Source organism: Urocampus carinirostris, chromosome 3 (genome assembly GCF_059441175.1).
Source record: "Urocampus carinirostris isolate Australia breed hairy pipefish chromosome 3, RoL_Ucar_1.0, whole genome shotgun sequence".
Lineage (NCBI taxonomy): Eukaryota > Metazoa > Chordata > Actinopteri > Syngnathiformes > Syngnathidae > Urocampus > Urocampus carinirostris.
The window spans coordinates 11,325,194-11,439,056 of NC_142351.1; the positions used below are offsets into that span (position 1 = coordinate 11,325,194).

At 41.0% G+C, this 113,863-nt stretch overlaps 3 protein-coding genes, 2 long non-coding RNA genes and 1 pseudogene across 10 annotated transcripts; 5 read left to right on the plus strand and 1 right to left on the minus strand.

Moving 5' to 3' along the window:
• Positions 1–3,880: 3,880 nt before the first annotated feature.
• Positions 3,881–17,625, minus strand: kif3b (kinesin family member 3B). Its single transcript, XM_088330676.1, has 9 exons — positions 17,357–17,625; positions 14,455–15,944; positions 14,083–14,184; positions 13,316–13,438; positions 10,953–11,071; positions 8,932–9,048; positions 8,404–8,509; positions 8,121–8,320; positions 3,881–5,404 (listed from the first exon to the last, which is right to left on the minus strand). Exons 2-9 carry the CDS (start codon positions 15,850–15,852, stop codon positions 5,299–5,301), a joined length of 2,271 nt encoding a protein of 756 aa, XP_088186802.1. The 5' UTR covers positions 15,853–15,944; positions 17,357–17,625; the 3' UTR covers positions 3,881–5,298.
• LOC148368671 (kinesin-like protein KIF3B) lies at positions 16,969–28,774 on the plus strand. 5 transcript variants are annotated; one of them, XM_088330678.1, is made up of 10 exons: positions 18,810–19,169; positions 19,379–20,843; positions 21,335–21,436; positions 21,586–21,708; positions 21,764–21,882; positions 22,057–22,173; positions 23,603–23,708; positions 26,341–26,540; positions 26,674–26,781; positions 27,120–28,774. In XM_088330678.1, the coding sequence occupies exons 2-9, from the start codon at positions 19,452–19,454 to the stop codon at positions 26,777–26,779; spliced, it is 2,265 nt and encodes a 754-aa protein (XP_088186804.1). In that variant the 5' UTR covers positions 18,810–19,169; positions 19,379–19,451; the 3' UTR covers positions 26,780–26,781; positions 27,120–28,774. The 5 variants fall into 5 exon arrangements, with proteins under 5 accessions (XP_088186806.1, XP_088186804.1, XP_088186805.1 ...); XM_088330680.1 differs by lacking the exons at positions 18,810–19,169; positions 27,120–28,774 and adding an exon at positions 16,969–17,220 and having other exon boundaries at positions 26,674–27,096; XM_088330679.1 differs by lacking the exon at positions 27,120–28,774 and having other exon boundaries at positions 19,382–20,843; positions 26,674–27,096.
• A 13,383-nt stretch (positions 28,775–42,157) lies between these two features.
• On the plus strand, positions 42,158–67,737 carry cd34 (CD34 molecule). Its single transcript, XM_088330682.1, has 8 exons — positions 42,158–42,296; positions 56,336–56,407; positions 56,527–56,759; positions 56,833–56,910; positions 62,301–62,409; positions 62,483–62,532; positions 62,677–62,838; positions 64,651–67,737. Exons 1-8 carry the CDS (start codon positions 42,233–42,235, stop codon positions 64,837–64,839), a joined length of 957 nt encoding a protein of 318 aa, XP_088186808.1. The 5' UTR covers positions 42,158–42,232; the 3' UTR covers positions 64,840–67,737.
• Positions 67,738–72,855: 5,118 nt separating this feature from the next.
• Positions 72,856–74,772, plus strand: LOC148368673 (uncharacterized). The gene is made up of 2 exons (XR_015849952.1): positions 72,856–73,554; positions 74,347–74,772. It is a non-coding gene; the product is annotated as an uncharacterized LOC148368673 (long non-coding RNA).
• Positions 73,548–74,772, plus strand: LOC148368674 (general transcription factor II-I repeat domain-containing protein 2A-like; annotated as a pseudogene).
• Positions 74,773–81,155: 6,383 nt separating this feature from the next.
• Positions 81,156–104,748, plus strand: LOC148368675 (uncharacterized). Of its 2 annotated transcripts, none has more exons than XR_015849953.1 (4): positions 81,156–83,322; positions 83,840–83,898; positions 83,984–84,060; positions 104,183–104,748. It is a non-coding gene; the product is annotated as an uncharacterized LOC148368675 (long non-coding RNA). The 2 variants fall into 2 exon arrangements; XR_015849954.1 differs by having other exon boundaries at positions 81,156–81,679.
• Positions 104,749–113,863: the final 9,115 nt, after the last annotated feature.

Here is a 113,863-nt window from a genome sequence, read left to right on the forward strand (position 1 = left end):
TAGATTCCCCGCTCCTCCGTGTTATATATCGAAGTGTCCTTGGGCAAGACACTGAATCCCTAATACCCCCAATAAGCAGGTAGGCGCCTTGCATGACTGACTGCCTATTGGTGTGTGAGTGTGTGTGAATGGGTAAGTGTGAAGCACTTTGGGAGGTCTTCATTGACTTGAAAAGCGCTATAAAAATGCAGAACCAATTCGGACCGGCCAATTAACCTGACATGCATGTTTTTGGAATGTGGGAGGAAACTGACGCAAGCACGGGGAGAACATAGATTTCCATGTTTCCAACATGGCGGCGCGTGTTTACGTTGCGGCTGATTGTTACCCGGTTATCCTACTACTTACAACTGTCCTCCTGCTTTCCTTTTTGGATACATGCGTGGCCAATAAGACCTACAGTCGGGAGGAGCTCATCCGACTAGGTGGGTGTCTAAATTTCGACTTTTCGGGCACTTTTTATACCACCCACGACATCCCAAATGAGCTCCAAAGGGACTCGGGTTCGCCCTGCTTTCCCGCTCCACCGAAGAAAAAGAAGAAAAATCGGAGACGAAGACGGCGAAAAGATAGAAAACAGAAGCGAGGATGTCGTGCAGGGAAGCGTGTGAAGTTGATGGAGCAACGACATGAAGATCTGTCTAATCCAACCATCATTTCTTCGTCGATTCTACGAGTAAACCGACAACCGAAGCCCAACGCACACAACCGGCATCTCGTGACGATCTCTACAAAGGCTACAGCTAAGTCAAATGATTCAAAGCTAAAATTTGGTCTTTTGAATGTTAGATCGCTCGCTCCTAAAGCTTTACTTGTAGATAATATTATTCGTGATTATAAACTTAACTGTATTGGTCTCTGTGAAACGTGGTTACGCCCGGATGAGTATTTAGCTCTAAATTATGCTTCTCCCCCAGATTACGAGAGCAGCCATATAGCACGCACGTTGAAAAAGGGTGGCGGTGTCGCGCTAATCTCTGAAAAATCGCTTAAATTTAATCCACGTACCTCTAATAATTACAAAACGTTTGAGGCTCTTGTGATGCGGTCCCCCCTATTGTCAATTGACGTAATAACTATCTATCGCGCACCAGGACCATACACAACTTTCTTAGACGAATTCGCCGAACTTCTGTCTGAACTAGTAACCTACGCAGACAAAATTATTATTATGGGGGACTTTAACATTCATATGAACTCTCCACTCAGTTCACTCACTGTTGCGTTTCAGTCTATAATAGATGCTTTTGGTTTTAATCAACTGGTTGATTTGCCAACCCATAAAGATGGAAACACGCTCGACTTGGTTCTGACTCGAGGAGTTTCAACCTCAAACATGGCGGTGCTATCGTGTACTACAGTTATCTCGGATCATTATTTAGTTACATTTGAGGTGCTAGCTAAATGTAGTACCAAAAAAACTGAAGGATTCACCGGACGCAATATAAGCACAGGCACAGTTTCTGAGCTCTCCGATATTCTTCCAGGAGCAGTTGCGTCCTTTCCTTCCTACATAGGCTCCATAGAACCACTCCTAAATGAATTTAACGCTACCCTGGCCAATGCCCTGGATTTAGTTGCGCCCATCCGGCATAAATTACGACCTAAAAGATGCACACCTTGGTTTAATGATGAAACTAGATCCCTTAAACGAGAATGCAGGAAATCTGAAAGAAAATGGCGCGCTACCAAGCTTGAAGTTTTCCATCAAATCTGGTGTGATAGTTTGTTGAAGTATAAAGCGGCCCTGGCCTCTGCAAAATCAGCCTACCTTTCGAAAGTGATTGCGTCACAAAAGAACAATCCCAAGGCCCTTTTTGACACTGTAGCATCACTTACAAGGCAACAGACTATCCCAGATAGCTCCACCCATTCTGCTCACGACATAATGGTCTTCTTTACTAAGAAGATCCAGAGCATACAGGAAGAAATTGCTAAAGACAATATTAATTCAACACATACTAAAGCACTCAAATCCCTAGATGCACGACATGGTGGCTGTCCAGGGACTTGGTCCCGTTTTAGTGAACTGTCACTCGAAAATCTTAAACAGATGGTGAATACTGCCAAACCGACGACTTGCCAGTTCGACCCACTTCCAGGTTCACTTATTAAAGGTCTCTTTGGCGTTCTTGCACCTTCAGTTCTAAATATTTTAAACATATCACTCGCCTCTGGTGTAGTTCCAGCTGCTTTTAAGTCCGCTGTCATTAAACCCACACTGAAACGACCCAACCTAGATCCAGAAAACTTATGTAATTATAGACCTGTGTCAAACCTACCGTTTCTTTCTAAAATACTTGAAAAAGTAGTGGCACAGCAGCTGAATGATTTCATGTCCGATAACAATCTCTTTGAATCGATGCAATCAGGATTCAGGGCTAACCACTCTACTGAGACAGCTCTGATAAAGGTAACCAATGATCTCCTACGGGCAATGGACTCGGGCGCATCATCACTTTTGCTGCTGCTGGACATTAGTGCTGCATTTGACACAGTGGACCATATTATCTTGCTAGAACGGTTGGAAAAATGGATTGGTCTCTCAGGAAACGTCCTATTATGGTTCAGATCTTACCTCTCAGATAGGACACACTGCGTTAAATATGGCGAATTGACATCTGAGCCATTTAGTGTAACTTGTGGTGTTCCGCAGGGTTCAGTGCTTGGCCCCCTTCTCTTCAGCATTTATATGCTTCCACTAGGTGATATTATTCGCAAGTATAACATCAGTTTCCATTGTTACGCAGATGACACTCAACTCTATTTCCCGATGGAGGAATCTACCACACTAAACTGTGGAACTTTGGAGGCCTGCCTCACTGAGATAAAAGAGTGGATGTCACTCAATTTCCTGCGTCTTAACCCTGAAAAGACTGAAATGTTAGTAATTGGTCCTTCTAAGTCCCGTGACTTATTCTCTAAAACCGCAGTGAACTTGGACAATTGCCACATCACACAGAGTGACTCACTTAAAAATTTAGGTGTCATTTTCGACCCTGATCTGTCCTTTCAAACACACGTGAAGAAAATTACTAGAACCGCTTTCTTCCATCTCCGTAACATTGCTAAAATTCGTCCTATACTTTCTCAGTCGGATGCGGAAATCATAATTCATGCGTTTGTTACCTCCCGTCTCGACTACTGTAATGCACTACTTTCCGGTCTTCCGATGACCAGACTCAAGAGTCTTCAGCTGGTACAAAATGCTGCAGCGAGGCTTTTAACAAGGACAAAAAAGTATGATCACATCACCCCAATTTTGGCTAACCTGCATTGGCTCCCTGTTAGCCTAAGATGCGATTTTAAGGTTCTCCTACTACTATACAAAATCATACATGGACTTTCCCCCTCGTATCTTTCAGATCTGATCTGCCCTTATGTCCCGGCCCGAAGCCTTCGTTCCGAGAGCGCCGGTCTCCTGGTGATCCCAAGAGCCAAGAAGTGTTCCGCTGGTTCGAGAGCGTTCTCCATCCGGGCACCGGTGTTGTGGAATGCTCTTCCCCCTGATATCCGATCTGCAACCTCGGTGGAAATGTTTAAATCTAGGCTTAAAACTCACTTCTACTCTATAGCATACGAGTAACCTAATCTTCTTATATGTAATTACTTGTGAAGCCCTTAGAGACTAATTGTGATTAAGGGCTATACAAATAAAAATGACTTGACTTGACTTAACATGCAAACTCCCCACAGGAAGGTTCGATCTCATTACCTTAAAACTGTGCCGCACACGCGCTAACCACTGCGCCGCCGTGCTGCCCCAACCCAGACCTCTTTATTAGCTTTCATTTAGAAATCTTTTCTGAAACCTTTGATATGAGAATGTAAATTATTAAAAATCCAAGGTTCTTGACAAATCAGACAATGAGTTCACTGATCATTTTTAACTCGTTTATCACCAACCATTGCGAAACATTACAAAAACGGAACTGATCATTTTGTATACAGTATTAGTAAAGTGACAAGTGAGGACTTACAGCAAGCTAACCTGAATATTAGTACATCCTTTTCGTATTTATCCATCCACAACCGGGACATCATTTCGGATTTTGACTCGTCACTTCCATTGGAATGTCTGGGAAATAGCAATTTAGCTCACTAGTGTCTGTTTTAGCTCAGCTACTCCTGTCAAATGAAAAAAAAACCTCTTAAACGACATAAGCGAAGTGGAAGCTAATAGTCACATTTCATTAAAACATCTTCAAAGTATAGTAGAACCCCAACATTTCGTTCTCTACAGCATTTTCAAACGTTGTGTTTGTGGAATAAGGATTGCTTCACAAAACCCAACCGTTATTAATCTCTAACAGCAGCCATTTTGCAACTTATTCTCAGAAAATGACCAATCATGGCTGAGTGCTAAAAGCGGTGAGCTGCCTTGAGCAGTTTTGATCATGTCTTCCCTTGACAACTATGCCAACAGGTGGATTTTGCTCCTGCTCCAAATGCTCCACTGCCATTATTAATCAGCATTATATTGTGTTTAGATTTGTGGGAGCAAAAACATTATTGTAAACTAAAAAGGTTTAAGGACACAATGATTGGAACCCAGCCAGCAATAAACAGAGTGAATAGTTTTGTCCATTACGTGTTCTCAAATCTAATGGAAGAAATAAGAACAGTTGGATCAGAAAAAACAATCCCAATTCTCTCATGAAGCCCTGGTGTGTCTATAGATCCCACTAAGTGCTGTAACGCAATTTCAAGTTCTGTTATTGTACACTCCTCAGGCTGTCCACGGTCAAAAGTGCATTTTGCATTGTGAATAGTCATGGTTTTCCACAACTTTTAGCATTACCACTGGCACAGAGACTACCTTCATGCAATGGTCTCTTTCAGCAGAGAAAATTGACCACTGTTCACGACTTACTTTGTAGCACAAAGGAGTTGTTTATCCGACATTAATCTGAAATGTGCTGACTGGGAGTGGCATCTCTTCAGAGCTGTTTTTCTGACAAAAGAAGGTTCAATGCAATAGGTACGTGCAATTATTCCTCTTACTAATCCGCATCGTCTACATAAGAAATGTAGAATAATTTACAAAGAATATTATTGGCCAATTTCAGTAGAATGTGGCACGTTGTCTACAACTTCATGTGTTCCTTGTGTTGTTAGAAACACATTAAAAGCACTTGACAGTAGCAATTTGGGATTACAAATCATGTTATTTGTCTACCAAATGGCAACAACGCTTGTAATGTTTACTTTTGGGCGTAATATAAAGCATCATTCTCTCAGCTGGGAGTCAAGCTCCACATAGGAAAGTGCGCAGGAGAAATTGCTGGCAGATTGAGCTCACTTGGGCACCAGGCCTCGGGATTGAGGGTAAACCGGGGACGTTGGATTGGCAAGACTGAATGAAGAGGTCCAAGTGTTTGGTTGTTTGCCTGTTCTTGGGCGGCTGAAAGATAAAAAAGCAGTCACAACGTCATCGGTTAAACCCATTGTGACAGTCGCGCATATAGTTAGGCCTGAAAATATTTGGACAGCGACAAAGTTTTGTTATTTTAGGTGTTCACATCAACACATTAAAAGCCAATAATTATATATATATATATATATATATATATATATATGGGCTTAAAGTGCAAAAAACTAATATTTTTAGACTTTCCAAATAGGATTATAGGACTATCGCTCTTAAGAGTCTTTATACCCCAATTCAGGGGACCAAAAGTGGACAGTTGACTCAGAGAGCTGTAATTGACTAAAAAGACTATCATTTTAACCTGTCATCAATTAAGTAGTGAACAGGTATGGAGTTGACTGTAGGCGTGTAGTTTTGCATTTGGAAGCTACAACACATTAGGACTGCACTATTAACCAAAATCTAATCGATATCGTGATGTAACCGCGAAAAACTGCGTTTATTCCAAGTAATCATAATTCCAGTTTGTTATTTGAGTGATGGAATATATGGCCAACACGAATTGTCACATTTCAGGGTTTAACAGCGGCGGCTAATCAGAAGCAGGTTTTAATGGCACCCGAGTTTGCAAGACGTGTGTGCACGGCTTTGATAGGCTGGTGTAAGCTCAGAGTCAAATAGCCGGTCGCACAACTGGTCACCAAAACAAACGCGACAGCCATAGCTTAAGCGTCCAGTTACATTGAAAATGAATGGATCATTTAAATTGAACTCTGAGGAAAGTCAGAAGAGTGCAACGAAAAGCTGATCACCAGCGGGTGCTCCGTGGATTATTGTCAGGTTTGGGAAGCGGCTGAGACGGCGTCAGAAAGGAGAGTTATCAGCTAGGCTAACATTTCCTAAGCTACTACTGCCGAACGTGGCTAGTCACAAATGCCAGATCCATTACCCATGAAAAGGACGAATTGGAGCTACTACTTGTGGAAAACTGCTACAGTTGTAACGCTTGTGTTATGATCATCAAAAAGACCTTGCATAAGTAGAATGTAGCTAGCCAGCCTCTCTCTAAATAGCTTTCTTGCACTGAAACAAATAGCCCTCCAAACTTGTTGTCCCTCTGGGGAAGTATGTGTATCCGTCTGTAAGTCTACAATAAAGAGAATTAAATGAGTAAATACAGAGGGTTCTCCACTGGGTGCAAGCCAGACTTGACCTTGTCAGAAAACCACCAACAAGCCAGCCTAGTTCTGAAAAAGTTTTTTCATAAACAGATGAGACAAAGATAAACCTGTACAAGAATGGTGAGAAGTAGGGAGAAAAAAAAGGGAAAAAGCACAAAAACCAAAGCACACCACATCATCTGTGAAACATGGTGGAGGCAGTGTGATGGCATGGGCATGTATGGCTTCCAAGGGCACTGGGTCACTTCATGTCATTGATGACATTACGGCAGTTGTAAGTTGCCAGTTGAATTCTGAAGTATACAGGATAAGTCTTTCTGCTCAGATTCAGACAAATGCTGCTGAGTTAATTAGACGGTACTTCACAGTGCAGATGGACACTGACCCAAGGCATACAGCAAAAGCAACCCAGGGGTTTATTAGGGCAAAGCAGTGGAACATTCTGCAATGGCCAAGGTCAATCTCCAGATCTCAACCCAATCGTGGATTCATTTCACACGCTCAAGACGAGGCGGAAAGACCCACAAGCGCAACAAATCAAGACTGCTGCTGAAAAGACTTGGTAAAGGATCAAAAAGGAGGAAAGCAAGCGTTTTGGTGTTGTCAATTGGTACCAGAATTCAGGCAGTGATTGTCTATAAAGGATATGCAACAAAATATTGAAAAACCGTCTTGTTTTTATTCCACTTTATTGTCCGATTACTTTGGAGCCCCTATGTCACGGTTGCCATGGCGCCCAATTGGCCCCGCACGTGTGGCGCCAGCTGCAGCTCGTTAACAGATTGGCTTTCTGTCTACTTTAAGCTCAGCACTGTCACGCTTCCCTTGTCAGCCCGTCAAGGAACCTCTGCCCCGCAAGACGTGGATTTTGACTGGGTCCTGTTTTCCGGTTGGTATTCTTTGTCTGGTATTGTGCCCGTTTATTTTTTTCCTGTTTAATATTGGTTTCCAGTTCGTTCTCCTCTGTTTTGTCCTGTTTATTATTCTCTCCTGTTTTCGTTCCCGTCTAGTTGGTCCTGTTTAATCTGGATATCCTGTTTTGATATCAACCCCGTCTGTCCCGTTGTTTAATATCGGTTTCCAGTTTCGTTCCCGTCTAGTTTGTCCTGTTTATTTTCGATATCCTGTTTTGATATAAATCCTGTCTGTCCCGTCCGGTCCGGTATCGATCCCATCTATCCGATATCAACTCGGGCAATTGAAATTGATCTCGTCGGTCTCTGGCTTCCTGTCTTTACACGGCAGACCGCTGCCTAACATCCATGACTCCCCATATCCCGTAAATAAAAGGCTTGTGGGAGATATGTCACGCGTTTGAGTCTTGATCCTGTTCTGGTTCATGACACCCTAAAAGTTTATAATAACTTTCTTTTTCATCAGATGTTGTTGTTCAACCACTTGAATCAAACAGTCCGCGCTTTATTCCTGGGCCAGATATTTCATGTCAAGTCCAATGTGGTTGCATGTAAAAACTGTGTGTCTGTTTAAATATTTTCGGGCTTGACTGTTCGAGATAAAAATAACGGAGAGAAATCCAGTTGAAAAAAAAAAGGATTTGTGCTACTCACCCAGACTTTGATTTCCTTAGGCTACCACTGGCAAGAGGTGCAAAGCCGCCATCAAATCCAGAAGCATCAACCTGAAGGTCGTCCTCATTCTTCAGCGCATCCTCCAGGGCGGCTGCTAACTTTGGGGCGATAACCGGTCGTTGATAATCTTTGGTGGTCCGAGAAGGCTTATCAATGCCAAGCGAAAGGATGTTCTCAGCCTGGCGGAGATTTGGTGAGACTGGGTCAGTTTTTGTAAAGACTAGCATGCATGTACAATTTTGGGATACAACAATCAACTTACTTTGTATCTTGGGTCAGGGCTAACCTTCATGGCCATGCGAGCATGATTACTGAGGGGCCTTCTGTACCCAATGGCAGACCGAGGCCTACTCATCATCTGATGATCACTGAACAAACGCAAACAATAATAAATACAAGGTTACGCAGTTTATTTCAGTGCACATGTCTACCTTCCATTGGTATCTACGATTGCAGAAACTATTACTCATGGTGTCCATATCGAATTTCGAAGCTTTCCTCGCAACTGCAAATGTGTGCAGCCTGTGACATTTTTTGTATGGTCCTTAATCACAACATTCCCTGATCTGAAACCGGCATGTGGGCACGTTGTGCATTTGTCAAATCCAACACGTGAAAATTTTTAGCTACTGATCAGCCAGTTGTCACAGGGGTACTTATTTACTTCTTTTTTTAAATTCATTTATCTAATTGTTGGTGTGGCACATTTATAACAACAGATGACTCATATTTGTCATATTATGGAACAGGAGATTGAATTTGTAGTTAAAGGGAGGACCGGGCAACTCACTCTTCGATATTTGTGATGGGCCTCATCTTCCAGTAGTCATCCTCATCGTCAAAGAAAGCCCTGTTGACTATTTTGCTCTTCTCTTCCGAAGGAATGAAATTTTCGATTATAAGATGCCTAAAATACAACGGATAAAACAAAAATATTAGAAAGTAGAAGACTCAGACAAAAGATGTGGTTGAATGGTTGGATCCCTCAACTACTACGGTCGTCGGGCTTCATTTCTTGTGGTGTGTCTTGGGCAAGTACAGTGTAACAATGTCTAAATATCTAAAATTCAATGCCCAATATATATCACAATATGACCACAGATTGTGGTAAGTTTTATAATTATACATTTTATAATACTTATGTGAGAAAATGGTACATGTTTTTTGCATAATCTCTCTCATATATGTCATAGGTATATTCCAATTTTAAAGAGAGTCCGTCTCGATTTTGACTTCCTAAGCTCTGACGTTATGTGAAGCACACAAACCCTAGCAAGCCAGTCACCCTATTAGTTTACATGTTAAATAGTCAAAAGGTTTTGAGTGTTTTAAGCCAAGTTTTGGTAGTTTTTGCGGAGGTGCGTGCAGTGATGGTAGAGCAAACGGTGAGTAGCCAATATGGGGCGAACTGGCATGGGCTAAACCAGCCAGCTGCTATAGAGGACAAACCACGAATGATCGGTGGAAAAGAGGGAGGCTGGCTGACCGAAAACATGCAATAAGCAGCCAGAATAACTGTGAGCCAAGGCGACAACGAACACGAACCCAGCCGGGAGATAAAATAATGAGCATGGCAGGCTGGCCAGCTCGCCGACTGCTAACACTGCTAACCTAGACCAAATAAAACTGGAAGCCTTCGGTAGCCGGCACGCTAATGGGGAGCTATCTGGACAATACTGTATTAAAGGCAAAGATCAGCGAAAACCACGAGAGTAAAAGTCACAATCACATACCTAAAATGAGGCGAAGTCAAAAAGGAGCGCACGCTGTACACGACGGCAGGTAAATTTCTCGAGATCCAGGGTGCGTGAACTATTTTGGAACATATTTGCAAGATTGTGGGGAGAAAGAAACACTACACGTTCTGTGCCTAATTGAAAGCAAAGGGTCTTTTATAATCCCTTAACAATCACATTTCAGGATTACGTGTTGCCAGGCTCAAAAATCTGCCTGAATGCTTTCAATATTTTAAGTGCAACCGTCCTACAGCATAGCAGGTGGGAAATCGCAGCTGTTTTCGCCAATCACATTTTTAATTTGTTCAAATAGAACTACTTGAAGGCATAGAAAAACGTTACCACTTTCACAAACTAAGGGACAGTACTTCACAAAAAAAAAAAAAACTGCCCACCATAAACCCACCGCGCAAGCAAATACTGTATATTGTTTTAATGTAATAGCGTTTTTGACAAACCACAAAAGTTGAAGGAGGAAAAAAATTGTTTTGCTCGCAGATTTACTGTCAAAGCCATATTCAAGGTGGATTTTTTTATAAAAGCTAGACATTGTTAATAAAATAATTTTGGGTGAGTAATTATTTTATATTTATAATTGATTATTCTGCAATCGCTTATCCTCACGAGGCTCGCAGAAGTGCTGGCGGCAATCTCAGCTGACTTTGGGCTGTGGACCATAGACACTCTGGACCAGTTACCAGTCAATCACACAAAGAAAGACAACCATTCACTCACTCACTTACTTATTCCCAGGGACAATTCAGATTTGCCAATTAAGCTGCCATGCATGTTTTTGGGATGTGAGAGGAAAACGGAGTGCCCTGAAATAACTCACACAGGCATGGGGAGAACCTTCAAACTCCACACAGGGAAGCTGTTAGGTGGACCTCTGAACTATGAGGTAGGTGTGTTAACCATTTAAGGAAAGGAAAGCATTCATAAATAAATTTTCCTTAACTAGTACTGGTAAAATGTCAAGTTTATAAGTGAAAACTGGTAATATATTGAAACAGGAAACAATACAAACCACATATCAGTTTGATTAAGCAATGTAATGGGAATACGCCATCCGTACTTGAGTTTAAGGTCGCGGGTGAGCTCATTCTGAGTCTGCTCCAGCTCCTGCCGCTCATTGATGTGCGCTTCCTGGTTGTCATCGATTTCTGCCTTCACTGCCTGCAGTTTGGCGAACAACTAAAGAGAACAACAAACAGAGAATACATTTGCACTGTGAGAATAGAACTACATAGAAAGACTTAAGAACTTAAATTTCCAAACAAAGCCAAACCTTGTTTGTAATTTACCTTGTTCAAATATTGATTTTTCTAATAATAATTTAATGTTACAGTTAAAGTAAATGAGGAGTCCATTGGGTCCTTATAGACTTGGGGACAAAAAAACTGGAGAAGAGCTAAATCATATTACTCATCACTCTAGCAGAGCGTGTTCACATTGAGGGGAAAAAAGTCCGAATCTTCTGCAACACTTAGAGCAAATAATAACAGCAAATAATTGAGAAGCACTGCTGCAGAGTAACGTGGAAGAGCGAGGACACAAGCCCCATTTAACATAGGCACGTCCCCTCGGCATTACCAAATGCTGGAAGACACCGTGGGAGGAACAGAATGAGTTGCATGCGTTTATGCTGTGTTAAGTAATTTAAATTCCTACAGAGGGCACTGCAGGACAATCAAAAGCACAGAGGCACAGGGGAGTTGAAAAGAAGAATAAAGAGTTAAGCGCAGTACTCATCTTGAGGCATACTTATTACTTTTGGAAGTTAAACACTAAAGTTTAGAAAGAAATATGAATGAACAATTGTTCCATACGTTATGTCAGACAAACGCAGCCCAAACTGATAACGTGCTAAGAATGAAGTAGGTTCTGTCCTATAAATTTCCCCTTGACCTCACCAAAACCGTGGAAGGGGGAGGAAAAAGATGAAAAAGGGGAGGAATAGGGATTGATTCCAAGTTTCATTCTTATCAAGAATGGAGAGCAGCTGATGTGATGTCAGACTCAGGGAGATCAGTGAAGATTTTGTTCCGGACCTGAAACATAGGCCAAGATAAATTTGGAGAAGTCCTTCGGCAGAGTGACTCAGGGAGTCCTGAGTGGGGTGATAAGGAAGTCAGTGGTATCTAAACCCCTTAAATGGTACTGCTCGGCAGTTCGTGTGTTGCTGGTGGTCCCATCTTTCTGCTGACCAATGACAAATAATATAATACAAGTTATATAAACAGTGAAGAAAATAAGTATTTGAACACCCCGCTATTTTGGTATTCAAACCACTGAGAAATCATGGAGGGGTCTGAAATTTTCATCGTAGGTGCAGGTTCACTGTGAGAGAGATAAACTAAAAAGAAAAAGCCAGAAATCACAATGCATGATTTATTAACGATTTATTTGTGTGATATTGCTGCAAATAAATATTTGAACACTTGTGTATCATCTAGAATTCTGACTCGGAAAGACCTCTTAGTCCGCCAATAAGAAGTCCACCTGCACTCCGTGAATCAGATGCACCTATTTGAAGTCTTTAGCTGCATAAAGACACCTGTCAACCCCATACAATCAGTAAGACTTTAACTTGTAACATGGTGAAGACCAAAAAGCTGTTTAAAGATACCAGAGACAAAATTTTACACCTCCACAAGGCTGGAAAGGGTTACGGAGCAATTGCCAAGCAGCTTGGTGAAAAAAAGGTCCACTGTTGGAGCAATCATTATAAAACTGAAGAAGGTAAACTTGACGGTCAATCTTAATCAAAGTGGAACCCCATGCAAGATATCACCTCGTGGGGTCTCAAAGATTCGAAGAAAGGTAAGGAATCAGCCCAGAACTACACGACATGAGTTGATCAATGATATGAAAAGATCTGGGACCACCGTTTCCAAGGGTACTGTAGGTAATACACTAAGATGTCATGATTTTAAATCATGCATGGCACAGAAGGTTCCCCTGCTTAAACCAGCACATGTTAAGGCCCATCTTGAGTTTGCATAGGACCATTTGGATAATACAGAGGAGTCATGGAAGAAAGTGTTGTGGTCAGATGAAACCAAATTAGAACTTTTTGGTCATAATTCCACTAAGCGTGTTTGGAGGAAGAAGAATGAAGAGTACAATTCGAAGAACACCATCCCTACTTTGAAGCATATAACAGATCTGGGGGTTGTTTCCAGCTCCTTGTAATTACTCATGAGGTCTGTCAACTCAAAACCTTGTGACCACAACATTGCAATTAAGCCTCTTAGAGTTTTCAAAGAAATTTCCAAAGTATGTTTTACTTCCAGTTTGACACAGAGCATGACAATTGGATGTTAAAAAAAAAAACTAAAAAAAAGACAAAACTGAAAATTAAAATAGCATTGAGCCAGCTGCCATTTTTCTGAATTTCTGTCACACTTTATATAATAATTAAAGAAATGCAATTACCTTTTTCAGCTTCTTAGTTTTAATGTCAACTTCCTGCTGCAGAGAGCTGTAGGTCTCCTTCAGTTCTAGAGTCTCCTCATCTTGACACTCCATTTGCTGTTGCATCTCTCGCTCTCTCCGTTTCTACCAACACAAAAAGAGACCAAGAAAACTCTCACACCAAATTTCATTTGATTTCAGAATGTGAGGACAACACAACCGAAGGTCTTCCACTTATCCCATTATCAATACTCTATTGCACATTACTCCTTCATGTTAAACAGTATTTTAGAGCAAGTTTTTGCATTTAGACGGGTACAAATGTCGCCATGCAAGGCACGGCCATGTTCCAATAAAGTAGGGGACAACATCTTGCTTAAGGACACAGACAGTTTGATCTGATTTGACAAGACTACCTGTGTCAAAGATCAATCCCACAAGCTTTAGCATGAGAGAACAACACTCCACAGTACCACAACATTTGCACTGTTGAGTGTTCTAATGTGTAAACGTTTTCAGGTTTGCTATGCTGCAAAAAATAGGACAGCATAACTAACGGGACATTTAATGGTCTCCATAACTAATAGTTTCTACCCGTTACTTTCAAAGTCAAAAACAAAGTCAAAACTTGTTTACAGTTTTACATAACTTCTTCCCACGACAAACTTTAAAATGGAGTGTCATTTACTATATACAAATGAAAACACATTTACGTACAGGAATTAAGCAGTTTGAGCTTCTCAGGAAACTGGTCCTTGTTATAAGAAGAAGCATAAAAATGTCAATACCTGTTCAGCTATTTCCTGCCTTTTCAGCTCCAGCATCTTCTGCTGCTCATTAGTATGATCCACGATATTCTTCCCCCCAACTAATAGTTTACTTTCCATTGCCTGAAAGAAGAACAAATCAAATATATGACATACACTAATTGGGGGAATTTGAGTAAAATACAAATATTTTAAGCAAGATCTACCAATCATTAAATCAGTACATGCTGAAATAGAGGGACATTAACTGAGGCAGTGCCTTCAATTCCAAACATTATAAGTAAAACATTTATAAGTTAAACATTTATAGTAACATTCAGTCTATGGAGTTGTGTTATTTCGATATTTTAGAATAAAGAATATGATGCTTGAAAATGACTTGACCACCTTTACCTTAACTTTGGCTGCCAACATGTCACCTGCTTCCTGCTCTTTCTTGAGGTCTGCCATTTTCTTTTCCTTCTCCTTAAGGAGTTGTATTTTTTCCTCCGCTACCAGGCTGTGATCCTCCATAATAGAATTCCTCTCACGTTCAAGCTTATCCTGCTGCTTCCTCAAATAATCACCTCTGTTTACCTCTGCTCCGTCATCATCTTCGCTCTCGTCATCGCGCCCATCACCATCACAATCGACAGCCCTCTGTTTTTGCTTCTTTTTGTTTTTCCTTCCTGTACGCTTCTCCAGTTGTGCTTTGAGTCTTGCAATCTCTTCCTGAAACTTTCTGAGCAAAGCATCCTTGGGGTCCTCATTGACATGAGGTTTATTCTTTATATTTTTTGCTCGGCTTGAATAGCGCAGAGTTGTTAAAGTCTCCTCCACGTTGTAGGACGCCGGGCCAATGTTGGCGACCATGACAGTTCGGGCATTTCCTCCAAGAGAGTCCTGTAAAAGGCGGGTCAGTTTGGAATCTCTGTATGGAATGTGGCTGCTCCTTCCATCCACAAGAGCCGATATGACATTCCCCAAAGCAGAAAGGGACAGGTTTATTTTCGTAGCTTCTTTCAGCCTCTCGCCCTGAGCTCCAGTCTTTGTCTGCCTTTCGCTACCGGCTAGATCCACCAGATTGAGTTTCCCAACTCGGATGTGGTTCTCCCCATCCAGCCCTAATTCACTGCATTCTACAGTGATTACAAAGATGGCATGTGAACGCGAGCTGTGTTCATTCATGTTCGTGGATCCCACTGAGCGATTCTGATTGCCCACGTTCATGACATTTTCAATTTCCCGCACACTCTTGGTGACAAAAGATGAAAGGTCTTTCACATAAACACCAGTGTCCGGCCTCTCTCTCAACTCCAATCGCCGTGATTGGTCCTTGGAAAGTAAATCTCTGATCTCTTCCTGATAAATCTCGAGATAGGATGCTCTGACCAGGTACTGTTGATTCTGAGATCTAGAAATGTGAGTAAAGATGTGCTCAAAAGAGTTCGGGATGACTCCTCTCCTTTCTGGATCATTTCGAGTACCCTCCATGGTGTACGTTTTACCTGTGCCCGTTTGTCCATATGCAAATATGGTTCCATTAAATCCCTGAAGAACCGAATCCACGAGGGGTCGAAATGTTTCATCATATAAATCAAGTTGCTTTGAACTGCTGTCATAAACTGAATCAAATGTAAACACTTTTGGGAGTTCTCCAGCAGAAGCTTCACGAGGGTTCCTGACAATAATTTGTCCAAATTTGACATCAACAGACACCACACACTCAAATGCGGCTGCCTGTTCTTTCTCGTTCATAGGACGGCAGCGGACAACTACTTTAACAGTCTCCGAACTCTTGCTTTTGGACATGTTGCGAAGCAGAGGATGCAGCAATCAGTTTACACAGTTCCCTCTGCTTACAAAGCCCGGCGTCCTATTAATGCAACCATCCACAAGAGAACCTATGGGCAGGAAAAAAAACAGATGTTGATAAAAATCAAGCATTTTGGTTAGACATGAGCAGGGTTCTGTAGGGTTACTTTAACTGGATTACTTTCTATTACTTTTGGATTACTCCAATACCAAATATGATAATAAAAGACAAAAAAACTAAATATGAATAAAATGACTAAATTTTGTGCAGGATTGGGGAGTAACGGAACACATGGAACGGCAAAAATGATGTTGGCAAGCTGTTTGGATTTTTTTTCATTTTGTTTCTGTCACATTTTATGTTAGTTTTGCCGGAGAACAAAAAGATCAAAGCCAGGAGAGAAAGCTTACCACAAGTTGTGATATGCTCATATAAGCTGACCCTTCGATTTCTCTATTTTATTTTATAGTTGTAAACTTAGCTTACATGCGAGTTTATAGTTTAGGGACAGCGTCTGCATGAGGAAAATGTTGCGTCCTTGTACTCTGTGTTTGAGACAGCGCCACCGTTACTGATTGTAGTTGTACTTTGTAGGTAAATATAACCAGGGTTGGGTAGGGTTACTTTAATTTGATTACTTTCAATTACTTTTGGATTACTCCAATACCAAATATGCTAATAAAAGACTCAATAAACTAAATATGAATAAAATTTTGACTCACAACACGTGGTAAGCTTTCTCTCCTGGCTTTGATCTCCGGCAAAACTAACCTAAAATGCGTCAGAAACAAAATGAAAAAAAATCCAAACAGCTTGCCAACATCATTTTTGCCATTCCATGTATTCCGTTACTCCCCAAGCAGGCACAAAATTTAGTAATTTTATTCATATTTAGTTTATTTTGTCTTTTATAAGCTTATTTGGTATTGGAGTAATCCAAAAGTAATTGAAAGTAATCCAGTTAAAGTAACCCTACCCAACCCTGGACATGAGTATGGTTTATTTTGGTTAAGGTTTGGCTTATTATATTACGATGCAAAGAAACGCACATAACGGAATTGAGTGAAGATGACACTGACCGTAAAGGGGGTGATAAAGCATTTATATTTCACTCAAATTAGGTCGTTATTTGGAAACGACTTGCTTAAATCATTTACTCGGACACAATCCGCTTATTGCGAACATTTACTTTTTGACGTTGAGAAAGTAGCAAAGCACGGCATTGGATTAGATATCACTGGACATCTTGCTAAAATTAGTAATTATCACTAAACGTGCAAGATCAACGAAAGAATATGAGCAAAAATATGAACAAGAAGCCCCAATGAGACAACAAAATGGACCAAGCAACGGCAAACACTCAGGTAACCACGGCTACAAGTCTTATCACAGCTTTTGCTCGCCTAACCTTAGTGAGACCGTGCGGATACATTCAAAGTGTTTTCAAATGATTAAGGAGTCAAAACTTATATTTTACTGTACATACCACTTGATACATACCATTACACACGATTCCTAACAAAATCGTCCCCATAAAACACACAAAATGCAGCTTGGTACATTAGCTAATCCGATCCTTAGCTACTGGCTCGTCGCCACAACGGTGCGGGTCTGTGTTGCCAGTTCACGGAGCTACATTCCTCAATTTCGTGAACATGAGATGTTGATAGGATTTAAACACAAAGAACTATCCGAAAACAATTAAAATATAACTAAACTATGTTAATAGTTATCTCGAAATACACTGGTAATACATATCCCGTGAAACTTGGCAATAAATATTTTTACAGCATCTTCTATCCGTATCTGGCAACTGTTGCCTGGCAGATGACTATCAGCTGGTTGTCTACAACAAAAAATATAAACTCGTGCGAAGCAAACTTTGACTAGTACTATCAGTATTCAATGACAAATATGTTGTAGTTAATTTTGGACTGAAATTACTTTCCAATAGTGATATTAAATTTATAATTAATATTTTTTGATAATCTTATTGTGTGTTGAAATCAGATGCCACTATCAAACTAACCATTTTAACTGTCGTTTAATCTCAAATAATTATGTTTAGTGCCCTGGAATATGACGTACAGTAAATAAAAACAATAAAAAAAGAGTTCAAGGAAAATCAATCGATAACAGAGCAACTAATTGACCGTTTATACTTTTCTATCCATAGTGACATGCATCAATTTTCTGATTTTGCAATCGCATGTAATCAGTGTAAAAGTTTGCAAAGGTTGCAACGTTTTAAATCCAATTATGCAATTAAAAAGTTTTTATTTAGTTCAGAGCATCAAGTCGAGGGCAGTGCTCCAATGTGAACTGTAAGCAGGGTTGGGTAGGGTTACTTTAACTTGATTACTTTCAATTACTTTTGGATTACTCCAATACCAAATATGCTAATAAAAGACAAAAGAAACTAAACATGAATAAAATTACTAGATTTTGTGCAGGCTTGGGGAGTAACGGAATACATGGAATGGCAAAAATGATGTTGGCAAGCTGTTTGGATTTATTTTCATTTTGTTTCAGTCGCATTTTATGTTAGTTTTGCCGGAGATCAAAGAGATCAACGCCAGAAGAGAAAGCTTACCACGTGTTGTGAGTCATCATTTTATTCATATTTAGTTTATCTTGTCTTTTATTAGCATATTTGGTATTGGAGTAATCGAAAAGTAATTGAAAGTAATCCAGTTAAAGTAACCCTACCCAACCCTGACTGTAAGCAAGTATACATGTACAGGAAATATGATACTGAAAACGCTTGATTTTTAGGGATATTATTTTTTGCAAAATAAGTTATTAAACAATAGAAACAATATTGTTATACACAATTTCTTGATCGCATACCAACGGTATTATTATCATCGTCATCATCGTCGTCATTATTATTATTATCACATCATCGTGTTTTTTGTTTGCTTTATTAGACACATTTAAACATACATCACATTTAAAATCCCATAATTTAAGTAGTGTCATGTTTCGAACTGACGGGATAGGTGAATAATTTTTTTAGAACGTCTCTTGCTGCTAACTCGATGTCAAAGCCCTTTTTATCTGTGTTGCTATTTAACAGAACAAACTTTGATGTAATAGCGTTTAGAAAGAAAGAAAGCCAAACGTCAGAAACGCCCCTGGGAACATTTGACATAGTTAATGCTTTTGTCGAATGAAAGGACAAATAGTTGTCACGTGGATCATGGAGCGCAGCGTAAATAGTAATATATTTCTAATTATTTGTTTTTGACAGTGACTTGAAATTTAAAACCAAATATCAAATATATCAGTGCATGTTTGCAGACTTGATGAGGTAAGTTTTTCATTTAGCATTGAAAATATTTCCATCGTACAAAAATAAACCTTATTGTTGAACACAAGCGTGTATACTGTTAAAAGAATATGTTTTTGTCTTTAGACAAACGTGTAATTAATAACATAAATATTTTTTGTGATTTTTAACAAGATTAATGTCAATTACAAGTTTTTACATTTGACAAATATGTTTTTTTGTGTATTCAGTAGGTGCTGATCTGTGGCCTCACCTGGTGAGTGAAATATCATACAGGTTCCTGACCGGGAAATATTTACCACAATGTCCTCAAACTCAGAGTCTATTAAAGTGGTGGTACGTTGTCGCCCAATGAATGACAAAGAAAAAGCAGCCACTTTTGAGAGCGTGGTCTCAGTTGATGTAAAACTAAAACAAATTGTTGTCAGAAACCCAAGAGAATCTTCATCTTCAAAGTCCTCAAAGGTATTTACTTTTGATTCAGTCTACAACTGGAAGTCAAAACAAATTGATCTATACAATGAGACTTTTAGGCCTCTTGTACATTCAGTCCTTCAGGGATTCAATGGAACCATATTTGCCTACGGCCAAACAGGCACAGGGAAAACATACACCATGGAGGGTATACGAAATGATCCGGAAAGGAGAGGAGTTATCCCCAATTCATTTGACCACATATTTACTCACATTTCAAGATCACAGAATCAGCAGTACCTGGTGCGGGCATCCTATCTGGAGATTTATCAAGAAGAGATCAGAGATTTGCTCTCCAAAGATCAATCGCGGCAACTTGAGATGAGAGAAAGGCCTGATATGGGTGTTTATGTTAAAAATCTGTCATCGTTCGTCACCAGGAGTAAAGAAGAGATCGAGAATGTCATGAATGTGGGCAATCAGAATCGCTCTGTAGGCTCGACGAACATGAATGAACACAGCTCACGTTCACATGCTATCTTTATAATCACTGTAGAATGCAGTGAATTGGGGCTGGATGGGGAGAACCACATACGAGTTGGGAAACTCAATCTGGTGGATCTAGCCGGTAGCGAAAGGCAAACAAAAACTGGAGCTCAGGGTGAGAGGCTGAAAGAGGCTACGAAAATCAACCTGTCTCTTTCATCTTTGGGGAACGTCATATCAGCTCTCGTGGACGGCAAGAGCAGCCACATTCCTTACAGAGATTCCAAACTGACCCGTCTTTTACAGGACTCTCTCGGAGGAAATGCTCGAACTGTCATGGTTGCCAACATTGGCCCGGCATCTTACAACTTGGAGGAGACTTTAACAACGCTGCACTACTCTAACCGAGCAAAGAACATCAAGAATACACCATGCATCAATGAGGATCCCAAAGACGCCCAGCTCAGGAAGTTTCAGGAAGAGATTGTGAGACTCAAAGCGCAACTGGAGAAGCGTACAGGAAGGAAACACAGAAGGCAAAATAGGAGGGTCGGTGATTTTTGCAATGGCGCTGACCAGGTAGGAGAGGGTGAGGACGACAATCAGGAGGAGGACGACGAAAGTGACTATTGGAAGGAACAACAGGAGATACTGGAGACAGAGAGGAAAGCTATCATCGAGGATCACAGTTTGGTGGCTGAGGAGAAAATGCAGCTCCTTCAAGAGAAGGAGAAGAAAATGGCTGACCTGAAAAGGGAGCAGAAAGAGGGAGAGCTTCTCGCAACCAAAATTAAGGTAATGCTTACTTCTACAACATGCCAGTTTTCCTTACTTTAAGCCAACTACTTCATCTATTGGAGCCTTATTGTACAGCTTTCTACATGTTGAGCACACAAGGTAAGCAGCAAAGGTCACTTGTGTTGATCCATTTCAGCTGGTCACCATTTTGCCACTTGCTGTTATCTGAAAATAAATTCACAGTTGCTCACGATTAAGGTTAAGGTATTAAGGTAAAGACTAATCACAGTTCAACTTGCAAAGTCACAGTCAGCCGAGGTAAATTCAAGTTAGCAGTGGTTGGTTATTTCCTGTGGTAAAAATTTCAGTTAACAGAAAGTGACAAAATGGCCGCCCCCTGAAATGGAGTAAAACAAGTCATATTCCACAAATGCATATGGACCAGAATGCAGATCAGACTTCTTAGAGTGTATACTGGTACTTTAAAAATGATGGCTTTTAGCTCCATTTGGAACCTTCCTGTAAGTAAGATTATTTTTCTCCTACAGACAATGGAGAGTAAACTACTGGTTGGGGGAAAGAACATTGTGGATCACACAAACGAGCAGCAGAGGATGCTAGAGCTAAAAAGACAAGAAATAGACGAACAGGTATCGGGTACAGCAATAGAATGAACTCACTGTGTTGAAAATATAACTAGTCCTCGGATTCCCGAGCATTTTATTGCTACGTACTCACGGGAATATTATCTTGCGAACTTCTAAAGGTCACTCTAAGGTAACACATTTGTCTTTCACAGAAATGGAGAGAGCAAGAGATACGTCAGCAGATGGAGTACCAAGACTGGGAAAATCTGGAGCTAATAGAGACCTACAGTTCTCTACAACAGGAAGTTGACGCAAAAACTAAGAAATTGAAAAAGGTAATGAGATTTTTCTCCTGGTTTAATATGTTAATATAGTTCCTTTGCTCTTTAGTGGTATTCCAGACTGGAGGAAGTGAAGGCTGAAATCTATAAAATCCAGGAGGCACACAGCTTTGAACGCCAGGAGCTAGAACAGACCCAGACTGAACTCACCAGGGACCTTAAACTCAAGTACGGACCTAATGACCTGGGCTTTGTCCCTCATGTATGTTTGAAACCCTAACAGTTTCTGGTACATGGTTGTTTCATGGCAGAAGATCAAGTTGTTCTGTGCTGATGTATTTTGGCATTAAGTTGATGCTGGATCTCCGATTGTTCATGCTCTGTGTATGTTTTATGTTTCAGATGCCAAATGATTTATAATTTTATTCCACTGGAAGACAAGAATAAAATTATCAGCAGGGCTTACTTTGACGAAGAGGACGACCACTGGAAGATGAATCCCATCACGCGTATTGAGCAGTAAGTCCAATATAACTTTGGTTATGCACAGTTAAAAGTCTTCTCAGTGAGTTTAGAAAAGAAACATAAATAAATATTGATCATAGATCATTTTGCTCCATTCCTTTTTTTGGTTCAAGAATCACTTTTCAAAACAAATCAAAATTAAGAATTGTATTCTTAAAATAAGTGTCAGAACCCGAACAGACGGAGGACCCCAGGCGCGGAAAAACAGGAAGCCAGAGGCAGACGAGATCGATACCAGACAGGGCGAAACGGATGAGATCGATACCTAATACACGAGCAAGATACCGGATAGGACGGGGTCGATACCGGATACTAGAGCAAGATACCGTACAGGATTGATACCGGATACTGGATAAAACAGCCAGATACCGGACAGGGCGGGATCGATACCGGATACTGGAGCAAGATACCGGACAGGGCGGGACCGACAGAATCTATACCGGATACTGAAGCAAAATACCGGACAGGGGTGGGGGGGCAGACAGGATCGATACCGGGACCTGGAGACTGGAGCAAGATACTGGACAGGACGGGACATACTGGATCGATACCGGAGACTGGAGATTGAAGCAAGATACCGGACAGGACGAGACAGACAGGATCGATACTGGATACTGGAGCAAGATACCGGACAGAACGAGAGAGGCAGGATCGATACCAGATACTGGATACACGAGCAGGATACCGGACAGAGTCAAAATACAAGTCTTGCAAGTGCAGAGGTTCGTTGACGGACTAACAAGGAGTGAATGAGAGCACTGAGTTTAAATAGGAGGGACGCCAATCAGGCAACGAGCAGCAGCTGGTGCCAAACGGGCAGGCCCGATTGAGGGCAATAGGCAACCGTGACAATCAGGAAAAATTACTGACCTTTGCGATATCAGAACATTTTACTTATTTAAGATTTATCGTAATACATGTATTTAGATGGCACGGCAGATGACTGGTTAGCATGTCTGCCTTACATTTCAATGATCCTGGATTCAATTTCAGCTTCCAGCCTCGCTATGTGGAGTTTTGTGTTCTACTCGTGCCTAAGTGTGTTTTCTATGGGCACTCCAGTTTATTATATCATTAAAAAAACAAGAATTTGAAATAATAATATTGTAGTTAAAATTAGGCTACTTTTGAGGTGAAAATGTAATGTAGCCAATCAAACAAATGAGCTTCTTACATTTGGCTCAGGAAGAAGACTTGTTTGATATTAAGCAGCTCCATAACAATTTAGCAGTGAGAACAATTTGGGGTTTTGGTCTAAGTACATTGAACAGATAGGTTGGATCCAAATTGTCCTCGCGTTTGGTCTCTGTAATTGCCGCTTACAGATCATACACCAGTATTCACTCCTACAGCTTGGCATGTATGATTTTTCATTTAAATTTAATTCAAAAACAAATGAGCTTATAAATGTTTTTGTGTTTAGTGATCCTAGGATGACGAACAGGCCTCAGTCAGCCATCGGTTTCAGAAGACCTCTCCGTCATCACGCACGGATGGCCATGATGCTCAGCCTTGACATGAGATACAAAGTAACTACATGTCAAACTCCTAGCACTCTTTCATTCAATTTGATGTATGTGAATCACACAAACTAAAATGAATTCACACTATAACATTTTTTTAGGGATGTCCTGATCGTATCAGACGGGATAGCGTTTCACATCTACTTACTGTCGTGGATATTAAAGTTCTTTGAGATATATATATTTTTTTGTAATAACAAAATAAGTGTCCAACAATACCATACTATTTTAATACCTAAGAAAATGTTACGGTTGCCATGGCGCCCAATTGGCCCGCCCGTGTGGCACCAGCTGCGGCTAGTTGACGGATTAGCTTCCCTTCTATTTAAGCTCAGTGCTCTCACTCACCCTTTGTCAGTCCGTCAACGAACCTTTGCACCCGCAAGATGTGGGTTTTGACTTTGTCCGATTTCCTTCTTGTGTTTCCTGTCCGGTATTGCTATTTTGTCCTGTTTAATATCGATCTTCAGTTTCGTTCCCGTCTAGTTTGTCCTGTTTAATTTCGATATCCAGTTTTGATATCAATTCTGTCTTTCCTGTCCTGTCCGGTATCGACCCCATCTGTCCGATATCTGCTCGTGCAATTGGTATCGATCTTGTCGGCATGTGGCTTCCTGTCATTCCACGCCAGACTGCTGCCTTACGTCTTCCGCCCAACGATCGCCAAATCACCTGGCATTTGGGTTAACGTGCATGACTGCCCCATTTCCTGTAGACAATAACTTGTGTGAGAAACGTCACGCATTTGGGTTCTCCTCCTGTTCCGGTTCTTGACCGAAAATAAAACAAATATTTGTTGTATGTAGTTAGTCTTGCTCATGAAAAACGCTGGCTTTTGTTGTGAATAAATGTTTATAACAGTAAACGAAAGTGTTAATTTAAAAGTACATGAATAAGAAAATAAACATTAAAAAAAGGGCAGCACGGCGGCGCAGTGGTTAGGGCGTGTGCGGCACAGTTCTGAGGTCATAAGATTGAACCTCCTGTGTGGAGTTTGCATGTTCTCCCCGTGCTTGCGTGGGTTTCGTCCGGGCACTCCGGTTTCCTCCTGCATTCCAAAGACATGCATTTCAGGTGGATTGGCCGGTCCAAATTGTCCCTAGGTGTAAATGAGCGTCCCTGTGTGCCCTGCGATTGGCTGGAAACCAGTTCAGGGTGTCCCCTGCTCACTGCCCGATGATTGCTGGGATGGGCTCCAGCACCCCCGCGACCCTACTGAGGATAAGCGGTGCAGCTGATGAGATGAGATGAATAAGAAAATAAACATAAAAAATAATCAGATAAATAAATAAATAGTTAGGGTATGATATGCCTCATTACACTAGAGGGCGCAAAACATTTTTAGAACTGGGTTCAGGTGTGTGGTGATTGGATACGCCTGTGCCCATTTTTTCTCACAATTTAAAGGACATTTTGATCAGCACTCGTAATTGGGTTGTGTCAGTCCATTCCATTTCCAGCATGCCAGGTTTGTTTGGTTCTTTATTGCTTTGCTCCTTGCATTTTCCAGCTTCAAGTTTGTTTTTTGTTTCTGTAGTATTTCTTTTTTTTTGTTTGCGCATGCCATTTTTTGGTGCCCTCTTGTTTAGATGTTACTTTAGTCCTGGTTTTGTTCATGAATACCATTCTTGTTCAGTCCATCCAACCGAAATGACTGCATTGCAATAGTAATTGTATTATAAGCGGACCCAAAGGGTCACCTAGCTAAGGTTAAGTTGGTACTGTCGAAATGACACCAGTAAGAACAAGAGATGGACGAGTACTGATAATAAGTATTGGTATGGGAGCGGATATGTGCCTTTTCTAAGGTATTGCTATCTGAATTGGAAGCTGAACTATTTTTGTCTTGTGGCTATTAAACAATCCCTAAAATCAAAGGAATATTAAATTGCCATGAAATAGACATAGACCTTAGGGGAGGTACTTCGGGATCTACAACTTTTCTTTTTTCAAATATCAGACACCTTTTTAGAAGGAAGGGAATTTTATGTACTAATGGTATCTGTATTTGGTATGGATGTTGATAACTACTTTAAAAATTAGGGTTTAAGGATCAATCTCAAATGTGTTATTGTCAGAGACTAGAAACGGAGACAGGACCCACTTGCGTTCGTTTCTCTCAGTTTTATTAAGAAGGAGGAAAAGGCTTTCATCCACGATCCGGTGATCGTCAGTCACGGGTAGCAGATCGCTCGGAATGTGGAAGTGGTACTTCCGTGGCGAGCGAAGGCAGTGTCGAGAGCGGGGAGAAGCAGATCGATGGCCGGGACAGGGGAGCAAAAACGTAATCGAGTTCAGAAAAGGGGTCGGAGCCGGGAATCACACTGGAATCAGGACAGGGGAAAGTCAGGGTCGAAAAGGCTTGCCTAGCAGGAGCTGAGGTTTGCAGACGGACTGACAACGGGTGAAAGGAAGATGGGGGTTTAAAAAGAGATAAGCATCCAATCAGCGTCCGAGGCAGTTGGCACCAAAGGAGCAGACTCAGGTGCCTCGCATCGGTAATCATGACAGTTATAAAACAATGTTTATTATTAACCTTGACATTTATCCGCCCAACATGTTTACCTTCTTGGGATTATTATTATTTTACTTACGATTTGCACTTTACGGATTTGCCTCGTCTTTTTAACTCTGTCAGGCCGAAAACATCCTGCTGCTTGAAATTGATTTCCCATCTCGGACCACCAAGAACTATCAGCAGCCAGAGATCCCCCAAAAGGTGGTGGCCGCTTTGAAGGATGCTCTTAAAGACGAGGAAGATCTCGAGTTGGACGCTTCCGAATGCGCTCGTAGCATTTCACCTGTTGCCGGCGCAAGCAGCAGGAAATCAAAGTCTGGGTAAGTCAAACATTTCCTTACCTTTCTGTTAGTTTCATTTTACTGTGTCAAATTTCAAACAATAATTGTCACTGTGTTGGCTAGGCTGGTATTTTAATTCATTTAACTGTTTTCCACTGGTTTTATTCCGCAGTCGACCAAGAAGCAGCAAACAGTCTAACAGTGGCAGTGCCTCTTGCAGCTCTCACAGTCTTAAGTCTCCCATTTATCCACAATCCCGTGGGCTGGTTCCAAAATGAAGGTGCAATCTGCCACAACACACATAAATTCTAAATTATGACCCAACCGAGATTGAACTCCAAGTTTAAGCATGATTTTCAAATGCACTAAATATGAGTAAGACATATTGCATATGTTTTTATTAAACATTTATTTATTTTTCTTATGATCTAGATGCACATGATTTTATACTTTGGACTGTGGAAATATGTAATTTTTGGGGAGTATTTTTTTGTAATATGTATCATTACTTTACCAGACTGCATAGTTTTATGTATTTAGTCCATTGCTAAATGTTTTTAAAAAGAATGTGTGTAAAAACAGTTTTTTCTTTTAAGGGCTTTGTACTTTTTGATTCAGTGCATTCGCCTAACATGCGAAAGGTCCCCAGTTCAAGACCAAGTGGAAACATATGATGGCCTGGAGAGGGATGGGCGCCGCCAGGCTGTACTTGCCCAAGACACACCACAGGAAATGGTCCCCCCTTCCCCACTACGACCCGTGTGGTTAAAGGATCCAACTGATTTCAGCTACTCACCACTGCTTAATTTGTACCACCAGAGAGCAGCGTGGTGTCACGAATCATTTTGGTCATGGACTCAAGCACGAGGATGTTTCAAAATGCAGATTTTACTTCCTATTTCGCCATCTCGTGTACATGTGACCTCAAACAATAGTACCCTTACAAACTTCTTCAAACTTTTTTCTATGAAGGCCAAATAACTTTTTCCTTCTTTGATGAGGGGCAGGGCTCAATTTGTAACAAAAAGTGTAATGATTGCAGAGAGCCTAATGTAAAATGAATATTGTTTTCCAAAAGGCCATAATCAAATAACCCTTGAGGATTCTTCACAAACCAAAAGACAGAAAAAAAAATAGTCAATAACCAAATAACACTCTGTGGGTTTTGACAGAAAAAAAGTCCATGGAACATAAATTTTCTGTTGTGCTGGGCAGTACTAAGAGGTCCAAGTACAGCTTAGTAGAGTGGTATAGATGACTTGTGAAAAGGCAGTAGATTCTAACTTATTATCACACTATCGTTAGTGACGTTACTAGAGATGAATGTGAATTTTGTTGTGCGTTTCACATGTAACAATGACAATGTCATTGTAACATGAGAAATGCACAACGAAATTAGAATTTGTCACTGGTATTGCCAGTGTCTGTAACAAAAAGTTGCCGGACACGAGGGCAGACAACTCTGAAAAGTTGCCTGACCCATTTTTCACAACTTGAAACACAATAAAACGACTAATCGCAAACAAAAACCATTGTTGCAAAGTATAAAGTAATGATAATCAGAATATATAACAGAACAACACTTTAAATTTGAGTTTATTATAAATCTACTTATAACAATCATTGCATGTATATGACATCGCTGTTTTCCATCTGCAATCAGTAAGTACCGGTACCTGTATTTACTCATCTTCATTCCTGCAATGTTTGCGTTGCATCGTGTGCTCCAAGCTACGTGAACTCCTCTTTCCACGATGCTTTTAATGTACGTTTACGTTTTGTAGCGCCATCAATTTTGTTAGCTTCTCTCGAATCTTTCTTCAGGGGCTGAGGTTTTGGCTTGACTCCTAACCACTTATCCTTTTTTCTTGTGTTCTCTGTGCGTCTACTCTGGAAAATTATATGCAAATGCACGACCTTATAACGCTCGGAAAAGTCCGGAACCACAAAGTTATTCGATGCAGGCTTCTGATTGGCTGCCGAGTATGCAAATTGCCAAACGAACCGAAATTCTGAAATTTCCAAACCGAACGAACATTTCGAAATTGGAATAAAGCAACTGTTAGATTTTAAAAAAAATAAAAAAATAAAAAATAAAAACGAATTTTTTTTTTTTTTTCTTGAAAAAGTTGTCAGCCACCCGTGCAGAGACGTTGTGTAAGTTGTATGCCCGACGAAAAAGATGCACGCCCCGGACGTCCGGGCAGACGTTATTTCAAACACTGGTATTGTGACTAACGATGGTGTAATAAAATCCAAGGCCTTTTCATATATCCTCTGGTAGTCCAGTATTATGAGTTTGGCGTATTTACCTTCAAGACGGGTGTTTGAATTTCGTCACAACCAAAAATATGCACCCAAACAATGAGGTTTTTTTAGGTTAAAAAAATGCGCGTCAACATTCTCTCTTGTTAAGTGGGCTGGACCAAATGTGGAGGCGGGCTATATCCGGCCTGTGGGCCGTAGTTTGGGTACCACTGATTTGGAGCTGAAACAACACTGTTTTGGAGAATCTACATACAAACACTGTCCAAACAAAACTTCATTTGAATGTGTAACAGTGATTCACAAACATGTCAGATCCATTCCAAAAAGTGCCAACCTACTTTTTTCTGATGCTTTGGATGGCAAAATGTTGGACTGTCACAGAACTGGTAAATGGAATTTAAACATCTGTGAATTGTGGTTAAGCTTATGCAGCCTTTTCATCCTTGAGCATGAATATATTTTCAACATCTGTAACGAGCAATCTCAGAAAACGTGTGTGTGCAAATTAAGCCTTCCAAAATGTGTATTTTCTATCTATCTACCCGGGTCATACCCCTCGAGAGGGGTGACCGACAGCAGGACAAACACACACAAAAACAAAGAAAATAAAAAGGGAAAAAGTAGCAAAAAACACACAAACATTTTTGGACTATGGCCAACCCCAAATGCCCAAACACCCAAACAAGTTAAGCACCCCGGCACCCAAGTTGGTCATGCTTTCGTCCCTCCAGATGAAACAGGACATAAGAAAGCGGCCATGTCACTCTGGTCAGGGCACAACACACTCTTTTGTTCAACATCAGGGCCCGACAGCTTTCACTGGTTTACCCCTGCCGCATCATACAGGCGCCTTGCCCCTCCCTTAGAAAACGTCTAAACATCCCACTATCCTTTTACAATACATCTCCACTGATTTCTAACATTTCTAAATGTCTTCCATAATACTATATAGAATATGTTATGGCACAGTGGATGACTTGTTAGCACATCTGCCTGATATTTAGTGGATTATCTACAGGCACTCCAGTTCCTTCCATGTTCCCAAAACCGGTTGTCAGGTCCGAAATTATTCCTAGGTATCAGCAGGGTTGGGTAGGGTTACTTTAACTTGATTACTTTCAATTACTTGTGGATTACTTCAATACCAAATATGCTAATAAAAGACAAAAGAAACAAAATATGAATAAAATTACTAAATTTTGTGCAGGCTTGGGGAGTAACGGAATACATGGAACGGCAAAAATGATGTTGCAAGCTGTTTGGATTTATTTTAATTTTGTTTCTGTCGCATTGTATGTTAGTTTTGCCGGAGATCAAAGAGATCAGAGCCAGGAGAGAAAGCTTACCACGTGTTGTGAGTCATCATTTTATTCATATTTCGTTTCTTTTGTCTTTTATTAGCATATTTGGTATTGGAGTAATCCAAAAGTAATTGAAAGTAATCAAGTTAAAGTAACCCTACCCAACCCTGGGTATCAGTGAATGTGTGCGTGAATGGTCTTCTATCACCATGTGTCTTCCGTCTGCTTGGCAACCAGCCCAGAGTGTCCCCTGCCTAGTGCTCCAAGTAAGCTAGGAGGCGCTCTGGCACCCCTGTGATCCATCTGAGGGTACACAGTTGGAATATATCCGTTTTATTTTACTTTATAATCTTACTCCGGTCAAATTGAATGTTTTGTGTAAAAAATGTCTTCCCAAGAAAGGGACCATCTCTGACGATGGAGTGAAAGGAATTTTGGGGTGTTGTTCTCCGTGTCTACGAAGAATGAGTCACTAAAAGAATGTTTTCGAAAAGACACTTTTCAACATAAGTCAGGGAGGAGGTATTGTTGATTTGTTCTGTTAAGTTTTGCTGGCGGTTCCCGGACGCCTTGATTATGGTTGCCTGCTTAAATGTGGTATGATGTCACAACATTTGAGCTGCATATAGTTACCCTTAAAAAAGGTAGTTTATTTCATTGTGCAAATCCAGTAGTCCAATCCAAAAGTTCTATCAATAACATTTTTAACGACAGGTACCAGAGAAATTTACCCATAATTATTTTTGCCAGTTGGAGGGAAATTGCGGACACTGTAATTTGGCCTGATTAGAAACCTTGCCCAATGGCTATTGTTATCAAATAACATAATCACAGACACTGATAATTTTTTGGAAAAAGGCAAAAGTATTAAATTATAAAGTTTCTAACTAAATAGAATAGAACTGAGGGCAATCACTACCTGGATTTCAATTCACTTCTAGTCTTTGGCCTTGTACTTTTCCCCTAGTTGAATGAGTTTGACCTTAGCCGTATTTGTTACTGGCTAATTTGCTATGCTGCACCTATTTTGTATTTACACATGGATTTATTCGCAATGTTTTTTGTAGAATTCAGTAGATTTTCAATGCATAGTTAATTCTCAGTCACTCTTTGTCGGTCTGTCAGCGAACCTCTACACATGCAAGGCTAGCACTTTTTGACTCTGGCACCTGTTTTGATTCCGACCTGTTCCTGCATCCTGCCTGATTCCGTCCCCTGTTTCCTGTATCGATCGCCTGTCCCTGGCTTCCCGATCACCTCCGGTTGATCACCAGATAGCTTTCTTTTCTTCTTGCCCTGATTTCCCCGATCGCTTAATGAAGTATTGTGTGAAACGTTACGCATTTGGGCCCACTGCTAGTTCTGGTCGTGACATCATGGGTATCAAACTCGTCCTTCAGTGCAGCACTTCTGCTTGGTTCAAATATCTCCCCCCATATGCACAGCTTATTCATCAACAATTTGTGCAGGAATCTGATAACAATCTTGCTGATGAGATTCAGCTGCATTTGAGCATGCAGGACTCTGCCCTGGATGATAGTTGATGATGATGGAGTTTAAGGCCTATATTTTATGGTTTTAGCTGCTGTCCTTCTCCAACACATTTGATTGACACGTTTACCTTAACAGAAAGGTTTTCAGATGTTTGGTAGAAATTTTGATCATTAAAATCAGTTATGTTGGAGAAAGTAATTGTACAACACATGAATTTGTTCGTAAGTTGCTTCAGTGCTATAATTTGTATGGAATATGTGTTTAAGGTTTATATAAATATGTTTAAGGCGAGTATAAGTAACCTGTATTGTTTTGTACTAAAAAAATTTTTTTTTAAATTAAAAATATGCTCTATAAAGATAAAGTTAAGTTTAACTCACTTTTGGAAGATGGGCTTCAAGAGTTGGGCTACTTTCTCCTCTGTGGTAAAAAGTGGCCCATCAATCTTCCATATTCCACTTTCATTTCTAATGAAACAGCTTGCCTCTTCATCACACTTTACACCAACTATATTGAATGGATGCACGAGATATTAAACAATAAAAGTGTCCAAGTTCTTGGCGCGCTGGAGATACAGTATAGAATGTTAACATACTAACTAGCAAGAGGAAGTGGATTTCTTCTTTGGGGTGGATGCTGGGCGACCTCTCACAGCGCCACACGCCGGTAGCTGCTGAAAGAAGCACTACAGTAATTTCCTGTACTTGGAAAAAGGTGCCCATCATACAAAATCTAACTTAGCAATGTCCGAATATTTTTCGACATCCCATCTACTGTTTTTTGTAAGTCGAATGGTCGTAAGTAGGGGAGCGTCTCTACTTGTTCCCAGCCTTAGCCTCAATCTACCCGCAGGCCTTCACAATCAGTATTGTAGACCCTGGGGCATGAAACAGTGTCAACAAACCTGTTGGTTTAGCCAATCAGATTTAGAGTTGGCGAAGCAAGCGCCTTCTAGCAGGTTTAGGCAAACGTCAGTGGTTTCACAAACTTTGACTGGATAGGGGGCTGTCACGGAAGTATCACAATGAAAGAATGAACAAAAAAATCCCAGAGACCACAGCTTCTGTCAAGCAGACATTTTTAATTTAAAATAAAATAAAAACAGAGTAATTGAAATCTTCTCCAGGAAATAAAGGGGGAAGGATTTTGTGCACAAATTAGCATACCTTTTGGTGAGTAAAAACGTTAAATTTCTAAATGATATTGTCGAGAACCGGAACAGCAGGAGAACCCAAATGCGTGACGTTTCTCACACAAGCTTTCATTTTACGGGATATGGGACAGTCCTGCACATTAACCCAAACGCCAGTGATTCGGCGATCGTTGGGCGGAAGACATAAGGCAGCAGTCTGGCGTGGAATGACAGGAAGCCAGGGGCCGAGGAGATCGATACCAATAGCTCGAGTAGATATCGGACAGATGGCGTCAATACCGGACAGGACGGGACCGACAGGATTGATATCAAAACTGGATATAGAAATTAAACAGGACAAACTAGACGGGAACAAAACTGGAGACCGATATAAATCAGGACAAAAATAGACGGGAACGATACCGGACAGTAAACACATGCAGGAAACCGGACAGAGTCAAAACGCACGTCCTGCGGGGCAGAGGTTCGTTGACAGACTGACAAAGGGTGAGTGAGAGCACTGAGCTTAAATAGAAGGGAAGCCAATCTGTCAACGAGCTGCAGCTGGTGCCACAATGGCGGGGCCAATAGGGCACCACGGCAACCATGACAGATAATAATAATAATAATAATAATTTCCTTTGTATTGTCATTCTTTGTAACAATGTACACAGAACGAAATGTCGATACACCTGACCCGTTGTAGCGAGCTGATGCAGCCGCAGCCAACAGAGGGCGCCGCCATTTTACCAATTAGGTATGACTCGGCCGAGGCACGAACCAGCGACCTCCCAGTCTCAAAGCGGGCACACTACCATCTAGGCTATATTGCAATTTTTGCAGTAACTTTTGATGGTTTTTCATACGTGTCGCAGCCGTAGGTGTAGTGAATGTTTTATAGCCATAAAATAATAATTGATGGTTGAATTGATTCAAACGTAGCACCTCTGAAGGCTTAGGTGTGATATGCACTGCCTGCCACTGCTTTACATACACATTCATCAGCCACTCCTCATTTTCTTGTCCATTGAGCTGCCCTTTTCATTAGCCTTAATGATGACTCCTGCCAGGAACTGTGTGGACCAGAACGGAAACAGGACCCACTCGCGTAACGTTTCTCAGTTTTATTGGGAAGAAGGGAAAAGATTGCACACACGATCCAGTGATCGCTGGTCGCGGGGAGCAGGTCGCTCTGAACGCGGAAGTGGGACTTCCGTGGCGAGCGATGGTGGTGGTGAGAACGGAAAAAATGGGTCAGTAGCCGGGATAGAAGAGCAAAAACGTGATCGTGATAGGAAACAAGTCGAAAGCCAGGAGAGGAGAGTAGAGGTGGTCAAGATAAAAAAACGATTGTTATTCGGGGCAGGAAAACAGACGTGGTCGAGATCAAAACAGGTCGTAATTCAGGAGTGGCGAGCAGACTTGTTTTAGCTCAAAAAAGATCGTAACAGGAGATTAACAGGAGCAAAAAAAAGGACAGACGAAACAGGGCTTGCCGTGTAAAAACAGAGATTCGCAGACGGACCGACAAAAGGGGACTGACAGGACCGAGTTTAAATACTGACAGGGAGCCAATCTGTCAACAAGCTGCAGCTGGCACCACACGGGCGGGGCCAATTGGGCGCCATGGAAACCACGACAGGAACTTCTCTTAAGGCAAAGTCTTTCTCCAAATAATCACCATAAGCACCATTTTCTGTCCATTAGCATGGCAGCCGTGCTTAACAGTAAAAGTAGACTTTTCGTGCCCTATTGTTCGTATCTTTGCCGGTCCCATTCTTCTCCACATTGTGACTCACCAGGATGTCTGAAGTGAGCAGCACCTCAACCATGTCCATGATGTGTCTGGGCTGGATGAGCTTTTCGGGAATGTGTTTAAGCAGACGATGGCTATCAACGTTTTAAATCAAGTCAAGTCACATTTATTTGTATAGCCTTTAATCACAAAATATCTGCACAGGTTACAATGACACCATCCCCTGATCTTAAACCAACATACGGGCAAGGAAAAACTCAAAACCTCTGCATGAGGAAAATAAGAAACCTTGAGAAGGAGCCTCACATTAAGGGCACCTCAAACGACGCCTTTAACAAAGCTGTAAAATAAATATTTTAACTCCATAATTTTACTATTTTTTACTACTATTTTTCTCATAGCACTGTATTTGCAACATTTTTCCTGGTAAAAAACAACCTAGATATGAAGAATTCATTAACTAATTAATGTGGCAGATGGAAGAACAGTTTGCCTATTTAAGCGTATTCTTATTTTGGAAAAAAAATAATTATTAAAATAAATCTAAATAACAGAGGAAAAGAGTAAATTAGAACAAATATATACCATTGGAACATAAAACTGTAGACACAAAGATGATTATTTTAAGTCTTTTATGACACAATTTTGCCTCAATTTTCTAATTGGACGTTTTGCCGAGTTCCATTTTCAGTATGCGCTGCAGCCTGGTGAAATCTGGCAGATGGGCTGCAAATGTCCCTGGGGCTATATTTACACACCCACGATGTGGGTGTATCATTAAGTTTTTTTAAAGTTTGAGAAGTGGATCATCCATCCATCCATCCATTATCTGCACCGCTTGTCCTCAGTAGGATCGCGGGGGGGCTGGAGCCCATCCCAGCTGTCTTTGGGCTGTAGGCAGGGGACACCCTGAACTGGTTGCCAGCCATTCGCAGGGCACACAGAGACAGACAACCATTCACTCGCTCATTCACACTTAGGGACAATTCGAATCGGCCAATTAACCTGACATGTGTCACGGTTGGCATGGCGCCCAATTGGCCCTGCCTGTGTTGCGCCAGCTGCGCCTCGTTGACAGATTGGCTTCCCTTCTATTTGAGATCAGTGCTATCACTCTCTGTCAACAAACCTCTGCCCCGCAAGACGTGGGTTTTGACTCTGTCCCATTTCTTGCCTGTGTTTCCGGTCCGGTATTGTTCCCGTCTATTTTTTTCCTGTCTATTATTGATCTCCAGCTTCGTTCCCGTCTAGTTTGTCCTGTTTAATTTTGATATCCTGTTTTCATATCATTCCTGTCTGTCCCGTCCTGTCTGGTATCGACCCCATGTGTCCGATATCTGCTTGGGCAATTGGTATCGATCTTGTCGGCCTCTGGCTTCCTGTCACTCCACGCCAGACTGCTGCCTAACGTGCATGAATGCCCCATTTCCTGTAAAACAAAAGGCTCGTGGGAGAAACGTTACGCATTTGGGTTCTCCTCCTGTTCCGGTTCATCACAGACTTTCAGGAAAACGCTCCAGAGGGTCATCAAATCAGCCCAGAAAATCGTCAGTTGCTCTCTGCCCAGTCTGGAGGACATTGCCTGCTCTCGCTACCTCAGCAGAGCAGAAAACATCATCAAGGACTTTTCTCACCCCGGCCACCACCTCTTTGACATGCTGCCTTCCGGCAAGCGCTACAGGTCACACAAAACAAAAACAAACAGACTCAGAGACAGTTTCTTCCCCAGAGCCATTACCAGCCTAAACACACACCGCACAAAAAACTGAAAACTCCCACTACCTCATACGAACTTAAAATGGTACTCATGTCTATGTTTCTTACATAATGTTGACTGCACTATGTTTACTGCTCACCTTGCACAATGTTGACTATTTTTTGCACTATGTTGACTATTTTTGCACCAAATGCATATTGCACAACCCTTACGATACCAAACTGTATTACGATACCAACTGTATGTAATATCCTACATGCCGACATTTCTTTGTGTAAATACTGTGTAAATTATAACTATAAACTTATCCTCTTTTTTTTATAACCTTATCTTCTCTGTCCCTTTATCTTCTTGGTTTCTTTTATCCTCACTGTGAATATGTGAGACTGGAGTGCCATTCCCAATTTCGTTGTCACAATATGTTAACCCATTGTGTAACAATGACAATAAAGGGATATTCTATTATATTCTACATGCATGTTTTTGGAATGTGGGAGGAAACCGGAGTGCCCACACAGGCACGAGGAGAACATACAAACTCCACACGGGAGGCTGTGGTAGTTGGACCCCAAACCTCTCCATTGTGGGGCTGCATGCTAACCACCCAGCCGCCGTACCGGCAGAAGTGAATCAATAAATGTTTATTTTTTTCCTCAAAATTTTAGACGTGGCCACTCAACAGAACCCTTTTCCTCACACCTCCCTGAGATAGAGGACAACGGGTCAGCATCAGTATCAGCCGTCAGGTCAACAAGAAATGTAAACACGTTTCCTTGTTTGCCTTCCAGGGATTTGGGGTCACAGCGGGGCCCGTCCACGTAGCTGTGTCATGCTGGAGGAGAAAAGCAGGAAACAGGGGAGGAACTGGATGCGGGAGTGGTGATGGATAGGTTAGTCAACAGGATGGTGGGGTGTGGGGAGCCCCCTCGTGTAGAAAGGTTTCAAACTTATTTGTCTCCATTCAAGTGGTTACTGATACTCAAGCTGGGAAATCTCAGCATCGCTCATCAAGTCTTATTGAAATAGAGCAGAGGTTCTGTTGTGTGTAACCCAGCCGCCACGGGCATTATGACCCTGGGATATGGAAACAGAGGGGAGGGAGTTGTTTGAATGACCAAACCCAAATTGTTCTTTGACAGGGAATGCGAGTCAAAATCTTCCTTCTTCGTTTGAAAAACTATTGAAATTCAAACAGGAGTCTCAAAACAGTGGTCTTAAACACGCAGCCCGGGGTCCAAATACAGCCTTCAGGATAATAGTTTAAAGGACCCCACCTTCATATGAAAGTTGAAAAGACAGTGGGTATTATTTGTACACTATATATTGCTGTGCAGAGACTTGGAGTCTGAATGCAGATTTGAGAAGGAAATTAAATGTTTTTGAGATGAAGTGTTTGAGGAGTACGTTTTAGGAGGGACAAGATTGGATAGATCGAGGAATGAAATTGTGAGAGACAGAACTGGAGTAATAGTGGAACTGAGAAAGCGTGTTGATAAGAGAGTACTCGGTTGGTCTGGACACATGGAGAGGATGGATGAGGAGCGAATGTTGAAGAGGATCTCCAGAGCAGAAGTAAATGGAAGGAGACCAAGAGGAAGGCCACGATTGACGTGGATGGATAGTGTTATGAGTGCACTGCAGGAAAGAGGTCTAAATCTAGTGGAAGCTAGAGCTCTTGTTTGTAATAGGAATGGGTGGAGAGGTGTTGTAGAAGGATAGTGGGATGGGCAGGGCACCTGTATGATGCTGCAGGGGTAAACCAGCGAAAGCTGTCGGATCCCTGCTGTTGAACAGAAGAGTGTGTTGTGTCACCCTGACCCGAGTGACATGGCCGCTTTCTTGTGTCCCCTTTCATCTGGAGGGACGAAAGCATGACCAACATAGGTGCCGAAGTGCCTAACTTGTTGCGGTGTTTGGGCATCAGGGTTGGCCATTGTCCCAAAAAGATTGTGTGTGTCTTTTTTGCTATTTTTTCCCTTTTTATTTTATTTGTTATTGTCTTGAGGGATATGACCAAGGTAAATATATATATATATATATATATATATATATATATATATATATATATATATATATATATATATATATATATATATTGCTGTATTCTGCTGTCCAACTGAAAATGAGTGATAAAAATCATTGGTAAGTGACCATAAAGCTCTATTTTCTTCCGTTTTTTTGCCAAGCCTTTTGCCAGGCAGCAAGATGACAATCACCTCAGCTTCCTCTAGGTGAGCCAGATGTTATGTAATAAAAAATCAAATTCATCAACCTACGATTATTTAAATGACAGTTCATGTATTTTTGGTAATTGTTAATTCAAAGTTTTTTTTAATGAATTACATGTTTTTAACCACAGGGAGGACCTGAATAATACACATTCTTTAAGTGCAGTTCAAGCGGATTATGGACTGAATTATTCCTGATTGTCATATTGATTCCTTATGTTTTTTCTTCTTCTTTTTAGTTATTGTTTTGTGTAGGGGAATTTTAAAAAACGATAATTGAAAATATTTGAATTGTCAGGAATAGAACGGAAACAGGGCCCAATTGTGTTACATTTCTCACAAGTTTTATTGAAGGAAAGAGGAAGGGCTGCGGTGCTCGCTGGATGCGGGAAGCAAGTCGCTCTCGTACTCGGATTGTGATCCGAACATGGAAGTGGATCTTCCATAGCGAGCTATGGCGGTGTCAGGGAGGGAAAAACGTGTCGGTAGCCGGGACTGGGCAAGCAAGGCTTCGTCAGGGTCGGAAACGAGTCGTAATCCAGAACGGGAGAGTAGACGTAGTCGGAGACAAAATGAGGTCGTAAGCCGGGACGGGAGAGCAGACATGGTCAGGATCAAAACGGGTCGTAGCCAAAGACAGACGGGAGCAAAAACGGGACAGGTGGGATTCAGGGTCGTAAAAGGCTTGCCTCGTATACACTGAGGTTCGCAGACGGACTGACAACAGGGGATTGACAGGACTGGGTTCAAACAGTGACAGGGAGCCAATTAAAACCCGCAGCGGTTGGCGCCAAATGAGCAGGCACAGCTGAGTCACATCAGTAATCATGACAGGAATGTTTTCATCAGAATTTTTTGGTGGGAAAAAAAATGATCTAGCCCAACCTCCCCAAGACCCTAGCTCCAGTGGCCCCCAAATGAAATTAGTTTGAGACACTTAAAGTAAAAGAAGCTATCAAACGTTTTTGGCTTCAAGCTGCTGGGGTCTTTAGCAATGGTACTTCAGAGAAGAGACCACACCCACAAAAATACCCTGACCAGAATTTTTCCACAATATCTCAATATATAAACAAAGAGTTGTATCTATGTTTTAGTCGAATGCAAACCTTTTCAAACTATGTTCAATTTAAAAGAGGTTATGGTTTCCAGGTTGGGGTGACTCATTCGGTTGTGTTGTCAGACTGCAGGCAGTTCTTTAAAAAAAACAATGGGAGAGACCTGCAGTGCTTCCAGATGTGGTCTGCCAGAATTCCAGGACTCAAACATCTGTGCGAACGTGATTGGTCAACACCCTAAACCCTATGCCTGCAGCACACATCAACTTTTTTCATATCGTGTGGCGATGGCGCAATCGAGGTGTGTTTGTGTGCATTCATTGACAAAGTATGAGCATAGCATATATAGGACTTGTGGGTCTTACTGGATGACTCACGGAGGGCTGTTCCTCATCTGGGGACGCACAAATCGAAAGGCGGGTGTTGTGTGTGTGACGCTGCAAGGTTTTACACGCTGGGGAAATTTTCCTGTTTACTATCGAGCCTTTAGAGCTCCTTTTTACTTGATTCGGAACTGTAAATTTCAGAATTGAAAACAACTTTATTGATTTACTCCTACAATCCCAACAGACACTTACTTTAGGGGTGTTTCAAACCTAATCACCCAACATTTTTATAACAAACCAACCCATTTTTCACATTGTCAATGTTTTATATTTTAATTTTAATCAAAATGACCCATTTTTGTCATGATTACTGATGTTCATTTGGCGCCAACTTCCGCAGGTTCTGATTGGCTCCCTGTCACTATTTGAACCCAGTCCTGTGTGTCCCCTGTTGTCAGTCCTCCTGTGAACCTCAGTGTATACTAAGTAAGCCTTTTTCTACCCCGACTTCCACCTGTCCCGTTTTTTTTACCGTCTGTCTCCAGCTACGACCAGTTTTGATCCTGACCACGTCTGCTCTCCCGTCCCTGCTTACAACCTCTTTTGTCCCCGACTACGCCTACTCTCCCGTTCTGCCCTACGACTCGTTTCCGACCCAGACTACGCCTTGCTCTCCAGTCCCGGCTACGACCAGTTTTTCTGTCCCTGACACCGCCACCGCTCGCTACAGAAGATCCACTTCCGTGTTCAGATTAAAATCAGAGTACATCGGATGGTAGGCGCAGCCCTACTCTTTCCTTCAATAAAAATTGTGAGAAAATGTTAGGCGATTGGGTCTACCCTGTGTGCTGGTCATGACAATTTTGAGGGTTTGGGTTGGAGGGAAGGTATAAAATGACATGGTTTTTGGACTAAATTTACAAACAATTTTATATTTGGGATGTATAAAATGACCCAATTCTTGGACAAATAAATCCGAGAATTTGACCGAAACTGCTCTCTGCAGAGCCCGGCCACCACCTCTGTGGCCCACTGGTAAGTGCTAAAGGTCCCTTAAAACAAGGACTAACAGACTCAAGGCTTCTTCCCCGGGGCCATCACCACCCTAAAAAGCGAGCAACACTGAAAAATGTGTATTGTATAGAACTATGGTTTGTCATAGATTATGTTTTCACTAATTTGGGAATTTTGTGGCTGTTAATGTCACGACCAGAAGAGAAGGAGGACTCAGATGCGTAACGTTACTCACAAGTTTAATGAAATATACAGGAAAGGGAGCGCCAGCGATACGGTGCTTGCTGGACGCGGGAAGCAAGCCGCTCATGGGATCGGAGCGTGTTCTGAAAGCGGAAGTGGATCTTCCAGAGCGAGAGATTGTAGCGTAGACGGAAAAACAAGTCGTTAGCCGGGACAGGAGATCCGAACGTGGTCGGGGTGAAAAAACGGGTTGTTAGCCGGGATGGGAGATCAAAACGTGGTCAGGGTCAAAAACGGGTCGTAGTAGGAGACAAACGGGGATATCAGGAACAAACGAGTGGGATACGGGTGACAAAACGGGACGGACGGGAGTCAGAGTCAAAAATGCTTAGCTTGTGAAAACAGAGGTTCGCTGACGGACTCACAACAGGCGAGTGAAAGGACTGAGCTTAAAAAGTACGGGGAACCAATCAGGTAACCCCCAGCAGCTGGTGCCAAACGAGCGGGTAATCATGACAGTTGAATATTGAACTACTTTTCATTGCACTATTACTACAATGCACCTACAACTTAGGCCAGTCTCCATGACCTACCTCGTAAATATTTTTTGTCCATTTATCCTGACATCATTTTACCGGTAATCTTATTTCTCTCTTTTAAGTATTGTGTTTATCCTGGAGTGCCATGTCTAATTTCACAGCAAACATACATTCTAATCAATGACAATAAAGACAATCCCAATTGTAATTCAAATTGGGTAATATTTTTGACCTCACAATTTTTTATAACGTAACTTTTTATTCATTTTTATGTTCGATCTTACGAATATAACCGTGGTTCACATAAACCTAATTGAGAATCACTAGTCTACACAACAGTTTACTTTTCAGATTCTTTCATGGTTAGTGTATGCCTAGAAACCTAGTGTCAAATGTAAAAAGATAGAAATTACTTATTATTGTCTTCTTGCTGGGGTTAATCTCGTCTTTCCTGTTCTACTAATGGATCACTGGAGATGCTTATGTTTCTAATTAAATGTCTTGAGGTTCTGAGCAAACGTAATTCTTGTGGGTCTGTCAGACACACTGATGTTAGCACCATGGGGAACCAGCCCAATGGTACAGGGGTGTGGACAGATTGCATGTTCGCAGAAAGAGAGAGAGGAGGGCATATAAGGAGCGACGGCACAAGGAAGACTTTATCCGGCTCGTCTGTCACGCTCTACCCAGACCTTCATCACTCGCTCCCACCCCAGCCATGGCCATGTGGAGAATGAACGGCATCGCTATCGTCCTAGTGCTTTGTACATCACTGCTATGCAGTAAGTTATGAATCCTCACATTTTATTTTCAAACATAGTGCTGTTTGTCTTTAAATCAGTTTTATTTTTGTTGTTATTCATTGTTCTTAGGGATTTGGGTAAATTCTATCTCTGGTTGCATTTCTCCATTGTAAAGTACATGAAGTTATACCACTTGTATACACGTTGGTGCAACAGGTCATTCTGTAGAGCTATTCTTTTGCTTCAGTTTTATAACGCTGTAATCAAGGACATTTTTGGAGAAACCCAAGCAATGTTTGTAAGCTGAAAATGTCTAGCAGACTGGAAACATGCGGGTCCCAGATACAAAGAGTCTGCTCGGGAACTAAACGTTACATTTGAGAATAGATGTGCTTTGTATCCTGTAGTGCCCCTGGGTGTGTGTGCATGCTTGTGGCATGTGAGTGTGAGAGGCCCAATGCTAATTACATGGGGATGATGATAATGCATGGCTTTCACACCAAATTTCAACTTATCTTTGTCAAGTTTTGGTTCAATGAATTGTGACTTGCACAGTTTTGTCTATACTAGACCATTTGATGTTGGAAATAGCTCAGGTAAAACTTTGAAGAGAGAAGATCACGAAACGTTTAAAAATGGCACTGGATTGTAAAATAACAAGTGTGACTTTCTACATCAGTCCCTTATCGCATGTGGATTCAATTTGCAGGTACATGGGAATGCATTTACTGTGTGCGCTCCCAAACAGGATATAAAATACCAGCCATTAGTTTGCTAGATGCCTGTTTGCAATAAGGTTAAGGGATTTTCCACGGAACGCTAAATCTAATCTACCATACATTCTCTGTAAATGGCAGTGTTGGACATGTTAATGAAAAACAGTAGTTACAGTTATTAGTTTCTTCATTTAAAAATTAATTTAGTAACCCCCCCCCCCAGATTACTGACACAAAACAGTAGTGTGTTACTCTGAAAGTAAGTAGTACCTAGTTACAAATTACCGTTTATACTCGTATAGAAACTGACACCCTTAAAACATCTTTAAAATGAATAAACAATGAACAAAATAGTAGAAGATGTGTACACCAATCTGTGGAAGCAGTGAAGCCTTCATATTTCTCGGCTTTTACAATCTTGTCAGCTTGCAAACGAACACTTATGCGAGACACTCCATATCCATTTCGTCTCTGGGCTACAAAAAAACTCAAAGATCTCCTTCTCCATTCTTGGTTACTGTCCAAGATGTTTTCTTTTTTTCTCCAGGTCTGGTGTAGAGCAACAATAATTTAGGAATTAAAAAGACCAAAATCCAGAACACTTTTGTCGTAAACTCTGTGCTCACGTTTTCCCAATCTATTTCCTGTTGGTTAGTTGTTCCTGTATAGGGTACGCCTTTTCCCACGCACTGCTTGCCATTTGTTATTAGTGACACGCAAGAGAATATGCCCATATAAGCTGACCCTTCGATTTCTGTATTTTATTTTATAGTTGTAAACTTAGCTTACAAGCGAGTTTATAGTTTAGGGACAACGTCTGCATGAGGAAAATGTTGCGTCCTTGTACTCTGTGTTTGAGACAGCGCCACCCTTACTGATTGTAGTTGTACTTTGTAGGTAAATATAACCATGCCCACCCTCGAGGGGATGTTGTTGGCAAATCAGGGGTTGACAACATAAGTGAAACAGGACTATTTACCAATCAAAGGACACTGGATTAATGCAAACCCACACTATGTATTGATGACAGTATAGTAACAAAATGTTATTAATAATGCATTTCAGTAATCTTTACTTAGAAAAGTACCTGCGTTCCAGGAGAATGTTAGTCCCAACACTGGTGAATAGCAATAAATAGGTTAATGTCAAAAATGTCTATAACCTGGAATGAGTTCACAAAAACATTGCATACCCAAGTCAAGGATTGAATATTTCATATTGAATCAACTCTTTCCCCCCACCCTTAGATTGTTTTCCAACTTTTGCCTGTTACTGCTTTCTTTCACAGTCCTTTCCGTGGTTCTGTGATCACACAGACATTGTTGAGACTTGTGTTTATTCTGCAGCGCAGTGTGAATACGCTCAGGCCTTGCTCTTGGCACAGGACTGTTGATGATCAGGAGGTTTAATTGAATCCATATTAAATTTAGTCGTGGTGATGTCATGAGCTAGTTGCTCGAGGGCGGGGCAGCTGATCTTAAAAACCCTTTGTGGTTCAGACAAAGAGCTTGAAATCGAACTAATCATTTATAGGACAAGGTTTTGCAGATGAGAATGAAACTAGTCACGAGCAAAAAGTCCCTGACAGTTTTTAACGACAGGCCAACTTAAAAAAAAAAAGAAACTTAATTCCAGCAGATCACAGATCTTTACTCAGAGTGTAGAACTACAAGAGAAATGGATGACAGTTTGGGATGATGTCATTTGACCCCTCCCTTAGCGTTAATTTTTTTGAGGGGGGAAAACCAGAACCATTTAAAACTGTGGGAGTGAGCGGTGAGCCAAGATGCCTCCCTGGTGCTTGTCATCTTCAATGACCTTCACTTTGATGAAGTCAAGGTCAAAGGCAACTGTGGCATTCCGTGTTAGAATGAGCTGCACTTCTCCAAGATATTGGGTTGGGACTTTCCAAAATGTGCAGTGCATGTGATTCTGTCCGTTTAGCCTTTCCAGTGATCAGTATGCCCTTTGTGCGCCGAATGTGAATCAGGTGACCATGCAAGATAGTGTAAGCGATAGAAAATCAACCATCACGAAACAAAACTAAATTTCTCGTCACATCGTTATGAAAAATGTTTTCAATGAATATAAGGCAGACGTGCAATTTCGGGCGACCTTGAACCCAAAATTGGGCCTCTCCATCCTCCTTTGCATTAACTGAGAATGGTGAAGGGGAATAAAAGGTTGTTAAAAGCTTACTTTACTTGCTCATTTGCTCAAGTTGCTGTTTAATGATATAGTACAGGGGTGTGAAAACTGCAGTCTGCGGGTCACACACTGTCAGGCCGGTCAAACGAATATGTTAAAAATATGATAAAATATACAAAATAGTGAAAAGAAAGTACTACTGATGAAAATGCGTTGAATTGGTGCCATTCTATTCTGTGTACACAACATTCAAATAGCTGGGTACATTTGTCTTTAGCTGCGAGTTTTAATCTTTCATAATTTTTTTCTTTATCATTATATTTCTTATATTTAATGAAAAAAAAACTTTTGATCCACACTATTGCATTTTGAGTTTTTTAATGCATGTTCTCAACTTTAGTGCTTTAAAATTGGACATTGTTTATTACTTTGCTTTAATTCTCAGCGTTTTTAAAACCAGTATGATTGAATTGTTTATTCATTGACAATAAATAAATATTCAACCTATACAGACGCTATACTTACGAACGAGATTCCGGACGATCGTTCGTAAGTTGAATTTGTTCATAAGTTGCTTCAGTGCTATATTTTGTATGTTTAAGGCTTGTATAAGTAACCTGTATGGTTTTGTACTAAAAAATAAACATTTCATAAAATAATATACTATATAAAGATAAATAAAGTTGAGTTTAACTTACTTTTGGAAGATGCACTTCAAGAGGTCCTCCTCGGCGATAAAAAGTGGCAGAAAAAAAGCGTTCCGACCATTTTCTCAACCGCATAGAGCTTTCTTATTCCACTTTCATTTCAACGGCTCGCCTCTTCTTTACACTTTACACCAACCATATTGAATGGATACACAAGATATTTACCAATAAAAATGACAAAAAATAGACATAGTTTAGATCAGGGGTGTCAAACTCATTTGAACTCGGGGGCCACACGATAGAACAAAAATTCTGTCGGGGGCCGGACTAGTAGATTAAAGAGAAAGAAAAAGAGATAAAGAAATAAGAGAAAGAGGGGGGGAAAGGGGGGAGAGGGCGGGACAAAGAAAGAAAAAGAGAGAGAGAGAGCGTGAGAAACAAAAGATAAAAAGTCATGAAAGACGGGGAAAAGAAAGGGAGAGGCAGAAAGAAATCCAATGAGAAATAGAAAGACAGAAGGAGAGAAAGGAGAAAAGAAAGCGCGATGGGTATGAAGAGAGAAAGAGAAAAGAGAGAAAAGGAAAAAAGGAAGTTAAGAAAGAGCCAAAGAGCAACAAAGGAAGAGAAAAAGAGAGACACAGAGAGTGAAAGAGACAGAGACTGAGACAGAGTGGGAGAAAATGGGTGGAAAAGAGAGAGAGAGAGAGAGAGAGAGAGAGAGAGAGATAGAGAGAGAGAGAAAAACAAAAGATAATAAGTCATAAGGGAGGGGGGAAAGAGAGAGAGGCAGAAAGAAATCCAAAGAGAAATAGAAAGACAGAAGGAGAGAAAAGAGAAAAAAGGGTATGAAGAGAGAAGGGGAAAAGAGAGAAAAAGAAAAAGGAAGTTAGAGCAAAAGAGGTTAAAATATACAGAGAGAGAAAGAGACAAAGAGCAACAAAGGAAGAGAAAAAGAGACACAGAGAGTGAAAAAGAAAGAGACAGTGGGAGAAAAGGGGTGGAAAAGAGAGAGAGAGAAATAAATACAAGTACAGTGTCTTTGTGAGAGGCACCTTTCTTTGGCAACATCAAGTTGATATATTTCAACCTGCAGCTTGTTTTTCTCTTGCGCTTCTCTGAGTGTTTTCTCGCGGGCCGGATTCAATTCCTTAGCGGGCCTGATTTGGCCCGCGGGCCGCCTGTTTGACACCTGTGGTTTAGATAGTATAAAATGTTTACACACAAACTAGGAAGAGGAAGCGGATTTCTTCTTCGGGGTGGATGCTGGGTGACCTCTCACAGCGCCACACACCGGTAGCGGCGGAAAGAAGCACTGCAGAACTGTCCTTTACTCGGAAAAAGGTGCACACAATACAAAATTCAACTTAGAGCAATGTTCGGATATTTTTCGACATCCCGACGTTTCTTTTGTGTCTAACGTTTTACGTAAGTCAAATGGTCGTAAGTAAGGGAGCGTCTGTACTGAACTTGCAAATATTATAATGTTTTTTTTTTTTTGCCTATTGCCACTGCTATTACAACACTTATCACTATTTGTTTCTAATTATTTTATTTTTACCTGAATGAAAGGTGCAGGAAATACAAATAGGCTTACATTATCCTTTTATTTCAGCATTGCCGAGGTAATGGATTAAAGACTATTGGTAGTTACAAAAACAGAAAAAAAAAATATTCTTAGGCCCTTTTGCCAAGTTTTCTAACCCAATGCAGCCCAACACTCAAAACGTTTGCCCGCCCCGATATGTTAGTATATGAAGTAATTTATTGTCCTTGACAACTATAGACATCAAAGATATTTTTCAATCGTCAAGTCAATTCAAATTCATTTGTATAGCCCTTAATCACAAAATGTCTCAAAGGACTGCACAGTTTACAATGACACAATTCCCTGGAACTAATAAGGATGGTCGATACCACATTTCTGCAGACTTATACCCAAATCCTGACTATTCATCAAAACTCAATAACATTGTCATTAGTGACTAAAAGACTGAAATTGGCATCAATACCGATATTTGTTATTGCTACTTGCCTGTCCCCATCACTTTAAGCAGTCCAGTTAGAAACAGATTTTGTTATTCTATATATCTAGCTTGATAATTTTACCATTTTGTTAAGTAATTAGAGAAGTGTAAAAAAAATATGTCGAACAAAAAAAATATATTGTCACTCTTATTGAATTTTCATTATCTCAACATTTCACTGAAGATGATTTAAAAGAGTAACCATTTTTAAATGTATCCTTTTATATAATATATATATTATTATATGTATAGATTACATAATTATTCCGATTTTTTGGGGCAATAAACGCTCGCATTAAAATTGGACAATTTCTCGTTGACATGTCTTATTTTCACCACGAAGGCCAACTACTATTCCACTAAATTTGATTAGTACAGACCTATAACATGGGAAGAATATTACTGTTTGGAAATATATATATATTTTTTTTTGTTTAGATTGTTAACTTCATGTCAGATGCCAAGGGGCGTTGGACTGTTATGTAAGCCTTGGAAGCTAGCAGGCTCAAGTCAGGCAAGGGTGTGGGTTCACTTGAAGCCAAGGTTACAGCGTGATCTCCCAAAGTAATTAAATGTGGAGCCTTTGCGCCGCCCGACAATTATCCACACCGCTCGCCCAAAGCAAGAAACCAAATATTGGCTTGATCAGTTAACTTATCACCCAGCTTCTGCAGATATGCCAGCCATGACCATCTGCATTATGTTTAAGTGATGTTCACCCAAATAAAAAGAAAAAAGACTTCCATCACAGTCAGGTCAACGGTCATCAAGAAAAGGGGGCTGAGTTGGAGAGGTAAATCAGCGAGTAACTTTCCCAGTGAAACAAGCCTAATGAAAAGCAGACTATGCGATAACCTTTCTGTTCCAATCACAGCTGTTCTCACGAGCCTTATTGTTCTTTGATCCTTGAGAACCCTGCATCACAACCAGATGATTTAGGCAACGTCAATGGAAAAAAAGTGATTTTTGCTTCATTTTGTGAGGACAATATGATGGGTTGGGCAACACCCAGTCTGGCTTGCATGTGGAAAGACATAATGAGCAGCAAAACAGCTTGGGCGCGTGTCATTTCACAGCAGAGCACTCGTGTCTGTTCATTGCTGCTGGTAATCTCTGCAAAGACGGTTCACGCTCAGGGGAGAAAAGTTTTTTAACGAGGCTAGCCGAGCCCATTTTTTTTTTACTGCTCTCTATAATTATTTTTCGCTGAAAGCATATTTTGTCCTTCCTAATTGGACCGTATTTTTTTCCCAAAGATGTTACAAGCTGCTCAGGTTGACACAATGACCTTTTTAGTATGTTCTCTAAAAAGTTTTTCTCAATAAGTATTTCTTTGCTTTTAATCACTGGAGGGCCACAGTCATATCCCAACAGTGTTCAGGCTCGGAGTTTTTTTACAGCTTCTACTACCCCCACCCAGTTCGCAGCAGCTGGAATGGAGCAGGCAGCATACATCTGTCGCCTCTGACACAGCTGGCGGTCCCACTTTCTTGTCCACTGACAAAGTGGACCTATTGGTTCAGAAACACTGGTTTTGAATTTCACCAACTATTTTAATGAGAGGATTGGGCGCTGAGTAAAAATGTTGGTTACTACTTTCATGCTCCCAGGGGGGTTCTCAGCAACTTTGGGTTTCGGATGGACGATGTGGCTCCATGACAAACCATATGTTTGCAAAATCGTAGAGCTATGATTACATTCAAATAAGAATATGTCACATTTGGTATAAGGTTCAAAATCAATAGATGACAACCATTGCTGCCCGATTTCTGGTGAGCGTTATCTGCGGTCGGCACCGTGTTCAGCTCGCAGGTCAGTGGGAGTGCTATGACAGACACATCCTGCCCAAGGATGTGCATGGATACATTCCAAAACTTGTTGTTGTTAATTCCTTTCATTCCCCCCACCAACTCCAAACGCTCTGATGTTTGGTTTCAAAACACCAGGGGTGTGGACTGGGTGGAAAAGTCAACTTTTACCAACCTCCTGTGTGGGAACGAAAACAGTTGTCGATTCGTGGACTCGTGTGTACAAGGAAATGAGGTGTTATTTTGTTTCTTAGTGTTCCAAGATGTTGTGAGTGTCATATTTTATAGGAGGATTATGGTGCTATTGTGACCATGTTTTAAACTCTACTCGGGTATCTGTTGGCTCAGTTTTTCATTCCTCCAGTAGCATTTTCATACATAGTCTAAACTTTCAAATATTTAAAGAAATCACATCATTGTTGTGGCTGTTCAGCAGATACATCATGCGGGCAACCACATGAAGCGACTTAAAGATAATTGGTAAGAACTCAGGATTTTCATACATTCTCATACATAACAACATCTTGTCATCCAGCAAACGTTTTGATGACACAAGTTCAAAAAGTTGGGGTTGCAGCCTGCCAAACGGAATGAGTCAGAACTTTGCAGTGGACGCTTTGATATCTGACCACTTAGTCATTCAAAAGAGGATATGAAGTGTCTCTTGAACACTTGTTTTGTGTCTTTTTGTTGCTTGACCAAAGGGACCTGTGTGTTTTAGATTTTAATTCATTCCAGATTCTGATAAGGATGTATTAAGAAGAAATCGTTGTTAAGTATGAAGGTTCTTCTCTGGACATCTGGAAGCAACACGGGTGTGGCACCCAAAAGAACCAGGGCGTTCTCCATATTGTCTGGGTGGAGGTCAAATCCCAAATTCCTCAGGCTGCTGACAACCCCCCCAAACCCCCCTTTATGCATGAAGTCACAGCTTTCTCAGCTTATTGAGGCCCAAAGATTTGAAATACAAGACAGCTGCTTCACTTTCCTTCTGCTCTAAAGCCCTCCAACACCTCGTGGAGGAACTCGCTGTTTTTCTTGAGAGCACATGCAGAACACCACTGCCGCTTGGGTTTCCCAGTCCTTTTCAGTCACATTTTTAATCAGGTGTAACACTATTTGTTTTAGGGGAATTTCGATGAGGTTTTTTTACCCTGCATCCATGTATGAGGTTGAGGGTGGCGTTGGGTTCACGTTGAATGTTGAACAAGGACCAAGATTCCGTTTTCTAATACAATAAATCACTGTTCGAGCTAGGGCCAATTATAATTCAAAAATTTTAAGGCAGGCTGTTGTCTCAAACTAAAATTTCTTTAGGGGCCGTTGGAGCTAAGATCTGAGTCAAGTTTGGTAATATCGGGGTTTCCACAATAAAGCTTTGATAAAACATCCCAATGCTCTCCAATATCTCTTTTTTTACCTCACAAAATTAGATCTGAAAATTAAAAATAAATCAGCAATTAATTGGTAAAAAAGGATTATAATAATCTCGTTTTCCATTCACATTAAACTTTTATATTAAGGTGGGAGCCTCAAACTATCATCCAGCGGAATGCAACAAGCTAGTGGGGTGTGAGTTTGAGACAGCTGCCCTACTCATAGAAATTAGCTTTGGTGACACATTTTGTGGCTATTTTTGTATCTTACCTTATCTTAACATGTTTGTCTTAGTTTTATTGTTTACTTTTTGATTGAAATGAAAGAAATGATCCTTAAATGACCCAAAATATCCAAAATGGTATTGCCAATGTTTTAAACATGAATTACATTGGGTTATATTTTGTTTATTTGAATACACGATACAGTTATGGGGTGCACTGCCTTCTTTGAAGTCACTGTGTGTTGGATTTGACCACTAGATGTTGCAGTATTGTGTGATGCCAATGAGAACAAATGCTAAAAGGCAGGACAAAGATTACAAACTACAGTGTCAAAGGGACCAAACTACACCATATTCTTCTCATTTAATTTCCCAGGCTTTCAAAATGTTTTTGGTTTCGGGGTGCCCTTTGTAGCAAGATGGTGGACAATCATGTCAGCTCCCTAAAGTGAGCCTCATGTTTAGCAAAATCAATACAAATTTACTGATCGATGCGTGTTTATGTTTTTTTGCTTATTATTTAAATCAATTATCATTTGTTTTAATGAATGAAGTTTTGTTGCCACTAGCAGACACTTAATAATACACACTGTCATTTTAAGCAAAATATTTTACTAGAATTTGTTACCCATATTGATTAGAAAATTACAAAAAAAATAGAAATTTATGGCATCTATACAGAAGGATTTTACGGTGATCGTTGATAGTCAAGTCGTGTTTAAGTTGTATAGCCCTGTACCGTATTTTCCACACTATAAGGTGCAGAGATTTTGAGGGGCATCTATTTTTCATGTATTGTCACGGTTGCCATGGCGCCCAACTGGCCACGCCCATGTGGCGCCAGCTGCGGCCTTGTTGACAGATTGGCTTCCCTTCTTATTAAGCTCAGTGCTCTCACTCTCCCTTGGTCAGTCCGTCAACAAACCTCTGCGCCCGCAAGACATGGGTTTTGACTCTGTCCGGTTCGCTGCTTGTTTTTCCGGCCCGTTATTGTTCCCGTCTATATTGTTCTGTTTGATATCGTTTTCCAGTTCCGTTCCCGTCTAGTTTTTCTTGTTTAATTTCGAGATCCCGTTTTGATATCAATTCTGTCTGTCCCGTCCTGTATCAATCTCGTCAGCCTCTAGCTTCCTGTTATTCCACGCCAGATGGCTGCCTTACGTCTTCCGCCCAACGATCGCCGAATCATTGGCGTTTGGGTTAACGTGCATGAATGCCCCTTTTCCCGTAAAATAAAAGCTTGTGTGAGAAACGTCACGCATTTCGGTTCTCCTCCTGTTCCGGTTCTTGACATGTATAAGGCGCACAGGATTATAAGGCGCATGGGATTAAAACTACAGAAAAAGCGAGGGTTGCATAAAAAATAAATAAATGCATTTAAATTAAAATAGTTTTTGGCACTCGAGAATGGCACACTTTTTGTGAATAACTATCATTTTTGTCACCAAATTAATGAAATTGAAAAAAAATCCTGCGGCACACCAAAGTTGGAGTGATGTATCTGTTAAGAAAAGACAAAAATGCATCGAGGGGGCAATTAAAGGGGCCATACTAACGTGTCTGACTTAGGGCCCACACACAAACGGTGTTTAGTCCTGTTGCACTGAACCTTGTAGCATATATCTTACTCTACACACTATTTAGGTTCAAGTGAAAGCACTAGGCAAACACACCCACTACAAAAAAATGTCCCTTCTCTCCATTGTTATTATAGCTTTTTTGTCAAGGGGAAAATTTTGAGCATGGAAGAGTCCGCACGCCATCGTCGCTCTGTATTGCATCCTGGTTTCTACTTATGGTCTGCGGCATGCGGCATGCCACATCAATAAAGGGAACACCAGGCTGAGAATTTCGTGGAAGTCTGGCAAAGAGATCTGCTCTGTGTTTCTAGTAGTGAGCATTTTGTATTGGCTTTGCATCATACCAACTCTACATGTTTGTTTCCCAAGAGGCTTATTATGTGATTTCTGCTCAAAATTCAAATAAAGCATTTGGTAGTCCTCAAAAAAAGGAATTGTTTGGATGACTTTTTTTTGAATATTTTAGTCAGTGAATTAGCCTGGTATTGTCAGGACCAGGACAGAAACAAAATTGCCTGACGTTTACCACAAGTTTTATTAAAAGAAAGACAATCCGGTGTTCGGTGGATATGGGAAGCAAGTCGCTCTCGAACTCGGACTGGAATCCGAACACAGAAGTGGATCTTTGTAGCAAGCGATGGCGGTGTCAGGGACAGAAAAAACTGGTCGGTAGCCGGGACTAGGCGAGCAAGGGGTGGTCGGGGTTGGAAACGAGTCGTAAGCCAGAACGAGAGGGTAGACGTAGTCAGTGAAAAAAAGGGGTCATAAGCCGGGACGGGAGAACAGACGTGGTGAGGAGAAAAACGGGTCATAGCCGGAGACAGACGGGAGCAAAAACGGGACAGGTGGGAAACAGAGTCGAAAAAGGCCTGCCTAGTATACACTGAGGTTCGCAGACAGACTGACAACAGAGGACAGACAGGACTGGGTTCAAATAGTAACAGGGAGCCAATCAGAACACGCGGCGGTTGCCACCTAATGAGTGGGCACAGGTGAGTCACATCAGTAATCATGACAAGAATAGTGGTTGGCCAACTATGGCCCATGGCACACATGCCCGCCAGGCTTTTTAATCCGGCCCGCCAAATGTTAAAAATATAATGGTATTATATATTTAACAACTTTTTTTAAAAAGTACTACGAATAAAACATTTTGATTTGGTGCCACTCTGACCCCAGTGACCATAAAAGTCAAATAGCTAGCTAATTTTTCTTGCCATTTTTCAGGTATTTATATTATCTATCAGGATATTAATTAATTTAATTATTTTAAAAAGTTGTTCAATGCTTATAATCAAATTGAGTGTGTAAAAATATGACATAATTTATTACTTAGCTTTATTGCATACCCTCACCCTCAACAGACGAAAGGCTATTAAAAGTATATGGATGGAAAGTGTCAGGCTTGTGAGGGTCGACGAAGACTAAACTCTACTGCGCAACAATTACACTTTTAAAATGTCAGATCTTAACAAATGATTCTATCCTGGAATATGTTTACTGGTAATAAATAAATGATGTATTAGTAACAAAATGAAGGCACAGATTTCGCTAAAAATGAAAATGATAACCCACTAGAGGACGGAAATCAAAGGTACCCCAAAAATGACAGTAAAAAGATTACACAGCAGACTAGTACAGCACATGTCATTGTCACAACTCCAAAGTATTCAGTAGTTTGTGGCCCCAACCTGCTTGCATAAAAAGCGGACAACATCAGAGCATGTTCCGAATTTGACAATGAATAGAGTCCTGGGTGAGCTCCTCCCAGATCGGGACCAGAGCACCACTGAACTCTTGGACAGTCTCAAGCAAACAGGCAATGTCAGTTGGCGGAGTGCAGTCCAGGAGTGTTAGACAAGGCTGTAAAAGCTGCTTAAATTCTCCGCAGGATCGATATCTGCTGCTTTATTAGAGGAGGAGCCCTACAAAAAAACCTCCAGCAGGTCACTGGGTGTTCATGTTTTTGACAACAAACAGAACCAGGCTCCACAAGGTTGGTCTTAGAGCCTAACGACTGATATTGGGCCCTTCGCTCACCACGCACCACCATGGAGCTTGATTGGCATTTGCCATAGACCACCAGAATTGGCGACAATGCTACTTGAACCCTGTGCTGCAGATGAATTAGATGTACTGTTATTGTTACACTAGGTAACTATTTGAGTTGAGATTTTAGTTCAGTTTAAACTCAAATTAGGGAAAGAAGGCATCGATTAACTTTGTCATGATTGCCCTATTTGGAACACCTGTGGCAGCTTGATTGGCGCCAACAGCCCGGACAAGCTGATTGGTGGCCACACACTTCTTAAGCCCCTGTTTTCTGTTCAAACTTTGTCAGATCGTTTGCGAGCTGTTGTGTTTTCACTCAGTGAGCGTTTTTGTCCGACTCCATCCCTGCTAAACCTGTTTTCTGCCTGATTCCTGTTTTTGACCCTTTTTGAACCCGACTACGCCTGTTCTGCCTGCCTCCTGCCTACGACCACTATTACGAACTCGACATCGTCTCTGATCTCCAGCCCTGGTCAAACGACATGCCCGCCTGCCTTCTTCCGACTCAGAAGGGTCATCCCCACCTCGCTCGATTCCGCTCTCCGGCAGTCCTCGGATCAAGCCATCAAGCAAGCCTAAAGTTCTCACTCTCTTTCAATAAAATCTGAGAAACGCATGCAATTGAGTCCTGAGTCTGTTCTGGTCTGTGACAAACTTTGAACTTTTAAGGAGAACAGGAGAGGACAGTACAAACAACCCTCAGATAAGAAAATTATTTTTTTTTCTAAAGATCCTCCACTGAGCCCTTCCTTTTTTAATAAATATCAGGGATTAAAAAAAAAATATCCGCTATGAAAGGTGTGTAAATCAAACATTATTTTATATATTTTCATCAGAAGCAACGGTGTTGGCCAATAGTGAAAATGTTTTAAACCAGGGGTCACCTGTGATGCCCACAGTCACCAGGAACCCCTCGAAGAACACTCGGGTAGCTTGCGGACAGGTTCTGAGAATAGCCCATCAGTTTTTTTCAACGAGCCCGTGGAAAAGTTCTGAAATAGCTCACTTGTCATTTTCTGGTAAATAAAGTGTGATTTTCAAGTCAATTTGATTTTTCACTGACGTGATGTTTTAGTGGTAGACTTAACTTCTAATAATTACATTCTTGTAGTAACATAGTAACAATATAATAATAACAAATGTATATCAAAATAGTAGCCTTCCATGCCAATCAGTAACCAAAAGTAGCTCTCAGCTTCAAAGAGGCTGTTGGCGCCTGTTCTAAACCGTGCATAATAGTCAAAATAATAAACAACAGTGCGCATTTATAGTCAACAACCTTGGAATCGTATGTAATCGCCTTTGCAAGTGTTTAATGTTAAAAATCAATTTGTCATTTAATTAGTTAGAGAAAAATTTTAATTTTTGCTTGCCACAGCAACTTGCTGAACTCGCCCCTTTGCCAACACTCCAGTGTTTACAGCATCAACAGGACTGCCAAGGTGCCCGTGTTTTTCATTTAAATTAAGCTTTGGGACTGTTGTCCTTTCTTTCTATGTACAGATGGTGTATTGGGCCAAGATGATCCTGTAACAGATCCACCAGCGAGTGATCCGGCTGCCGACAGTTCTGATGGTAGGTGTCTGTAATGTGGTAAATAGTGCTAAAAATCATTAAAACCAATAACTTGATACAGGCTTCACAAACACGAGTTAAACGTACCGTTTGCATACATTAATCCACTTCATCCTCAGTCACACCCAGTGTAATGGACTCGGATGCCCAGCCGGATACCACCGTCGCTCCAGATTCAGGTGACCCTGCAGTGGCTGACGGAGACTCTTTGGCCCCTCCAGAAAGCAATCCTCCCAGTGCTGACAACCAGGAAGGTGAAGTGTCGGGTGCCACAACTGGCCCCGGTGCTCTTGCCGATGATGCCTTACTAGTCGTGGAGTCTGTGGATTTTCCCAACATTGGTTCCACAAAGGTAAAACACATTACTGCAAAGATGTATTAAGTTGAGAATGCCTTTTATCTCAATTCTTGTCTTTTCTCTACAGCCCTTGGTGCTCTGTGTCGGAAAGGAGGAGATCGACGAGAGTAAAGCTGTCAGGGCTTTGGTCACTAAAACTGATTGTGTGGGTACAATACACTCTCCACTTCTGTACAATGGCAACTGTGACTGACACAAATCGAACGGTTTTAAAAGGCTTGATGTGTATAAACAGGAAAACCTGCTAACCCCCTTGAGGTTGTGATGCTTGAAATAGAGCACAGATTAGTTTTCAATTTAATCGAGGTGCAGTTCTTCTACAACCTCATCTTTCATGTCAAACAGCAGGGCTGAAGAAACAAACGCCTTTTCAAGGCATCCCCAAGAAATTCCTCAGGCATTGTAAATCATTGGCCTGTTTCTGGTGGAAGGGAAAGGATTAATAGTTCCTGTCTTGGTCTGTTGTCCATTAAAGCAAGTGTGTAGCTTATTTTAGCTGTGCCCCTACATTAAGTTGAATGAATTTTTCTCAAATGAAATTTAATGTATAAATACAAACAAAAATCCAACTGCTGGATCAGGGTTCCTCAACTACTGTTTTTTTACAGTGATAATATGATCATTATTTACAAAATGTCAATCATTGTAAATTATCCGTGCTGCTTTATTATCTTCCGATTGTGTTATATTCATTTTTATCAGTAAATAGCAGCATATCAGTAATCGAGTTTACACATTGCTTTGTACATCGTCTTCAAACACAATTGAGACATAATGTTTAAACTGTCACGAGACAGATCGGAGGCAGGAGGCAGGAAGGGTGAACTCATTCACGTTAACGATCAGTTACTTTTATTAAGGAAATAAAAGTCGTCCAACACTCAGGGACAAAAACAAAAACAGGCTTACAGGCAAACAGGAACTCACACTAGGAATACTCACAAAACAGGCTTTGACTCAGAACGGGCAAGTACAGGTTTCCTCAAGTCGAACAGAACAGAATAATGCAAAGTAATGCAATGAACCCGCAACCGGCAATCCCCAAAACCCGCCCTTAAGAAGCACACACGCAAATTAGAAAATCTGCTACAGCCGGTGCCAAAGGGGCGGGGCCAGCCGGTCGCCACGGCGACCATGCTGGACATGACATAAACAATTTTTATTGACACTTAACAGCAATAAACAGATTCACGATTTCATTACATCATATTCTAACAATATGAGGTTTGAACAATTTTTATCGACACTTTTAACAGCAATTAAACATATTCACAATTACTTGAGTTTGAGTTTGAACATTTTTTATTGACAATTTTAACAGCAAATAAACAATGTGAGGTTTGAACAATTTTTATCGACACTTTGAACCACAGCCACTGCATGTAACGATTCCTATTAAAGCACTTTGATCAGAAAATATTATATAGCATGCATCACCATTTTTTGTTTGTAGGTTAGAGAAACTTCTTTGTTAGTAATTAGTGCAAATGACAGCGATACATTTTATATATAAAATGTACTCTATTACTATGTTGTTACTATGCTGATCGGTTGAAGTCATTGGGAATTGGGCTAAAATAGGCTCAGTCAACCACAATAACAACTACCTTAAAAGTTTCACTCTCTGGGTAGAAACACATACTTTGAATTGTTTCTATTGTTTATATTTTCAAATATCAATAAATAAAAGTTAATCCTGGAACCATTTCGTTGGCCATTCAGGTTTCTTGGGGGAGAAGCCTCACCAAGTTTGTTAGCCCTGTCATATAGTATTGTAATGTATATATTCACGGTTCACGGGCACCATTTCTTGTGGTGTGTCTTGGGCAAGTACAGCTTTGCAATGCACATTCTTCTCTAGGCCGCTTTTTTGGGTCAGCGTTTGCAGAAAACAAAACGAAACAGCAGATTGCAGGTACTACTTATATATAAGACACGATTAAATGACATTATGAATAGATATACAAGTAAAGGCAAATCAAAATCTGTGATCGGTGTTCGATCACTGAATTGTTCAAGTACCAAAACCTTTTTTCAAATAATAAGTAAAATCTATTTCTATTTCCTGTGCATACTAAAATACCCAATATATTGATTAAAAAGTACCTAAACATCAATAACGATTTAAATATGTACACAATAAAGATTAAATATAATAAAGAAAAAGTTATAAAACTATTTTAAACCGTTTACTGTAGTTTTGAGCAGCTGTTCGATGGTAGAGACTTGTACACCATTCTCGTATTTCACAATAATTACCTTTTACAGTTCGATAATTGTTCTCCGTTTTCCCCTTTTTTCCCCCCTTATCACAATCTTCTCGGGGACCCATGCTTAAGGCAATAAAATGCTCTAAATCGCAATAAATTCACAACTCGTGTTGTCTGATTGAGTATATATTCCTTTCATTTAAATTTGACAGTATACAGTAAATGTAAGAAAATGTGAATGTGGTCAACAAATACAGTTTTTCATTCATTCGATGTGTCTCGAGATTTTTCCATTGAAAGATATGTGTCTTGGCTTAAAATGATTGAAAGACCCTTGGGGGCGGCAGTAGCTCAGGAGGTAGACCGCTCGATCAAGGGATCCCAGTTCGAATCCCGGCTTGTCCGTGTTACATGTCGAAGTGTCCTTGGGTAAGACACTGAACCCCTAATACCCCCAATAAGCAGGTTAGCGTCCCTCATGGCTGCAATACAAGGCCGCTATTGGGAAATGTGAAGCACACTGTAAAGCGCTTTGGGAAGTCATTGACTTTAAAAGCGCTATATAACTGCAGATCATTTCAATTCATTTCATTTCTTCATAGTTGTTTCAAGCTTACTTTCTATTCTGAAATTTGCAAAACAGTTTTGTCATTTGTATTGCAGTTCAAGTCTCGCTCCATTAGTTGAGGCTGGGCTCATGGAAGGATGTCGTGAAAGAATGTGATTGTTTCACCTCATGACATTGACATTTTTTATTTCTCCTGGTAGTCATACAACACTGTGGTTAGATGCTGTCAATTATGGGCCCAGGTGCATACTGTGAACAGTTGACCCCCACTAGGGTCTTAACTGTATATTCACTAGTCTAGAAGACCATCTGAACAAGTCATCTGCTTCAATCATTTTAAAACTAAACATGCACCGTGCAGTACTCCAAAAGTTGTTGAAATGATAATGAAATGATTTGCATTTATATGGCGCTTTTCAAGTCAATGACTTCCCAAAGCGCTTTACTGTGTGCTTCATATTTCCCAATAGCGGCCTTGTATTGCAGCCATGTAAGACGCTAACCTGCTTATTGGGGGTATTAAGGGTTCAGTGTCTTACCCAAGGACACTTCGACATGTAACATGGACAAGCCGGGATTCGAACTGGGATCCCTTGATCCAAAGACGAGCGCTCTACCTCCTGAGCTACTGCCGCACATGTTCTTGCATGTACTAAACAGATGCAGATGCATAACTTCACTCCAAAATTGATTGCTACAGACAATAAACCATAAATTACGCCGATCATTTTCGTGCCGGTGGCTAGTGGAAGCTACGGAACTTCAATTTGCTTACCAACCGTGAGTCCGGCCTCATGTGACACCAACAGATGGGGACAAGCAAGGTTTCCTTGGGACTGCCTATTCGCGAATTCAGCTCTTGCGAGTCTTTCTCCACCACGCCTCAAAAAATCTGGACTTTGCAGTTGTAGGCCGTTTCCCAAATAGCCGTGAACCGGGCTTTGCTGACGAGCATCTCCTGGGAACAAAGTGAGACGCCTGGATCGTATTAAAGAAAATGAAGAGTGATCCCACGTTTTCATTGTGCAATGTGGTGATGTCACTGTTCAGAACTAGGCGGGGGTATGTCAGCACGTATTCATACGGCTGTGACCCATAAAAAATGGATTTTCGGAGATTCTAGAAATCACAATTATCTAAAACACAGGTGTCAAACAGGCGGCCCGCGGGCCAGATCAGGCCCGCTTAGGGATTGAACCCGGCCCGCAAGACAACACTCAGAGAAGTGCAAGAGAAAAATAAGCTGCGGGTTGAAATATGTCAACTTGATGTTGCCAAAGCCAGGTGCCTCTCACAAAGATACTGTACTTGTATTTATTTCTCCCCCTCTCTCTCTCTCTCTCTCTCTCTCTCTCTCTCTCTCTCTCTCTCTCTCTCTCTCTCTCTCTCTCTCTCTCTCTCTCTCTCTTTCTTTTCCACCCCTTTTCTCCCACTCTGTCTCTGTCTCTTTCACTCTCTGTGTCTCTCTTTTTCTCTTCCTTTGTTGCTCTTTGTCTCTTTCTCTCTCTGTGTCTTTTAACCTTTTTTGCTCTAACCTCCTTTTTTCCTTTTCTCTCTTTTCTCTTTCTCTCTTCATACCCTTTGCGCTTTATTTTCTCTTTGCTCTCCTTCTGTCTTTCTATTTCTCTTTGGATTTCTTTCTTTCTTTTACCCCTTTCTCATGACTTTTTATCTTTTGTTTCTCACGCTCTCTCCCTCTCTCTCTTTTTCTTTCTTTGTTACGCCCTCTCTCCTTTTCCCTCCCTCTTTCTCTTATTTCTTTATCTCTCTTTTTCTTTCTCTTTAATCTACTAATCCAGACCCCGACAGAATGTTTGTTCTATCGTGTGGCCCCCGAGTTAAAATGAGTTTGACACCCCTGATCTAAAGGCAACTAAACCAGTGGTCTGCAACCACTGGGCTGCGGACCGGTACCGGGCCGTGGGTCAGTTGGTGCCGGGTTTCAAAAAAAGAAAAAACAGTTGCTTTGTTTTTTGCTTTTATCATATTTATTCGTGTATAACGCACTTTTTTTTCACCCAATAGAGAACTCAAAGTTTGGGTGCACGTTTTAAACTAAGGTTTTCCAGTACTACGGTATTTGAGCAATGATAATGAGTCGATATTGTTGACCACATTTGCATAACATTAGATTGCTATGGGAATCGAACCGGGATCGCGGGGGTAAGAGCCCTGAATTTCAACCACTAGGGATGTAGATGACATGGGAAAAGGCTTTAGATTTGATCTCATCATTATAATTTTTACTTACGATTCAATGTTGTTGAACGTAACGTTGTTAATGTAATCTATGAACACAATACTAAAATAAAACTTACAAAGTATTTATAAAATGTCCATCAAATTCTTAATTATTACACATACCAATTAGTTTTTTTTTCCTTCGTCATGTTTTTTTGCTTATATAGCTTTCAGGACTGTACCATGACAAAAAATATTGTGATAATAAGATAACACCTAATGCCATTTCCTCCATCATCTACATCCCTAGTTGTGTAGTGATTAAACAGCAGATTTAAGCAAATTATTTTTTTTATTGTTGTTATTTTTATTATCACTTGTGCTATTATTGGGCAGGGTCGCGAAAAAAACTGAGATTTTAGACCCGTCCATGGTACAGAAAAGTTTGGGAACAACTGCACTAAATCACACCCTGGACAGAATATGTAGCCTTTTTTTAAAATTGAATTATTTAAATAAAACTTGAAACAAATAATTACCAAACTTAATGATAATCCTTTTTTTTTGCATTTTTAGGAGGACACAAAAAAAATTCTTGAAGAGAGCAACATCCAGTGTCGCATGGAAAACTGTCATATCAAAGTCTACCAGGAAGGAAATGACCTACAAATGGTCAGCAATGATGGTGGGTGTCAATGAAAGAGAACTAAAAATATTTTTTGCAATTATAGTGAGTGATTTTGTCTTTTTTAATTCAGCTAAACCAAATACGTTGGTTGAAGCCCTCAAAGGAGAATTGAAAGACAAGGTAAGAGTGCAAAATGCTGATGGTGACTTTCAATGTTGTCCGAGAGTTTTCAAAAAACAGTTGGAGGAATTTGGCCTGCAGGCTAACTTACAACGTTTATCGTTTCTGACCGTCTTATTTGCGATCTTCACTTTTGTGCTGCAGCTAGGAGTGACAAATCTGGAGGCACCAGTGTCTTCTTCTACCTCTTCGTCTGGCCGTTCTGTATTTGTGGGGATTCTGATCACTGGCCTTCTGGTTGCTGCCGCCATTGTTGCCGGCTACTGCAGATGCCAACGTAAAACGGACAGCAAGGGGGTCAAGCTGGTTAGTATTCTTGTAATACCATAGATTTAATCTTTTTTTTATTTTGTTTTGTTCCTGTGGAATTGCAGGAATGCTTTCTCTTTAAACGTCCCTTGGAGCAAGTACAACAGTTTGTGATCTTGTTGGTGATTGAATTAAAATTGTGGAAAATAATAATAAAATATATTAAATTTTGATATTTATTTGAACATTTAGTATGTATGAAGTCAAACGTGAGAATGAAATAAAGGAAAGGAAGAGTATTCAAAGGATCAAAAAAATGTAAACAATCATAACAATTTACATGAAATGGAGTCAAAGTAGGGCGGCACGGCGGTGCAGTTGTTGGCGGCACAGTTCTGAGGTCATGAGATCGAACCTCCTGTGTGGAGTTTGCATGTTCTGCCCGTGCTTGTGTGGGTTTTCCTCCAGGCTCTCCGGTTTCCTCCCACATTTCAAGGACATGCATGTTAGGAATAATTGGCTGTTCCAAATTGTCCCTAGGTGAGCGAGCGAGTTTCTTGTTTCAAGCGGCTTCAATATGCAGTGTACAATAAGACAAAATACCTAATACACAGACACACACAATGGTAAAAATGCAATAAAAACAGAATAAATAGTCATAGAAATAAAATGTGAATATGGCAAGGCACATACTAACCAGGGTAGCACGGCGGCGCAGTGGTTAGCGCGTGTGCGGCACAGTTCTAAAGTCTTGGGAACCTCCTGTGTGGGTTCAAATCCAGCTACCGGACTTCCTGTGCGGGGTTTGTATGTTCTCCCCGTATTTGCGTGGGTTTCCTCTGGGCACTCCCGTTTCCTCCCACATTCCAAAGACATGCATTTCAGGTGAATTGGCAGGTCCAAATTGTCCCTAGTATGACTGAGCGAGTGAGTTGTCTGTCCCAGTGTGCCCTGCGATTGTCTGGCAACCAGTTCAGGGTGTCCCCTGCCCACTGCCTGATGATTGCTGGGATGGGCTCCAACACCCCCGTGACCCTACTGAGGATAAGCGGTGCAGCTAATGAGATGAGATGAATCAGATTCTACCGGAGTGTCCCCCCCAACCCACTGCACAAAACTGAAAAAACTAAAGTAATAAAAATAAAAAAAGATGACTACAGAACAAAAACATTAAAAGGTGATCTAATAGTAAAAATATGTCACAGTAAAAGGTTAAACATTAAACAAATCAAACAAAAAAGATCAATTATAGGCCAAATTAAAAAGGTGGTGAACCTTCTCTTAAGAAAATCAGGGGTCCCCACAGACCTAATATCCTCCGAGAGACCTAACATTGGTAAGGACAAAAGTGGGTGAATGCTGCTTCACCATTGGTTTTGGTCCGCACCCTAGGAACAGTTAACGAACCACTGGCAGAGGACCTCAGGAGTAGCGAGGTCTGGTATGATAAAAGCAAATCAGACAGATAAGATGGCCAAAGTCTGTTAGGACATATAAAAACTATTAAAAGCACCTTGAAATTAATCCTGGAAAACACGAGGAGCCAATACAGCGACTCTAAAACTGGTGTAATGTGATCCTTACCCCGGCCGCTGTAAGCACACCTGCTACTAAATTTTGTAGGAGCTGCAAGCTGGCAATGTTCTTTTTGGGAAGACCAGAGAGCAGGGCATTACAATAATGTAAATGAGCGGATATAAGGGCATGCATCACCAACGTGTTTGCCTGAGAGAGATTTTGCATGCTTGTTTCTCAATATTGGCTATTAAAATCCAATCATTTTCATTCTTTTCTCAATTTCAAACTGCAATGATTTCGACTTGCTTGAGTCGGGTGTTTTCGACAATGTTGTTGATGCTTACTTTCCAGGCAGAGGAATCGTATCCAATGGATCAGGAGAACCAAGGGAACACGCTGGTCTCGGTGGCTCCCCTTAACCCGCCTGCAGAAAACCAAGAGAAACCCAACATAAACGGGGAGTCCACCGAAGCCCCCAAGACAGAACCTCCTCCCACCAATGGCACTTCCGCCACAAAGACTGCTGACAGCGAGCAGTGAAAACTCCAATCGCACACATGCAAACACACACACCTCCACACGCAGACATTTTCATTCAAACACAATTTTTAGGGGTGCTTGCGTTCCCTTCTTTCGCAGGTCTTGGCAACAAACGTCACGAATATTAGTTGGATAATGAGGATGGTGAAAACGACGGCTCAGTTCCTGACTTGTTGTCTTGTGCACTCGGGTGGGACAAATTTTTTGTCGAGCATGATTTATCTGCATAGTTGGACATGTTACTGAAAAATAGTAATTAGTTACAGTTGCTTGTTATTTTGACAGATAGATAGATAGATAGATAGATAGATAGATAGATAGATAGATAGATAGATAGATAGATAGATAGATAGATAGATAGATAGATAGATAGATAGATAGATAGATAGATAGATAGATAGATAGATAGATAGATAGATAGATAGATAGATAGATAGATAGATAGATAGATAGATAGATAGATAGATAGATAGATAGATAGATACTTTATTCACCCCTATAGGGAAATTCACACTTCCAGCAGTATCCTTCTGTTGAAAAATAAAATAATTTAATTTAAATAGTGCTACGGAAAATACACACTGTAATAAGAATAGGGTAATATGCAAATGTGGGGGTGGGGTTAAATGTGGGCTTTTACTCCCCCAGGTAAAGGTAAAGGTAAACCCACCCATCAGAATAAGTACCTTTCTAGTTACAAATTCACATATTTACTCATATTGAAGCCGCTTAAAACAGCCACAAAAAAACAAAAGAAAACGTGTACACTGACCTGTGGAAGCAGTGAACCCTTTCCAGATTTCTTGTGCAATCTCCAGAGCTTGCAAACAAACACTTAGCCGAGACACTCCACTTCCATTTTGTCTCTTGGCTTAAAACCACTTGAAGATTTCCTTCTCCACTTATGGTTAGTGTCCAGGACATTTTCTTTGTTCTCCAGGCAAAACATATTTTATGAATTAAAGAAGCCAGTATTTTTTTACCGTAAATTTTATGCTCACATTTGCTTCATTGATTTCAATCTAAGACAAGCATCCCTCCCACGCGTTGCCTTCCATTCATAACTGGTGACACACAATCAAAGATGCACACACAAACTGACCCCCTGGTTCGAGTCTTTTGTTTTATAGTTGTAAATACAGCTTGGGGAGAATATCTGAATAATAGTAGGGAGAAATTACGCGCTCTCGTAAACGCAACTGTGTTCAGTTCTCTTTCGTAGGTAGATATAAAGAGGCTCAACTATAAATGGTGTTGTATTGTGTTGCTGGCGAATTGAGGGGTGTATGTTGCTCTTAAACGCCAGAAGACATTGTAACTCGTGATTACCTTTTACAACAGTCGAGTTACAAAGTTGCATTAATTACACGCTAGCCAACAGTACTCATTACCGAGAAAAGTACCGTATTTTCCGCACTATAAGGCGCACCGGGTTATAGGGCGCACCCCCAAAAAATAGTTTTTGGTCCGGCCACTGTGTGGACAGCAAAGTAAGAATTTTATTGTGCAGGGAAACAGGGTTCTTTACTGTGCATATGTAAATAAACACTTTGAATTGAATTTAGTTTAAAAATAGACTCATCACAGAAACATCAAGATCGTTCTAAAACAAGATACCGGGAAAATATAAAGCTGCATAGCTCACCTAAGTTCTCTTGCAGCCATCACGTTCAATAATGATACGTAACCATGGTCTTCTTACAACAGTGAGTGTAGTAAATCCAGGAGAGTAAAACATTTACAAATACAGAGTAGTAAAAAATGTTTTCTCTATGCCGTAGTGCAACCCAACATGTGATTCACATTCATCTTTTTCGGCCAATTGCAGGCTTTGTTTCGCCCCTTTAGCCTATGCGAGCCTGTAAATGATAAAAAGGATCCGCCCCCTTTACCTCCGAATAACTTTAGCCAATAGTGACTGATTCAAATGATGATTGACACATTGGTTAGGAAATGAAACGCCGGTATATAAATCCCAGCATACACCGCGGACTACTTCGCTTTCAGGGGAAAATCTAGTCGGCGGCTGCTTGCCTTTGTTGCAAGACTTTGCAACTTAATATTGATCCATATATAAGGCGCACTGTATTATAAGGCGCATGGTCAGCTTTTGAAAAAAATAAAGGCTTTTAGGTGCGCCTTATAGTGCGGAAAATACGGTAATTGCGTTCCAGGAATGTGTTCCTTTCTAACGCGTTACTCCCAACACTGTTCATCTGCGACGGGGCCCGACGTGCTATCGACGCCCCTTTTCCGGCATGTCATCAAGTCGGACACTCCGCCTTCTCTTAAAAACATATGACAAAGAGGCCTTAATCAATGTGCAAGCTTTGTCCCTCTGAATTTTGGAAGCGTGTTGATGCGGGAAAGTGTGTGTGTTTGTGTCATCCCGATCCTTGCAAGCTTCTTTTGCTAACTGTATGTATGCATGACTTCACGTGGTGTTTCTCCACTCTAATTGTAAACATGTACAAAAACTTTTGTTGTGCTGTTGGATTTTATGTTTATGCTGACGTGCCTTTTGTATAAAGCTTCCAACTTGGCAAAGCTCTCTTCTATTCATTTTACTGTGCGTGCCATCTTATTATCTGTTTGGATTTGTTTGCTATTAAATGTTATTTCGCTTGACTTTCACGGGAAAGCTGACGGACAACATGAACACTGCGGCACATCCAACCAAACTGGCACAAACATGTGATCATTTTTTTTCCTTATGTTCTAGTTGCAAGACATTTAACAAATAAGGAAACTACTGTTTAAATGTTAGACCGGAGGACAAGGGGATCCGATTTAACTTTGTATCATGTTTTTACTCTCGTTCCCCTTTGCCTGTTTTGTTTTACGGGCAAATATTTGAAATTGGATATTGTTAAATAAAAGTGTTTTTTTTTTAAATGATGTGCTTGTTTTTCTTTCTTTTCCCTGGTTTATTTTTTTCATTAGTACTCATAACAAGCCCATCACCGATTGGGCCAGATGCCTAACGTTTACTCACAAGTTTATTGAGCTATAGAAGAAAAATCTGAGCCAGCGATCCGGTGCTCGCTGGACGAAGGAAGCAAGCCGCTCACGGGATCCGAGCATGTTCGGAATGCGGAAGTGGATCTTCCAGAGCGGGAGATCATTGCGTGGTCAAACGGGAAAAACGGGTTGTTAGCCGGGACGCGAGATCAGAACGTGGTCAGGGGTCAAAACGGGTCGTTAGCTGGGACGGGAGATCAGAACGTGGTCGGGGGTCCAAAACTGGTCGTAGCCGGGGACAAACGGGGAATCAGGAACAGACGAGTGGGATACGGGTGACTAAACGGGATCGACGTAAGTCAGAGTCAAAAGGCTTGCCTTATGTGAACAGAGGTTCACCGACGGACTGATAAAGGGCGAGTGAGAGCACTGAGCTTAAATAGTAGGGGAACCAATCGGGTAACCATCAGCAGCTGGCGTCAACGAGCGGGCACAGGTGAGTGCAATGAGTAATCATTACATACATTTATGCCAGTTAATTATTTCCTTTTAACAATGATTTGTTTTAATAATTTTATAATAAACAACGTTTTAAAGGGACCTTGTGTATTATTCAGCACCTTTTAGTGGTAATAAAAATGCTTAATTCATTTAAAAACAATATTGATTTAAAAAATAAGCAAAAATGCATAAACTGTATTAAAAACAGGATTTTTTTGTTTATACTTGTCGGTCAATTAAATTTGCATTTATCTGACATAGCAAGAGGCTCACATGGAGGGATCTGACATGATTGTCTGCCATCTTGCTGCTAGGGATACTCCCAAAAAACAAAAACCTTATGAAAGGATGGACAAAAAGAGGAAAGAAAATGATGTGGTTAGTCATTTTGAGTCTCTGTAATTTATGTTTTTCCTTGTAACTTGTATTACTCGTTTACGGTTGCACTACACAATTTAGTGACATCTTGTGGTCAAAAATTACAGTTTCCCTTTATGAAACATGAATCATCTGCTATTTGCTGTATCAGATAAATACTGAATCCTCATTTATTGTGTTTCTTACATGTTATAAGGATTATTATGGTAAAATAATATAATTTCAAAATTGTATGTTGGCCTGGAGAGGGATGGCCGCCACCAGGCTTTACATGCCCAAGACACACCATCGGAAATGGTGCTCCAACGACCTTAGTGGTTAAGGGATCCATCAACCAACCATACCACAATCGCAAGTCCCCCACTGGTGGTTGCAGTGAATATCTATCAAAAAATGTACTAGCTTATATTTAAAATTCAATACCCTTCAGAATATCTAACTTTATGTTAAATATATAAAAAATTTACCAACTAATGAAATAAATGGACTCTCACAGAAAAACTGGAAAAGAAAATCCAGGCCATGGAGATGCGATGCTACAGGAAACTACTTGGCCTATGTGACACACAAAACGGGGCACAACACCATCAGGGGGCCCCTACCAAAAACTGTCGTCAACTCTGCTCAGAGAGAAACTTCAGCGGTATGGTCACGTCACAATATTATCATGACTAGCCAAGATAATTCTCCAAGGCACAATCCTAGGGGGGCTGGAGGAGAGGAAGACTGAAAAAGAACTGGGCAGACGACATTAAGGAATGGATGGGTGCCAACTTTGCCACGACCCAAAAACAAGTCAGGAACCATCAACAGTGGAGAACGCTGTCCAGAGTTGTGTCCTCATTGGTACCCCGACGACCCGTGCGGTTCAGGGATCAGTGAACTGTGAAAATATTTTAAATTATCTTAATATGAAGCTCTCTTGTTAAATGTATCATAAAATCCAGACTAAAGCGCACCTGATTATAAGCCGCACGCACCACATTTTACGGGCATTGAGAGTTTTGTTTTTACACAAGCCGCACCTGTATATAAACCGCATGCGCCCACAGTAAAACATGTAACAAAGTCACAAGTTTACCCCAAACCTGACTTTAGGTGCCGTGATTGTAACTATAGATAGAGTACACAATCCAAACACCACAAACGGCAACATGAACGGAAAATGATACCGGTAGTTAGAATTTAATGCAGATCTTTAAAATCCGGGTCCCGTTGAAAGTAATCCAATGAAAAAAATGTATATTTCCAAAGTTAGGGGTGGGAAAAATATATATCCACTATTGTCCGCTGCAACAACAAAGAGATTTAACTCAGCTTTACCCCACTTCCCGTCAGCCCGTGTTTGCTCCGCCCCTTCTTTTTGATTCTCCCGTAGGAAACATATCACAATAAGTCTCTAAAAAAAATACATTACAAAAATATATAGTTGCAAATACATATTATATATGGTTACACATATTTACAAAGAAAGACGGTACACCGAGAGCGTTTTCAAAGCTTTAATAATAATAATATAACTTTCATCCCAAACCGTGCCTGTGAAAGGTACCAACACGCTACTACTAACACGCTCGCGACGCATCAAGTGTGTCTGTTAAAAAAAAAAACGTAACGCAATTGCGAAATTCACGGTAAACCGTCCTCATCGTTCTCCTCTTAACTGTCGCCATCAAGGGCGTCTTCCTCATTATCGGAAAGAAACTAAGAGGATGCAGTCTACCTCGGCGCACTTATTCCACCGGTCTAAATCTTACCTTATGTACTGCTGCTGGTGGCCGTTAGAAAAATTACATAAATTGGCCGCTTCACTGAATAAGTCGCAGGGCTGAACATTTGGGAAAAAAGTAGCGGCTTATAGTCCGGAATTTACGGTATTTATAATCTCACCTAAACCTGGATTGCTGTAATATATCCCGATTATGTGTACCATGTTTGAGAACCAATGCACATCCATTTCTGAACAATATTCTGTGTATTGAATCATCTTCTGCGCAATTCGATATTCCCATAAAAACATACATGAAAAAGAAAAAAACACGTACTGGACAGAAACACCACCAAGCCCTTACTGACATGACATTTTTAACACGCTTGGTATGTAAAGTCCCAAAGCCCATAGCATTACGAGCAGCCTTGTGTAGGTGATGACATCACTTTACACTGACTTGTTTGGGCGGGGCAGGGCCACACTCCACCATCTGTGTTTTCCCCTCACACACAATATATATATTCCCCTAAGTCTAATATAACCTGATTCGATTTCATGTCAGCCAACTTCATTACCCTTCTAGTTACTGCTAGAAATGCTCCACCCGAATAAGAAGCATGTTCACATAAATGTCAGGCACCACACGGACCCTGGTGTAGATACCTGTGAACACGAATGAACATGCAGTACAACCACATTGACCTTCATCAACACAGGACAAGGTCGTTTTATATGGCTTGAATCCACCTCTCTGGGAGTTTGTGTCTCATTCCACTGGTTTTCTTGTCGTCATCCACATATTTATGAGATGATGAAAAGGGGGCTGGCCGAGCAATCCCTTTAAGCTATCCACATTTTAGGTTGAACCATTTGTGTTCCAACGGATTATGAAAAATTTTCCTACATTAGCGGAGCATCGCTCATATGTGACATGGATTTCAGACTATCTCATTAAAACTTGAGTTTAGCATCGAAGAGTCTGGTCAAGGTCACAATCATGCATATTTCCCAGATGGGGAAGACTAGAGCAAGCAGGCAATGGAAATACTGTAACATGTCAGTAAAGAGACAGTGTGAAGTTAGAAAAGCAAGATGTGCACCTCTTTTGTTATTTTAACTCAGTGTAGCTCCAATTGGCGAACATGCATCGAAGTCCAAGTCCATCATCCACTTTGCAACAATAGATAATTAGACGGACGGACAGACTGACGGACAGACGGACATACAGACGGACGGACGGACAGACAGACGGACAGACGGACAGACGGACAGACGGACGGACAGACGGACGGACGGACGGACGGACGGACGGACAGACGGACAGACGGACAGACGGACGGACGGACAGACGGACGGACAGGCGGACGGACAGACGGACGGACAGGCGGACGGACAGACGGACGGACGGACAGACGGACGGACAGGTGGACAGGCGGACAGACGGACGGACGGACAGGCGGACGGGCGGACGGACGGACAGACGGACAGACATACAGACATACGGACGGACCGACCGACCGACTGACCAATCGATTCCTGGCCACGGACACTAGCTCTTGGGACATGGAATGTCACCTATCTAGCGGGGCAGGGGTGTGTTAGGTTCAGAGGTTCTTACTAGATATAGTTGGACTCACCTTCACACTTACTGTTGTTTGTACTTATGCCTGAAACGGCAGTTCCGAAGTACCCACCCTTCTTGAAGTCCTTGGAGAGTATGCCAATGACGACTCTCCCTGGGGACTTCCTGGTTCTGCTGAGGGACTTCAGCGCTCACACAGACAATGACAGTGAGACCTGATGCAGTGGTTGGGAGAACAGGGCACCCTAGTCCAAACCTGAGTTGTTTTACGTTATTGGACTTTTGTGCTTCTCTTCAGTTGTTCATAACAAACACAGCACTCAAGCATAAGGGTGTCCATATGTACACTTGGCACAAGGATACTCTCTCCCACATTTCAAAGATCAACTCAAGTTTTTTTCATTGTACTTGCGGCCATATGTTTTGGACACTAAGGTAAGGAGAGGTGCGAAGCTGTCAGCTAATCATCACCTGCTGGTGAGTCAGCTCCAATGGGGAAGATGCCAGTGTTACCTGGCAGACCCAAGCGTGGCGTGTTGTGAGGGTCTGTTGGGAATGTCTAGCGGAATTTCCTATCAGAAAGAGTTTCAATTCCCACCTTAGGTAGAACTCTATTCATCCATTATCTGCACCGCTTCTCACCAGTAGGGTTGCGGGGGTCCTGGAGCCCACCCCCGCTGTCTTCGGGGAGTGGGCAAGAGACACCCTAGACTAGACCTGGGCAAATTACGGCCCGCGGGCCACATCCGGCCCTTTGTACGTCCCTGTCCGGCCCGCGTAAGACCAATCATAAACACCATAAATAAATAAAAAAATTTAAACTTTTATTTTGAAATTTTATTTTGACTACATATACACGTCACACGCGTATACACTTGAGTGAGTGAAGGTGATACTGTTCGCCAGGGTACCCTCAAGATGTCGGCACACCCCAAGAAAAGAAAAGTTGATAACGAATGCCGTATTTTCAACAAGACATGGACTGCCAAATATTTCTTTACAGAAATTAAAGGTAAAGCAGTGTGCTTAGTCTGTGGTACACAGGTTGCTGTGTTTAAAGAATATAATTTGAATCGCCACTACACGACCAAGCATGAAGATGAATACAGAAACCTGTCTGGTGAAGAGCGTGCAAGGGAGTCTGATGCATTGCTAGCAAAACTACAAACCCAACAAGGATTTTTCACTAAACTTCACACTTCCAGAGATGCAGCCGTCAGGACAAGTTATGTAATTTCTCATAAAATCGCCAGAAAAAGTAGGGCATTTTCCGACGAAGAGTTTATTAAGGAGTGTTTATTGGACTCTGCTGAGCTGATGTGCCCAGAAAAAAAGGGCGCGTTTGAGAACGTTTCACTCTCCCGACGCACTGTAACGAGGCGGATTGAGGAAATCACGGGAAATTTAGAGCTTCAGCTGAGGAAAAGAGCGGCGGACTTTGACTTTTTTTCTCTGGCTTTGAATGAGAGCTGCGATGTACGTGACACCGCCCAGCTGCTCATCTTCTTACGTGGGATAACCGCAGACTTTCAAATCACGGAGGAGTTGGCATCCTTGCAGTCAATAAAAGGGACAACCACAGGTAATGACTTGTTCAGAGAGGTAAATGCATGTATGGATGTATGGACATGTTAGAACTGAAATGGAACAAGCTTGCAGGTGTGACAACAGATGGTTGTCCAAATCTGGCCGGGAAAAATGTTGGACTTTTAAAGAGAATGCAGGATAAAGTGACAGAAATGAACCCTGATCAGAAATTGACATTTTTGCATTGTATCATACATCAGGAAGTGTTGTGTAAGACAGTGTTAAAAATGAAACATGTTGTTGATTCTGTCACTAAAATAGTTAACTTCATCAGAGCGAGAGCTTTAAATCACAGTTTGTTGCTTTGTTGGAGGAAAATGAGGCTGAACATGGTGACATAAGCTATCACTGCACTGTTAGGTGGCTCAGCCTTGGCAAAATTCTGAAAAGTGTCTGGGACCTGAGAAACCAGATTCAGGAGTTCTGTGTTCAGAAAGGTCATGACGTCTCAGAACTTTCAGATGAAGACTGGTTGGCAGACCTCGGATTCACTGTGGATGTGACCGCACTAATGAACGAACTTAATGTCAAACTGCAGAGCAAGGGCCTTTTTGTGCATGAGATGTACAGTGCAGTGAAGGCTTTTATGAGAAAACTGTAGCTTCTCTCAAGCCAAGTGAAGGACAACATTCTGACCCACTTGCCAACACTTAAGGAAGCCAAAAGATCAGGCGATCACCTCCAAAAGTACTCAACCATGTTAGAAACATTGCATGCAGAGTTTTCAAGGCGATTTCAAAACTCTTGAGAGTGAAATGCACATGGTCTCTTCTCCCTTCAACTGCAGTGTGGATGATGCCCCAAGTGAAGTTCAGATGGAACTCATAGATCTGCAGTCTGACACACTTCTGGCAGATCACTTCAAGTCAGTCTCACTGCTGGATTTTTACTCCCTCAAAGAGGAGAACTTTCCACACCTGAGGAAGCATGCTCAGAGGATCCTAGTCCTCTTTGGATCTACCTATCATTGTGAACAGACATTCTCAGTTATGAAGTTTAATAAATCCAAACATAGATCCTCTATGACTGTTGACCACCTCTCAGCTGTCCTTCGCATAGCCACTTCAGACATTCCGCCAGATTCCAATGCCCTTGTTCAAGCCCAGAACAGACTGGATTATTCTCACTGAAGAGGTAACATGAGGTGGAGAACATTACAAGTTATTGTTTGTGGAAATTAACAAGTTAAAAATAAATTGCACTGGTTCAATGATTGTTTTTCTTATTTAACCAATACACCACAATTTCACATAGCCTAATATAAATATTTACAGAGTGCTATATTCTTCTGATTATCAGCATCAGCTATTCAAAATATTTAATTTGAGCATTTTACAATGAAAGAAAGTTGGTGGCCCTCTGACACAATTCAGGTTTCTCATGCGGCCCCTGATAAAAATTAATTGCCCACCCCTGCCCTAGACTGATTGACAGCCAGTCGCAGGGCACATAGAGACAGACAACCATTCACTCACGCATTCACACCTAGGGACAATTTGGACCAGCCAATTAACCTGAGATGCATGTTTTTGGAATGTGGGAGGAAACCCGGAGGAAAACCCACACAAGCACAGGGAGAACATGCAAACTCCGCACAGGAAAGCCGGTAGCTGGATTTGATCCTATAACCTCAGAACTTTGCCACGGACGTGCAAACCACTTAACCACCGTGCCGTCCTCCGGCAGAACTCATTACATATTTCAAATGAGGCCTGCGCTTAATTTCAACATTATGTTATTTAAATTTTCTGGGAATATTGAAGATTTCATTTACTTCTGTTTAAAAGGACCATGTGTATATTGACCACTGGATGTTAATAAATAAGTGCTAAAAAGCACAAGGAGGAATATAAACTATGGAGACCAAAACAACCATTTTCCTTTAGTCAGTTTTGCAAGGTTTTAGGGTTTTTGATACCCGTAGCAGCAAGATGTCAGACAAATATGTTGTCTCCCTCGACATGAGGCTAATGTAAAATAAATGCATATTTCTCTACCCTCTAGTATTTAAAAATATACATGTTATTTTGTTAGTTCGCGTATTCTGGACTATCATTTAAACCAATATTTTTTAAAGAATGAGGATTTTTTTAACACTAGGAGGCACTCAATAGTACACACTGTCCCTTTAAGTAAAAAATAAGTGAATATTAAATTGTATATGAAATGCACAATTTAAATGAACCAAATGAAATGCTAAAGATTGTTGAAATTAAAATGTAAAATACATTTTGAAATACAGAACGGATTGAAAACATTTGGTTGGTTGGTTAATTGGTTGAATCTCTTAACCGCCATTTCCTGTGGTGTGTCTTGGGGAAGTACAGTCTGGTGGCGCCCATCCCTCTCCAGGACAACATGCGTTTGAATATATTGTTGCTATATGTAATGAATGTCAGCCAAAGGTGTTCCCTTACAATTTTAAACCACAAAATCTGGCCCTTTTTGCAAAAAGTTTGGACGGCCCTGTACAAAATCAAAAGCCATAAACAACGAAATCCAATCTCTTTAATCGATTTTTATCAACGTCAGCAAAGTCCCCAAGCTCAGTCCACCCTTGGAGCCTCCGCCCTCCTGAAGATCTCCACCTCTGCATACTTTTGTCCAAGCAGGATCGGAATTTGGAATCTCAGCTCCTCGGCAAGAGTCAGCTGGTTCGCTTTGCATCCTGTTCCTCCCCTCAGCGTAGTAACAGCTGCCAAATACGTCAATGTTTTGTATCTGTGTGCCTAAGAGGGCCCCTTCTGAACTCAAGACCACTTTGGAGAATTCGATTTAAGGTCAAAGTAGGACTCCAAGGTCGTAAGGCGCGGTCACATTTGTGAGCCAGTTCATGCAAAGGCCACGATATCATCACATAGTATCTGTAATGTGTTAAGGATACACGCATTTAAATCCCTCCATTATCTGCACCACTTATCCTCAGTAGGGTAGGGGGGTCATCTTTGGGTAGTGGGCAGGGGACACCCTGAACAGGTTGCCAGCCAGTCACAGGGTTCACAGAGTCAGAAAACTCACTCGCTCATTCACATCTAGGGACCATTTGAACCGGCCAATTAACCTGACATTGTCAGGAACCAGGACAGGATCAGGACCCAATCGCGTGACGTTCTCACACAAGCCTTTATTTTACGGGAAATGGGCAGTCATGCACGTTAGGCAGCCGATCTGGCGTGGAAAGAAGGGAAGCCAGAGACCGACGAGATCGCTAACGAATCAGGATAACGAAAATAAACAGGAGAATCTAGACGGGAACAAAAACTGGAGAAACTAACAAACAGGACCCTACTGTTTTTGCACTACTGGCAGTTCTCTTATAACTAGCCACTCCTTTGCACATCTGTTCTCCTCTGCACTATCGTACTCCAGTGTTATTGTTATTGTATAGTGACTTCTTTACCTGACTGCCCATTTTGCACATCTGGTTAGCTGCTCCTCTTGCACTCTTTGCACTACTGCATAATACTATACATAGCTATAATTATTAGTATATTATTAGTACTTCAATACTCCAACTCAATACAACATTTTATTTATATCTGTACATTCAAGGAAACTGTGCGGGTCAGATGTATCGACATTTCGTTCGGCATACACGTGTACAAGAATGACAATAAAATATACCTGGATCTGAATCTGAATCTCTAAAAAACAGACGGGAACAAAACAGGAACCCGAAATTAAACAGGACAAAAATACATGGGAACAATACCGGACTGAAGATCTCAACAGGAAACCCGGACCGAGTCAGAACCCACGTCTTGTAGGGCAGAAGTTCATTTGGCGGGCTGACAACCGAAGCAAGAGAGCGCTGAGCTTTATATAGAAATCCAATCTATCAACCAGCCCCAGCTGGCGCCCCCTGGGCGGGGTCAATTGGGCACCGTGGCAACCGTGACACACATGGGCGCGGCCAATTGGGCGCCAGGGTGACCATGACAGACATGCATGTTTTTGGATTGTTGGAGGAAACCAGAGTGCCAGGAGGAAACCTAGGCAGGCACAGGGAGAACATGCAAACTCCACACGATGAGGCGCCAAAATAAATAGAATGTAATGTATACATAAAATATCTTCATTTTAGGATTCTGATCGAAATGGTCTGGGACTGGATTTTTCCTCAGGTTGATACCCTGCTCAGAATCTTTTCATTTGTATTTTGTATCCATGGATACACAAAACTAACCTTTTTTTTCAAGCGATCAAAAACGTGGTTAATATTCCATCTGTTTCCTGCACATTGCTGCTTGTTGCAGTTATGCATTTCCAAACATCTGCAGAGGGAAACAATCTGGAAGGCATTGTATCTTTTTCCAGCTATGGCAGACTAAAGCTTTCCAACTCACAGCACAACGCAACCTGGACTCGATTCAGCTGGACTCTCACCGATGATTATTTACAAAATTCGGTTTCTGCGGATCACACCATCGGATACTCACTACACAAATATGCAGTGAAAAAAGGCGGCAACTTTTATGACCATATTTTACAAAAAAACTGAGTAGTATATAAACCACAAATCATTACATCTTTGGCAGGGTTGTGTAGGGTTACTTTAACTGGATTACTTTCAATGACTTTTGGATTACTCCAATACCAAATATGCTAATAAAAGACAAAAGAAACTAAATAGGAATAGAATTATGACTCACAAAAGGTGGTAAACTTTCTCTTCTGGCTTTGAAAAATAAGTTTGACACCCCTTCTCTATATGTTTTTTAAAGGCAATAGTATTTCTTGTGTATTATATTTATGTTTATTAATGTAAGTGTGATCGATAGTTTATTTGTTATGCTTTTCCTGTCCAGGTGTACATCATCTCTGCACCAAGTCAGAACCTTTAATTTCAAATGTTTTTGTCAAATTTCACATCATTGTTTTTGCTTCATATTTCAACACAAATGTACTGTATTTAGAAATTAAATAGATAATCATTTAATGAAAGATTTTTGTCTACTAAGGCAAATTTCCCTGCTTTTAAACATGCTATGCCTTTTAGAGACAACTTCATGATGAGACTGCTGTTAGTCATGCGCATTGTTCAGTCTTGCTGAAGTCCTGACCAGGGTTGGGTAGGGTTACTTTAACTTGATTACTTTCTATTACTTTTGGATTACTCCAATACCAAATATGCTAATGAAAGACCAAATAAACTAAATATGAATAAAATGATGACTCACAACACGTGGTAAGCTTTCTCTCCTGGCTTTGATCTCTTTGATCTCCGGCAAAACTAACATAAAATGCGACAGAAACAAAATGAAAATAAATCCAAACAGCTTGCCAACATCTTTTTTGCCGTTCCATTTATTCCGTTACTCCCCAAACCTGCACAAAATTTTGTAATTGTATTCATATTTAGTTTCTTTTGTCTTTTATTAGCATATTTGGAATTGGAGTCATCCAAAAGTAATTGAAAGTAATCCAGTTAAAGTAACCCTACCCAACCCTGGTCTTGACACAAGTGATAAAATATGTATCATATTCTCTACTTTAAATATTATTTTTAGTCTGTAAATATGTTGTTTTTTCATTTAATAGTTGTGTTTTTGTTTTATTTTTTTTGAAAAATCTGCCTTTCCTTAGTTTATGGCATCACTTTGGATATAGCGCTCCCTTGCGGCCTTTTTGTGTAAAAGGTTTCTGCAATCAAAACATGACTGTAAACAATCAATTATCTGCTACTGAATGATTAGGGTTTTCTTATTGGTTTACACATAATATCTAGTATTCTTCTTTAGATATGTGATTTATTGGATCTTATTGTACTTATTCTCGCAATAGCGAATGTAAATAATCACAAAGACTGGTGTAACGAAATTGTACAATGATCGTGTATATAGTGTGTAGTATTTACTGTTTTTGCAGATGGAAATTCAAAAATCGGAACCTCAAACTTATAAGGTTAGAGACATGTTTTGGTGTGGTTGGTGTCCTCTTTAAATATGAATTTAGGGTGCCCTCTGCTGTTCCAGAGGGCAATTTTAGATTTGATGCGCACATTAATCTGGTTTTGGTGATTGTCTTAAACACCTGTGACATTAAAATGGCAGAAAGAGAGAGAGAGAGAGAGAGAGAGAGAGAGAGAGAGAGAGAGAGAGAGAGAGAGAGAGAGAGAGAGAGAGAGAGAGAGAGAGAGAGCAAGAAAGAGGGAAAGAGGTAAGAATGGAGAGAGAGAGAGGATAAAGAAAGAGAGGGAGTGAAATAGAAAGAGAGGGAGTGAAATAAAAAGAAAGAGAAAAAAAGAGACAAAGACAGGGACAGAGAAACAGAGGGAAAGAGATCAAAAGAGAGAAAAAAAGAGAGAAAGGGAGAGAGAAAGATGGAGGGAAAAGAGAGAGTAATAGAGAGACAAGAGAGAGAAGAAATGAGAGAGAGAAAAGAAAGAGAGTTAGAGAAAGAAAAAGAAAGGGGAGAGAGAAAGAGAGAGAACGAAAGGAGAGAGAGGAGAAAAGGAGAGAGAAGAAAAGGAGGGAAAGAAAAGAGTTCAAAGGGAAAAAAGAGACAAAGATAGAGAATAAAAAGAGAGCAAAAAGAAAGAAAGACAGAGAGAGAGAGGAAGAAAATGAGGGAAGGAAACGAGAAACATTGAGAGAGCAAGAAAGATGGGAAATGAGAGGAGAGAAGAGAGATAGGGAGAAAGAGAAAGAGACACAACAAGAAGGTGGAAAGAGGTAAAATGGACAGAAAGAGAGAGGAGAAAGAGAGAAACAGAGAGATGGAGTAAAAGAGAGAGAAGGAGAGAAATAAAAAGAGGAATTAGTAAATAGAAAGGAGATGAAGACAGAGAAAGACACAGAGAAACAGAGGGAAAGAGATGCAAAGAGAGAGAGAAAGGGAGAGAGATAGAGGGAGGGAAAAGAGAGAGAAAATGAGACACAAAGAGTGAGAAGAAAATGAGAGGGAGAGAGCAAAGAAAGAGAGTTAAAGAAAGAGAGTTAAAGAAAGAGAGCGAAAGAGAGACAAAGAGAGAGAAGAAAGAGAAAGAGAGAATAAAGAGACTTAAAGAGAGAGAAATACAGTTCCAGTTGTTTTGTGGTTGGCATTTGGCTTTGGTGACATCAACTGGACTTTTACAAAACTGCACCTCATTTTTCTCCTGCACTTCTCTCAGTCTTGTCTCTCACAGCTGGCGTGGCCAATGCCTCAAAAAATATCTACACATGTGTTTATTAACACATATGACATACAAACTTAGTATCCCAACGATGTTAAGTGGAAAACTGACGTTCCAAATCATCATCAACATGAAGGGGTTAATTACAATAATATCTAGACTCGGAAAAATAGACATTTAAATAAAATTGCGCTTTTAATTATTATTATATTAAAAATCGTAAAACTGCAATATCTAACACACATTACAAAACGGAAATGACGTTGACAAAACCGGAAGTCTTTAAGATGTCACTCTGAAGCACGATGTTCATCTTTGAGAAACCTTGCCCACTCTTCCGCTGTTTGTAAACAATGACGTCAAAAGCACGTGACGCCTGCGACGCATTCCGGAGCCACATCCAATCAGAAAGCGGAGGTGTGTTCCCAGGGCGTGGCTTGTTGAAAACATCGTTGCGTTTAGTTTTCTTTCCTTTTTAAAAAAATAAATAAAAGAAAATCTCATTCTCATTCAATGGCAACCAGGCTGAATTGAAGGTCCTGGACTCGCCGTCGTAAATCTTGAGACGGTTTTCCAAAAGATCCGCTCTCGGTAAGCCTGCTTGCTTTTAAACGAGGAAAGTGTTTTTTTTTTTAAAGTAGCATTATTATGTAACCAATGTACTATTTATTTTTTACTCAATCCTCAGGAAACAAACATAAAAATTGGATTTGTTTGAAAACCCTGCGTTACGCCATTAATATGACGTCACGCGCGTTCTGATTGACTTGGACCAGCCTCTCTGTTATGAAAGCAACAAATTACGCACGGCCTCGTTATTAGGAAGTGCGTAGTTGCCATCGCGTGTTGTCATCTCATCCGATAAACAAGACCCGAATTTAGGCGCTCGATCATCTCTTTCGCTCCAAACGTGTCGGATGATTCTTCCAGTTGGGGATGACGAGGCGCTCGATGGATGCTTGCTCCGAGAGGATGTTGCGCACTTCTATTTACTTCGTTCGAGGTTGGTGGAGCGCTGCACTGCGTAATAATTGACCTCATCCTGTTTGACTTTTGATATCATTTTTGAAAAGCGAAAACAATACAAACAAAACATACATATAATAAATATGTAAACAAACTGCTCGTAAATCCCTATGCGATATAGGAGATAGGTTAAATTGAAATGACTTAATTCCTTATAGAAGTTGCCACGTTTAATTATCTAACTGTCACATAATATCACAAAAGACAATCAAAACAATAGGTATCGAACGTTTTTGGGGTAAACATATGCGATAATACTCGAATAGAACTTACTTAAATAAATAACGTCCAGGATATTAATTTCATTTTAATGACTCGGGTTGTATGTGATTTTGAGTAGTTAATTCGTCTGAAATGCAGAATTGCACGCGGCCTGGATCAACTCCATCCATCCAAAGGTTTCTATCTCATACGCACTTTTAATTCCTGATGTAAACAAAGCTTTTGAAGTGCAGTTCCCCCAATGAGCACCAAGTGACGCTATCTGACTCGTTGGCATCTAGAGAATCACTTTAATCGATTAGGACGCCGGCTGTCTTGAGGTAAGATGTAACGTCGTATCTCGAGACAACGTCGAATTTGAAAAACAATTACTAAAACTAAGCAGCATAAGGAGGATATTTTAAGATGTTCTAAACAGGGCCGTAGCCCTGCAAAGGCACATAATGCGTACTGCGTAGGCAGAGTTGGGTAGGGTTACTTTAACTCGATTACTTTGAATTACTTTTGGATTACTCCAATACCAAATATGCTAATAAAAGACAAAAGAAACTAAATATGAATAAAATTATGACTCACAACACGTGGTAAGCTTTCTCTCCTGGCTTTGATCTCTTTGATCTCCGGCAAAACTAACATAAAATGCGACAGAAACAAAATGAAAATAAATACAAACGTTTAGTTTGTTTTGTTTAATTTCGATACCCAGTTTTGATATCAATCCTGTCTATCCCATCCTGTCCTGTATCACCCCATCTGTCCCATATCTGCTCGGGCAATTGGTATCGATCTCGTCGGCCTCTGGCTTCTGTCATTCCACGCCAGACTGCTGCCTTACTTCTTCGCCAATCGCCGAATCAGTGGCGTTTGGGTTAACGTGCATGACTGGCCCCATTTCCCGTAAAATAAAAGCTTGTGTGAGAAACGTCACACATTTGGGTTCTCTTCCTGTTCCGGTTCTTGACAGTGCGGTCTTTCTTGAATGAATTACTGTTGACGTAAAACATCACAATTCAAAGTGCGTCAGAACCTGCCATTGTTTCTGGATAAAGGTCATTTTGGCTTTTGCAAGACTTTATGGCCGCAGTTTGACAAACTCTGATAAAGTGTTGAAATTCACTGTGCACTGTTGACGTGTCTTGGAATAATAACGGGTTTTCCTCTGGAATCTGAAAAGGGGTGGGGTAATGCCAAAAAATGGGGGGCGTGTGTGTAATACAGTAGTACAGTGGAACCTCAGTTTTCGAACGCCTCTCAGTTCGAACAAATGCGGTGCAAGCAGGACAGGTGAAAAAGGAAAAGTTGTTCATTGCCTTTAAGAAAGACATAATAGCTAAATATGAAAGAGTTTCCGATCTTGCGAGGGAATACAGCATGCGCCTTCTACTGACCACCACAAAGGTAAGAAATCCTATTCATAATTCTTTTCTTTATCTTTTTTTTTTTACACGTTCGTGTTAGCGTAATCTTTCGTACAGAAGATTACCATAACGCGAACGTACGATTAGCCTAGGTTAGCTTTATGATTCGAGGTAAACATTCAGGGTTTTGGAACTGAGCCCAAAATTCAGGGTGTTGGAACGGAGCCCCCTTTCCAATGAAGCGCAAGCCACTTGTGGTGCTAAATGACTTGTAAACGACCTGATTTTTTTTTTTTTACACATTCGCGTTAGCGTAATCTTCCGTACGAAAGATTACGCCAACGCGAACGTACGATTAGCCTGGGTTAGCTTCATGTTTACGTTAAACATTCATGGTAAAAATTCAGGGTGTTGGAATGGATTAAAACGATTTACAATATTTTTAATGGGAAAATTGATTTCGGTGATTGATTGAACAAATCGGTTCTCGTACAGGGTTCTGGAACGGATTATGGTCGAGAACCGAGGTTCCACTGTACTTGTTGCTTTTTGGACAGGGTGCCCATCTGGAGCTGGTAACAACAGATGAGGAGCTTTAAATTTAATTCAAGATCTGGTAGGCAGGCATGCTTGTTTTATTGATTTATTTGTTATTATTCTATTTTCATTGAATTTTCTTTGTTTTTCTTTGTGTGTATCAGGTTGATTATCTGTTAGAAAGCGGCCATATGCCCAGTTGGATTCACTCACAGATAAAGGAATAATCTGACAGAAATCGGTAAGTTTGGTCTGACAATTCAGGAAGAATCTTAACTCATTCAATGCCAGAAGTTTCTCTCATATAGGAAGAGCTGTTTTGACTCACTTTTGAAGGCCTACCGAAAATCTAGTTCTGTGACTATATAGGCGTATGACATATTCAAAGAAATCTTGAACCCTTTTATTTAAAAACAAAACAAAAAAAAAACAATTATGTTTTTAGCTTTTACCATTGCCAAGTAAACAACAGTTGGATATTGCTAAGTTTCTTAAAAATACTTGTTTCCGATAAAACTTCTGTGAAAGGATGCATTTCAAGCACAACTTTCATTCATTCATTTCTGTGCTTCTTTTTTTTTCATTTGTGATGCCTCCAATATATAAACAATGCTTCCCATAACACAAGTGAGTGTCATGAACCTGAACAGGATCAGGACCCAAATGCGTGACGTTTCTCACACAAGCCTTTTATTTTACGGGAAATGGAGAGTCATGCACGTTAGGCAGCCGTCTGGCGTGGAATGATAGGAAGCCAGAGGCCGACGAGATTGATACCAATTGCCCGAGCAGATATCGGACGGGTGGGGTCGATACCGGACAGGACGGAACAGACAGGATTGATAACAAAACAGGATATCGAAATTAAACGGGACAAACTAGACAGGAACGAAACTGGAAACTGATCTTAACCCGGACAAAGTAAACGGGAACATTGCCGGACAGGAAATACTGACAGGAAACAGGACCGAGTCAAAACCCACGTCTTGCGGGGCAGAGGTTCGTTGACAGACTGTCAAAAGATGAGTGAGAGCACTGAGCTTAAACAGACGGAAAACCAATCTGTCAATGAGCCGCAGCTGGTGCCACACGGGTGCGGCCAATTGGGCGCCATGGTAACCGTGACAGTGTACCTTACTTGCAAAATAACGATTTATTGCAAGAACCCCGATATATCCATGGTCGAAGCATGAACTTTGCAAGAACTGTTCAGCGGGGAGGGGCCCGCCCACACACTTTCAATCGCTGGATAGAAGATGTAAAGCAACATGAAGCAGTGGGGGCTCCTCCACGTGTGGACAAAGATCCGATCAAAGCAATTCCTGTCATCTAGTGGTGATTTATTGTACTGAAATCATTCCCAGAGGCTTGATACTTACTGATGAGCTGTGCCTTTAGAATAGTTTTTTTTTTTTAAATAAAAAAACAAAAGACATTTTACACAGTGGTACTCGGGGAAAATGCTCCTGAAAACATATTTATACGTTATGGCACTGAATGTGTTAATGACCCCAGAAGAATATTAGGTAAGGGTCACACATTATCTTAGTGTTGTAATCACTTCCGGTCCGAAGCCTTCGTTCTGAGAGTGCCGGTCTTCTGGTGATCCCAAGAGCCAAGAAGTGTTCCACTGGTTCGAGAGCGTTCTCCATCCGGGCACCGGTGCTGTGGAATGCTCTTCCCCCTGAGATCCGATCTGCAACCTCAGTGGAAATGTTTAAATCTAAGCTTAAGACTCACTTCTACTCTATAGCATATGAATAACCTATACTTTTCGTGGACAATATCTTTGTATTATTTGTAATTGCAACATCCTTTGCCTGGTAATCCTGAAAGGGGGATACGGCATGTGCGGTCTGTTCTCAAGGTTTCTTCATTTTCCTCATGTTGAGGTTTTTGAATTTTTCCTTGCCCTCATGCAGGTTCCAGATCAGGGGATGGTGTAATAATAGTCTGAAAAAATAGTCTGTGTAATAACCTGTGCAGCCCTTTGAGACTCTTTGTGATTAATGACTTGACTTGACTTGTTATTACCACGGATTAGCAACATCCCATTCCTGTCCAAGATGGTGATTTCCCTTTAAATGCAGAGCACTGTCAGGTGATGAAACAGGCCCGGCCTTACTAGAGAGCGAAGATTCTCACCGCTCTTCTCGCAAAGCGCGAGATGATCTAAAGGGGTGACGAAGGGGGGGGGGCACAAAGTCTCAGAGAGGGAAGCAGGCAAATGTGGTGTTTTGGTCCCTTTAAAGGCCTCACGCTCTGCGATTGTGTGTCAGTATGATGGACGAACAGATACAGAAGCACTGAGAAGAAATGCTGCGTCACAGTCAGGAAGAGGAATGGCGCGAGCGCGTAAGCGCGCACCCGCATCTGCGTAGACTCTCGTTACTTTGTGTGTATTTGTGCCCAAAGTGGCCGGCTAATGGTTGCAGGCGGATGAAAATGTAGCCAGGGAGTGAGAGCAGAGGAGAAGCAAGTCAGATTAGATATATTTTTTTGCCTTTGTTTTTTAAGAGGGGCGTGGGATGAGTTGCTACGTCACTTTTTCTGGACAAAACAAAAAGCTGTGATTACAGGAGCCCAAGTCATGGAGTGGACCGAGTGGACGTAGCAGTTTTCGGACCGACGAGGCGTCCGCGTCTCCTTCCTCCTCGGTAGTGATGTGTTCTTCCTGTCACTTTCTACCGAATGTGCTCTGCATGTGTTTGTCTGTTTTGCTTGCTGTTTAGTTCCGGTTGAAATGACCGAGTGGCTAAAGGACCTCAGTTGTTGCCATAGGACGCAGGATTGCGGGTCGAGACGAGGGTTGTCTTCTCAAATGGTGGCCGACGAGTCGGGGATGTTTGGTGATGAATTAAGCGTGACTTGTTTTGTTGTGAAGATGAATCCGTTCGTGTATGATGAAGCCATGTTTGTTACCGTCTTGGTGGCGTGGGTGTGTCTCACCAGGGGGAAGGAAGTTGGTTGAGAACCGTCTTGGGCATGTTACTGAAGAAAAGTAATCAGTGACAGCTACTAGTTACACCGTTTGAAAAGTAATTGCATTATCCCCCACATTACTGACATCCCAAAAGTAGTGCGTTACTCTGAAAGTAACGATTAAGTTCCAAATTACTGTACATACTTACATGGAAGCCAACCCCTGAATGTCATGAACCAGAACAGGATCAGGACCCAAATGCGTGACGTTTCTCACACAAGCCTTTCATTTTACGAGAAATGGGGAGTCTTGCACGTTAAGCAGCAGTCTGCTGTGGAGTGAAAGGAAGCCAGAGGCCGACGAGATTGATACCAATTGCCTGAGCAGCTATCGGACGGATGGGGTCGATACCGGACAGGACAGGACAGACAGGGTTGATGATAAAACAGGATATCGAAATTAAACAGGACAAACTAGACGGGAATGAAACTGGAAACCGATATTAAATAGGATAAAATAAACAGGAGCAAATACAGGGTATCGTAATTAAACAGGACCAACAAGATGGGAATGAAACTGGAAACCGATATTAACCAGGACAAAATAAACAGGAACGATATCGGACAGGAAATACCAACAGGACCAAGTAAAAACGCACGTTTTGCAGTGGTTCGTTGACGGACTGACAAAGGAAGAGTGAGAGCACTAAGCTTAAATAGACGGAAAGTCAATCTGTTAACACGCCGCAGCTGGTGCCGTTTCTCACACAAGCCTTTTTATTTTACGGAAAATGGGGAGTCATGCACGTTAGGCAGCAGTCTGCCGTGGAGTGACAGGAAGCCAGAGGCCGACGAGATCGATACCAATTGCCCGAGCAGATATCGGACACATAGGGTCGATACCGGACAGGACGGGACAGACAGGATTGATAATAAAACAGGATATCGAAATTAAACAGGACAAACTAGACGGGAATGAAACTGGAAACCAATTTTAAATAAGACAAAATAAACAGGAACGAAAACAAGGTATCGAAATTAAACAGGACAAACAAGACGGGAACGAAACTGGAAACCGATATTAACCAGGACAAAACAACCGCACAGGAAATGCCAACAGGAAACAGGACCGAGTAAAAACCCACGTCTTGTGGGGCAGAGGTTCGTTGACAGGCTAACAAAAGAAGAGTGAGAGCACTGAGCTTAAATAGACGGAACACCAATCCGTCAATGAGCCACTGCGCCGCCACTCGCATTTAATTTAGTTAAAATCATCTTATTTATCCAATTACTGTGTTTTATTTTTACCCGAACCTTCATAAGGACTTTTTGAACAGAGGCCATTGTCCGGTCATCATCATTTTCCACCATTTATTATCATCCCTACCGCTTTCACCTTTTTCCAATTCCCCCTGGGTTAATGAGGTTTGTTTTTTGTTTTTTGATTCGGACAGTGTTATATACCAGCTCAGTAGCCTAGATGGTAAGGCGCCAGCTTTGAGACTGGGAGGTCGGTGGTTCGCGCCCCGGCCGAGTCATTCCTAAGACTTAAAAAGTGGTCGGCGGCGCCCTCTGTTGGCTGCGGCTGCATTGGCTCCCTACAACGGGTCAGGTGCAATCGACATTTTGTTCTGTGTACATTGTTACACAGAATGACAATACAAGGAAATTATTATATTATTATTATTATTGTTGTATTTGACCATTTCTATATAACTTTATCGAGGATTTTATGATTAATGCCATCATTTTTGAGCATTTTGCCTCCTGCTTCCTGGGTTTGGGTTGACTGAAAATCACAACAATCACACTTTATTTTGTTAATATCTTATTTATCTAATTACTGTGTTTTTCACGTTTAATAAGCTATCTAGGATTCACTTGTATGCTTTCGGGGGGAAGGCAACTGACCGATGAGTTTTTAACTATTTCATATCAGCAATTTGAGCTATGAGCCTGATCCTTGAGCAAATTAAGCTCGTAAGAAGCGGTACCACTGTATTTCAATTCATAGTTACAAATATAATTTAGATGTGAGTATACTGGACTGTCTCAGAAAATTAGAATATTGTGATAAAGTTCTTTATTTTCTGTAATGCAATTAAAAAAACAAAAATGTCATACATTCTGGATTCATTACACATCAACTGAACTATTTCAAGCCTTTTATTATTTTAATATTGCTGAATTTGGCTTACAGCTTAAGAAAACTCAAAAATCCTATCTCAAAATATTAGAATATCATGAAAAAGTATACAAGTAGGCTATTCAACTAATCACCTGAATCATCTAATTAACTCGAAACACCTTGCGAGGTTTCCTGAGCCTTAAAAACACTCAGCTTGGTTCAGTAAACTAAATCACAAGTATGGGGTAGACTGCTGATCTGACTGCTGTCCAGAGGACCATCATTGATACCCTCCATCAGGAGGGTAAGACACAAAAAGAAATTTCTCAAAGAGCAGGCTGTTCACAGAGTGCAGTTTCAAAGCATATCCACAAAAAGTCTGTTGGAAGGGAAAAATGTGGCCGGAAATGCTGCACAACCAAGAGAGATGACCGCAGCCTTAACAAAATTGTGAAGAAGAGCCGCTTCCAGAATTTGGGGGAGCTTCAAAGAAAGTGGGCTGAAGCTGGAGTCCAGGTATCAAAAGCCACAGTTCACAGACGTGTCCGGGAAATGGGCTACAATAGCCGTATTCCCGTGGTCAAGCCACTTCTGAACTCAATACAACGGAAGAAGCGTCTGACTTGGGCTATGGAGAAGAAGCACTGGACAGTTGCAGAGTGGTCCAAAGTCCTCTTTTCAGACGAAAGCAAGTTTTGCATTTCATTTGGAAGTCAAGGCGCCAGAGTCTGGAGAAAGGCTGGAGAGGAGCAAAATCCAAGTTGCTTGAAATCCAGTGTGAAGTTCCCACAGTCAGCAATGGTTTGGGGAGCCATGTCAGCTGCTGGTGTTGGTCCACTGTGTTTCATCAAGTCCAGAGTAAATGCAACTGTGTACCAAGAGATTTTAGAGCACTACATGCTTCCATCTGCTGAAAAGTTCTATGGAGATGAGGATTTCATTTTCCAGCATGATCTGGCACCTGCCCACAGTGCCAAAACCACCAGTAACTGGTGCACTGACCATGGCATCACTGTCCTTGATTGGCCTGCTAATTCCCCTGACCTGAACCCCATCGAGAATTTGTGGGGTATAGTTAAGAAGAAGATGAAAGACACCAGACCTGCAAATGCAAATGAGCTGAAGGCCGCTATCGAAGCATCCTGGGCATCAATAACACCTCAGCAATGCCACAGGCTGATTGCCTCCATGCCACGCCGGATTGATGCAGTAATCCCTGCAAAAGGATTCCCAACCAAGTACTGAGTGCATCAATGGACATTTTCAAATGTTTGATTTAGTTTTGCTGTTATAAAATTATTTTTTTACTTGGTCTGAGGAAGTATTCTAATATTTTGAGATAGGATTTTTGAGTTTTTTTCAGCTGTAAGCCAAAATCAGCAATATTCAAATAATAAAAGGCTTGAAATAGTTCAGTTGATGTCTAATGAATCCAGAATGTATGACATTTTTGTTTTTTTAATTACATTACAGAAAATAAAGAACTTTATCACAATATTCTAATTTTCTGAGACAGTCCAGTATACAACCAGTTCAGGGTGTCCCCTGCCCACTCCCCAAAGTCAGCTGGGATGGGCTCCAGCACCCCCGCGACCCTGATGAGGATAAGCGGCACAGAAAATGGATGGATGCATTTGAGTTTACACTGTAGGGAGAATATCAGTTGTGTGAAATTACACCCCTCATACGATATGCTTGAGACGGTGATCTGCTTTAAAAAATAACGCACTATGTTGTAACGACAGTTGAGTTACAAAATGTTAGTGAAAACCTGTCACAGTACTTGTTACTGAGAGAAGTGATTGCGTTCCAGGAGCGAGTTTCTCTATTACTCCCAAACACTGGTAGAGAAACAGAGGAGAGCCAAGCATGGACGACAGCCTGGGCTGCAATTAGATAACACTGTGGTCATGTGACGTGTTATATACCCCCCCTTTCTCATCACCTTCTGTGGATGGCCTCTACTTCCTCTCTCTTGGGCTCTGAAGCAGTGGGAGGGCCAAAATGTCAGTGTCAGGATGACAAAGAGAGAGAAGATAGAGAGGGAAAAGCCAGGGACGCTCTTGACACTCTTATGGTGTCTCGGCCTTTGCTCCGCTCTCATTGGCTTGTTCTGCACTTCAAGTTCATACATTCGACAGCGATTTTTTTCATCCAATCAGAACATTAGGCAGACAACATTCCGTGGCTTCCGATTAAGGTCGGCCATTTTTGTATGACAAACAATGCACATGTGATCCACACGCGAGTACAATGTTTTGTATCAAAATGGTTCGACGATATGTCTGGGGCACTTGTAATGTAGATCTCTTATGACTTAAGTTCCCTGTCAAAGGAAGAGCTTGAACCCACATCTCGCATCGCCCAAGATTGACAGGCTGTTGCCTTTTCGTGTAAAGTCTTAGAAATGACCCGACTCATTACTGTTTTTATATGGAAAATGAACCATGAAGACATACACCTATGCAGCCAACCCCCGTTTTAACACCTGCATTCACAGTCACATGCTGGGGATATCTGTTGGTTACATCCATCCATCCAGTGACCGGAGGAAGCACGGGGAGAACATGCAAACTCCGCACAGGAAGGCTGGTAGCTGGACTTGACCCCTTTATGTGAGAACTATGCCACAGATGCGCTAACTACTGAGCTGCCGTGCTGCCCAGTTGGTCACAATTTCAACTAATTCCTTATAACAGAACCCGTCAGCCTGACGTGTAGCTCCTCTGTTCCACGTTAATTTGGTATATTAAAACTGGACACGCCTTAAAATAATCCGGAATGGTTGGCAGAGGTTTAGAGTTCAAGACCAGCTACCGCATCCTCCCCATGTGGAGTTTGCATGTTCTCCCCGTGTCTGCGTGGGTTTCCTCCGGGCAATCCGGTTTGCTCCCACATTCCAAAAACATGCATGTGCGAGTGAATGGTTGTCTGTCTTTGTGTCCCCTATGATTGGCTGGCAACCAGTCCAAGGTGTCCCCTGCCCACTGCCCGAGGATAGCTGGGATGGGCTCCAGCACCCTCCGCGACCCTACTGAGGATAAGTAGTGCAGATAATGGATGGATAAATGGATGGTTTTGTTCTACCATAAGTTATGAGCCTAGAAGGTTATTTGCAAAGACAGCTTAAAGAAAACATTGCTTCTTTTATGGCACCAGAAGATAAGAGTGAGGTGAAATATCTAAAGCTTATGAAGGTATGTTAGAAGAGTAGCAATAAAATGTACATACCCTGCTTTGCATTTGCAGTAAGAGTCCATCAGAGCAGACAAATCTGAATCTATTTCGAGTAGTTGTTAAGGGGCTTCAGACTTTCTCACAGATCGCCAACATTTTGCATCCACCCTTACAAGGTTAGCTTCTTTGGACACCTTGATGCCATGAATATAACTCTGCATATAATAATTGAGGCCTTTTCCTTCTGATGTTTGAGATAAATTTCTATGTCGGGAAGATAGGATACGGCTATGCTATCAGGAATATGGACTAAAGAGTCGCCTGCTATTGTTGTTCCAACCGCCATATTTGCACCACTTGTGATACATGGATACCGTAACTATGGTGGGCGTGGCTTAGCACTTGCTGTCGGATATATGAGTTGCTACATCAAGCAAACCATTGGTTCTGATTGGACAGCGGTTGCCACTGGTGCAATGGCAAACAGGACAATTGGTAGGCAATTGCAAGTTAGCCACTGATTGGTCCAGAAGCTTAAAGCCCTAGTATGTAATATTTGACCACAAGATGGCACTGTGGTCGAATGCGAACGAAAACCAACGCCACGCCAAGCAAAACACCATCGCAGACAAAAATGTCCCGGATTAATTTCTGTCTCACCCTCCCCTCAGAAGAAGAAATCCTCTTGTACCCCCCAAAAAGTGTGTCTCCTTATCTGGGTTATTTTTCATGGGGTCATTTGAGGGTCTGCTCCACTTTGTATCTCCACTTTATACTCAATGTCAGGAACCAGAACAGGATCAGGAGCCAAATGTGTAACGTTCTCACACAAGCCTTTTATTTTACGGGAAATGGGGAGTCATGCACGTTAGGTAGCCGTCTGGCGTGGAAAGACGGGAAGTCAGAGACCGACGAGATCGATTCCAATTGCCCGAGTTGATATCTGACAGATGGGGTCGATACCAGACAGGATGGGACAGAGAGGATAGATAATGAATCAGGATATCGAAAATAAACAGGACAAACTACACGCGAACAAAAACTGGAGAAAAAAATAAACAAGACAAAAAATAGACAGAAACAAAACTGGAAACCGAAATTAAACAGGAGACAATAAACTGAAACAATACGGGACAGGAAATACCAACAGGAACAGAACCGAGTCGAAACCAACGTCTTGCGGGGCAAAAGTTCGTTGACGGGCTGACAAAGGAAGCGTGAGAGCGCTGAGCTTAAAATAGACGGAAAGCCAATTAGTCAACAAGCTGCAGTTGGCGCCACACGGGCCGGGCAAATTGGTCGCCACGGCAACCGTGACACTCAATGCTTATATTTGGTGCTCTAGGCACGGCGTGGAGGTTAAATGTTAAAAAAAACTGCCAATGAGAGCGCCACTGCTCCCTAGTATAGTGGAGGTGCAATTGCACTTGATTCATTGCAAAGTTAAAAAAATACTTTCCCCCTCACCCAACTATTTGAGATGCACTGGGTTATATAGACTTAGTCTATCAATACAAACATTTTATCCCAGTAAATCACAATGACCCAGTACTGGAGCAAACAGCACATTTGGTAGGTAGTCGGAAGTAAGCTTTACACAGACTTATTTTCGTTATGTCAAAGTAATGTTTCTTCATTGTTGTTTTAAAAATATTGTACTATTTGGTCACGTTGAGTCTTCACTGTATTTTTCATTGTGCTTTTTAGCACTCGGCTTCAGTTGCACGACACAATACAGAGGCAGGTGGATGAAAATGATGGATGGATGGATGGATACTACATTGTTTTTGTTATTACCAGATTAATTATTGGAAATAGGGTTAAATAGACTCAGTCAACCACTAAAAACATATTTTACCAGAAAATCACAATGACCCAGCACTGTTGAGCTGGAAACACCTGCATTAGAATTTAATTTGGTTCAGTTTATGGGAAGCCCAACAACTGCAGCACACTTTCTTGACACTAAACAAAGTCGAGGCCACATAAAAGATGCTGTCCGAAATTTGAACGTTTTCTACTCGCTGACCCCATCTTCTGGCTTAAGTCATCATTGCAGCCTATGTCAAGCTCCTCCTGTGGCGCGTGCAAGTACGCGTACATTTTTTAGATTGTAAGTTGGTGATTAGACTGCACTCAAAACAGAGCTTTTCTTACTTTCACCGTTTTCATGCTACACTACCAAAAATGTGGTGACAATCAAAAAGTCACTCTGATGAGTCATCCTGGATAACCTTACTGTCGGTATTATGGTAGTCCAAACTAAAGGAACATTGTGAATTATTTAGCGCCTTCTTGTGGTTAAAAAAAAACTTTATTCATTTAATAAAAACAATATTTATTTGAATATTATGCAAAAATACATGAACTAGAATATAAACGTGCATTTAAAAAAAAATCAAGAAATCTATATTCATTAGCTGACATGATTGTTCGCCATCTTGCTGCTACGGATACCCCCTTGGGAAAATTTAGGGTAAAAAAAATAATAAAAAATGTGGTTTTGTCACTTTGAGTCTGTAGATTTTCATCTTCTTTGTAGCGCTCATTTTTGGGGGCACTACACAGTACAGCGACATCTATTGGTCCTTATATTACACATTGTCCATTTATGGCTGCTGAGATAATTAGATTTGTGATTCCAGTTACTTGTCAACTTAATTTATAATTTAAAAAGTTAGTGTTTGCTCCTTCTTTTGGTATACTTATTGTATATAAGCTCAGTGGTGGGCTGTGAGGGCTTCCAAGACCTTCTGTGCTGGCCTGAAAAATATCTGAATGATGTGAGGTCAATTTTATTTTGTTCTTTAATTCTTGTTAGTTAATGATTGATACTGTTGTTTTGTGCTGTGCCTAAATAAAGCCACGGATTATAAATACTGTAATTCCAAATTGTCTGTCAGTTTGCACTGCTTCCAGACGTGTACTTTCATATTTGAGAATTCAACTAATCACATTTCTGGATTACTCGTTGCTAGACTCAGGCCTGCAGAATAGCATAGCTGTATTATCGCTGTTGCTTTAGCCAATCAAATTTTGAATTCAAATGGGCCAGCACGTTACCACTTTCACAAAGCAAGGGGGCGGTAATTCCCCAAAACGATCACACCAACAGCCTGCATTAACCTGCTGCTGCACAAGCAAATACAGTACAGTGGAACCTCGGTTTTTGACCATAATCTGTTCCAGAACACTGTTCGAAAACCGATTTGGTCGATCGCCGAAAATCGTTTTTCCCATTAAAAGTAATGTAAAATCGTTTTAATCCGTTCCAACACACTGAATGTCCAACATGAACGTAAACATGAAGCTAACCCAGGCTAATCGTACGTTCGCGTTAGCGTAATCTTCCGTACGAAAGATTACGCTAACATGAACGTGTAAAAATTAAAAAATCAGGTCATCTACACGTCATTTAGCACCCGGGTCTCCACAACAACTGGTTAGCGGTTAAAGGATAAAGAAAAGATTTAGATTTTCAGCATCGCCCCTAGCGTACCGGCGTTCGAACTCCGATTTTTTGAACGAAACGCGAAGCAAGAATTTCTCGAAATTTTGGGTCGAGAACCGATTTGTTCGAACTGAGAGGCGTTCGAAAACCGAGGTTCCACTGTATATTGTGTTGATTTATAGCATTTTTGTCAACCCACAATGGCTGGGGGAATGAAAATAAATGGATTTGTATGCTGATATACTGTCAAAGCCATTTTCAAGACGGAATTTTTCGAGAAAAACTGGACATCGGTAAGAAATTGCAAAATGTTTTGTCCGCCACTTTCAGCCCATAAACAAAGGGAACTATGTGGAGCTTCTTTCCCTCATTGCTCTGAGAGATACGGATTTATGTCACTACCCATCCTCTAATGAAGTTTTTCGTCCGGCGTCGAGTAACAACGTGATCACTGCTATCAGTGAAGTCATGAGATTAGATGGATGAGTTAATAAAGCACCATTCGTCTCTGTTATGGTGAATGAGCAGCGCAGTTCGTACTGGTTGTGTGTTACATCACGAACACAGGTGTCAGTCAGGGAGTGCTTCGTCTGATTTGAAAATGTTAAGTGAATTATTTTCACGGTTTTTAATAGTTCAATATTAAACCTAAATACAGTAAAACACAAAACAAAAAGAGGAATAAGAAAATAAAACAAAGATTGACGTTTAACTTGCACAATTTAGATAGAAAACAACTCTGGCCTCATTATTACGTTATTGTAATTTGATAGAATTCTCCTTTAACGTTACACCAATGCTAATACAGTAATCCCTCGGTTACTGGGTTAATGGGGACCAAAACCACCCGCGAAAACTGAAAATCCGCGAAGTAGCGGCGCCCCTTCATAAATGCTTAAAAAAACCTATACAGGTATACAGTATTTTTTCTAACGGCCGCCACGGGCGCCTGAGCAGTAAAGGTAGGAGTGAGACATGGGGAACATATGTGTCGAGGAAGATGAAATTTTGATGTAACTTTGGTATAATAAAGTCAAACTTGAGATGAAATGTGACAGAAGAGAATATACTTACGTCGCGTCGCCGAGTTTCTCCATGATAAACTGAGCGCCACATGAGAAGGGGGTGAGGTGGGAGGAGTTAAAGGAAGGGGGGTGAGCGAAGCGGTAACTCACCATGACTAAGCATTGTGTCAGGGCCTCCCCCTCCCCTTCACAATAAGAGTGTCCACACCGTGTCCTCAGTTGACATAAGCTCGCGCTCAATGGTGTCAAGTCAATAAATGCTTTTATTGAGAAGTTAAGGTATATTTTTTAGACCCTCGAAGCTCTGAACCCACAAAAGTGGTACCGCGAACTAGCGAGGTTCCACTGTACCTAGTACACTGCGATGGACTGTGGTTATGGTTTGATGAAGGTGCAGGCACTGTCTGGTGGTCGAGCAGTGAGGGACCCTCAGCCAGGACCAGGGACCAGGACCACGAAATGCAATGTTTCTAAAGTAGCTGGCTGTGTTCCACCAGGTCGGCCGCTGACTCAATCGGGCTTGGGCGCTGGCCAGCAAGGTTCTCCGGTTGCTTGATAAGCTGGAACTGGGTCAAAACCTTTTTGGTTGCATGCGGGCCAGGATTTGATCCTGTGCTGCTTGTTTAACTGCCTCATTTCAGCTTGCTAGCTTTTTCAAACTAAATTGCGAGGTGAGAGCTGTCCTGGGTCCCGGCTCCGGTCTGACCAGCAACCAGGGGGGGGTGGTGGTCACGATGACTTTCAATGTGCACACCAACGCACATTCACCCAGTATCTACCAGATGATTAAATAAATGTAATTTAATCAAAACACAGTATTCAAGTCCCATGTATTGTATTTTTTGTTTATGTCATTTTTGCAAGCCGAGTTTACTTGAGTATAATGTGTGAGGATGTCATGATGATTGATTAATTTCACCTTTGCCCACTCTGGCTTCCTGATTGGTTCCCCGTTCTACTTAAGCTCAGTTCTTTCACTCGCCTGTTGTCAGTCCGTCAGCAAACCTCCGTTTTCACAATGCAAGCATTTTTTACTTTGACTCTCGTCGGTCCCCATTTTGATTTCCTCGTTTGTCTGCGGCTACGCCCCGTTTTTTGACCTCGACCACATTTTGATCTCCCGTCCCTGCTAACGACTCGTTTTCTGACCCTGACCACGTTCTGCTCTCCCGACCTGTTTTTCTATCTCCTACACTTCGATCTCCCGCTCCGGAAGATCCACATCGCATTCGGAACGCGTTCCGATTCTGTGATTGGCTTGCTTCCCGCGTCCAGTGAGCACCGGATCGCGGGCGCTGCCTTTCCTCTAAAGCTCAATATGTTAAACGTTACGCATCTGGGTCCTTCTTCCGTTCTGGTCGTGACAGAGGATTATAAAAGTATTTATGCATTGACCTAATCTGCTTTCCAGAGTGGCAAAAACACACGTGTGTCAACATATGTATATCATTTAAAAACATGCATTTAAAAATTGAACTATTTAGGCTTCTTTGAAAAGAAAAATGAAAAAAAAAACATGCTAGCCTCCTGTGAGCCATGTGACACGAGTCAGAAGCCGATTCTGTAGTCAGACTTTCTAGTTACGTGCTAGTTCCTCTGAACTTTGACCTTTTGAAATGAAGAGATGTGCGTCCCCTTGTTTATGAGTCTCTGCCTTTGTCATGGCCCCGTCTCAATTGGCCGCACTACAAAGGCCTGCTGTCTCTTTAAATGTTTTATAAGCGTTACACAACAGCTCCAGTGGCACACAAACATCCAGCCAGCAAAACCGACCTCCATAATCACACGGATCCAGCCAGCCGAAGCGGACGGACAGTCACCTTTCCTACATTCTAATCTCGCGGCGCTTGTGTAAACAAAACGCTGGTATTGTACACGACCTCGCAAATAACTCCAACATGAAAACAAAGGCTTGGCCTGTTCCGTGCGAGCAAATAGTTTGTTGTGATTTTTTTGGGGTGAGGTGCTTTCGATTCCCCTGTTTGACTTTGATTGGTGTTGAGATTGGAACCATTTGCAAGAGGCAGCATGTATGAGAGGCTGTTTGAGAAGTGAATCATACCTGCTCTCACATAAACATCAAACTCTCACATATGCACAACTATACTCTCATACAGACAGTCACCAATGCACAATCACGACTACCAGGGTTGGGTAGGGTTACTTTAACGTGATTACTTTCAATTACTTTTGGATTACTCCAATACCAAATATGCTAATAAAAGACAAAAGAAACTAAATATGAATACAATTATGACTCACAACACGTGGTAAGCTTTCTCTCCTGGCTTTGATCTCTTTGATCTCCGGCAAAACTAACATAAAATGCGACAGAAACAAAATGAAAATAAATCCAAACAGCTTGCCAACATCATTTTTGCCGTTCCATGTGTTCCGTTACTCCCCAAGCCTGCACAAAATTTAGTCATTTTATTCATATTTAGTTTTTTTTGTCTTTTATTAGCATATTTGGTATTGGAGTAATCCAAAAGTAATTGAAAGTAATCCAGTTAAAGTAACCCTACCCAACCCTGACGACTACAATGTCTGACACATACTACTATACTCTCACTCACATACTACCACACCTGTTAAGTCTCCCGATTTGGTTGGAAGACTACCGCTTTGGCTACGATTCTTCCGCCTACCGATCTGTGAGCAACATCTAACGATTTCTAAAAAATTATTATTATTATTATTTTTTTGGTCCTTTTTTTTTAACTCTATGTGGCCTACACCTGAAAGTTTGCTCAAAAATTTGTCCTGTGATCAAGCTCATCTATTATCTAGTACTTATCTGTTATCTAAAGCTCATTTGTCTTAAATCTATGGCGTATGTCTGAAATATGTTCATAAACTGTACAAAGTATCATCTTAGCCACGGTAAACATGATGTTCCTACAGCACAAACATGTTTTCATCTTTGTAAACAACCATTTTTTCGACAGGTAACATTTTTTTGGTTACCTGTCGAAAAAATGTAATCAGTAACGTCATCGGAATACCATTATATCGCAGTAATGTATCTTGATTACTTTCAATGACTATTGGATTGGTGGGCAGCACGGCGGCGTAGTGGTTAGCGCGTGTTCGGCACAGTTCTGAGGTCGTGGGAACTTCCTGCGTGGGTTCAAATCCAGCTCCCGGCCTTACTGTGCGGAGTTTGTATGTTCTCCCCGTGCTTGCGTGGGTTTCCTTCGGGCACTCCGGTTTCCTCCCACATTCCAAAGACATGCATTTCAGGTGGATTGGCCGGTCCAAATTGTCCCTAGGTGTCACTGAGCGAGTGAGTTGTCTGTCCCCGTGTCAAGTCAAGTCAAGTCATTTTTATTTGTATAGCCCTGCGATTGGCTGGCAACCAGTTCAGGCTGTCCCCTGCCCACTGCCCGATGATTGCTGGGATGGGCTCCAGCACCCCCGCGACCCTACTGAGGATAAGCGGTGCAGCTAATGAGATGAGACTATTGGATTGCTCCAATACCAAATATGCTGATAAAAGACCAAATAAACACAATATAATTTGTTTAAGATAACTCAAAAATGTAACCTCAAAAAATAATTAAAGGAAACCAAGGTCAGGTACCCAAAGCCGCTAGACCTTTTTATGTGAACAAAGTTTTGCCGATTAAAATGTAGCCGAATTATCCATAGTCTTTATCATCGTCTTTTTCGCCGTTCTGCACCGGAAAAAGCTTCAATCGAGACTCGGCAATCATAATCTCGAACTCCACGAATAAGAGTGCTACATATGACTATGTTAAAGAACACCAGAAAATTTGGAAAAATTAAACATTTTAATAATCACATGTAAACATAAAATAACAATAAATAGAATATAGAATAGAATAGAATAGAATAGAATAGAATAGAATATACCTTTATTATCTTTGTTACAAAATGGGTTAACATATTGTGACAACGAAATTGGGCATGACACTCCAGTGTCACACATTCACAGTGAGGTAAAAAACCCAAGAAGATAAAGGAACAGAGAGGTAGATTGAAAAACGAATTCTATTGTTGTTTTTTCAAATAATAATAATAATAATAATAATCGCGTCGAAAAAAAAATCTCCCGATTTCCCATTTCCGAAAATTAACATGTATGTACTACTACACTCCCCCCATACACGCTATGATAGACTGTGGTTATACTCTCTCACACACAATAGTATTTTTTTCCCATTTGAATGCAATTGCTATAGAAAGTTTTAAGGATCACCTCACAGTGTTGTTTTATTTTGTGTACTTCTGGTTACCATGGCGATGCACACTGATCATAATGTATATGTTACACAGTTCAACATCAAACTAGAGTTGCTCCCAGTATAGGAGTATGTATGAGAGTTTATAGCCGTATATGTGCGAGAGTATCGTAATATATGTGTGAGATAGCATGGTAGCGTGTGTATGAACGTATAGTGATATGTGTGGGAGAGAGTAGAAGTGTATGTATGAGAGTGTAGTAGTAAGAGTGAGGGAGTACAGTAGGGCTTGTGCATGGGCATGACTGTGTCCAATTGAGAGTATAATTGTGCATGTGTGAGAGTATAGTAGTATAACAGTATAGTAATTGATTTAAGAGAAAGTATGGTAGTGTATGTGTCAGTATAATAATTCGTGTGAGAGAGTATAGTGGTGTATGTGTATGAGAGTAAAGTGGTATATGTGAGAGAGTATAGCAGTGAGTTGATATGAGTATAGCAGAATACACACGAGAGAGTATAGTGATGTGTTTGAGAGCATAATTGTGTGCATGAGGGAGTATAGTATTGTAATATATTTAATAGAAAGGATGGTAGTGTGTGAATGAGTATAATAATACATGTGAGAGAGTGTCGTAGTGTGTGTGTGAGAGTATAGTGGTATGTGTGAGAGAGTATAGTAGTGTGTATGAGAGTATGTGTGAGAGAACATAGCAGTGAGTGGCTGAGTATAGGACTATGTGTCAGCGACTGTAGTAATATGTGTGTGTGACAGAGTAGTTGTGTGTTTACAACAGTATAGTGGTATGTGTGAAAGTATAGTAGTGTGTGAATGAAAGTATGATAGGATGTGTGAGAGAACATAGCAGTGATTGGCTGAGTATAGTACTATGTGTCAGAGAGTGTAGTAATATGTGTGTGACAGCATAGTTACAACAGTATAGTGGTATGTGTGAAAGGGTTGAATAGAGTGTATGAGATTATAATAATACGTGTGAGAGAGTACAGTTGCGTGTGTATGATAGTAACGTGTTCATGAGAGTATAACAATACAAGTGAGAGAGTACAGTTGTGTGTATGAGAGTATAGTATTAAGCGTGAGCGTGTATTGTAGTGTATATGAGAGTATAGTGATACGTGTGAGAGAGTATAGCTTAGAGTGTATGTCAAGTCAAGTCAATTCACGTTTATTTGTATAGCCCTTAATCACAAAGAGTCTCAAAGGGCTGCAAAACATTGAGTATTATGACACCATCCCCTGATCTAAAACCTACATGAGGGCAAGGAAAAACTCAAAAACCTCAACATGATGAAAATGAAGAAACCTTGACAAGGGGCCGCACATGAGGTGATCCCCCTTCTGTCATGATTGCCGATTGAGTGCAGCTGCGGCGGCTTGATTGGCGCCAACAGCCCGGACAGCTGATTGACTGTCACTCTCTTTATAAACCCCCGGCTTCCAAGTGGAAGCTGTCAGATCGTTCTGAACTCTTGCCTTCTGCTCAGTTAGCCTTTTCGTCCGACACCGTTTTTGCCCAGCCTTTTTCTGCCTGATCTTTGCTATTGACCTGTTTCCAGACCTGATTACGCCCCATTCTGCCTGCCTCCTGCTACCGACCTTGATTACGAACTCGATATCGCCTTTAATCTCAAGTCCCGGCCAACGACTTGCTATTCCCGCCTGTCTCCGTTCCTCCTCGCCAGACACGGAAGTGTCACTTCCGCGCCGCTAACCCTACCCAACCCTGTGTATGATAGTAAGAAGGTATTTGTAATAGAGTATAGTAGTATGTATGAAAAAGTATAGCAGTGTGTATGAGAGTATAATAGTGTGCATGAGGAAGTATAGTAGTGTTTTTCCATGCGAATGACTTTGTTTGTACAAGAATAAAGTTGTGCATGTGTCAGAGTATGACGTTACACGTGATAGCAAGTATGATTTACTCCTCTAACGGCTTCTCATGAACATGAGCCCCAGGGTTGGGTAGGGTTACTTTAACTTGATTACTTTCAATGACTTTTCGATTACTCCAATACCAAATATGCTAATAAAAGACAAAAGAAACCAAATATGAATAAAATGATGACTCACAACACGTGGTAAGCTTTCTCTCCTGGCTTTGATCTCTTTGATCTCCGGCAAAACTAACATAAAATGCGACCGAAACAAAATGAAAATAAATCCAAACAGCTTGCCAACATCATTTTTGCCGTTCCATGTGTTCCGTTACTCCCCAAGCCAGCACAAAATTTAGTCATTTTATTCATATTTAGTTTCTTTTGTCTTTTATTAGCATATTTGGTATTGGAGTAATCCAAAAGTAATTGAAAGTAATCCAGTTAAAGTGACCCTACCCAACCCTGTTTTTAATACATACTACTATACTCTATAACAAATACCTTCTTACTATCATACATACTACTATACTCTCACGCACATACTACTATACTCACATATATGGAAGGTGTCACAAACCAGGAACGGAGACGGGACCCAATAGTTTTCTCAGTTTTTATTGATAAAAGAGGGAGAGAAAGGCTTGCTTGCACGATCCGCGGATCGACGAACAACAGGAGCGAGCGGCGCGGGAGTGACACTTCCCTGTCTGGCGAGGAGGAACGGAGACAGGCGGGAATAGCAAGTCGCTGGCCGGAACTGGAGATTAAAGGCGATATCGAGTTCGTAATCAAGGTCGGTAGCAGGAGGCAGGCAGAACGGGGCGTAATCAGGTCCGGAAACAGGTCAGGAACAAAGATCAGGCAGAAAAAGGCTGGGAAAAAACGGGGTCGGACGAAAAGGCAACAGTTCGCAATGATCTGACGGCTTCCTCTTGGAAGCCGGGGGTTTAAAAAGAGTGACAGCCAATCAGCTGTCCGAGCTGTCTGCGCTAATCAAGCCGCCGCAGCTGCACTCAATCGGCAATCATGACAGAAGGGGGATCACCTCAATTATGACTCACAACACGTGGTAAGCTTTCTCTCCTGGCTTTGATCTCTTTGATCTCCGGCAAAACTAACATAAAATGCGACAGAAACAAAATGAAAATCAATCCAAACAGCTTGCCAACATCATTTTTGCTGTTCCATGTGTTCCGTTACTCCCCAAGCCTGCACAAAATTGAGTCATTTTATTCATATTTAGTTTCTATTGTCTTTTGTTAGCATATTTGGTATTGGAGTAATCCAAAAGTAATTGAAAGTAATCAAGTTAAAGTAACCCTACCCAACCCTGATGAGCACACACACTCAAACAAATGAAATGGGCGGACTAGTTGTGGGTGTGCATTTTCTGGAGGACTTGTCAGTGGCCCTTGTGCAAAAAAGGTGAGTTGATTTGCAGTTGGCAGCCAGTCAGCTGGCTGACGCTACCTGGTCTGACCCCACCCACTCTCACTCTTCTTGTGCGTCATGGCTCCTGCTGCCAGCCATTGATTTCTACTTCCTTGTGATCGCAGGGACCGGAAATTCGCGCTCGTTTGATTCGGACTCTCCGGACGCAGCGAGTGCCGGAATTGCTGGACAGTGCCCAATTGTGGAGATCTAGCGGCTTTGGTTGTTTGGGCTTCCACACTTTGGATCAAAGAATCAGAAGATGAGATGTGGGCGTGCTGAACCAGTGAGAAAGGTTGGGGGGGTTACTTTAAAAATGTAATCCGATACAGTTTCCGGTTACCTGTCGAAAAAATGTAATCAGTAACGTCATCGGAATACCATTATCGCGGTAATGTAACTTGGTTACTTTCGATGACTATTGGATTGCTCCAGTACCAAATATGCTGATAAAATACCAAATAAACACAATATAATTTGTTTAAGATAACTCAATGATGTAACCTTGAAAAATGATTAAAGGAAACCAAGGTCAGGTACTGTGTTTTCTGGACTATAAGTCTTTCCAGAGTATAAGTCGCACCTGCTAAAAAAATGTTTGAAAAAATACATAAATAATTAAGAAGAAAAAAAATATATAAAAGGCGCACTCTAAGTCACAGTTTTGAGGCAAATCTATTTGATAAAACCAAAAACCTACACGTCATCTTTAAAGGCAGTTTAAAATGAAAAAGAGAAAATGGTATATTAACGTTACGCGTACGTTTACAGTGGAACCTCGGTTCTCGACCATAATCCGTTCCATTTCTTTGTACGAAAACCGATTTGTACGATCACCGAAGTCGTTTTTTCCCATTAAAAGTAATGTAAAATTGTTTTAATCCGTTCCAACACCCTAAATGTTTACCACGAAAGTAAACATGAAGCTAACCCAGGCTTATCGTACGTTCGCGTTAGCGTAATCTTCCGTATGAAACATGAACGTGTAAAAATAAAAAAATCAGGTCGTTTACACGTCATTTAGCACCCGGGTCTCCACAACAAGTGGCGAACAGGTAAAGGATGAAGAAAAGAATTATGAGTAGGATTTCTTACCTTGGCGGTTGTCTGCAGAAGCCATGCTGTATTCCTGAAAGAAGGGAAACTCGCACACCTTCTTCATATTTTGCTATTATTTCTTTCTTAAATGCAATAGTTGTACACACTACTCCTCTTTTTTCACCTGTAGCAAATTTGCTGCTTTCACCAACCTTCTTCCGAGGCATAATTCGGAGTTAAAACACTCCCTTCACCGCTTTTGAAAAACGAAAGCAGAGAAGGAGTGCGCGTTGCCGTGACAACAGTTCTTCACGAGGGGTGGGGGCAATCTACACCCGTACGCCGCTCAGCATCGCCCCTAGCGTACCGGCGTTCGAACTCCGATTTTTTGAACGAAAAGCGAAGCAAGAATTTCTCTAAATTTTTGGTTGAGAACCGATTTGTTCGAACTGAGAGGCGTTCGAAAACCGAGGCTCCACTGTATATCTTAAACACGCACCAATACTTCAGTAATGTTGTAATATATTAAGAGCTTTTCAGATAGCATAAAGAACATGCTTACCAAACCATCAGATTCACTCCAAATCACTATATCCAACTAAATATTCATCCTCGATGTTAATTTTACCGGTAAACAACTCCTCCAACTCAAAAGGAAAACAACAGGCCAATTTGTTTCCTCTTTCCCCATACAACAGTTGTCATCACAGGCCTATAGCACCATCTTGTGGTTTGGTGTGAAAATAACACGTGAAGTGATGAACAGGACTGGTGATAAAAATTTAAAACTCAATGATATAATAGTGTGATCAAAAATTCACATATAATCCCGGGCCAAACTATGAAAAAAACCTACAACTGGTGTACACTGTGTTTGCTTGTAATCTTTTAAAAATTGCTTTTTATCACATAGTATAGTTCATTAAGCAAAAATAAACCTTTTTTTTCACATGACAGACGAGATATGCTCTATATTAGTTCACGATAAAGGCAATATTGTTTCAAAGACATAATGTCATGAACCGGAACAGGATCAGGACCCAAATGCGTGACGTTTCTCACATAATCCTTTTATTTTACGGGAAATGGGGAGTCATGCACGTTAGGCAGCAGTCTGGCGTGGACGGCGAGATCGATACCAATTGCCCGAGCAGATATCGGACAGATGGGGTCGATACGGGACAGGATGGGACAGACAGGATTGATATCAAAACAAGGTATCGAAAATAAACAGGACAAACTAGACGGGAACGAAAACTGGAAACCGATATTAAACAATGGGACGGACAGGATTGATATCAAAACAGGATATCGAAATTAAACAGGATAAACTAGACGGGAACGATACAGGAAACCGATATTGAACAGGAAAAAATAAACGGGAACAATACCAGACAGGAAATACCAACAGGAAACAGGACCGAGTCAAAACCCACGTATTACGGGGCAGAGGTTTGTTGACGGACTGACCAAGGAAAAGTGAGAGCACTGAGCTTAAATAGACGGAAAGCCAATCCGTCAACAAGCCGCAGCTGGCGCCACACGGGCGGGGCCAATTGGGCGCCATGGCAACCGTGACACACAAAGTTTTCACTTTCTTTAAATCGAACAATGTCCTGTGTTCAAGTTTTACTTGTTTGAAGTGGGGATTCCTAACCTCTTAAAAGTATTCCGATTTTTTAGGCTGAGTAAAGCCTTCTCACAAATTAACATTACTAGGCTGCAACTGCAATGTCCTCACAAAACTGCAAGCTCATGCCAATCAAACAAAATGTGTGTTACATTGAAGGCAAAATAAAATACAAATAGCAAAGTGCCTTTACCTGCAACACTGTGAAAAGCATGCAGTGGTGAATAAGTGTGTTGTCAGAACCAGAATGGAAACATGACCCAATTGCGTAATGTTTACCACAAGTTTTATTGAAAGAAAGAGGAAGGGCTGCGCCCACGATCCGGTGTTCGCTGGACGCGGGAAGCAAGTCGCTCTTGCACTCGGATTGTGATCCGAACACGAAGTCCGTAGCAAATAATGGCGGTGTGAGGGACGGAAAAACTGGTCGGGAGAGCAAAGCGTGTTTGGGGTCGGAAACGAGTCGTAAGCCAGGACGGGAAAGTAGACGTAGTCGGGGTTAAAAAATGGGTCGTAAGCCGGGATGGGAGAGCAGACGTGGTTGGGATCAAAACAGGTAGACAAACGGGAGCAAAAACGGGACAGGCGAGAGTCAGGATCGAAAAAGGCTTGCCTTGTATAAACAGAGGCTCGCAGACGGACTGACAACAAGGGACTGACAGGACTGGGTTTAACTAGGGACAGGGAGCCAATCAGAGCCCACAGCGGTTGGCGCCAAATGAGCGGGCACAGGTGATTCACATTGATAATCTTGACAGTTATAAATTTAACTTCCCTTGAAACAAAGTTTGCTCTATTGCAGGGTGGGCAAATATTTTGATCGGCGGGCTGAACTGGGTTAATAAATATGGCCAAGGGTCAATTGAATTTTTCTCATTTACGAAAAAACGTACATGTAAACATCTATATGTAATATTTCTTTCTAAATTTGGTTTTAATAAAATTAGGCTTACAATTAAAGCTAAATAATACATTAATTAGTTCCCTGCACTTAATTTGAGATCTAGTCTTGTACGATTACTACAAATGTATTTTTGTGGTGAGTTTGTAGTATTTGTCTAGTTGTATTTTTGTATTGCTTTTAAAGTGTTTTTATACTATTACTGTATTTTATACAGTTTTTTGTATTTTTTTTCTGTCTGAATATTTTCGTAGTATTTATTTTGTGTTTTGGTAGTATTTCTGTATTATAGTATCACGGTTGTCATATTTGTATTTGCAAGGTATTTTTCTTTTAAGAACAACTACAAAAGACGGTCACTTTTTGCAATTTCTAAATCTGCTATTTAGTTTTATAGTATGATTTTCGTAGTAATTCTGTAGTAGTATTTCAGTAGTAGTATTTCTGTTTTATATTATAGTATTTCTGTAGATTTATTTTTGTATTGTTTTTGGAGCTGTGTTTTTGTATTTCCGCCCAAGTAGTTTTTGTTGTATTTCTGTCGTAATGTTATTTTTGTTGTGTTTCTGTATTATGGTGTTACTAAAGTAATACCCTTGGTATATTCATGTATATGTATTTTTGTAGTACAGTATTTCTATAATAGTATTTTCTTAGCACTTTTGTACATGTATTTTTGTAGAATTTTGTTTTACTTTTGTCACAGTATTTTTGTTGTATTTCCGGAGTAGTATTTTTGGATTATAGTACAAGTGTAGTTGTGGAAGTATTTGTTGTATTTCTGTACTATTTTGTTTTAAAGATTGATAGCAAAATAATATAGTAGGTCCCAGTTTGAATCAAAGAATTTGATATTTTGTTTCAGAGGATATTTGTAGTATTTTTTGCTATTATTTCCATTGTAGTATTTTTGTAGTAATTTCTGTAGTAGTATTTTAATCATATATTATTACTGTAGTAGTATATTTGTAGAATTTCTGTAGTAGGATTTTTTGAGTATTTCTATAGTATTTTGGGAGTATTTTGTGTTTTTGTAGTACTACTGTAGTTGTGTTTTTGTTGGAATTCCATAGTAATTAAGTATTTCTGTACTAGTATTTCTGTTTTCTAGTATTACTAAGGTAGTATTTTGAAAAATTTTCTTTAGTAGTATTTTTTTTATCTTACTTGAGATGTATTTTTGTCGTATTTCTGTAGTAATAATTTTGTAATATTTCAGGCATAGCATTTTTATAGTACTTCCGTCATAGTTTTTTTGTTGTATATCTGTGGTATTTTGTTCATTTCAGAATGACAGGAAGCACCGGATTTTATATTTAGTTTTGTAGTATTTCCGTCGTAGTATTTTAGCAATATTTCTGTAGTAGCATTTCTGTGTTATAGTATTTGTCTAGTAGCATTTTTGTTGTACATCTGTGGTATTTTGTTCAGTTCAAAATGACAGGAAAATAATATATTAGGTCTCTGTTTCTAAGCACCAGATTTTATATTTAGTTTCGTAGTATTTCTGTGAAAGTATTTTCATAGTGGCACAAAAATACACATTTTATAAGTAGTACTTTATTTATATTGTCATTATACTTTGAGCATTTTGGATTAAAAAGGCCGTCGGGCCGCAGTTTCACTCAAATCCTTATAAGTTCTTGAATTTTAATGTTGTGTTAATCAAGGTCAGGAAAATGCTTGAATTTTGGGTGAAGTACTTGAAAATGCTTGAAAATCTTGCCATAGGACCTTTCTCGGCAGTCTGACTCGACAGACTATGCATTAGGAAAAAAAAATAAAAATTAAATTTGGCTTCAAAATGACGGCAATGCTAGTGCGTCGGGATCAATAGTATATCTATAGTAGACCACCGTTTTCTGAAGAGGCGATTCTAATTCTGATAAGAGTGCGTTGCTACTATGAGCATTTTCACTTTTCGGAGGGGAATGTGGTTCCCGTAAACTGCGATAACCAATGGAATAAATCTATTGTTTTTTTAACATTTTTATCCTTTTAGACATTTTTACCTTTTTTTACTTGCACTGGAAGGACAAGCCCTCCAGTTTTATTACGACTTGCATTGTGATAAAGAAGGCCATTCGTTCGTTCGTTTCTTCATTCATTCATTCATTCATTCACATTGGCTTGTGAACTTAGGCATGATGCGGAGAAGACGGTAAAAAGTTGCACCTGTTTGCCAATCCCAAGAACCAAGAAGAAATCTGCAGGTTTTAGAGAGTTCTCTAATTGGGCCCTGGTGCGGTGGAATGTTCTGCCCTTTGAGATTCGATCTGCAACCTCCATGGAAGTGTTTAAATCTTGACTTAAAACACACTTATTCAATAGCTTACGAATTATGTTGACCTCGGGAAGCTGTCAACCGAACATTCTGTTATTACTCAGATTTCATGTCGATGATGTCTTTTCAGCCCTTTGAGACGTTTTGTGATTAAGGGCTATACAAACAAACACGACTTTCTAATGTATGCAAAAAAAGTGAGTCTTCTGACAGTAATCACCGGAATGAAATTAGACTGCGCCCTCCTCCGATTGTCATGATAGAGAAAGGAAAAGCCAGCTATGTGAGTCTCGACAAAGGCAAAACTAAACATTGGTCAAAGAGGATAATACTACTGCATTAATGTCCGTGTACTGCAAGTGTTCATTTCAAGCTCGAGTCTCAATCTGTGTCCTCGTGTGGAATAGGCCAAATGTTGTGGTACTTAACAGGAAACTTGAGAGTTGCACATCCTGTGCCTGTGAGGGTTGATTTTTTTTTTTGTACACAGGCTGCTTCCGGAAAGTAAGTATTCATTTTCTGTTCCTATACTCAAATCTGGTATGTGTGAGTAAGGTCATTTAGGCGAAGTACAACCTGGATTGGTCTTAGGTGTTCACAGTCCATTTGAACGCACCAGCAGAATAACGAAGCACCACATGTCGTAGGCCAAATCTGAAAACACTTAAGCATAAAACCCTTTGTTTTACAATTGTCTTTATTGTCATTAATAAAAACAAAGTGAACATTGTTTATAAAAAAGATTTGACTTAAGAGAGAAAACAATAATATAAATAATGTCAGGATTGACAAAAATGTTTACAAGGTAGGGCAGCATGGTGGCACGGTGGTTAGCGCGTGTGCGGCACAGTTCTGAGGTCATGGGTTCAAATCCAGCTACCAACCTTCCTGTGCGGAGTTTGCATGCTTGCGTGGGTTTCTTCCGGGCACTCCGGTTTCCTCCCACATTCCAAAAATATGCATATCAGGTTAACTGGCCGGTCCAAATTGTCCCTAGTTGTGAATGAGTGAGCGAATTGTCTGTCCCTGTGTGCCCTGCGATTGGCTGGCAACCAGTTCAGGGTGTCCCCTGCCCACAGATGGCTGGGATGGGCTCCAGCACCCCCGCGATCCTACTGAAGATAAGCGGTGCAGATAATGGATGGATAGATTTACGAGGTAGTGCTTGGAGTTTGGCCTGATTTATAAGCGCATCGTGCAATGAAAAATAGTGCATCGTAAGGTATCCTTGGAGCATGGAAAAAAAGTACAGAGAGTAATCAACACAGCACAGGTAATCATTGGCTGCTCTCCTCCCAGTCTAGTGGACATTGTTGGGTTGCGACACAGCAGCAGAGCCAACAACGAAATGACTCCTCTCACCCTAGTCTCCACGACTTTGACTTGTTGCTATCTTGTAGGTGCTATAGGTCCCTTAGAACAAGAAATAACAGGCTGGGACCGTTTCTTCCCCAGGGCAGTCAACACCCTAAACAAGTGCGCTAGATTGTGAAAAACATATATACTTATCTTGTTTATCAACTTATTGAGATTGATTTTGCTGCAAAATATTTTACTACATTTTTATTGCACTGTTATTATGACGCACTTCTCGGGCCAGTCCCTTAGAACTACAGTACCTTGTAAATATAATTTTCCCAATTTTCCTGGCATTCTTTCCTAGGGTGCGTCGTTTGAGGCGTCTTAAAAAGTTGAAAGGATGTGTTAACGATGCCCAACAAAGTTCAAAAGCCTCTTATGAATTGTTTTCAATTGCACCTATCTTACTTTTATCAGGAAGGTTTGGGGCGGAACAAACCCCCGAAAAGATGAAAACAGAAGAGTTTATTCGAGCGCGTCTTTAAAATGCACGAGAATCATCTCCTGGCTTATATTGATGATTGTAGCCTCAAGTTTTCAAATCATGTATCTAACCTTTAACTTATTTTTCTTTTTTAACCCTTTGTTACATGTTCATCCTAGAACGCCATATCTAGTCTCGATACAAACAATGGTCACCTTGTTATAAATGACAATAAAGACTGAGTTCAATGAGAAAAAGTGCAATAACATTAAGCAGCAATAAAATTCCTGAATAAATTGCTAAATAAGATATGAATATCATTTTTCCTATATGATACCCATTTTTTAATCCAACTGCCAATCTGTTTTTTTACAAACTTGCGTTCTTGTTTAGGGTGGTATTGCCCATGGGGGAAAAAACTATATTTGAAACTGTTAGTCCTTGTTTTAAGGAGCCTGAAGAGCATACCAGAAGGCAACAGGTCAAAGAGGTGGTGGCTGGGGTAAGGAGTCTTTTATAATGTTGTTGGCTCTGCTGCAGTATCGCAAGTTGGCAATGTGCTCCAGACTGGGCAGAGACCAGCCCATGATTTGCTGGACCATGTAAATGAGTCTTTGTTTTTATATATCTTCTGCCGTTTTCCCAGCATGTCACACCATGACACTGTATGCCAGAATTTTCTCCACTGTCACTTTGTTAAAAGATGCTAATAGCATCTGTTCCAGATTGTTCTTCCTGAGCAGCCTCAGGAAGTGGACTCACTTCTGGTGTTGGCAGACCAGGAGAAGTTATCAGAGATGTGCATGCCTAGGAGTGTGAAGGAGTGGACTCTACATTGATGACGAGAGGTGGAAGATCTGTACTTGTTTCTCCTAAAGCAGAGGATGACTTCCTCGGATTTCGTGGTGCGAGAGTGCTGGAGCCCATCCCAGCAATCTTAGGGCAGTGGGAAGAGGACACCCTGAACTGGTTGCCAGTCGCAGGGCACACAGAGACGGACCTAGGGACAATTTGAACCTGCCAATTAAGCGGACATGCATGTTTTTGGAATGTGGGAGGAAACCAGATATGCCTGGCGGAAACACACGCAAGCACGGGGAGAACACGCAAACTCCACCTGGGGAGGCTGCAGTAGCTTGACTTGAACCCTGAACTTTTACCACCACTTTGTCAGTGTCTCCATCTCATTCTTTTGTGCTGCCTCATCCACCTCCGGGGAAAGACAACGGACAGTTTGTGGATTAGGTTGGTGAATAGTCTGAGTTGAACAGCATGAACAATAAAGGGCTCAGCACACACAGTTGGGGGGAACCAGTGCTTAGTCTTAGAGTGAAAGTATCAAGCTTAATCAGTGGTAGAAAGCGCTGTACGCTAATTGTTCATGTTGTTCTATCTTTAAAGGACGTCCCGAGTCTACTGATGAAGAAATCCTTCTGCCATAGTCAATCCTGTTTGAAATGCCCCCCTTGGAAGCTGGCTTCAGATGGTGGCTTAGAGTATTGTCATCCATCTAGCACCATTTGAAATCAGTGTTCTTGGGGCGGGAAGTAAGAGTCACCTGCTAGGAAATGTCCTTTCATCATATGATGTTTTGGCATCTGTCAGTTCTTTTGTCCTTTTTCCAAGGTTGACCGATTTCTTCTGGTGCCCGGAGTCTGAATTTGTTTCTAGCACCATTTGAAATCGGTTACAGTGAAGGACAATCTCATCTCTTTATGAACACACGCTAATAACCCAAATAAATGTTCATTATCTCAAAAAAATGACTGTTAAATGTGTATATTCCTACCATGAACATACTTTGCTCATTAAACCTTCTGTATGCAACACAGTACAAACATTATTCCTTTGAGCAGTTCCTCATTTACAATCTCAGAGAACCTATAAAAAGGTCTTCAAAGGGACACTGTGTAACGTTTGACCATTAGATGTCACTGTATCGTGTAGTGTCACCAAAAAAAAGGTGCTACAAAACTCCAATAAGAATAAAAACTGCAGAGACGAAACCGCACCATTTACTCATTTATTTGCCCAGACTTGTACACTCAAAACAAGGAGAATACATTCATGAATTTTCACAAATTCCAACTTGTACTAAAGGTTGAAGGTTCAGATCTGGCCCAAAGGATCAAATGATAAGTGTATGGTTTGACAGACACTCAAAATAAGA

What these genes read in the sequence shown, in the direction of transcription:
- kif3b (XM_088330676.1), bottom strand. Translation starts at nt 15,852, where the DNA reads ATGTCCAAAAGCAAGAGTTCGGAGACTGTTAAAGTAGTTGTCCGCTGC. An exon ending in GCCCTGACCCAAGATACAAA is followed by an intron (nt 8,321 to 8,403) that starts GTAAGTTGATTG and finishes AATCTCCGCCAG; the next exon opens with GCTGAGAACATCCTTTCGCT. An exon ending in CTAAGGAAATCAAAGTCTGG is followed by an intron (nt 5,405 to 8,120) that starts GTGAGTAGCACA and finishes TTTATCTTTCAG; the next exon opens with CCGCCCAAGAACAGGCAAAC.
- LOC148368671 (XM_088330680.1), top strand. Translation starts at nt 19,452, where the DNA reads ATGTCCTCAAACTCAGAGTCTATTAAAGTGGTGGTACGTTGTCGCCCA. An exon ending in ACCAGGGACCTTAAACTCAA is followed by an intron (nt 21,883 to 22,056) that starts GTACGGACCTAA and finishes TTTATGTTTCAG; the next exon opens with ATGCCAAATGATTTATAATT. An exon ending in AGCAGGAAATCAAAGTCTGG is followed by an intron (nt 26,541 to 26,673) that starts GTAAGTCAAACA and finishes TTTATTCCGCAG; the next exon opens with TCGACCAAGAAGCAGCAAAC.
- cd34 (XM_088330682.1), top strand. Translation starts at nt 42,233, where the DNA reads ATGGCCATGTGGAGAATGAACGGCATCGCTATCGTCCTAGTGCTTTGT. An exon ending in ACAAATGGTCAGCAATGATG is followed by an intron (nt 62,410 to 62,482) that starts GTGGGTGTCAAT and finishes TTTTTAATTCAG; the next exon opens with CTAAACCAAATACGTTGGTT. An exon ending in ACAGCAAGGGGGTCAAGCTG is followed by an intron (nt 62,839 to 64,650) that starts GTTAGTATTCTT and finishes CTTACTTTCCAG; the next exon opens with GCAGAGGAATCGTATCCAAT.